This window comes from Artemia franciscana, chromosome 5, assembly GCF_032884065.1.
Source record: "Artemia franciscana chromosome 5, ASM3288406v1, whole genome shotgun sequence".
Lineage (NCBI taxonomy): Eukaryota > Metazoa > Arthropoda > Branchiopoda > Anostraca > Artemiidae > Artemia > Artemia franciscana.
In genome coordinates, this window is record NC_088867.1 from 41,225,332 (window position 1) to 41,369,510 (window position 144,179).

Here is a 144,179-nt window from a genome sequence, read left to right on the forward strand (position 1 = left end):
GAGCTAAAACTCTGTGTATATTAAAAGCCGTTTTATCTTACAAAGTGATATAACCTTTTTCCATTCATTGCAGAGGTGATTGATCAGCTGGATTAGCAGCTGATGTAAAAACGGGGGTAGATTCGACAGCAAGCGGACCTCTATATCAGATGTGCCCATACCAAGCTCCAGGTGCGATTTTAAGAGCCCAGGAAAATAAGAAAAGTAAAAAGTGATGTGGTATTTATGTTTAATGTTTTATTCCTTAAAAATAAAATATGAAAAAATCAGACGACTTTTAAAAATTTTGAGTTTTCGTCTCTTTCAAGGGTTGGAGCGATTTGTTCCCAGGTAGATACCCGAGTGGGGAAGGTTTCCCTCATTTGTTAGGATTTTACGATTCTCGCCTTAATATACCATATTTCTCAAGTAATTTGCTGGTTTTTGTTTTTGACATTAATATGATTGTTCGAAAAACATCAAAATTTAGGGTTTCGCAATCTCCCTGGTCTGTTTTTTTTTAGAAAATAGGAAGATTACTGATTAGCATAAAAATGTTTAGTTCTGGTTCCGTTTTTAAGTTAACAAAACATAAATGTGGCCATGACAGTCGCAATTTCTCATTTAATACTGTAAATCTACGCTTTTGGCCCAAATAGGGAAAAAATTGCCGACAACCAAAGACAATAGCATAAGCAACCGTTCAGAAAGCCAAAAAAATTCGACCTTAAACGTTACACTTTCCATCAACAAGCAACGATCGACCTAAGCTGAACTAAAATGGCAATCAATGTCTTCAAAAAACAAAAACTAATAATTAACAAAAAGTCTGCTGTTACAATACCCCAATTGAATTTAAAAAACATTGATTAAAATATGTAACGCTTTCAAGTTAGAGCTCTTTTGAAACTTTCGTTGCAATGGCGCGGGGATGGGCTCAACTACAAGAAAACTCATTTCTAGATCTGCTGAGTTATTAAACAACCATACAGAATGCATTTTATTTAATTATCATGCTTGGAAGGGAGACCTAAGCCTTTTCTGCAGTTTTCTAAGAGTTTCCTAGTGAATAAACGCCACAATTGAATGAGTTCCGAGGTCAGACTTGGGAAACCTGCCATCCTTCGGTGATCTTAATATAAACGAGCTCCAGGGGAGCACGAATATTCACTGACGTGTTTGTTATTAAAATCAAAGAGAATAGAAACTTATAAGAATAAAACTTGAAAAACTAATAAAGTTTTTTTTAATTCTTATCATAGTTGGATCTTTGGCTATTTAACGAGATATTAGATAGGGATTAAGAAGTATAGGAAAGAGAGGGATTAAGAATTACTGGCACCGCTTTCAGTTTAGCGCCTAACCACTTCATTAGAAACTAAAAATTGAATATTTGATATGACGAATGCACAATGTAGTACAATTAATACTAAAATTAAAGTAGGCCTGACTAGCTTGGATAAACTATTGGCAGGTTAAGTAGGCTAGTCGATTTTAAGCTGGTAGGACTACTGAGGACAGAATTATGCTTTCTATATCCTCTCCCGTATTTTGAAGTACCGATAAATACAAGTCAGCAGCAGTTGTCGGTCAAACAAAGTCGTCAAGCTTTAGATGGCGTTGATTTTTTTTATGCCGCGCTAGTGCCAGCTTCAACTCTTACAAGGTTCCCGACTAAGACCAAAATAAGGAATTGGTTTGAATAAGTCTTGGAATTTATTATTTCTTAGCAACAAAGCTGCAATTGCTATACCGGATGCAAGTATTCAGAGATCAACGAGACAACATTAGAATACAAAAACATTCATTATCCAAAAATTTTAAACAGCACTGGTTGAAACAAATAAAGGGTACAACCGTTGCTCCAATTTTAAATTAAACCGGCTCGTGTACCGGGGTCTCCGATGTAATATTTTACCTTGTTTTTCCGATATTATTTTTTCAGTTATATTAAATGATAACACTGGTAGAAAGTAGCATAAATCTACCGTCTGAATTTTTGGGATATGACGATTATGTTTTATATTTTTAGACAAACCTTAATGTACTTTAGCCTGTAAGTAAAAAATTTGAACCCCCCCCCCCCCCAAAAAAAAAAAGAATAGCAGCGACTGAAGACAAATTTGGTTGTCCTCTGGTCCTGGTCAAATCTATTTTGTCACTGCTAGCTAGAAATTAAGATGTTCCTATGTCAGTCTGGATTTTAAGAGATTAAGAAAGGGAAAATGACATCAATGATGCAAAGGCTAAAGAAAGCAAAGTTTATTTTTCAGATGAAGGACTGAAAACCCTTGGTTACAGGTTTTCGAATATTGGCGTGCAGTGGTATACTTGCTTATAGCTTAATGGTAACTATGCATTTCGGTCTACCCCCAAATTTCGAGGATTTTAAAGCTCTGACAAAATTGTGATAAACTCATTTTTATCTTTACTTTTAATTCTAAAACTGGATAAAAGTTATCATTCCTGAGTTAGTGTTTAATAGCAATTCTTTAAATTTGAAAATTTATCAAAAATATGCTTTTTATTTCAGTTATTGTGAGCTGAGGTTTATACTTTACTAGGCTGCTGCTATTGTATCCATGATTCAATTTTATATCCTTTATAATTTAGATACAGGTTTCTTGCAGAACTCATTAATCAATTGTAATTACTTCTAGCTGGTGGACACCGACAAATTTACCTCCTAAAACTCTCGTCAAACAGTTAGGGGATCCTAACCTTGAAGTGCATTGTGCACTTAATCATTTTCTTAAGTTTTGGTATTCAAATTCTTTTCTTTAACTAAGATCCGCACCAGACACTATTTTAAGGGTATAAAGAGGAATTAGGCAGGGCGGTGTTCTGTCACCTACGCTTTTCAAGATTTCTAGTGTGCTGGGTATTTCAGGTACATACCTTTCTGGTCTTGCGGAAGTTTGTTATCGTGCGTATGCTGATGACTTGCTTCTGATTAGCCTTTCCAAAAAGGGTCTTTCCCAAATGGTCTCTACAGTTTCTGATGCTTTTTCTGATATTGGACTTTCACTTAGTATAGATAAATGTTTCTTCCCTATAACTGTACTACTGCTACTTCCCTTCACTGTAACAACTTCACTATCCCTCTTGTTGATTGTATTCGTTGGCTTGGTATTTCTGTTACTAACAATTTTTCGAGCTTACGTCAGCGTTCTGTTTGTGATATAAGTAAAAAGATCCAGATTGGATATGCAAAGATTGTTGCAAACAGAGGAAAGTATAATAGACGTGCACTCGCCAAACTTTATTCTACTTTCTGTGATCATTCTGTCTCTTTTTCCCCTTCTTAAGAATGGTAATTTAAAAAGAATCCGGATAAACTATTTTAAATCTGCAAATTTCTTCTGTTTCTTCCACCTTTGACAAAAAAAAAATCAGATTCTTGTTAGCAAATTTTCAGTTCCTGATATAAATTTCAAGTTGGAGATTCTACACAGAAAACTCTCCAGTACAGTTTATGCGCGTCTATCCCCTCACAACTGTCTTATCCGTTTCTTTCGTTGATTTTCTATGTGGATTTGTTTTTCTCTTTGTTTTTTTTTTATTATTATTTATTCTTACTCCACCATATTTACTTTATGTGTCATGTGTGTGATAAATAAATAAATTAATTTTACCTGTGCTCTTGGTACAAAAAAAAACAACAACAAATAATTAATTATTGTTGATAATAATTAACCCTGAGAACACACTCGCATAGATTAAGAATGAAAGTTGGCTTAAGCTGATCATATCGTACCTGCTCCTGAAAGCAGCACAACCTAAAAATAAATCACATCAGGAACTCGAAAGTACTAAATTGGATACTGCAATCCATGTCATTGTTAATCACGTTTACTCAGCTTTCAAGATTTCTTTACTTTTATTTATAGTTTAAATTCGCTGCCTTTCTGTTGGGTGGTGTGTTTTCAAATATTCAATTAAAGAACAAGCCTCAGCATTTAAAAGTAAAAACTTAAAATGAATAGAACGTATCTTGGAGAGGAGGGAGGCTGATCCCCTTCTCAAGATCTCTCTATTAATTTCAAACTGCTACTTACTCTTTACTGAAGAACATATCCTCCATGTTTTACTGAAAACATGACAACGATGCGGAAACATGAAAACGGCGTCAATGTTTTGAAAATCCTCAAAAAGAAATATTTACAAAGCGACCTTATTTGTTTAATATCAAGAACTTTTATAGTATGTACGGAAAATAGAGCGGACATTTTCCAGCATAGTCTGGCGATGCTAAAATTGGATTTTTTTTTTTTTTAATATGAATTTTATCAACATATACCTACGCTAGTGAGACCTTTTGCCCTCATTAAAAAAATTTAACTGGGGGAAGGGGTGAAAACACGAACATTCACATTAAGTTTGGTAGGGATTTTTTTTCAGTTTTCTTAAGATACTACATTAAAGAGCATCCTGATAAATGAGCACTAATCAGTACGAAAATGTAATGTACCTGAGACTACCAATCAATCAAAAGCAAATGAAGGTTAGTTCTTAGCGGAACAAATCCTGGCCTAACATTCAATGAAAAAGCCAACAAGGCTATAAAAAAAGGGCAAGTAAGATGAAAGCACACTAAACTGAAGAGACAGGGCCTTATCTATATAGATTCCTATCCGTTTGGTCCATTTTGTGGTCCACATATATAAATATATAAAAAGAAAGAAACAGTTTATTTGACAAAGTTTAATTTTTTACTTTAATATAAAGGTAGTTTCACACCTTAGTATGTATCTTTTAGACTTTTCTGATTGCTATGTCAATAATTACAAACCCCTTGACACAAATTATAAGAATGTAACTTTCCCATTCCGAATTTCATTTTGATAGATCTACTTTTCTACATTGGAAGGTTCAGTGGCTTTGATAAAATCTTGAGCAGTTTTCAATGTCACACCTAAAAAAAAAAAAAGTAATAAAAAGAGAGAAACAGAAGAAAAGAATGGCAGACATACAAAACCTCGCATATGTTTGACTTTGGGCTAGCATAAAAAATAGCAAAGAGTTCGGTAATCTAAGCAAAGATTTTAATTGTATTCCATGGTAATATGCCAAATTGGCTTCGTGCGAAAAAATTTATCAACAGCTTATATTAAAAAAAAAACTTGGCCGCTACTGGGACTGCAGTATTTCAATGGGAGGTGAAAAGCTGTTTCTTGTAAAAATATGACTCATTGTCCATCGAAAACCGTTTGGATTTGCAATTTGGCGAATTATTTACAACGACATCTATTCAGAAAAAAAAAGTCCAAAAAGAAAACGAACGGATTAAAAAATATTTAGGCAAAAGATCAAATTACTTTATGAGGACTTTTTACCCTTACGGATATGAAGTGCTAGGTAGGGTATGGAAATTTAATTAGAAATACCTATACAGTAGAACTTCTATTATTTGGCTCTCACTTATACGGATTCGCGATTATCCGGACTACCATGCAAAGACATGTCCAGACTTATATTACTGGCCCGCGCAACAACAGTTTGTTACTGTATTAGTCAAGTTGCCAATCGTCTGTTTTGAACTATCACACGCAATTTCAACCCTTTAATTTTTGTTATTGTTTTAGAGTACAAAAGTAAATTCACTACGTCGTATCACATTTGTGCTCAGTAATATTGAAACGTAAGAAAAAGGTATTTGGCTTTAAAATAACTATTTATTGATTCATCAAAGAAAGGAGAAGCTTTTTGTAAGTTAGCAGATAAGTATTGTGTAGGTACATCTACATTAAGCGATAATAGGGAAAATGCCGATTCAATTATAGGTATATTCGTAATTTATATGATGAAGAAGGGAGTAAACATCGAAAAATGGTTAAAAACCAAAATCAATAGTTTTAAAAGGAGCTTTGTAGATTATCAAATGGCCTTACTATATATATATATATATATATATATATATATATATATATATATATATATATATATATATATATATATATATATATATATATATATATATACACAGCATGTTGGCTGCTATTTCCTTCTTCAGCCCGTATAGATGCGGTTTCCAAATGTTTTCCGTAAGAATTGACTACACATAAAAAATGTGCGAAATTTTTTTTTGATTTTTCATCTTTTCGTCCAATTACGGTGTCTTGTAATTAAAGTGCAATTCTAGAGTATATTCCTCTTGCTTATACTATGTCTGGCACTGGTTTTCGGTGGATTCAGTACACTTCACTTTACTACAGAATACTTGTTGACGCTTTCTTATTCCTCTATTCGCTCTATTCTTTTACCTTTTCTATTCTATTCTTTACCAGTTCGCTCTATTCTTTTAGTACAGTTACAATGCAATCAGTCCAATAGACCTTTTTCAGTAATGACGGATTAATTATGATGTTTTATACTGACGTATGGTGTACCTTACATCTACAGTAATCGATATTAAGATGAACGCCAATTCAATTTTAAAGTAATCTGCAGATGAGATGGTGAAGACGGGAGTAAACATCGAAAAAAGATAAAAAACAAAGTTTTAAAAGAAGCTTTACATTGTTGGTTTTACGATTATTCACATTTCCTGTTATCCGAATATATGACGAGGTCTCTACTGCACAATGGTTAAAAGTACCTCTTACAAGGTTACTAAAGCAATTGAAGTGTTACCAGAGTAAGATACCATATGAGCTAATTTATATAAATGTCTCTTAAACTTTCAGAAATATCAAAAGCTTTGAAGTAAAAATGCTCACTCCCTGTGCATCATCATTTCAAAAATAAACCAATTTCCTAATATAATAGGATTTATTAAAACAGCAAAAGCATGATTTTTTTTTAACATATACAGTCTCATATGTTTAAATAGATGAAAGAACCATTGGATCCAAGGTATTCCCAGGAAAAACTTTTATTGGATATTCTTTAGAAATCAGTGACAAAAAAGTAAACTACATGCTAGAAAAGAACCTTTAGTACTTAAATTTGCTTTAAATTCTCTGTTGAGAGAGAAAAGGGGGGAGGGGGATTTTCCCAATGATGTTTGCAAATGAGCATACGGTATATTATTTACCTTTTCCATGCCTGTCACCAAACAGGATTCACTACTATATATATATATATATATATATATCTATATATATATATATATATATATATATATATATATATATATATATATATATATATATATATATTATCAGGCCGTATCCATTTTCCTACCCATTTTTTACACCTTGCGTAAAAGAAAAAAAAACATCACCGATAGAACCCTCCAATGGACTACCGATAAATACAGATTGATCATCACCCAAAGAAACCGCCTGCTTTTGCATTTGACTTTCCAACCCCATTTTTACACCTTGGGTGAAATTAAAAAATTATCGATGGAAACCTCCAATGGACTTCCGATAGATATCAACAGATTATCAAAAACAACCTTCTACTTCTGCTGACAAAAAAAAATTACTGATAGAAAACTGATAGAGTACCAATAAATACCAATAGACTATTGAAAAAAGAGCCTCTAGTTTTTGCATTATAGGCTCTTACCCTGTTTTTCATGCTTTGAATAAAACAAAAATAAAATTACCAATAGACGCACAAAGTCCTTGTGGGGATTTCCCTGGTAGCTGACTTGAGAATGTAGGAACAGATTCTCCAATAAGTAATGTTACTTCAGAATTTTCAGACCCCATTGTTTCTTTTAAATAAAGACAGCATTCCAAAATTTGATAAAAACTCCTAAAGAAAAAAAAACAAAAAACAATAAGTAATGAAAAAACAAGAATGAAAAATTGTTCTAAACTTGATCAAAACTTCAAGGATAATAAAAAATATTTCTTCCAATTGAGACATCTAACAGAATGTCATTAATTGGATGATCAATCCTTTCTGAGCATACTCAGCCTTTCGCTGGTAAACGACTTTCATGACCTAAACAAAGATTTGAAAAAAAAAAGACGGGAACGATGTGTTTGTCTCTTTCAGATAGATGACGCAGATTTAGTTCAATTTAACCAGGAGCGGATCCAGGCAGAACAATTATTGTCCCACACAAAAGAGGGATCGAAATTCTAACCTAGGAATTATGTCTGGTAAAAAGGGGTAAAAATAAGGTATTTATAAATTTAGCGTCATCTACCAAGTCGTTCATTCTAACGTCACTCCTTAAATTCATAGTGATTTTCTAGATTTTATTAACTAGGAAATTTATTCAAGTTGGTCGAGAATTAATAAGGTCTTCTTAAATTGAATCAAAGGGACTTTCTATTAAGGTTTTAAGAAATAAAGAAACATACAATTATTTGCGTTTTGACATCTCCATTAAACAATGGCTAATTTAATAAAATCAGTACAACTTGCGTGACTGTAGTTTCTGTGACAGATTCCTGTTAGAGTAGGAGAGGTAGGGGTTGAACTGGACAAAATTCGCCGATCAAAAACATCTCGTTTGTTTATGAGTGAAAAACCCCGAAATTTGATGTTCTCTAGACACCTCTCAGAATAAGGAACACTTGAGATTTTTTTTCTTCCAGATTTTTTATTCTTCGAATTTCCTCGAAATCTAAATTTAATATTTTGGTCATAATATCCGAGCCAACCCCGCCTAGTGGGGTTCATTTGGACATGCTGGGGCTTGAACTGGTCAAGCTAAAAAAGCTTGAAAAAGGTTTTTTTTTCTTCTTTTTTTTTTTTACTTTGAATACAGTTGTTCAGAATAACAAAATTATTAGCTTGCTTGATTAAGAAATATTGTGTTGTGGAAAATCAAATTCCCAGCGAAGGCTCTGAGGCACTTTGCTGATTCGTCCACAAGAAAGAGGTTTGGGCCTACTTTGGAGAATATAAAAAACAATCCACACTTGCAACATCTCCTGCTTTGTAAAAGACAGACCTTTTAAATTTCTTACACATGAAACTAATCAAAGCTTCACCGTATACAATGTCCCGCACTAAGCCAACATAGCAGCGGGTTGACTTCTTAAGATGGAATTTGACAAGGACGTAATCTCCTACTGACAAGTAAGATGTACTGAACGGGTAGTTATCATTATTGTATTCTTTACCGATGTGTAATTATTCATTAGATCAGTGGTTCTCAACCGGGGTCCACATGAACCCTAGGGGTCCATGTAATATTTCCGGGGGTCCACAGGCAAAACACAGCAAATTGGGGGTTCACAATGATATTTTTGAGGTCCATGAAGAAAACCAACTCAGAACGCTCTTTATTTTTAAAAATAAAATTTCTACTGTAATTTACTGTTCACTTTATATTGTGTTCACTGTTTGATACACCCTCAACACTTAGTTGCAAAGAAAATGAGTGCATATCTGCATGATGCCCTTACTGTTGTAATAAAAGTAGTTAACCATATTAAATCAAATTCTCTCCAAGACCACCTTTTTCGTGAATTCTGTAAGCAAAATGGAGAAAAGTTTGGGCGGCTTGTATTACATACAGAGGTGAGATGGCTATCAAAGGGAATTGTCTTAGGCGTTTAATTGCACTTTGGGATTCTATTGTTTCCTTTCTTGCTGACACACAACTTGGAGCAAAACTGCTTGCAAATAAATGTGATGTGTTTTACTTATCAGAATATATTTGAAAAATTTAATTCACTTGATAAACAGCTCCAAGAAAACAATTCTGATCTCATATCTAGTAAAAGTGCTATTGCTGCTTTTCTAAGGAAACTACAGCTGTATAAGAATAATATCAGGCGTCGTGCATTTGAACAGTTTCCTTTTTTGGCCTGTGTTAACAGCGATTTGCAAGATGAAGATCTTGCATTATATGGTGAATATTTGGAAAATATACATGAAGATATGCAAACTCGGGTTGGCGACCTACTCGGGATGGATATGCTGATTTGGGTTTCAGTTCCTTTTGAAGTTGATGTTTCCGAAATAGACATATCTTTGCAAGAGCCCCTCAACAAAATACAAAGTGATGAAATAATGCATGCAAAATTCAAAGATGAAAAGTACAATATATGGAAAACAAATGATGTTGCTACAAAGTACCCTTTGCTCTGGGATAAAGCGCAGTTCTACGTTATTGCTTTTCCTACATCTTATTTTGTTGAAGCGGCATTTAGTCGTGTTTCTCAAATGTTATCAAAAGATTGCAATAGACTTGACATTATGAAAAGGGGGATCTTCGACTATCATTAACATCAATAGAACCAAATATAAATAAACTCGCCGAAAAGAATCAAGCACAGGGATCTCATTGAATAAACATGCCTTTTCCTTTTTTTTAATCACACACTTAATTTCAACTCCTTTTTTATCCAGTTTACATAATGTTGGGGTGAAACTGCCTGAGGAGCTCTATTCTCCATGAGCTTGTGTTGCTTGCCCATGGAAGAAACATTGTAATATTGTAGTTATTATCACAATAATAATAATTATTATTATTATTATAATTATAGTAGAATATTTTATTTATATTAAATTAGTTTTCATTTAAAAATAAAGCTTAATCGTATACTATTTCTTTTGATAATTAAAGCCTTAAAATTTATGTTAGTGAAGAATAGAAAATTGTTCTTATGTTCAATAGCTATGAAGGGGTTCACCAAGATAAAAAGAAGGGAAAAGGGGTCCATGGGTAAAAAAGGTTGAGAACCACTGCATTAGATGAACGGACGTCTCCTTTGGTTGTTTTATCTCTTCCTTTCCATTCTTTTTTGCCTCAATTTCTTCTTTATCTGGAGTGTCAGTGAGTATCCTGGTTCTGCCTATTTGTCAGCGCTTACGAGAGCTCATGTGAATACTTTCCAAAAGTGGAAAAGGTCTAATCTCATTCTGGGGTTATTCTTGCAAATTGACATTCCAGGTCGGTGATTGATGGCCTGGGAGCAGGACTGGGATCAGCTGGCCGTCCAAGAGCATAAACATCATTGTTGGCACGAGACTGGCAAATTTCGGCAAGTTCCAAGGCTGCTGCATATGCCTAATTCGAACTTAATTGATTTGAACAGATCTTGAATAAATCGGTATGTCATTTTGGACGGAAGCAAATCCACCACACTAAAAGTGGTTCAACTTTTATTTAAACCACATAACACAATTTAACTTTTGAAAGGATCAATCAACCAAATTAGAAATTCGTCCCTGAGACATGAAATTAAGATGGCACTCTTGCAAATTATTGTAGAATATTTCATCAAATGGTGTCTCAGTAATTGAGAATGTCCGGTTCAACACACGTCCAGTTCAACCCCCCCCCCCTATAGAAAATATGGCTATATGGATGTTATATGGTTGCTGTTGGGCTATAGGCAATAGGGATATATGGTTGCTGTTAGGGTATAGGCAATATGGTTATATGGTTGCTGCTAGGGTATAGGAAATATGGTTATACGGTTATTATGTGGCAGATGTTAGGGCATTGGCAAGAGCAAAAATATAACGAGAAATGTCTCAGCCATTGAAGAAGAATAAAATATTGTGAATACGCAATATGTGAGTTGGTAAATTTACTAGAAAAGCAAATAAACGGTAACTACTATAAATTAAAAGATGGTATTGGAAAATCATAAATGAACAGTCAACTTTTTATTATACCATTTATTCTACAATAAAAAAGAAGTTATAAAAACATAAAAATAAGTCTCAATTCGGAAATGAATTAGTAAAAAAAATTGCCCTAAGTCCAAAATGGGGTGAATCCCATCTTTCAGTGGTTCGAACTAACTTTCCTATAACAGTTATAAGAACCAGTTATACATTTGAATGTAGATAATAGTAATAGTAAGGCCTAAAATGCCTCATTGTTTCAGATTGACAACAACCACATATGAATTTAATTTTAGAGAGGGGTTGTGTTTATTTTGAAAGTGGGGGCTACACGTCAATCAAGTTATTTTAAACTAATTAACTTTCATTTCTGATGGAAATTATTATTTATTTTAGCCACACACGCTCCCTAAAGCTTAATGACTAACCATTTTTAAATAATTTTTTTCTTTGTTTTTGTCCTAATTAATTAGTTCTTATCCTAAAAAATTAACATGATCCCAAAGCAAGACTGAAACTGGAGAATGTACAAAGATACAAAAAGTTAATCCAACCCTCCAACAAGAAATCAGGAGAAGATTTCATTATCTAAATATGCTTGCTAAAAACAGGTTTCGTCTCACAAAGATTTATTTCAATTCATTTACAATGAACTCGATTATCCACGGACAAATTATCTATAGAATTTCAGGGAACCAAACCATTCCAAGAATAAAAATTAAACTCAATATCAATATAATGGCCCACTTAGGTTACAGTAACACAATTTATCGAGAAAAAATAAGAGAAGAAAGTGAGAATGGAAGTAATAACAGTGCAATTTACGTAAACAACACATATTAAAAATTTTGCATCTACCGTTGGTCTATTTTGTTTTATTTCGTATTATCCGTGGATTTGCTTATCCACGGTATCAATATCACCCGGTTCTACAGAAAATCGAGAGTTAGTACATTTGAAAAAGCAAAAAAAAAAAAAAACAACAAATAAATGAAAAATAAAGAGATCATGCAATACACAGCAGTCCAATAAGACTCGTCATGACAGCCAGCCACAAAGGCGTTCTGAGGCCTTCTTGATAGGAAGGGCGTTTAGTTTTAAGCCTTTTATCGAAATTCCCAAGATGATTATTCCCAGGATAATTTTATCCGTATGCTCTGGTAAATTTATATATATATATATATATCATGAAAAGAGAAATCACCAATGCAACAGCACAAACACATAAAAAAAAAAAATATATATATATTTTTTTTATAAAAAAAAATAAATATATATTTATATATATATAAATATATATATATATATATATATATATATATATATATATATATATATATATATATATATATATATATATATTTATATATATATAAATATATATGTATATATATATATATATATATATATATATATATATATATATATATATATATATATATATATATATATATATATATATATATAAATATATATATATATATATATATATATATATATATATATATATATATATATATATATATATATATATATATATATGTGTGTGTGTATGTGTTTTAACAATAAATCATCCTAAAATTCCTGTTTGTAACAAAAAATTAAAGATGATCTTCAAGAAGAAGCAGAAAGCGGGAAAATTATTTTAGATATAGACAAAAAACTGCTTCATGGACTCTTCTGATGGACGTTACTTGGCTAGGGTAAGATTTTTAAGCAGCTCGGCCAACACAAATGGCTCAAACCAACGTATGGCTCGCATGGCTCGGCCAACGCAATGGCTCAAATCGGGCTTTCAGTCCTCATCATGGTTCATATTATTTGTCGCAATTAAATAAAAAAAAAAACAAGTTTTTTTAACTGAAAGTAAGGAGCGACATTAAAACTTAAAACGAACAGAAATTACCCCGTATATGAAAGGGGCTGCTCCTTCTTCAACGCCTTGCTCTTTGCACTAAAGTTTGACTCTTTCTCTCAACTCTACTTTTTAAAACAGTAAAAACTTTAGCGTAAAGAACAGGGCGTTGATGAAGGAGCAGCCCCTTTCATATACGGGGTAATTTCTGTTCGTTTTAAGTTTTAATGTCGCTCCTTACTTTCAGTTAAAAAAAACTTGTTTTTTTATATAATTTCTGAATGTTTTTTAGTTAATCCATGTTTTGATTTTGGCTCTCCGCAGATGAATAATTAAAGCGAAATTTGCATATTTATTTATTTGGCTAAATGGCTTTCACATAGTTTTGATCGAATGATTTTGCGAAAAAAGGAGAGGAAGGAGGCCCAGTTGCCCTCCAACTTTTTGGGTACTTAAAAAGGCAACTAGAACTTTTAGTTTTTACGAACGTTTACATTAGTAAAAGATATACATAACTTACGAATTAGCTTACGTAACAAACTTCTATGTTCGTATGTTTTTATTACGTATATGAGAAGGTTCGCCCACTCGTCAATACCTCGTCAATAACTCTTTACATTAAAGCTTAAATTTTGTCCCCTGAATCACAAAGGCCGTAGAATAAATAGTTGAAATTACTAAAAATCCTTTAGCGTAAAGAGTGAGGTATTAGGAGGAGGTGAACCCCTTATATGCGTAATATTTTCTGTTCGTTTTAAGTTTTAAGGCTACTCCATACTTCCAGTTGAAAAAAAAAACTTTTTCATATTTATTTTCTCATTGTTATTTTAAATAATGCTAGAAAATGCTGCGCCCCCCTTATGGAAATCTTCTTCCCCCATGGAAAATTTCCCCCACATAGCCCCTCTTCTCAACCCCCCCCCCCTCCCAACCAAAAAATCCCCCTGAAAACGTCTCTACATTTCCCAATAACCATTAATATATGCAAACACTGGTCAAAATTTGTAACTTGCAGCCCCTCCCACGGGGACTCTGGGGGAGTAAGTCGTCCCCAAAGACATAGTTATAAGGTTTTTCGACTATGCTGAATAAAATGACTATCTCAGAATTTTGATCTGACTACTTTGGGAAAAAAATGAGCGTGGGAGGGGGCCTAGGTGCCCTCCAATTTTTTTGGTCACTTAAAAAGGGCACTAGAACTTTTCATTTCCTTTCGAATGAGCCCTCTCGCAAAGTTCTAGGACCACTGGGTCAATACGATCACCCCTGAAAAAAAAAAAAAAAAAAAAAAAAAAAAAAAAAAAAAAAAACACGCATCCGTGATTTGTCTTCTGGCAAAAAATACAAAATTCCACATTTTCGTAGATTGGATCTTGGAACTTGTACAATATGGTTCTCTAATACGCTGAATCTGATGGTGTGATTTTCATTAAGATTCTATGATTTCACCCTATTTTCTAAAATAGGGCAGAATTTCTCAGGCTTGTAACTTTTGATGGGTAAGACTAAACTTGATGAAACTTATATATTTAAAATCAGCATTAAAATGCGATTTTTTTTTATCTAACTATTGGTATCAAAATTCCGTTTTTTAGAGTTTTTGGTTACTATTGAGCCGGGTCGCTCCTTACTACAGTTCGTTACTACGAACTATTTGAATAGATTGCGACACTAAGATCAGGTCACAAAATGTAACTCCATAATGCATTTTTCTTTTATTATATATTATATAAAAAGATAGTTTATCAAATAATCATTATTTGTCTCATCAAGTAACATGTTAATACTTTAGATTTTTTTTTTTTAATCTTGAATGTAAATGGAAAGAACAAAAATTTTCTCATTAACGTTGCATCGGCATGCAATGTTCTGTTTACTGAATCTCCAAACTATAGTAAAAAGAAACATAATTGAGACAAAAAAAATACCAAGCCATTTTTTCTTTTCTTTTTGGGTATTTTACAGCTGGCAATGACTTCCTTGCTCCGTGTCGTTGAGGTCTTACGGATCGACTGCCACGCTGAAATTCCTGTTCTAACCATCGAATAGCTTCTCGTGCGTCCGGATTATGCTTCTTAGCTCGATCCAATTGACCGATCACTAAAACATGAATAGGGTATAAAACACTGTATATAAAAGGAATGTTGTATCTGTACATGAAAGAGAAAACGAGGAAGATAGAGAAAGGATGCTTCTAGAGGAGTTTCTGGAAAAGGAAAATAAAAATTATACTACAAGCTAGGGAAGCAAGATGGTTGAAAACAAATAGGAAATGGATAAATATAACCATCAAAACACAAAACTAGCAATAATTGAAACATTTTCGCTGCTACAATAAATCGCAAGGGACCTGAGGTGGAAGTGGGTTATTCTTGAATTTATTTTTGTTAATGTTTGCTAAACAGAAACGACTCCTCAAGTATTTCAGGTATTCTATCGAGTCACTGATTGTACTTCCTAAGATTATGATTATTTTGTATTAATTACTTATTTTTACTTATTTATTTCGAGTCACTGATTGTACTTCCTAAGATTATGATTATTTTGTATTAATTACTTATTTTTACTTACGGGTTGAACATATTGGGAGGGGGGAGGTTATTCAATATATTTGGTTTAAAATAATTACGAATAATCCCAAAGTAACAGCTACTATTTAATCTTACGATTTTGTTTATAGCATAAGGTTTCTAGATATCGGAGATTCACGGAAAAAAATTTATAAACCTTAAGAATCTTGCATCTACTTGTATATATTATGACATACTGTCTGTTAGTCCTGTGGTCTGCATTATAACACCAGAATATCACAAAATAGGATTGATCTGGGAGTAAAAAGTATGGCAGCTCACAGACAGGGGGTAGAGTAAAGGAGGCCTGAGACGACCGATCATTTAACCAAAAGCTCCCATCAATCGATTGATTCAAGCATGGTTGACCGTCTAGGAACGTTGAGTTGACCGTTTGATGCTTGAATGACGTTGACGGTGATTGATAGAAAGTTTGAATGACTCAAGCGGTTGACGAGGGGTGATTGACTGTCTAGGCTAGTTTTGTTGAAATATTGCGTCAGTTACGTGCCAACAACAATGAGAGACACATCGGAAGTAAACAAAAATGTGGAAAACGAGTTTATCGATTTATTAATAGAGTTATACCGGGATCACCCTGACTTAAGGAAAGTTAAAGGTAGAGCCTATTATAACTTAAATAAGAAAAGTACGTCATTTGACAGGATATTGCGAACGGTAAAGACATTGAAATCAGATTATGCAGTTTTCAAAGTAAAAAAGAAAATTAATTTTCTAAGAGCAAACTTCAGCCGTGAGTACAGGGCGATCGAACAAAAAAAGATGTTGTAAACCAACGAAGTTTTCTATTTTCTTTTTGTTTTCACTTGAGCGCAACCACAGTACATGCAAGAAAATCTAAGTCATTATTAGACTACATTTCACACACGGTAGACACTTCACTAACCGACCCTCGACTGAAACTAAAAATCTGGCCGTGAGTTAAAATTAAATTTGAAATCAGCTTTGGTCAAGATTGAAGGGTTGGTTGAAGCACCCGTCAAACGGTTGACGAAGCTTTTGATAATAAAGGATTGACCGTCTCGGGCCTCCTTAAAACCCTCCATGTTTGGCACACAGCCAAAAATAGACAGTTTGGACTTAAACATCAATATAAAATAATTTAACATAAAAACGAATTATCACATTAAAGTCTGTCTTATCTCTGAAACATGAAATTTCGCGACAAGCCTAACGTTGTAAAAAAAAAAAAAAAAAAAAAAAAAAAAAAAAAAAAAAAAAAAAAAAAAAAAAAAAAATTAACATGCTGACCAATGGTCTGCATTGCCGAGGTACCAATCTCCTGATTCAATGACTTCGGTCGGGAGTGCAATGCGTGGTTGGAAGCAAATTATCCGACGCTCCCTGTGTCTTTCCCCCGGATTTCTCCAGATACTCATTTAGAGCTGGATCGACTCTGGATCAGCTTACAGGGTCACACCATTGACCCCGTTCCAAACCAAATAACAAACGGCACCAGGACTCAATCCTCTGACCTTGGGATTCTAATTCCAGAGCACTAACCACTCGGCTAGGACGGTTCAAGACTAAGGCGCTGTAGCTTGTACACAAAAGACAAGATACTTGCATCACTGAACTTATTAGTTTTAGATCTATCTATTCACGGAACCAGAATTAACCATTATCTGTAAGTCCTGGGGTTACACTCGATTCATTTACCGGTACACTAGTACAGCACATTTTAAAGTCAATGTCAGAAACAGCAATTTTCAAAGGCTTGAGGTTTATTTCTAGGTATATCCAAAATCCAGTGTTTCTTTATATACGTCGTTGAGGAAAAGGATATTCGTTTTAGAGTGAATTAACCCATGTAAAGTTTCTCTCCAGTAAAAAGCCATACTTGCAAATTATCAAAAATTACAAGCAAACTAAGAAATATCCTGGTCCGCGAATTCAGCACCGAAATTAACATTCTTTGAGACTCCCCTTTCACTTTGAGAATTAAACAGTTAAGGTAATGCCACAAAAACGTAAATAACGTTTTTGAGTATTTGACGAACAGCTTCATTTTGCATTGCACTTTGACCTGGAATGATCTTCCTGGAGAAGTTATCCCTAAAACTTTTCTGTGTTTTTAAAAGAAAGTTCAACAGTCATCTTCAACCTCAATAAAAGACTATTGGCAAATCAGATATATAGTTATACCTGGCGTCGCAGATTTAGGAATATTTTATTTTTTAATTAGTGTTTAAGCTCAATTTGGTAATAGAAATTCAGGCGATAATTTCGATAGGACCTATGTTTTATTGTCAGGGCTGGCACAGGTCCCATCGATATTCTCGCATGTGATTCACATCATATAACCAGAATTTCTACAGCTAATGCTCCATTCACCATGAGAATTTACTATTATCGAAATTTAGCTAATTTAAACCAACCGGAGTTTTTCATAAAATTTTTCATCCAATAAAAAAATTTCATGAAAAATCTGATTGGTAAACATTAGCACAAATTAAACTTTGGCATTAGTGAATTTCCGTTGTGAATGGGCCTTAAGGTGAGCCTAAACGCCCTTTTATACTGTTGAAGAATCAGGTTAGCCTTCAGACAGTATTTCATTCTGTTGTCTATAGAGCACATTATGGAAAAGATGCTACCCAGAAATTGTGTTTTTCTTTCTTTAATAATTCTTGAAACGTAACCTTAAATATTAAGCTTGAGTTGAGTATTGATACCAATGTAAAATAGTTTCATTCCGTTTCGCATCGAATATCGATATCCGGTGATTTTGGTAAATTGCGATATCGCGCTATAGAAACGCAAGTTAAAGTGCAGAGAGGGCTGTGACGAATATTTACCTGCAGTTGGTACCACAATGATAAACCGCTTACTAAGCTTGATAATTATGCGCAGCTGTTTTAACATAACGCTCGTATCGACTACTAAACAGCTAGCAGATACTAATTGATTTTCCAGTGCAGATACCTCAGATTTAAGCCACATTGTTGCCATTGTACGAGCTTTATCTTCGTCTAGTTTCCTCTAAAAGAAAGAACAGTCTTAAAAAATCATGTCCGGGTCACATTTACAGGCATGGAATACGCTTTTGGACTTTATAATCCCTACCGGCGGTGCTGATCTCTGTTTCATGTCCTTCAGTCAGGAAGTACACTGGAGGAGGGGAGGTGAACGAGACTACGAGTGCGATACTTGAACTCGAGACCTCACGCTTCACAATATGCCATATGGCATGCTTTTTGTCGATAAATAAAAATTTCGCATGTCTATAGCAACAATTTGCAAAGGAACCTTTAACGATAACGTTACACCCAACGGCATTCTATAGTTCAGTACATAAAGTCAACAGAGCCATTAATTTAAGCTGCAAGGTAGACACTTCTTTAAGACACTGAAAAATGGAATTGTTCCAAACGGATCATGAGCACGCAGAATATTTAACTACCATCAATAGTATCTAGCCCGGGTGTGGGTTCACTTAAAAATGAACTTGACAACTTTGATGGATTTGATATGTTTTATAGTTTGCCATTTCGAAAGTAAATTTGGCGTAGGAAAAAGACAATATTAAACGGTAATTCACTGCTGCAATTTAGTAAGTATAACAATCTATTTATAACCAAAGGAGTATTTGGTCATGAAATTGCCCATGAGTTAAGATAGTATTCACACAATGGAAAGACGGCTAATCTTTTTGATTAGGTTATTGTAAACTAAAGACTGGCAGGATCGATACAAGATACTAGGGTATGTGGGAGTACTATTATTGATGTTAAAAGTAAAGACTACTATCTAGAAGTGTATTTGGTTAATCTAGAGTGGAAATTAAGCAAGGGTAACTACCACCCAAGAAGTTTTGACGCTGGTAGACTCCAGATTTAGAATCCGAGAGAAACTTTCAAGGATCAATTGGATACTAAATTGGAGAGGCTATAATTGACCAATGTAGAAGATTGATGGAATAATTTTAGGAAATTGGTTTGAGAGAAAATCGTGTCTTAAAAAGAGTAGCTAGAAAAACAACTTGGAATATTAGCGAAAAATTGTTAAGTGTAGTAGATAAAAGGAGAACACGGGATCAAATAGGGTAGTAAAATTCACCTAGACTCAGATTATGCTGATGATTTGAGCATCCTAGATTAAAATATTCATAAAATAAATGAATTTTCTGAAGTTTTGCGAGTTCAAGGTGAAAAAATAGGTTGGAAAATTAATGTTAAGAATACGAAGTCGCGAAGACTAAGCAATCTCCAGATGTTTTTGGGTACTTGTCTGACTGACGGTATTTCAAACAGTAATATGTACGGACAAGTGGTTCAATGTCATCTTCTCAGTGTCCACAGTATTGTAAATGACATTGTAAATTTGGATTCAGAAAATTTCTTTCAAAGAAGCCATTATACATAAACCAAGCAAAATGCATTGAAATTTTACCCCTTCCCCAACTTCAAAATCCAAAATAGGTGAGATGTCTTTTGTAAATACATCGATAATTTTGGAACTCATTACCTGATAGTTGTGTCACTGCTTGTACCGTTGCTAGTTTTAAGACTGAGTTAGTAAACGCCTCTTTTTACAATGATTTATATTGTCAACCATAAGTTTACCGTTGATTTTGTTAATTATTCCAGCAGTTGCCACATTCTATTTTCATTTTGTATGCTATGCTTACAAGATTTTAGTTTACAAGCTATTGGATTAATAAAATAAATAAAATGTGGTTCAATCCCGCTTTTTAGGGCTATAATGAGAGAAAGGTTAAATGGCTAGGATATGTTCTGCAGATGAAGGATGAGAGATTGCCAAATATCATCCTTGTCGGCGAACCATTTAGGGCAACGAAATACATTCCATCTCTGAATTGCGTGAGATGTTGTATGGAAAAATTTAAGGGAAATTGGAAGCTCTTGGGAGGGTGTACAGAGGGAGGCTTCGAATAGATTAGGATGGAACAAGAGCGTGCGTAGCTGTTTCAGCCTCAGGCGGCTTGTTGCTGCAGTGAGTTGTTAGTAGTAGTGGTAATTTTTTCGAAACTAGAAAAGGTGGAAAAGTTTGAAGTTCAGTTTATCTATTTGTAATGAGAACCAAAGAAAATTTAAAGAGAAATAGTATTAAGTAGAAATAATCGGTGACAAATTGATTTTGATACAAACTTTTCAAACCAATTACTTGTCATTTTAATGTCCCTGTTCTGACACACAAGCGTGAAGTTAAAATCAAGAAAAAATAGTCTTTTTATCGACAGATTTGACCATGGTATGACATGAATATTAGGTTTGCTTAACCCGATTTTTTTTTCCTAATAGACTCTTTGCAACACTTATAATAGTTATTTGCAAAGAACTCTCTTTGAAATAGTTCATGGAAATTAAGCCAAAAGCTTACTCCCTGTAAGATTTTTATAAAATCCAACGAAACAAGGCAAGGTCCAGAAAAACTGAATAATAAAAGAGAGGAATAATATCTCATAAAACAGGGAATAAGTCCATGAATTTAACTGTACATATTTTCATTATAAATGCTAGTATTGTCCATGAGCATTCACAATATTTTTCTTTAGGGGGGCAAGCCTGCTTAAATTTTTCGGGGACAGAGTGAAAAAAGGTTTTTTGGATATTTTGCACATTTTTTGGCAACCTTTATTTTCGTCTAAAATAAGCTAGAAAAAGGAACTAACGAGCATGGCCAATCAAACTTATTGTTAGTAAGTTTGATTATGGTAGCTTTATATATGGTGATGCTAGTCAGAAGAATCTAAAAAAGTTAGATACAGTGTTCCACAATGTACTTAGGCCATCCATTGGCTGCCTAAATAGTACTCCTATTCCAGCAACGAAGATTGAATTGGGGGTGAGCACGCTTAAGCTACAACGTGATAGGTTACTTGTGAAGTATTTCACTAAAAAAAGCTAGCTTAAATGAGGATATAATTAAGACGGAAATTATAAATAATTATAATAGTGATGTTAGATTTAAGGATAGGAATACTCCAGCTTTTTATACGTGTAATTATTTGCTTTCAAATGAGTGCTCAAATATTGTACCCATTAATGAGATAGTTTTTGAGGATAATATATTGAATAAGCTATATGTAATAAAGAATAATATGTATTTTCCTGTACCTGATCGTGGGGATAATATTAACTTGACTCTCAAACATGACTGGCTAAGACAAACTGACCACTTAAGAGACTATATACAAATTTTTACTGATGGCTCCAAGTTGGATAAGGGTGACGGCTGTGCAGTGGTGGTCCCCAGTATGTCAGTTTCATGTAGCTTTAAGTTACCAGGCAGTCGGTCGATTTTTTCAATTGAGATGATTGCTATATATATAAAATTAAGTTTTGGCTGAAAATACTGCAATGTCCCTCCTCAAGACTCATCAGAGCAGCGTATGATGAATTACTTACCGTGGGACAAAAATCGTCATGGCCCTTCCATGTCAAAAAACTACTGGACAGCACAGGTCTATCGCATGCATGGAATGGAGGAGATGGCCCAATCTCAGATCAAAAAGCCTTTCTGTCAGAGATCCAAACAAGGCTGGAAGACCAAGAAATTCAGAAATGGTGGAACGACCTTAGCCAGTCGGAAAGCTTAAGTTCTTACTATAAGGTGAAAGAAAATTATGGTGAAGAGTTATATTTTAAATAAGAGATTCCAAAAGAATCCCTGAGGTCTTGGATGCAGGTGCGAGCAAACTGTCTCCCTCTTTACAGTATTTGGAAAAATAGGTGTCACCCGGAGATGCGGTATACTTGCCCAATTTGCGGTGATCTTGATGGGCTAGACCATTTTCTTTTCAGGTGTCAGGGGCTAAATGAGCTAAGAGGGAGCTTTCTTGGGGTGGGTGGTCGTGAGCCCCTTCTTGGAACTTTGAAGTCGACGTCGAAAATAAATATAGTAGCAGTGACAAATTTTGTCCGGAAGGGTCTTGTTATTCGAAAGTCGATTGTTACATAATTTAGTTTGTTTGTTGTTATATAGGTATGTATACGGCCTGAAAAATGGCTTTAAATACAGTCATTCATTCATTCATATAAGGCATTGGACTTTACAAGTCATATGGGTATGCTCGGAGTTGGATGATATGCTCTGACTCAGCATCAGCCCTTAAGTACCAGATGAATGAGCATGAACCTAGTCGTGAATTAGTTTGTAATATCCACCAAATAGCTAGGTCATTAGAGCTAGTGGGAAATAATATACTTCTGGTCTGGGTCCCAGCACATGTGGGAATTTCTGGAAATAAATCTGCTGATATAATGGCAAAGTTGGGTATTCTAAATGGTCAGGGTATAAGTATAAAATCCACCCAAAATGAACATTTTGCATGTATTTATAAAGTGTTATGTGATAGAGAGACCAATAATTATATTACAAATGGCATAAACCCAATTTTAGAACTTTATGACTATAAGGTTCTAGAAGGTTTATGACTATATGACTATACACCACCTGATGGACTTTTACATGATATTAGATTAGTTTTACATAAATGGGGGACGAGTTGGCTCGCCCTTTTGTGATATTTGTAATGAGTATGATGATGTTAGGCATATTCTCATTAGAATATGTGCACAAAATATGAAGTACAAAGAAATGTGTTTAGAAACCAAATTATAAAGCATTTTGGTGCATTTACAATGAGAGCAATCCTAGGTCAGGCTAAGTTCCCTGAGTGGGTCCAATAGAAAGACTATGTTGTTGTTGACTAGGTATATAAAAAGCTGTAATCTGCATAATATTCTCTTATTTCTTTTAAGTTATAATGTATTGACTTTTATATTCATTGTATTGATCTTTTTATTTCGTCTTTATGTTCCCTTTTATAGATGTTTTAATTGTAGTAACTCTATTAACTTCTATTTTTTACTGTATCGACCTTTTTATTTATTTATTTTTTCTGGTATTTTAGCTTTATTTAAACTTCGAGTATGATTCTTTTCATACATATTTTAAGCAATAATAGCAGAATAGAGATGTGATATACATACTAGTGCCAGTGATTTAAGCAAGAACGCTCTGTACAACGTCCTAGTACTCTCCCAGGATATCTTAAGTGTTGACGTGGCCTATGCCAGAATTTTATTTGTGTGTTTTTCAAAGTGGCGTGGCTCCACTAAGCCCAAGTTTTAAAAGAGGATTGCACGTATATGAGCGGTTGATTCACTCAAACGTCAACTAAACAGCCACAACAAGAAGATCATGGCCAATTGATAACACAATTTAGTCCCTTAGATAAAACAACAAACAAGATATAGCAATACACAGCACAACAATACGGTTAATTATAAAAACTAAATAAAAATATTGTTTCTGATTATTTAATTATTATTTGTGCTTTACACTGGACTGAAGGCAATGTAGCCACTTTCGCCAAAAGGGCAAAATATGTAAATTTGCGTTGTTTTTTTTTTAGGGAAAAATATATATGTATTTTCAGAACATTTAACAACCTTTAAATGAACTTCGACCAAATTTTAACGACAAATAAACTTTGACTTTTAATTAAAATACAAAATATAAAAAACTTAAGTTAAACCAACTTCCATTTTTTTTTTTTAGTTTTCCTTTGACTTTTCTTCTAAATAATTTTTGCAGTATCAGAGGTTCGTTAAACTGTATAGTAAATATTTATGAGAGCCCATAACTGACATAGAGACAAGTTGAACACACCACCCGATTCCTTTTTTTTATTCTTTTTCCAAACATATTAGTAAACTCTTTGGCAAATGTATCCCCCTCTTGATGGTCCCTTATATAGCCCTAATAATGTGCTATCTACTACATCAATATAAAATACTAAAACTGTTATTAAACTTATACTAACATGGCTCCTATATTAAACTGGTCTTCTTCTCAGTCTTCAATTTATCTCAGTGTGTGACTGAGTGTATAATTTACAGACATTATTTGAAATAATTTTAAAACCAGTGGCGTAATTTCGTCAAAATCTGAGAGGGGAGGGGGGGGGCAAATTTGGAGCCAATTTTCACAAATCAAGTGAAAATGACAGTGAAAACTGAAAAATTAGCTTTATAGCACCAAAAAGGCAAACATATACTAAAGAAAACTGACTCGTTCCAGTGGAGGCTTGAATTATGCAGGCTTATCTTAGTACTGACAAGATTTTTGAAAAAAAAAGTTCAGCTGGGGGGGAAGGGCAAACTGAGGCGTGCCCCCCACTACATGATAGCTAATTACGCCCCTGTTTAAAAAATGCATAGTAATGGAAGGGAACATGAGAACATGAGAATCTGAGTAATAAAAACATCATTCATGTTATAAACTAAAAATTAATTGTTTTAGTGTTTCCTTTCATTTTTTATATATTCTTTGAATTATATATGGGACTGTCAAGAGGGGAGAGGCATTTGCAAATGAATTGGTTATAATATTTGGAAACAGCATAAAAAAGGAATCGAGTAGAGTGTTTACCATCGTCCTAATTGTTATAGGCAATATTTAAAAACGACGAAAAAAAAGCTGATTAAAAAAGTTATTAGCGACTGAGACATCCTAAGGCTGGCGAGCTAGACCTGAAATCCTGAGGACAGGGGTTCGAGTCCTAGTGTCACTGGTTATTTGGTTTGGAACAGAGGTCAGTGGTTTGACGTTATAAAGTTCAGCCAGAGTCGACCCAGTTCTAAACAGGTACCTGGAAAAATCTTGTGGGAAAGCACGCGAAACATCGGATGATTAGCCCTCAACCATGCACTGGACTCCTGGCCAAAGGCAGATAATCAGGAGATCGGTAACTGAGCTATGCAGACCATTGATCAGCATGTGAAAAAAATTAAGCACTAACGATTCGCAGAAACGAACATACATAGGTAGCAATTTCCTACTTACTTCTTCTGGTTTAATTTCGTCTGGTTTTTCCTTACTAAAAAAGTACCCCGAACCGACATCAAACGTGACCCCAGTGTCTGGCAAAACGGACAGTAGCTTCACAAAGCTTCTTATTCGATTTATTCGTAACTTAAAATCATCTGAAAAACAGGACGTCTGAATTTGACCCAACACTGGAGATAGGAACCAGTCTTCAGAAAGAGACTTGCCTGAAAAATATAAAACTTAAACTGTGATTATTCATACTTTGGATGAAAATATCAAAGCTTCGAAAGAGATTGAAGCTTGAACTTTCTTATTTTATACTTCAACTCTCTAATATTACTTACAACTAATATTACAACTTTCTAATTTATACTTCAACTTTCTAATATTATTGAACTTTCTTATCTTTCTTTCAACATTCTTATTTTACTGCTAACACATTAGTTGACTCTAATTTGTGTATTCACACTAAAACTATATAATTATAAGCATTAATTAGAATGGATTATGGATTAATTATAACCCAGAAATGTCAAAACAAATCAGTAAATTAAAAATACATACATGTTTTTTAAGCCAATTTACGTAGCTTAAGACAAGACTTCAAGCCTTCTTAATGTACACTTCAAAGGATGCATTCCAAGTTTAATAAAAAGTAGCTAAAAGTTACGAAAAAGTAACAAATGCACATAAAATTGTTCCTAAAAAATAAGTCATAAAATTTACCATTTTCAGGGGCTGTTGCCACTTCCTTCAAAGCATTGGCTAATTTAGTCAGACGAAACCATAAAGGCAAAGCACCAGGTCCAGTACCACTAACTGTTTGTTCCAACCGATGTAGAAAGAAACACATCAAAGATAATGGTGCTGCAAAACCTGGAATAATATGTGAGAACATTAACAACAGTCAGGTTCAGAATAGCCATAAAAGCAGTAAATTTGCCTGAATTAAGCAACCGCGAAAAGGTGTACGCACAGAGCAACCTTGGGGGGACTAAAGCCTCGCCCCCTCCAGAGCAGAAAAACATTAAAACAGGTTCAAAAACTACAGGAAAATTTACAAATTAGCTAATTTTAATTTGTAAGCTAATTTTGAACGAAGAAAACACTAGAAACTACGAAGCTCTTACATTAGTAAACCAGACTTTGCGGCACACCCATGTAATTACATTTACGAAAACTTGCAGTGTAGTACATGTCTACGTTCCATATAAATTTTTCTCTTTATTTGGATTATATTATGCGACATTCGGGAAATTCTGAAATATTTCTGAATTGACATTTGAGCTGATTCTAGAAAGTTTCGTTCACCTGGCCCTATAGCTTTCTTTAAAACATAGAAAAAAATGTGTCTAAAACTCGATTTTAAAAAAGGAACGGATGCATTCATGAGTCAGTCTTATTCGAGCTAGATTTGAAGATATATTCGGCAAAAACTGCAAAAAAAAATATTTTTGTCCGTTTAGACTTTCAACTTCAGTCTTTAATTCCATCAGAAAACTTCAGTGCTTTTCTTCTTTTTTTTATTGATTCAGTCGTAGCACTACCCAGGTGTTGGCCACACTATTTTTGCAAAATTTTAACTTAAAATAGAAGGAACTACTGCTTTTTTGGCAAAAATAATTTAGGCGTTCGGTATTTAGCGGTTTTGACAGAGGGCGTATTGAAATCCGAATAGCGTTTACTGTTAAGTATAAACACAATAGGTTTTTGAATTAGAGACCTACAGTAATGAAAAAGCGCAAACTCGACAATCGGTATCTTAGCTAATTCTCACCAGTAACTGTGAACAGCATCAGCTCCTGCAACCAGTATCTTCATTATCTCTCCACCCTGACTTATCGACAGGGTAGTAGCTTCTATAATTTTTTTTCATAAGGCTTAAAGTTTTTATTACTTTCTTGAAACACCAACAAACAAATATTGAAACTGTATCTATTGCAATAGCCTATCAGCCTGTAAGCAAATGAAGAGATGGCAATATCTAAATAGGCAAGAGATTTCTTATACAAACATTGGCACAACGTACAAACAATACTTTGTATAGTTGGTTGCTTTTTATTATCATGTTCCAATTCGTAACTTCGACCTCTTTGAAGGCCAAAATTCATTACACATACTGAGCAACAAGTAAATCATGTAAATGAAATTACCTAGGATTCATATAATCAAAATGGAATAGTTTCGAAAGACTTAATGGTTCTACAATTCACAAACCGATTATCATGGAAGTTGAAAATTAAACGTGCGTTAGAATATTGTAAATAAAGTACAATTTTAAGGAAATAAACTAAATTGGGAGGGGAAATTTGGGCTTTCAATTCGCATCAAATGACAAATGCTCAACCTTTGCGATCTACATGGCTTTTTAACGATTAATCAAAAAATTATTAGGAGCCGTCTTCAATAGATTCCCCTCTTTGATGGCAGCCGATCCGAGATCGTTTCGACGTGTCGACTATGTCATTTTTTTTTTTTTTTTTTACAAATACATGTATTACGCTCCTTTAGAGGAGTTATCCAATGTTGTTGCGGACAGAGCAAAGCTTTTGTAATCAAATGGTTAAAGCAGAGCTCGTTAGAATTACGTTATAGAGGATACACCCCCCAGGAATACTTGAAAACAAGTTTCACCCAACACTGTGTCGCCACGTCATTTTTTTTTTTTTTCGTCTATGTCATTTTTTTTTACAAATACATATATTACGCTCCTTTAGAGGAGTTATCAAATGTTGTTGCGGACAGAGCAAAGTTTTTGTAATCAAATGGTTAAAGTACAGCTCGTTAGAATTGCGTTATAGAGGGTACACCCCCCAGGTATACTTGAAAACAAGTTTCACCCAGCACTGTGTCGCCACGTAGAATTTCCTGCCAATAGAGACAACCCCACAAAATACTTCTCTTGAGGCACTCAAAAGACGTTGAATTACAGCTCTTGCCAGGACGGCATAGCAATCAATTAGACCAGGCGTCTCCAGGTTGACCTATGACTTGTCAGGCTCGCGGCTTCTTCCACTGGGATGTGGGCTTTGGAAAGGAGTTGGTTGACTTTGAATTTCCACTTAGTAAAAGGGGAGGCGTCTTCCAAGACGTTTCCATCCGTGCAGGGTGATATTGAAGTCAAACAAAACCCGTTTAGTGGCGTCATGTGACAGACAAAGGGGTGGGCGTACGAGCAAACAATACGCTGGGCAGTCCGCATCGAGAGAGAAGCGTGTGAAGTACGTGACAGGAGGGTCTGGTTGGTGACAAAGTCAGTCCAATGAAGACCCTCGATTCTTCGAAAATGTTGGGTCTGAGTAACATCGACAGTGCGAAACTGGCAACAGTAGTTAGTGATGGCAACAGTAGATAGTGACGTGAGGGGCTCGATTGTCATAAATTTCGTTCTCTGTCAGTTGATCAACTTCCAAGGCATCTTCTGAAAGCACTGGGAGTGCTTCGGTGAATTTTTTGACAGTGCCCACGAATAAGGCTATATCTTGATTGAAGTCAGCATCAGTAAACACCGGTCTCCAAAACTGAAGATCGAATCGTTGAGGATTTATCCTGCAAGTCATGATGTACTTAATCACACAGTTGAAGAGCTCGGGAGCAGCAGTGCAACCTTGCAAGGTGCTTGTCTTCACTGACAATGTGGGACTGCGTCTTCTATTGACTTGCACTTATATAGATTCCATCATATAGGTATTTGGAGTGTGCAATATTTTGGTAGAAATTAATCCTTATTTGTAAAAAAAAATAATTTTGAAGAATTTTATTTAGGACCAAAATGTTGCGGTCTAAAGGATTCTTTATGACTAAAATTTGGCAGTTAAGAACCATCCTGTCATACTTTCTGAATAGTTATGGCTCTTAAGAGGTGAAACATGTCTTAAGTTGCGAAGTTTATGCTAAAAAAGGGTACCATATGTGTAGAGAGAAAGAGGGTGTTTGAGGAGGGATGAGCCTAAGGGCTTAGGGCAACAAAATTATGCAGAATGAAAATATTTCCAAGACTCTATTTTAACGAGGTTATCAGTCTCAGACTTGAAGCCAACAAGCCCAGAAATCCTTAAATACAATTTTTAGCGAAAAGGTGGGGATTGGGGGGTTGGAGAAGCACGGGCACTAGAGTCTCACTTTACGAACAGACTGTAAATGTTTGTATGATTCTAACTTCAATTATAATAAGATGCCAATCGTTTTATGAAGCTTCTTTTTGGTGGGCTGGAGATGGGGGAGATATTTGGAAAGGGCTAGTGTCCGATAGCCAGTCTTAAGTAATCCTGATTGCTAGCGGGCTCAAAATCTTTATATTTATCTTTTTAATCATAAATATTGAAAAATTCACGAAAAGGATCCTGGACAAAAGGGGAGAAGGGACATCAAAGGGCTTCATGCTAGGCCGCTCGATCATACAGAATCCTTGCATGGATTTGATTCAAACAGGGTATGATATGTCTGCCTTTCTATCAAATGCATCCACAAAGCCTTTCCGTAGATAATATCTTTTTTGTGGTCTTACTAACTTTTAATTCTTATGTAATACTATATTTAGTTGGGGAGCGTGTTGGGTGGGTAAAAAAAATAGTAAGGTCTTACATTAAAAAAAGTAAGTGAACAGAAATTATTCCGTATATGAGGGGGCAGTCTTTTAAGATCATGGCTCCTATTATAGTTTTGATACACATTTCAACTCTCAGCAATTGAGCACAATTTTCACGTCGGTTTGGGAAAATTCAAAAATTCATCTTTTCAACCAAATTTCGAATAATTTTTTTCAATGAGAGTTAAAACTAAGCGATATCAGCAACGGTGCATGTATTTATGCTTATTATCACTCCCCAATAAAAGTTGCATGAAAGTACATGCGGAGGTTCTAATTCTTCATCCCCATGGGCATCCTGTCAAATCTTAAAAAAAGGCACGCTGAATCCATATTTATTGACCAAACTAGTGAAAAAGAAAGTTCTATTTCTCTACTTATTCTACTATCTAAAAGAATATTACTTATCTGATCAGTGCCAAAAATGAAGTAAAACAGAACTAAAGTAAAAAGAGTAACTTACTCGAGTTCTGAATTCTGGCTGCTAGTTGGCTTTTTTGGTACTCCTTCAAAATTATATTTTTTGACTCGGATTCAGAATCACTCTCTTCAAGCTCAAAGTCACTGCTCGAGTCAGATTCAGATGATTCAGATTCAAGCTCTGACTCGACTTCCGATCCAGATGACTCCTCTCTCTCTAGGCTTAGACGTCTTTGTCTTCTTCTGCGACTTTTTGTTTTTGCCGGGACAGGCTTGGGGATTTCAGTGGGAATTTCAGGCATTATATCAGAAATTTCGCGCAAGATGCCATCCAAGAGTTCCGACAGATATGCAAGACAAAAGGCCAAGGCTAACTGAGAATCTGTAAAAGACACTAAGTAAAAATGTTGATGACATCTTAACGTCTAAGTCAGGGATTTCTCTATTTTTTATAGATGGGCCAAGTTATGGAATTCGTTAGATGAAGATATTAGAAATATTTGGGACGTGAGTAGATTAAAAACGTTGTGACTGAAAGGTTTGTTTTCTAAACATGATTTTAATATTTAGATTGATAGAATATGTATTTGATAAAATAAAATGACACTAAATCTTGAATATTAGTATTAATATTCATTATTTTGTATTTTATTTTGATTAAAGCGTGTTAAGGAAGGAGTTGAGTGTTAAGTTAGTCATGATTGTGTCTCCCTCACGTTTCTGCGCATTCCGACCTCTATAGGAGAGCGGATCCCTAAATTCTTATCATCATAGCACCTAAAAGAGGGTTAATAGTTTTAACCAATCTTGAGGAAGATAAGAGAGTGTATCATGTTTGAATCTTTTGGGATTCAGGCCTATTCTAACCTCTGCAATGAATTTTTTCATCACGATATATACCAAAAAGGTCTACTAAAAAATAAACTTGGCAAGAAGTGGACGCTGTTTTTCATTTGTTGCTTTTTTCGGGTCCAGATCTGGTCTAACCTCTGTATGGGGATAGGAACACAGATATATTTTGTTCCAACACTTGAACGCCTTGCATCATCTCAACCAAAACTGGCGGGAGGTAAGAGTAAACATCTAATTGTTTTTTAAGAGATGTACCCGAGTTGACTTTAAAGAGGAGAGAACGGGATCCTGTATTTTTGTCTTCTGGATGTCTACAAGCAGGGGTTGTCAAATCTCTGCGAATCTTAATTAGAAGCAACAGATGATGCGCTAATTCTACATTCTGTTTTAACCTGTTAGGGGTAAGGTCTCTGCGCTTGAATAGACCTCTTGAAAAGGCTTATGTAAGATGAAGGATTCGAAAACACATAAGAACTGTGAAAAAAATAAGAAGTAATAGGGGCGATAGAGATGATATTGGGGAAATGGGGGATAAATATATCCCCCTTCCCCTGTGTACATAACTAAGCATAGTGGCATAAAAGCATAGACGACTTTGAGATTTTAAGTGTAGGGAGCAAATATTTTGTTGTTGTTGTTTTTTTTTTAAACTAATTGATTTGCCGCTTCTATTAATTTCCCAAAGTGTTTGGAATAATGACTAATTACTTAGTCAATAACAAAATGAAGATATACAAGCAAACCAAATGAAGAGAAAAAACACAGACAAGTAAAAACATTTTCTAACTATATTTTACCTTTTTACCGTTTCTTGGGTAATTGTCAATGAAATTATTTCATTATGAAGATATTTCTAGAAGAAACGTCGGCAAGATTCTAAGAAATATTTGAGGTCCACGTATATTCTTGAATCGCAACTTTACGAAATATGGAATAATTGTCAATGAAATTATTTCATTATGAAGATATTTCTAGAAGAAACGTCGGCAAGATTCTAAGAAATATTTGAGGTCCACGTATATTCTTGAATCGCAACTTTACGAAATATGGAATAATTGTCAATGAAATTATTTCATTATGAAGATATTTCTAGAAGAAACGTCGGCAAGATTCTAAGAAATATTTGAGGTCCACGTACATTCTTGAATCGCGACTTTACGAAATATGGAATAAAGCCAAATTATGGACATGAAGTGGCCTTGAGTTTAAAGAAGCTTGTTTATTGATACTGTTTCGTAAGGATCAAACAAAAAAGCAGCCGTACATGTAGACGTATCTATCGGATAGATATTATCTAAATTATACCTTCTAATAACATATTTTAAAAATAATTTCATTTCAGATATAACATATGAAAGGCTGGAAAAATACAGCCAGCCGTATTGATATCCCCACTATTCAGACCAAAAAAAAAATGCAGATATATACAGAGATAAAACAGGAAAGCAAGGAGACACTATAAATAGGCTTTTTATAGTTTTCAAGTTCCAATCTTCTTAACGATGGAAGTCCTGTAAAATGCAAGAATAAGCAGTTCTATAGGAACACCGCTTGAACTACTGCAGCTAAAAATCGCAGATGTGCAGTCAATATCACAGATCTTGGCTCATTTATCGTAGTTGAGAAAGTTCGTAGTTGACAAAGGGTAAACCTTCCAATTTTTTCAAGCAAATACATTTCTTGAGAAAAAGCTCTAGTTAGTAATATCGTATCATAATTAAAGTTATTTTTGTTGTATTAAAATTGAATCTCCTGCTAGATTAAAAGTAAGGGGATAAACCTGTTACTGGCGCGCCACCTTTTCACTAGTTCTATCTTATTGGCGTGCTATCTCCTAATCGAAACTTCCGTTTTCATTTGGAACTTCACGAACAAAGGGATAAAAAATTCAACCAATAAAAGCACAATAAAAATAGTTTTGATTAAAAAACAAAAAAACAATGCTTCGTTGCTTGATCTCTTTTCTGCTTTGTCCACAAAACACCATACAAAAATCAGTTTCTAATTTTTCCTAGCGTAACCAGAAGTACATTTGAACGCAAAAAAGAAACTATGAATTGGTTTCTGGAACACTATGACGTAACTATCTAAAACTCAACTACGAGACAACAAAGTGGTGTTGAACTTATCCTCTCGAATCATGCAGCAAAAGCTCTGAAGGATTGAGTTTCAATTCCACCTCGATTAATGTCGGCCAGATTTGTTTGACACCATGTCAAGATGTCTCTATTCATATGTTATGCACTGACAAACGATTCAACCAAGTCGTTAAAAGTTGACTTCTTACAAGCAGTAATTAATGATATCCCAAAAGATATCCAACAGACATGACCCTTAGAATTGGAGATTCTCAGAAATACAAAAGTTGGAAATGACGGATCGCATTGCCCTTAGGTTTTAGGAAGTCATGGCACTGGAGAACGAAATGAAAAAACTTGTCACTTTATCGATTTTGCCTTTACAAATGATTTCCTCATTGGTAGTAGCCTCTTCGCACACAAAAGTATCCACAAATGCTCCTTGACGTCACCAGATGCCACTACTTATAACCGAATCAACCATTGTCTCGTGAACCGCAGATGGAGATCTAGCCTAAAGATAACACAGCTTTCCGTGGCACAAAGTTCAACTCAGATTGCAATTATTGATAGCAACAATAAAGATCAGTGCCCCGAAGACCACCACTGATTCCTCAAAACTGAGTGATGAAATTACGAAGCTCAATTTTGCCAGGGCAATGGTTGATCGATTTGGAGCTCTTGGCTCCATGGAAGAAACCGATCAAGAACAGATCTGGCTAGCCATTAAACTAAACAACCACGAGGCACCACATTTAATGCTGGGATTTAAAAAAGTCCTGAGGATCGATGATGGTCCGACAGAACGTGAACACTGATCAACCAGCGAAAAGAATTTAAGAAGACCCTACTATTGCCCAACTCTACACCCTAAGCAGTCTACAGGTGTCAACAATACAAAATCATGGATAAGGAGGTGAAGAATAGCGCTAGACTCAATAAGCATCATCACATGGACCGGAAAGCGTCTGATCCAGAAAAAGCTGCATACAAGATATACATCATATCAAGCTGTCAAATTATACTTGGTAAGCAAATTGAAAATACTGGCCCATTGCAGAAAGAAATAGCCAAGCAAATGGAGCTTTCAACAGGATGAAGAGAATCTGTCGATAGAACTTCTTTTCACTTTGGATCCAATTTAGACTCTGGAATAGCGTCAATGTGCTGTCTGTTGATGTACGCAGTCAAATCATGGCAGACTAATGCCGAGCAAGAGCATCGGATTCTGGACTTTGAAAATGCATCCCTCCGAGGAATCCTAAATACACACTGAGCAGATTGATTCTCAACGTTGAGATCCAAAGGAATGACCAACCTGCCTCTTGTTACCAATATCATCCACAGGTGTCGATGGCAATATCCAGGCCATGTCTTGAGAATGGGGAGCATTAGAACTCCCAAGGCAACCTTCCAGTGGCCACCTGCGGGATCGAGAACGAGGTCATCCCAAGAGCACCCTATGCCGTACATACCAGTCAGATCTCCACTTACTTAACACGTTCCCACAGCCCGAGTGAAAAAATGTCCTGACTGTGGCAAAATATCACGGAGACTGCAGACTCCTTGTCGATGCCTTAGGCGACTCTGGAGTCACAGCAGGATCTAAGTTCTACAGTAAGATGTTACATTACCTTAGATGCTTTTTTCAAAAATCACACTACACTATGAAGTCTTGTTTTCTACAGATCAGACATCCGACTATGAACATATCGAAATTCCAACACTTATTTAGCACAACGTTACGTAAATCTTACCAAAATCTTTCTTTTTAGTTGAGTTCTTGTGTAAAACAAAACAGCACATTGCTGCCATCTGAATTAAAATTTCTGGGCTAAGATCAGTTCGTTCGTCTCTCTCTTGATCCATTTGCTTTGGAGCTTTCAGAATCTCATGCAAATCCTTAAGAGTAAATTGACAAAGCTGAAAAAAAAATGAATACTTCTTATGAAAAAAAACACATTAAAAACACACCAGAAAAAAAACCGAATTTTTTTTATGTTTATTATAAAGAAAACAAGCTCTATAATAGCAGTTTTCTCGAAAAGCTTTGTGCAGAGCAGTTTAAACATCAAAATAAGGAGAAAAGATGGTTATACTTTCATGTCAAAACTGGTCGACTGAAAAGCTTGATTTTATGTCTTTATGATTTTTAGTTCAAAAACTAATAGAATAAATAATAGAATAGAATAACTAATGAAATAAAATTAATTAAAAAAATAACAAAACTAAAAGGAAACTAAAACGTAAAAACTTATGTATCAGCACCAATTCTTGCTACATTTCTGTAAAACTTAGTATGTTAGACATCATCAATCTTGAATACCACTGCTTTTAATGTTGATTTTGGTGACAAAGTCAGGCCTAAATTGGAGCAAATTTGATCAAATATAAATCTAAAGTTATTTAGATTTTGGAGACTTAAGCTGAGTCAACAGTGAAGAACTTTTGTCGTAAATGATAATGTCAAAGCACAAGTGGCTTCTACAACAGTGACTTGATAGGGTTCCCATGGTACAAAGATGGCACCATTGACTCATTAGTATAGTTTTAATAGAAAAAAATTCCACCCAAGAACAGAAAGATACTACACCCAAGCTCAGGGATTAAAATACCAAAGATAAACCCTTCTTTAATTCTTTCAAGATAAGAGCTTCAAAGCAGAAATTTAAAACTAGGCAGGCTCATAAACACTCATCTTTTTTTCGATGAGGTGTGAAGACATTCTATTGACAATTAATAGACCATGAAAAAAATATTCTGAAGATTCATTATGAGACTTAAAAGATGATGAATTAGAAAAAAACGGTCTGTTTAATAAGTCGTCACTATGCACAAGAGGAAAGAAGGAAAAAACAGACGACAGAAAATATAAAAGGAGAGGAGACAACAGACTTAGTTGATAATTGATAATTAGTGATAACTGATAATTAGTTGATAATTGAAAAAATTACATCAACACTGGTAAAAGAGACTTCGGACAAATCCTGGAGAATTATCTGTCCTTGCGCAGATACAGACATAATAATCACTTGTCGAGGAATATCTCCTTCAATACTTGATCAGGCACAATTTCGGCGGCACAAAATCTTCTAATGGCAGAACTCTCACCTCTAAGACTTTTAACAAAACCAACTGCTATTTAGTTTGAAATAATTGAAAAGTAATTTAGTACCCACTTTACCCTAATATTATCTGAAACGCTGTTGCATTGCTTTTACAAACGTTGCCATAGAATGAATTTTGGCCGTAGTCTGGAGCGGTCACACTCCTCTCCAGAGCAGAAAGTCACCTTGTAAATCCTAATATTGTCTAAAAAACAATAATATTACCTTTACCAACGTTGCCATAAAACGAATTTTAGACGTAGGCTGAAACGGTCGCACTCCTGTCCGGAATACAAAATTGCCCAAATCCTAGCACTATCTAAGACGTGGTTGTATCACTTTTTATCAACGTTGCCATAAGACAAATTTTAGCAGTAGTCTTGAGGAGCCACACGCCTTCCCAGAATGAAAAGTGTCCAAAATCTTAACATTGTCTAAAGCGCCGTTGTATCAATTCTTATCAACGTTGTCATAAGAAAAATTTTAGCCGCACTCTGAAGCGACCATGTCCTTTTCCGGAATAAAAAGTTTCCAAAATCCTAATATAATCTAAAGCGCCGTTGTATGATTTTTTATTAACGTTGCCATATGACAAATTTTAGCCGTAGTCTGAAGAGGCCACACGCCTGTCCAGAATACAAAGTTGCCCACATCCTAACATTGTCTAAAGCGCCGTTGTCTAGCTTTTTACCAAAGTTGTCGTAAGAGAAATTTCAGCCAAAGTCTGAAGCAGTCACGTTCCTGTCCGGAACACAAAATGGCCTTGTTAAATCCTAACATTGTCTAAAAACGCCATTGTATCGCTTTTATCAACATTGCCATACGATAAATTTCAGCCGTTGTCTGAAGCGAACGCATTCCTGTCCGAAATAGAGTCTACTGCTTACTCTACAACATCATGAATTAGAAATATTAATACTAACCTGTGATATATCTTGATTGGTTTTGATTCCCATAAAAGTGGAAGAAACAAGGGAAAATCCTATTAATAGTCTCTCCAATTGTGAATCCTGAAGATTGGCCTGAAATTTGGTTGCTGCAACCTCTTCAGCTTTTGCAGCCAGGTTCTTTTCTCCCCCTTCAAATTTAGTTTTGCTTGACATGCTGGAAGTATATATTTATTTAAAAGATAGAAGCTGATAGAACTGATATTGCAAATAAAATTAAAACTTTTTTTATAATGACTTTCACTTCACCAGACTGGGCCACTGATACAGGATATATGCTAGCCCTAGCCAAAGTATCATTTTTTTTTTCAAGATTATAATGATTTGATTCAGTACCATCCTTCAGCAAAATAAATGTAATTTATGAAAAATAAATGAAATAAACTCAAAATAAATTGAGAATAAAGATAAAAAAAAAACAGACCAAACTTATTGAGCCGACAATCAAAATGTAGTTAAAAAACAAAATCATAAATCAATTTTAGCTTCTTTACCCCTATCTAATTTAACTCCAGAATACACTCTTTAGGGAGCTTTCAGCATTACTTCCATCTGCTAAACCAGTCATGAGTCTACACGCACGTATAAGCATTTCTTACATGCTAAAAGGACCAGTCAAGACAATATTACTCTGATTTTTTTTTATAACATGAATGTAAATATACAACTTAAAAAGCGAAAGATCATACCAAGCCATATAGTGGTAGATCGTTGTCAATCCATTGTTTTCTTCAGAAAAAAGAGCAGCCAGTTGATTATGTGGTAAGCCATTTTCAGGAATAGTTTCCAAGGCCTAAAAAAACAAGAATAATTCCATAGGAAAGATAGAGGCCATCCGAGGAGTTAATCATGGATGCTCACAGGACGAAGAAGAGCCGAACCAGGTATTAGCGCTACTTACCTCTATCTTATCATAAAGTGATTCTTGTTATGATAGTTTTTCAAACAGTTTATTAGTACCAAATGAAATCACTCATTAAAGAATTGGAAGAGGCAGATACACTACACCCCCCCCCCCCGTACAGAATAAATGGAAGATTAACGATTTAGACAAGGAAAACTGATGAAACTTGATAAAGATCCGATAATCAACACTATGGATATTTTCTGGAGCATCAAAACTACCACATCATGTATAAATATGTATATGAACAATAGCAATTCTAGTATCCTTGCGACAAACTTTCAAAAATGTTTTCCTTCCTTTTCCGTCACAATTCCTAGCAGAAAAAACTCTCAACGTCACAATCTCATCAAGTCTGAAGTATGTCCCATGTAGACAATATTACAAAATAGGCTCATAAATATATTCCCATGTGACAGCTGAATTTCAGCCGTCAGGTCATGGGCGCCTTTAAGGCGCCAATGACCTGGGCTGCTGTCCCCCTGCCCCCCCCCCTGGCTGAATTACGCTACCTTTTACTTTTCTATTTTTGTTTTGATATTTCTATTATACAGCATTAAAAGTGCCGATTAGACCAGGCAAGCCTTCCCGTAAAATTCAGCTTACGGGCACCCATGTGGCAGGTGGGGTAGGAAATGCCTGGTCCGCTGCAATTACAAATAGCGAAGTAATAGCCTCATAAACATGACGACATGAACATAAAATTGTTCACTGAGCATTTCACGAATACTGTCGACTGCGGTAACCAATTTTTGTTTGTTTGAACCTAAAGTAATAGGAATTTAAAACAAGACTGAAAAAATCGCCTCCTATCTCTACTCGAATTCATGTCCCAATATGATTTCTTATCCCCTCCCATTATTCACGAATACATTTCATTCAACCGGCTAGTTTTAGAATATTCCTGCCAGGTTTGTTGTTTCGGTCTTACTTTTAGTTCGCCCAGATTTTTTACTCGAGATTTGTTAACAGAATAGTTACTTGAGTAACTTTTATTGCTTTTTCAAGCAATAAATTGAGTTAAAAATTCCAGGTTCGATCGGACGACAACGCAATTCTTTCAGCACAATTGCTCTGAAACTTAGTTAACTGAAACTTATTATTAACTAATAATAGATTCGAGACTGTATATGTTTTTGTGAACTCCTTGCGCTTTTTTCTGTGCCGCAGCGAAGGTATCCTTTCCCGACAAACAATGTGTTTCAAGGTCTCCTTCTTGAAGCTTTTTTGTGGCAGTATTGTCACCATCCCTGTTAGATGTCTAGTAGTTGTGTACACGCTCATAAATTGTAAAACCTTTTCTTTATTATCTCATATATTATCAAGTAGTAAGTTTATTTAAGAGACATGTAAATTGTCGTTCAATTTTTTCTCAACATCAGCAACAACCACAAGAGCCAAATTTTTTGCAAACATAACGGCAAATACAACTTTCCCAGCAATTTTTGACGTGTGAACCTAGAGTTACTGAAAAACAGAGCAAAATGAATAAAAGTAATAAGCAAAACTGGTTTATATTTTTTTTCAATAAATGAAAATCTTCAAACCAACTCAAATTCTCATCTGCTCTCACTTCCGCCAAATGGTCAAGTCCTACCCTAGAATAGAGAACTTGTTCCCTTGCATCTGAAACCCTGTAAAATTCCCTTCTCATAGAAATAACCCACGAAAAGTCCAAAAACCATGTCCACTTTCTGTAAAAACAACAACGGCAATAAAGTTTATAAGGAGTTCCATGTAAGTGCATGCTTACTTCAAGATTGGTGTTCATTCAGAAAGTATCAAAATTTTAGTGACTTTACCGAAAAGTTTTGTAGCAAACTCGCAGATATTTCTTGTGCAACCTTTCTAGTACAAATGTAAATGATCCCGAAGTTTCTGACAGTTTTGCAGATATTAGATCTTAAAATACTTGTCAAGGCATTTTGTCTTTGACAACGTCTTTTAAGAAAATATATAGATTCAAAACGTATTTCATAAAAACTGGCCAAAATGCAACACTACGTCAGTGTAGGATAACACACTATTATGCTCAGGCCCTGTTCAGGGCAAATCTTCTATATACGTTTTAAACTGAATCTTTGATATTTTTTGTATGAACAGGTAAAAACATCTGATACTATTTCTCCTTTGATCTCCGTTGCGGATAGTTGCGTCAACCCTCTCATTATGCCCCGAAAAGTTTAGGGTGCAAAAAGGGGCCTACTACTCACAATTACAGTCATTTTAAAGCCATTGGCCGCCCTCTCTAGTGTCTGATGGGTAATTGTAAGCCAGTAATGGCTGCCAAAATAACTAGAGACAATAATTTCATCTGTTAAAAAAGAAAAATTCAGCTGCAACTGTTTAGCCTTCTTGACTTTGCTTAAAAACAAAACCAACCTCAGATTATTTTTTCAATAGCCTTAAAATGCTTTAAAGAGCCTTAAGCAACACGTTTGTATTGCCCTATAGGCTGTTTTGGAGGAGTTGGAAATCCTACCCTGGAGGACAGAACTTTGTCCATACAAGTGTGATATATGAAACCAGCTAATTAATCATTTCGCAATACGATTCATAATTGTAAAATAAATATCACAGAAATATTGTGTTTCCATGCCGAAGATTAGACAATCGTTGTTTTGAATCTACAAAAAAAAGAAAATCAAAGAAAATCATTCAACAATATTAGTAGTAAAGCTTAAATCCAAAAAAGAAAATACTAAGTCCATGATTGATACCGCAATAAAATATGGATTTGAATGAGGATATAACTTTAGATGATAACTGTATCAATATAGAAACGGCCAAAACCAAACATGGAGCTCCTAGATTAAACGAAGACATTTAAGGTTTTAAAAAGATTTTTTTTTTTTTGAAGAGAACCACTGAACACAATCATTTAATATCACAGGATATTATATAGAAGATTTTGATATTAATAGAATGATATTAATGATATTAACGGGGTATTAATAGAAGATTTTGAATATTCAAAACTAGTACATAGTTGATGGATTGTAGGGAATGGGATTAATGAGACTATGAATAGCGAGAATATTCGCTTTACTTAGGCCTTCAAAAAGTTGAAATAACAAATAACTTACTTCCAGGTAATGATCAATAGCCAAGGAATGGGCAGAAAGAACACCAAGTCCATAGAGGTATCTATAGATGTCTCCTAAGTACAAGTGTATTCTATGAATTGTGTCAGCATGAGAATCTTCAGAGTCTTCTGAAGGACCTTCTTTTCGACCTGAAAATGATCTGAATTCAAATGAAGGCAATAATTCAGAACGTATCTGTCTCTAACCGTACCCTAAAATCACTCTGAGCCTGTTTGAAATTATCTCACATTAAATGGGAATGACTTTTAATGACTAGATGACAAGCTTAGGGTATGGCATAGAGTAGGTTATGTATAGAGTATGGCATACAGTAGGTACGGGGTGGAGTATAGCATGGGGTAGGTTGAAATTATCTTGAATTGTGAATTGTTGAATTGATTACTGAATTGTGACGTCTTTTTATGGTATCTTTTAATGAAGGAGAAGATTGCATTCTTTATTATTATTTATTATTATTCAAAAAGAAAAGAAAACACATAACAATAATAATAATAAAGATCCTAGAAGCGAACTTGTTAAGGACCAAAACAACAAAAAATTGAAAATGAAGAAGAGAGAAAAAAAAGAGAAAACAAGGGTAATTAAAGAGAAAACAACTTCCTTTGGAATAGGCTTTTCCTTCCTTTAGAATGGTTATGATCAAACCGCTTATGCAGTTGCATATCGTTCTCAAAGAGCACAGAAAATGATAGTGCCGCTGAAACCTATTGTATGAGTCGTAACCGACAAAGACTAAGCATTTGCCATTTATTCCGATAAAAAGGTGCCAACAGTACATAAAGCCTATTACATTTTAGGTGCCAACAGTACAGGCCTAGAGTGTGCAAGTTACATGAGAAAACGAAATTCGAAAAGGAATTTGTATGTCTATTTACCAAATCCAAGCTAAACAAAACTTTTAAGAGTCATAAAAGCAGGTGAAACTTTCCATGATGACTCACTTCATGTATACAACCAAGCTTGGACTAAACAAACATTTTCAAGGACAAAGAAACCGTTATAATTCCATTGTAGTTCCAATCAGAAAACAAGGTTGACCTCCAGTTTTAATCAATTCCTCTAGGCCAATCTCACCACCACCAAAGCTTGGAAAACTTTTTGAAAAGATGCTGCATAGGATCTTAGAATAGTTTATGGAGATTAATAGAATTTTACCGAATTCCCAGGCTTGATTTTTCAAGGGGCGGAAAATTGAAAGATAAAATAATCCAGCTTGAATCAGCTGTATAAAACGCCATCAATAGCCGTGAGTTTGTGATAGCAGTAGTAGTTAACTTTGAATAAGCTTTTGACTATGTTTGTAAGAATCGCATTTGTTAAATTCTAAAACAGATAGATTTATCTGATGAAATCATTAAGTTTCTCTTCTATTATTTATCGGATAGAAGTTACAAAGTTGAGTTGTAATATGAGCTATCCAATATTTCAGAATCACATGTTGGGCTACCAGGGGGATTCATGCTTAGTCCCATTTTTTTCTTATTAGTTTTAAGCGAGCTTCAGTTTACCATTGATTTAATATCCAAGTTTCATCCTGGGTTACGACTGCAGACAAAATGTATGTGATACAGGTGTCCAACTGAGCAATAGCCTGGCAATCGTTAAAATTTGCTACTTTTACTAGTCTATCTTCATTTTCTGCCAAAAATTTTATCTTATAAACATCGCCTATTAAAGGCGAGCTTATTCACAACATTTACAAAATAAGTTCAAGAGAACTAATAATAACTTCTGAAAAAATCAAAAAATTCTTGTGATTACTTATCAGTTCTTATTTTACGAATGTACAATAAGTATTTTTTAATAAACATCAATTGATCATTTGAATAAATCGATCGTTTTATAGACACAGAAATACCGTCTTCTAACACACAGCATCGTAATAGCTAATAGCCTTAAAGCACGCTTAATAACCGATCCAGGGCCGGATAAAGAGCGATTGGTACGGTTGGGCCAAATCGGGCCCCGCGCTGCCATCAAAATGAACATTTTGTTTTAATTGTGAAATATTCTTAACAATTCCAGTAAGTGTTACTTCTGGAGAGAGTTAATTTTCAAGGCTGAAGCCAATAAAAGACTATCTGATATCAACAATGAATCAGGAAAGATAACATAATTTAGCAATTATGTCGATTGAAAGTGAAAATGGAAGGAAATTAGATTTTCAAATAGGTTTATAAAACTTTATAACACAAAACTTTGAAACATGTAAATTATTTTATTTATGTTTAGTGATTTAAATTTCAAAAGGCATTTTCAGCAGTTTCATATTATCTAAAGGACAAAAACATAAATTAACGTAAGCTCAAAATGAGGACAAAATAGGTCAAAAGAGGACCAAACGTGAGCTCAAAATGAACAAACCAGACCATCAAATGAGAGAAGATAAAGAAAACAACCTGAAAGATGTAAATGAACAGGTGAAAATGAACAACCTAGACCCTCAAAAGTGACAAGACTAATCTGAGCAGCTAAGGAAAGGGGCATTGAAAGTCTGAAGCAACGATGAACGAAAATGACGATTAAAGAAGCATGTAATCACAATACTTGAGAAAACAACAATTACAACGAGTCAACAACGAAATTGAAGAAAAAAGGAATATGCCATAAAAACACAAGTGGCAGCAAGAATTAAAGCGAATCAAGAATGAAAATGAAGAACAAAGAAATATGTTGTTAGAAGATATACGGCAGCAAAAAAAAGTATGCAGTTAGAAAATAAGAGGCAGAGAGAATTACAAACAGCAGCAAGAATCAGAACGTGTCAAAAATGAAAGTGAAGAAAAAATAACTGTGGGGTTAGCAGACACACAAAAGCGAGTATCAAAACGTACGAAAAATTAAAGAGAATTGTGCTGTTAGAAGACAAGCGACAGCGAGGATCAGAATAAATCAAAAATGGAATTGAAGAAGAAAGAAATATTACCTTAGACGAACAATGTCATCACAATGTCCGACACTAACAAAATGTGGCACAAAAACAAGTAAAACCCGATAAAGATACCATAAACTATGCAAGTATGAATTACAAATCACTGGGACCGTTCAACGCTGTATGTATTACCTGTGGAGTGCTCCATTTTTCCGCAGTAAAATTAGCCAACAAAGGTGGTTTATTTGAGGGTTGTTGCCTGCTTGATCGAATTGCAACTCTACCTCCATGAACTAAATGAATTAGTTTGGTCTGTTATAGGACATCACTTGGTCCCTAAGGAGCTGCATAAACAAACGCGAAACTTGAACTCATGTTCCCTTTAGCGTCATTCAAAGTAAGGGATGATTAAACAATCAATAGTCGTAATGTTTTCAGCTTCAACGTAGCTGGACAAATTTATCACAAAATCAGATTAGTGGGACATCCATCACAAACCCCTAAAGGTAGTTTCGAACCCCGTTCATAAAACCAACTGTACTTTATAAGCCCAAATAAAGCTGCTAAAGATCATCTTGCAAACCTTTTAGATCATGACATCTCTCGTAACTCAATGGATCTCATGGAAAAAATATTGCGAGACACAAACAACTATGCTAAAGGTTACATGAAAATGCGAGAAATGGAGGATGATTTAAACCAAACTGTTGTTTAACTGGGGAAACAGCCTCGGATAGAAGACAATGGACAATAAGAATCATTATTTAAAAGCCTGTCGCGTAGCTCTTCGTCTCCCACTGCTATATATATATATATATATATATATATATATATATATATATATATATATATATATATATATGATAAATTTGAATTTTACTTAAAATTTTAATATAAAGAGATAGCCCTGTAAAAAAAAACTTCCAAACGGGCCCCTACCTACTCGATTAAGGGCCCTGACCCAATCCCTTTTTTAATATTGCAGGATAGGCGAGTTGGAGACCTGTATTATATACTTTTTGTCTATGGTTACGGTGGACCTTCTAATAGCATGGCTGATAGCAACTGATCGGTAAATGACAAATTGTCACTTAAGCGTTTTATCTTTACAAGGCCATCCGAAAGAGTAAGTGAAATTGACACGAGTGGAAGCTCAAGATTGTCTCACAAAAAAAAAAAAGAAAAAAAAAGAACGATCAATACCTAAAGTTACGAAGGAAAAATTCGAAAGTTGTCTCTACTTTTAAATTTTACTGTGAGTAACAGTCTAGCCAAGTGAATGGAACCCTGGACTTGTAATTCTACATGGTTTGGAACGGGGGTTCAAGTTTTGGTGCAGGAAACCCTTCGTCTTAAGGTGGGGGGTCACTGCTGTTACTCTATAGGCTCAATCACTGTGACTCTGGGGAGCTTAAAGTTAAACAAATTTCCTAGTAACATATGAATTTTAAATTCCAAGGTAGAAGGGAAATGTCTGATCCAGCTCCAAGAAAAAGATAAGTATGAGTAGTAGCAATTACAGGTGGGACAATTTGATTTAGCTGGGTAATGGTATACTGTCTATGGTACTAGTAACTTTTATTCCTAAAGTACTAAAACTTTGTTTCTATTTAGCTTCCTTTTTCCTTAAGTGGTATTTGTTATTTGCAGATTTGTGGATAAGTAGAAAGGATACAAGGGTACCGCGAACTGTCCAGTAGGCTACAGTATATACGAATTCCAAAAAGAGAGAAAAAAGCAAACCAAGGAAAAAAAAATCTAAAAGAAATAACAGACCAACTCAAGTCTAGATATGAAAAGGTTCCATAAAACTATGCTTAAATAGATAAAATTTTACAGTAAATATTGCTGGGGGTCTCTGGAGGCAAAGGTTCCCAGAAAAATTATTAGCTCTCTTTCTCTTCCTGTCTCACAGAAAGACTGAAATAACATGTCTGACAATGAGTTTGAGGTCATAAACCATGCACAGATACAGAAGAATAGGAAGGCAGACCCCACACCTCCTAGAGTGAGACGAGTGGCCTATATCTGGATATACAACCAAGAGGTGCAAATTCCCCTCTCTCTCCCTCCCTCCCTCCCTTTATAAAACTCAGTTCAAATTGTGCTCATGAAATACCAGCTTTTTAGTTATTGGAGTTAATTAAAGTTAATTTATCATATAATAATATATTTAATCTAATATCTATATCTAATTCGATCCAATCTACTCCACGATTTGACGAATCTTCATGACAGCAAAGACCCTTGCGTCGCTCCCACCATAGCTTGGATCGAACCCCGGGTCCCGTATTGCATACCTACTGCAATTTGCATTCACCTCTTTGCCTTTAAAAAAGAGTTCATCATCAGGACCCAGAATACTCGCTTTTTTAGTTATATTTAATTAAACTTATGCAGCAAATGTAATTTTATATTGTTTATAGGCATATAATGTTATTACAAATACATAAGTAGCATTAAGATCAAAGAATATGGGTAACTTAAAAGTTACCCATAATTTTTAATGTAGATATTTATTATTTTGACTCTAGTGTCCAAAATGTAGACCTAAACACCATCTTTCTTAACATGTATTGCTTGTTTTCCCTCCAGGGTCAAAAATGGGGACCTAATATCGTCTTTCTTAATATTTATTGTTTTGTTTTGGCTCTAGGGTACAAGATGTTGACCTAAACACCATTTTTTTTAATATTTATTGTGTGTTTTGACTCTAGGGTCCAAAATATGGACCTAAGCACCATCTTTCTTAATATTTATTGTTTGTTTTGCCTCTAGGGTCTAAAATGCGGACGTTACACCATCTTTCTTAATTACACTTGTAATTTATATCTAATTTTTATCATTAAGATAATATGTTTCTCAAGATATTACAAAAACTATTTTCCACACAACTTAAGAGGTTTTAACAAATGTAAGGGGTTTTATAGACAAGAGATACTCACCTGTGTCTTTTAGCGATTTCAAATTCCCAGTTTGGTGATGACTTGATGCAATTACAAGTTCTAGTAGTTGACTGTAAAAAGCGACCCCTGAGTAGAGATGAGCTTTTAAGATTCCACTGTGAGTTTCAAGTTTTCCAGCTTTCTACAAAAAAAATAGAAACAATCATTACAAAATTAGATGTGTTCTGTTTTTTATTCTTGAAAAGAGAAGCATATAGTATTTGTTCCTTAGCATGAACGACGGATTTGTTTCTCAAATACAACTTTGTATTTGAATTAATTAGGAATGAAATTAGGGCTAGATTATATTAATAAAATACGAACAGGACACATGAACAAGAGGAGAAATACAAAAAGGTCCCAAAATCAAAGACATGACAGGAGACCTAAAAAACGGGTTCCAAAACCATACTAACTAGACGCAATAAAGAAAATGGAATACAGAATAAAAAGAGGAACATTTTTAGCCAGAAAAAAAATATCTTAAATGTAGAAGCTGGGGCAAAGATTTCTTCTAACCGGTCTTCAATAAAAGAGAGAAATAATAAGAAAAAACCAGAAAACAGAAAAGTAAAAACTGTCAAGAAAAATATAAACAGCAAAACTAAATATGAGCAAAAAAAACTTTCATACAAGTAAGTTTTTTTCTGTTCCTTGATATAGATTACGTATTATTATTTTATATTTCACTTTATTGTCAAAGTTAGGAAAAAACTCCCGAGTTGTTTCCATATATCTAAGATCTTTCACATAGATTTTGGGATTGATCCCTTACAAAACCAAGATAACACTGAAATATATTAATCCAAATTTAATAATAATAATATGCTGCAATTAAAAGGCTTTCGTCTCTAAAACATGTACATTCACTAAAAAGCTTGTCAATACTATTTTTGAAAGAATTGGTAGAGTCAGCCATAACCACTTCCTTGGGGAGGTTGTTCCATTCCTTGACTACTCGGTTTTAGAAGGACCACCTTTCAACTTCTTTATTGAAGGTGTTTTGTTTTAGCTTAAAGTTGTGTCCTCACAGATTGTTTGTGTTGAAGAAGAGTATTTCCTATGCTTCAACATAATTGTAGTATTAGCGACATAGCTTGAAAGTTTCAATAAGATCACCTCGGAGGAGTCTATAAGATATGGAAGGAAGTGACAGCTTTTCCAATCGTCCACAGTAGGAGAGGCTTCTTAGTTTTCGAATAGAATTGTGTTGCTCTTCGCTGAATCTTCTCAAATGCATCAATGTCTTTTTTGAAGGTGAGGTCTTATTGTTCTGTGACCATATTCACTGATAGGCTGAACAAGAGACTTGCATAGAGTTGAAAAAAGCTGAGGATTGCTTCGGGTGAAGTTTCTACGAATAACAGTAATGTAAACAAACTTAATTATTATAAAGCAGACTCTAAATCAATTGACTCACGAAATTAAAAAAGTTTGATTTGAGCCCCCTCTGGGCAAGTCGGATTACGGTACTATTACTGTTGAGCTGAAAGCTGAAACGAAACACAAATACGACAATGAAAATAAAGAGTTATTATAAAGCAGACTATAAATCAATTGAATCAAGAAATTAAAATAGTTAGAGTTGAGGTGTCTCAACTGCTATGTTTGTTTTCATTGCTGTATTAGTGCTTTGTTTCAGTTTTCAATTCTATAATAACAGTAGCAGGATCCGACTTGCAAAGAGGCACCTCAACTGTAACTATTTCAGTTTCTTGATTCAATTGATTTATAGTCTGTTTTATAATAATTAAGTTCATTTTCTATGTTGTATATGTGTTTTATTTCAGCTTTCAGTTCAAAGAGTAGTAGTAGCATGACCCGACTTGCCCAGAGATAGCTCAACTCTAACTATTTCAAATTCTTGATTCAATTGATTTATAGTCTACTTTTTAATAATTAAGTTTATTTTCATTGTTGTATTTGGGTTTTGTTTCAGGTTACAATTCAACAGTAATAGTAGCATAATCCGACTTGAATTGAATTGATATAAAGTCTGTTTTATAGAAATGAAGTTTATTTTCTATGTTGTATTTGTGTTTTATTTTAGCTTTCAATTCAACAGTAATAGTAGCATGATCCGACTTGCCAAGAGGCGCCTCAACTTTAACTATTTCTATTCCTTGATTCAATTGATTCATAGTCTGCTTTATAAAAATTAAGTTTATTTCCATTGTTGTATTTGTGTTTTGCTTCAGGTTTCAATTCAACAGTAATAGTAGCATGATCCGACTTGCTAAGAGGCACCTCAACTTTAACTATTTCAATTTCTTGATTCAATTGATTTATAGTCTGCTTTATAAAAATTAAGTTTGTTTTCATTGTTGTATTTGTGTTTTGTTTCAGGTTTCAATTCAACAGTAATAGTAGCATAATCCGACTTGCTCAGAGGTACCTCAACTCTGACTATTTCAATTTCTTGATTGAATTGATTTAAAGTCTGTTTTAAAGAAATTAAGTTAATTTTCATTGTTGTATTTGTGTTTTGTTTAGGTTTCAATTCAACAGTAATAGTAGCATGATCCGACTTGCCCAAAAATACCTTAACTCTAACTATTTCAATTTCTTGATTCAATTGATTTATAGTCTGCTTTATAATTATTAAGTTTATTTTCATAGTTGTATTTGTGTTTTGTTTCAGGTTTCATTTCAACAGTAATAGTAGCATGATTATAAAAATTAAGTTTATTTTCATTGTTGTATTTCTGTTTTGTTTCAGGTTTCAATTCAACAGTAATAGTAGCATGATCCGACTTGCCCAGAAATACCTCAACTCTAACTATTTCAATTTCTTGATTCAATTGATTTATAGTCTGCTTTATAATTATTAAGTTTATTTTCATAGTTGTATTTGTGTTTTGTTTCAGGTTTCAATTCAACAGTAATAGTAGCATGATCCGACTTGCCCAGAAATACTTCAACTCTAACTATTTCAATTTCTTGATTCAATTGATTTATAGTCTGCTTTATAATTATTAAGCTTATTTTCATAGTTGTATTTGTGTTTTGTTTCAGGTTTCAATTCAACAGTAATAGTAGCATGATCCGGCTTGCCAAGAGGCACCTAAACTTTAACTATTTCAATTTCTTGATTCAATTGATTTATAGTCTGCTTTATAAAAATTAAGTTTATTTCCATTGTTGTATTTGTGTTTTGCTTCAGGTTTCAATTCAACAGTAATAGTAGCATGATCCGACTTGCTAAGAGGCACCTCAACTTTAACTATTTGAATTTCTTGATTCAATTGATTTATAGTCTGCTTTATAAAAATTAAGTTTATTTCCATTGTTGTATTTGTGTTTTGTTTCAGGTGTCAATTCAACAGTAATAGTAGCATGATCCGGCTTGCCAAGAGGCACCTAAACTTTAACTATTTCAATTTCTTGATTCAATTGATTTATAGTCTGCTTTATAAAAATTAAGTTTATTTCCATTGTTGTATTTGTGTTTTGTTTCAGGTGTCAATTCAACAGTAATAGTAGCACGATCCGACTTGCCAAGAGGCACCTCAACTTTAACTATTTCAATTTCTTGATTCAATTGATTTATAGTCTCCTTTATAAAAATTAAGTTTATTTCCATTGTTGTATTTGTGTTTTGTTTCAGGTTTCAATTTAACAGTAATAGTAGCATGATCCGACTTGCCAAGAGGCACCTCAACTTTAACTATTTCAATTTCTTGATTCAATTGATTTATAGTCTGCTTTAGAAAAATTAAGTTTATTTCCATTGTTGTATTTGTGTTTTGTTTCGGGTTTCAATTCAACAGTAATAGTAGCATGATCCGACTTGCCAAGAGGCACCTCAACTTTAACTATTTCAATTTCTTGATTCAATTGATTTATAGTCTGCTTTACAATAATCAAGTTCATTTTCTATGTTGTATTTGCGTTTTATTTCAGCTTTCAATTCAACAGTAATAGTAGCATGATCTGACTTGTCAAGAGGCGCCTCAACTTTAAGTATTTCAATTTCTTGATTCAAATGATTTATAGTCTGCTTTATAATAATTAAGTTTATTTTCATTGGTGTATTTGTGTTTTGTTTCAGGTGTCAATTCAACAGTAATAGTAGCACGATCCGACTTGCCAAGAGGCACCTCAACTTTAACTATTTCAATTTCTTGATTCAATTGATTTATAGTCTCCTTTATAAAAATTAAGTTTATTTCCATTGTTGTATTTGTGTTTTGTTTCAGGTTTCAATTTAACAGTAATAGTAGCATGATCCGACTTGCCAAGAGGCACCTCAACTTTAACTATTTCAATTTCTTGATTCAATTGATTTATAGTCTGCTTTAGAAAAATTAAGTTTATTTCCATTGTTGTATTTGTGTTTTGTTTCGGGTTTCAATTCAACAGTAATAGTAGCATGATCCGACTTGCCAAGAGGCACCTCAACTTTAACTATTTCAATTTCTTGATTCAATTGATTTATAGTCTGCTTTACAATAATCAAGTTCATTTTCTATGTTGTATTTGCGTTTTATTTCAGCTTTCAATTCAACAGTAATAGTAGCATGATCTGACTTGTCAAGAGGCGCCTCAACTTTAAGTATTTCAATTTCTTGATTCAAATGATTTATAGTCTGCTTTATAATAATTAAGTTTATTTTCATTGGTGTATTTGTGTTTTGGTTCAGCTTTCAATTCAACAGTAATAGTAGCATAATCCGACTTGCCCAGAGGCGCCTCAACTCTAACTGTTTAAATTTCTGAGCCATTGCTGCACAGGACCAGATCAAGTGTTGTTGGTTTATCTTTTCTCTGTTGTCATTTATTGGCTTTGAGATTTTTTTTTTTATATGGTGACCCAAGTGAAAATTGTATATATTGTGCATCCCAATCAGTCAGTGGGTACTTGGAATCACCCAAAATGATGCTAGTAGTACGCTATTTGGTCTAAAATTCTCATAAATTTGTGAGAGAAGAAGGTTATCATTTTCAAGGGTGCTTGAAGGACTTCTGTACATAATTCCAATGTTTAGCATTTTTATATTTCTCTGGGTTAGCTGTAGCCATATACTACATAATCCATTTATTTTTACACTAGCATTAGCTATGTTGCATTTTTCATGAGTGTAGCATAATATCCCTCTGACATTCTTATCTTCAAGATCTATAGAATGATTAAATAAAAAAAAACAAGTTTTTTGAAATGAAAGTAAGGAGCGACATTAAAACTTAAAACGAACAGAAATTACTCCGTATATGAAAGGGGCTTTTCCTCCTCGACACCCCGCTCTTTACGCTAAAGTTTTTAATTATTTTAAAAAGTAGAGTTGCGAGAAAGAATCAAACTTTAGCGCAAGGAGCGGGGTGTCGAGGAGGAAAAGCCCCTTTCATATACGGAGTAATTTCTGTTCGTTTTAAGTTTTAATGTCGCTCCTTACTTTCATTTCAAAAAACTTTTTTTTTATTTAATTTCTGAAAGTTTTTGAATTAATGCATGTCTGATTTTGGCTCTCCGTACATAAATTATTAAAATGAAATTTGCATATTAATTCTTTTTTTGGCTAAATGGCTTTCTCTTAGTTTTGATCAGACGATTTTGAGAAATAACGGGTGGGGAAGGAGGCCTAGTTGCCCTTCAATTTTTCGGTTACTTAAAAAGGCAACTAGAACTTTTAATTTTTAACGAACATTTTTATTAGTAAAAATAAACGTAACTTAAGAATTAGCTTACGTAACAAACTTTTATATTCTTATATTTTTGATTATATATATGAGGGGGTTTGTCTCCTCGTTAATACCTCGCTCTTCACACTAAATCTTAAGTTTTGTCCCAATTCTTTAAGAATGACCCCTGAATCAGAAAAGCCGTAGAATAAATAGTTGAAATTACTAAAAATAATTTAGCATAAAGAGCGAAGTATTTATCTCCTCCTAAATACCTCGCTCTTTATGCTAAAGTATTTTTAGAATCCTTCATAAGCGTAATAATCTCTGTTCGTTTTAAGTTTTAATGCTTCTCCTTACTTTCAATTGAAAAAACTTTTTCATATTTATATTTTCATTGTTTTGTTTTTTTTTTAATAGTAATGCTAGAAAATCCTGCGCCCTGTTCATTGAATTTCTCTTCCCCCATGAAATATTCCTCCAAGGAAATATCCTCCCATATAGCCCCCTTCCCTGAACCCCACACCCAAACCAAAAAATCCCCCTGAAAACGTCGGTACACTTCCCAATAACCATTACTGTATGTAAACATTGGTCAAAGTTTGTAACTTGCAGCCCCTCCCCCAGGGACTGTGGGGGGGGGAGTCATCCTCAAAGACATAGTTATTATGGTTTTCGACTATGTGGAACAAAATGGCTATCTCAAAATTTTGATCCGTTGACTTCGGGAAAAAAATGAGCGTGGGAGGGGGCCTAGGTGCCCTCCAATTTTTTTGGTCACTTAAAAAGGGCACTAGAACTTTTCATTTCCTTAGAACGAGCCCTCTTGCAACACTCTAGGACCACTTGGTCAATACGATGACCCCAGGGAAAAAAAACAAACAAACAATTAAACACGCACCCATGATTTGTATTCTGCCAAAAAATACGAAATCCCACATTTTTGTAGATTGGACCTTGAAATTTTTACAATAGGGTTCTCTGATATGCTGAATGCGATGGTGTGATTTTCGTTAAGATCTTATGACTTTTGGGGGGTGTTCCCCCTATTTTCCAAAATAAGGCAAATTTTCTCAGGCTCGTAACTTTTGATGACAAAGACTAAATTTGATGAAACTTATATATTTAAAATCAGCATAAAAATCCAATTCTTTTGATATATCTTTTAGCATCGAAATTCCGTTTTTTAGAGTTTCGTTTACTATTGAGCCGGGTCACTCCTTACTACAGTTTGTTACCATGAACTGTTTGATTTGCATAGGCTGGAATTGAAAATTCGGGAGGTTTGGTTGGTTGACATGTATTTTTGGATTTAAATTCAACAATTCCAACAATATATGGGGTTTCAAGAGAAATTAGATGCTTCAATTCGTCAAGTTAAATTGGAAGGGAGTCTGCATTTAGCTAAAGTATTTTGAGGCCCTTTTTGTGTCTGGATTTTAGCTTTTTGGTCTCAAGCCAGTTAGTGCCTTGTAGAGCTCTAATTGTTGTTTCATAGTCCTTTTGTGTTTGGTTGATATGATAGTCCTTTAATAGTCCCTTGATAATGATAGTCCTTTTGTGTATGCTGGTTCTCACCATTTCTTTTTGACAGATGAATTTCTGCTAGGGCTCTTCTCTGCCTCAGAGTTGGGTCCAGATTTGAGTAAAAATTGGCTGGGTGTACTCATCACTAGATGCTCAGAGATGCAGAGTTGATTTAAGGCTCAGTTAATGCTTCCTTTCAGTCTACCAAGTCAGACGGCTTCAACAACATCATCGGTCGTTAGGATGGCTCCAAGGTTATTTTCTTCTGTTAGTTTGATTTCTTGTACAGATCTCGAAATTGTTCAGGACTCGTGGATATCAATGATCACGAAGTTCATTTTCTATTCCTCTCTTAATTTTTTTTCTGCACCAGCACAAATAATTGTATTTACAGCAGGATAACTCTGCAAGATTAAGCTGTTAGGGTGATAGAGTGCACTAAGTGCATTCTTGTCAAACATTGCTCAATAATACTGATCCAGAACTTGAGGTTTGATTTTGGTGGGGTAATGCAAGGGATCTAAATTTAGACAGGTGATGGAGTTGGTAGAAGGACCTAGCTCATTTTGCTTCCAGCAAGTGCATCATTTGGCTTAGCTTTACTATTTTGTCTGAAGTTTTTAGCTGATGTAGCCCTGCTCTTGTTATTTTAAATAGCTTCTTTGGCACGTGTTGGAGAGAGCTGTATGGGTATACTAACATTTATTATGGGACTTTGACTATTTGTTGTTCTTTTAAACCTGTTACACTTCCATTTTTCTCAAATTTTCTACGTGTTTAGTTTGCCCTGAATGGTGTTGCCACATGAAAAAATGATCCAAATCATGGCATCTGGATTACTGGACACCTCCTTATGAGCAAGTAATATTTTATTTGCCCTCTTGGCCAAAAGTCAGATACCATTTTTCTCAACCTTGTAAAGTTGAAGGCAAGCATGGGAGAAGTAAAGGAAGCATTGACAGCTTTCTACCATGTCCCTGCAATTTAAGGGAGAAGCCCAGCATATACAATTGCTCTTTCTAACAACTTCTTCACCCCTCTTCTATCTACTTTTCTCCTGCCACCTGTAGAGACTATATGTGGTCTGTTGCTGTTATCCAATTATAATATAATGTTATTATTCAATAATAATATAATCCGGTAATTCAAATTATATATGTATATAGGTTACTATTATAGGTCACTACAACCTAAATACAATTATTGCAAAATAATAGAAGGTCACTGAATTAATTATTAAATATATTCCATTTCTATGCTTCATTTTCACCTTTATCTTTTTATATTCTTCTATTGGGATTATTTCTAGTTTTGTTTCTATTTTTGAAATTAAAAACAACTTAGGAAATATCTAAATAGATTTTCACTATTATTTTGTTTCTTTTGTCCCTCCCCATTAGCTTTTCGTCTTATTTCTTTTTTAATAATAAATTGGTTAAACCATCCACAATAATAAGAGTAGAAATGATAACCAGTAGAAACTGCTTCCCAAGTGTGTATGGTTCATAAAATGCTTTACGCCAGACTGCTTCTTCTATTCTTCCAAGTCCATCCAATTCCTGGTTTTTGACAAGTCCTAAAAAGGTGTCAGTCAGTTGCCTTTTTCCATCCAGAAAACTGGGCAATAGTAAATCTTCAATATTTTTCAAATCTTTGTTTTTTGCATCAACTTTCTTGGCAATATCTAATGCATTTCTACAAAAATAAGGAGAGAATTTACAGAAAAAGAAAGATCAAGAGAGTCCAGTCAGCAATTGGTTCTACACTTTGGGACCAATTTAAATGCAATAGGTATAACCATAGGTAACAATAGGTATATGTATAACTGTAAAGTAAAGATTAACCAACAGCTACAGATAGTTAGCACAAAAAGGCTATTGATTGCACTAATAAAATAACTTCTATTTTACAACTGTGGTAGTGCATTGTGTTTGATATCAGCTTAGAAATACAGAAACTAGAGTTCAAATCCAGCTGAAACAACATACTGAAGGACACAAAAAGGGTGTGCAAAAGCAGAGGATAGCTGGTCCTCAGCCACCCACTGCACTTCCTTGCAAAAAGGACATGAAGCAGAGATGAGTAGTGCCAGTTTTGACTGTAGAGTCTAAGTACTGCATTTTACAGAATAAAATGTACTTGTAAAAACATTTATTTAGGTTGTGGCCTAAACATAGTAATTGACAGAATGTTTTATGAAAAAAAATGGGAGGAAGGCCAACACAAGAAAAAAGCTCACTTTTGTCCATTATTTTTTATTTTTCTAGAAAGGATGTCCTTCAGAACAATCCCATGGGGGAGGAAGAATACCTTCTCTTTCAGTGTTCATGTGAGGGGTGGGGGGATTCAGTTATTTCCAAGTATATGCAGGAAATACTATGTGTAATTGAGCCAAACTACACATTATTTTCATTCACTAGCAATTACCTACACTTTCAAAGGAAGAATATAGACATATGGTACTCATTGCATGAATTGTATTGTCAAGTATTATGCACTGTCAAAAGGGGCACCAAATGAAGGGGAGGGGTCAATTACCAATTAAGATTCATGATCCCTCCCCCTCCTATATTTTCAAAATACTTTTAGGCATTTTCACCAAAATAAACTGAAAACAACAAAATTGCCTACCTCCCCCCCCCTAGATTTTAAAAAAACTTTTTTTTCTCTTCATAAAGGTTCTTGCTCTCCTCCCTTCCAATTTTGTGAATTGGTGCTGATCATTGTCACTATGTTTGATTTTAAACTAAGTTTAGACAGGGTGAAAAGGAATACAAAAGACTCTGTTTATTTGGAAAACAGCCTTAGAAATCACTCTAGGACCACAAGATTTTACTTACCAAGACAATTAAACCAAAGATGGTGGTTTAACAGAGGCATCATAAATTCACAATAAAACTGTCTGATTGATTTCAATCTGAAATTCAGCATAACATTCTAAACTCAACTTCAAAGCCACTGACACTAACTATGACACTAAGAATTTTATAAAAAAAAATGTAAAGTGACCTTTTGATAGTTCATTAAACAAAGCTATTTTGGAAAGCAGTGCTACCCAGGTGCAGTAATAGTTACGAAAAACTATTGTTGTTGTGATGGTAGTTCACAGAAGTTGTCCCCACTTAATCAGTAAGACCAGGTGCTACTGTTGGGACAATAGATAATAAATTTTGGTCTTGTGAACTACAGGGTGACCCAAAAAGACACGTACCCAAGTTTTATTTGACAAAAAAAGTCAATTTTTTAATGAATATCTTTTCTGTTGCAGGACATGAAAGGTGAACCTATGGATGAGTGTTTGCAGCTATAATTGCCCAAAAAAAATCTTGGACAAATCAGAAGAAGATATTGTCCCAGGAGACCTATTTTGCAACAAAATCATACCAGAGTGCACAGATTCAGTTTCAAAAATGTTTCTATTGCCAGAACTTTCCACCAAAATCAGTGATCGTTAGTTTGGTTACAAAGTTTAGGGAGCATGGGACTGTAGTGGACTTATGTTCTAAAGCCACAGGAGGAACTTATTCAGGCAGGAAAAAGAGGAAAACATTGCTGCAGTGAGAAACTGGTGCTCAAATTCTAGTTTAAGAGCTATTTATTGTCTTGGATAGTTATTGAGCCAGGTGAATTCAAAACTATAAGGAATAGATTAATAGCCTAAACAAAGACTTCATGGAGAATGTGTTTTAAGTATCCATATCATATGTGATTGAATGTTTGCTTAAAATTGAGTTTTAGGTATTCCACAAATAGCTTTGATCCTTTATGAATTAAAAAAAAAACAATGATCAGCTACCAAGGCCATGTAATATCTTTCCAGGCTTGTTTATCAATGTTGTTTAGAAACAATTAAAGTTGTCTTCATTTCAATTTCATAAGAGGAGAAATTGACTTTACTAATATGTTCTCAATAATTAAAGGCATATTTAATGTAAATTCAAGCATGTTTTTCTTGTTTTGTTTTTAGTTTAGTCAACACTTTTCAGCCTGACAGTATCAATATGAAACTTATCCCAATGGGTAGAAAAAAATTGCCTACATTTTTTTGTTCATGAAGAGAAAAAAGAGTTGTCTTACTAATATTTACTGCATGTAGGCCATATTCTTTTGCAAGTAATTGGCTTACAACAGTTTTGACTTAATGCATGAAACAAAAAATGTCTGGGAGAACCAAGTACAAAAAAGAATGTAGCCCAATAAAATCAAGAAATTTAGTATTTACTCTAGAAAATGATCAAAGCATTAGGGAAGAGGATGTTATGCAATTCAGCTGAAATCAATAATGTAAACCAATTAGATTTTGACCCTGCTAAGAATAGAGTAAGAACTTTAGTAGTTTTTCTTCAAATCATGGATTAATTTTCAAACTGAGTTAAATGTAGGCCTAAATATAATTTTCTATTCAATTCTTGTTCTGGGTATAGGCTATTGGGCTAAACAATACTGCCTTAATTGTATCCCACCCCTCTCAGTATGCCTAGACATAGTTCTGGGCTTTATACAAAAATGTACACATTTTGCTATTTAAATTGACATTACAAACCAGCTGCTGATGAAAAACAAATACATAAATATTCCAAACCCACAAAATTAGGAAAGTTTTACATATATCCTGGGATTTCAAGTTGTTTCAGAACTTTATAGCCTAATGTTCCATTATGAGGAGAATTAACTATAAACTAGGACAAGTATTTTACTTCAATATCCAATACATATGGGAATGATGGTAAAATTATAGCAAACAGTATAACTGGCTTTTGTATAAAGTGAATATAATGCTCAATGCCTCTTTTATGCTCTTTACAATATGGATTTATAATGAAATGGTAAGTTTGAGTCCAATGTTTTAAAGTCTGAGTCCAATGTTTTAAAGTCTGAGACCAATGTTTTAAGCCTTTTCTATACCCCATATTTAGGTAATTTTTAAGAGGTTAAAAAGTGCTTAAATCTGAATTTCCAATAGAAGCAATTATTATATTTGTAAAGAGCATTAAAAAAGCATTGAGTGTTATATTCACTTTATACAAAAGCCATTTATACTGTTTTCTATAAATTTACCAGTATAATTAGTCACAACCACAAAAAAGAACATTTCAGGCAACAGTGGGGGTAAAATTCTAGTTAATTGACTTCTTGCCATCTCAGAAAGGGTTTAGCTACATCCTAAAGTGTGTCCTGGGAAGGTATTTTGAAGTACCTACCTCCACTCCTTCACCCTCTAGAAGGCCCTGACCTTTGGTGACCTTTAAAAATATGTACATTATAAAAGTGAAACGTTGCAAAATAGATCTTCTGCTTAATTGAAGTACAACAAAATTGTTTTCAGCTTCATAAATTTGCTCGATTCCATTTTATAAGGTTTTAAAGATATGCAAATACATTTCCTAAATTTTGAAAAAAAAACATTGATATGGCTCAAACTTCTACTCAAATAACAGGAATTGCATTTTTCAGAACTAAAGGCAGATAAAAAGCAACTAGTAACTGAAAATTAAGGTAAAATGTTGTTTTGTCAAAATTTCAATAGGTATAGACCTGTCATGTAGGCAAATTTCAGGGCCTTCTAGAGGGAGAAGTAGTGAAGGTAGTTGCTTGCAGAATACATTCCCGGAACATACTTTATTCTGTAGATTCATCCCTGAAAGTTTCATTTTCCTAACCTAAACCCTTTCTGAGATAGCAAGAAGTCAATTAACTAGAATTTTACCACAATGGGTTCAAAATAGTTCCTTTGGTCTAACCTTGGTGATAAGATGCCTTAGAAGACAATTAAAGAATAAAAATTACAATAAAAATACGAGTGATTAAAACATGATATTATCAGCTATAGCCTAGTTCTAGAAATGTCTGCTTGCAAGACAGAATTCTAGGCTACCATTCTTTTCTAGAGTTACAAAGTAATACTCTACTAACTTAGCTGTTTGAAATGGAAGCCCCAGCCTTGAATCATTTCTTAAGCTACTTGATGGCATTATCTCAAAGGCACTGGTGATTTGAACCTCTATCCAATCTCAATCTACTTGCAATAGCCCTAGTTCCAAAATCCAAATAGTAACGTGTTTGTAATTTAATTTTCTTGCCCAATTGCATCCACTATTCAGATTTTCATTCGGTCGTTTTATCTGCAAGATTAATAAAAAAAAAACTCCGGAAAAACATTTTTCAAAGAATAATAAATGCATTACCAAACTTAAGATAAGCAGGAAAAAAATCTGTGATGGCTTAACTTAAACTAAAAACAACTTAAATTAATTTTATAGACTGAGCAAAACCCAAAACGAACAGAAATTAAATAAACAGTCATAGCAAACAAACATACAACAGCTACCATGTAAATGAATGACGCGCCTTATATCAGTCCCATGATGGAATATAAATGGGAAAGTCACTGATAAATTTCTAATTTTGATCCAATTACTCAAAAAATATGATATGATATGTCTTCAAAAAAGTTTTCTTTCAACGGATAAAAAAGAGCTTGTAAAAATTTTGCCTAATTGCTTTGTATTTTTCTCCCATGTAATATTTACTCCAGCACGTGGATGCCCCCCACTCAGGTGGCTTTGCCATTCTAGCTACTTTAAAATGCAATCATATTAAATCTGGCGATTTTGTTCTTGCAGTATCATGCCTGGATATCTTGATAATAAACATTTACCTCCCGACGAATTAGCGCAATGAAAACTCTAATTCCATATATCTAAGTGCTTGCAAAAAAGTGTGCCGACTCATCAAGAAAGTGGAGAAGTCATCTGACTCACGCATTATAATCATTGGTAACTTCAATTGTGACTTTACGAACAAAAGCTTCCCAAGGAGTCAGTTGCTTTGGAGCTTCATTCCACCATTTTACTCTCTGACTGAAAAAGATGAAAATTTTACTTATATAGGTACTAGTTCCTCAATGTCGAACCTTGATCTTATTGTTTTTTCTTTTCCTTGAACCAAGCCACAGTCTTGCGTAAAGGCTTTTGCTATGATAACCTTCCAATATTTGCATATATTGAGTGCATCAATGCTACCAAAACTACTAACTTCAAAAAATAGTTCGAGATCCAAAATTGGAGCCACATTAATGGCCAGTTATTTAAGTTAGAATGTGACTGGCTTCTTAAAAAAATCGAGATTCCATTTTATCTCCTTAGCCCCGACTGTAGTTCTTATCTTAGCGAGCGTCAGTTCGAAATTCAGATTACAAGTTATCTTGTAGAAATGGATCACGCTTTTCGATGTATAAAACTTATTGCAGTTCCAACTAGATGTGTTCGCAAAAAAAAAGAGAAGTGGTTGATTGGTCAAAAAACTCAAATATTGTTTCAGCATATGAATCAGCTAAGCTATGGCTCCAAATTGAGAATGAATGTGATAGACCACGTTCTGGTATAGTAAACAATTTTCGTTTAAAACAAAAAAAAATGCAAGAGCTCTTAAGGACCACAAAACCATGCTGATACAAAAAATATAGACAATATAGGAATGATCCTTTTCTTTTGTGGAAAAGTTTTGAACGTTCCGAGCGGACCTCTACTCTTAACATTTCTAAAATTACGTGGATTGACTATTTTAAAACTGAATTTTCGTCACTTGATCCGTCAATTGGAAGTAAATTTGAAAAAGAGCTTGGGTAAGTTCCAGCGCTCTACCTTTTCAATTACTTTTTCTGTTGTAAAGTACGCTTTAAGAAAGATCAAGAAAAAAACATCCTTTAGTGTTGATCTGGTCTCTGCTAAACGTTTTGAAATTGCTATTGATTTGCGTGTGCAGCAATTCTCGCTGTTGTTTCAAATGTCAATTTATTCAGATTTGGCGCCACAACAATTTCGCATTTGACAAACCACTCCTATTCCCAAAAAGGAAAAAAGAGATCTTGAAGACTGTCAATCATACGGATTTGTTGTTTTCTGATCTTTGAACTATTTTAAAAGAAATGGGTATCGCAAAATTTTGATCGGATGCATTTTGGAAAAAGAAAGCTTAGGGACTATTTGCCCTCTGATCGCTTTTCACTCTTAAAAATGGCAACAGAACTTTCGATCTAGAGTCGAGTTAACTCCCCCTGGTTTTTATTAAGCCACCCTTTTCCTTTGAAGTGCCTCGGAGAAAACCATCAAAATAAAATATTGAAGCCTTATGGCTTTATCGTGAGCAACACTATAGCATCACCTTTAATTTTATCTGCGAAGTGTGTCATTTACTTTTGTCACCTACTCGTTGCCAAAAACAAAAACCGACGTGGTGTTGCGGTCTAACAGGATGGATACCGACATTTTAAGCGTGTTAAGTGGCGATGGCGAAAAAAAACAGTTTTTCGGCACTCATTTTTGTGCAATCGCTCTTACTTGTCCACCCTGGTGCTTTCTTAAAAAATTCAGGAAGAAATAAAAAAGGTTGCCTAGGTTACTCTTGAATCTTCTTTAAAGTAAATAGTTGTTTTAATAAATGGGAGAATTTGTTTTAACTGGGTCACAAAAATCGCTATTGTGGCTTTTGAAGAGAAAATGTCTTTGATTTTTATTCATAATTTTGATTTTAAATTTGGTTATTAGGCCTATGTGTCAGAAATCAGTCTAGAGGTAAAGCATGTTCCATTGAGAGAGGTCTTCCTCAAGGTGCAATATTGAGCCCTCTTCTATTCAACTTACATTTTTCTGAATTTCAAGTATCTCATGCATCATTTTGCCTCTATGTAGACGATTTGATTATTTGGAAGTTGGGAAGGGATATTTGCCTTCTTCAAAGTCTTATTCAACAGGATATAAGTTTAGTCCAGGACTTTCATTATGCATTTTTACAAAGCTAGGTATAAAACTCTTTGCTAACCACTGGTGGGCACAGCATTCCAGCTGAAGTTTGTCAACAGGCACTGCAACCCTGCACAGGAGTCGTTTTGCTGTGGATTGAGGGGGAAAAGAGTTTTGTGGATGGGGTGGATCAAAGATTTTCACCTGAAATCCATGCAGAGTTTTTCTCTTCTTTTTTCCAGGGTTTGTATTTTAAACTTTGTCAGCAGCTCTTCATACAACATTTCTGCCTGCTTTGAAACTATCATTAGAGCTCTTTTCTGAACTCTTTCAACCCTGGAGCTTTGCTCAGCCATCAGTCCAAAGTGCCATACAGGAACTGCATATTCCAGAATTGGGCAAATAAAAGATGCAAATATTCCAAGGAGGTGATCTAGAGGGGTGCTATGTTTTGACATAAGCTTGAGCATCTGCAACCCAGCATTACCCTTTTTACTAGACTAGTTGTGTTTGCTTCCTTTTTTAAATCACTGGTTATAATAACTCCCAAGAGTTTAATCTTACTGACTTTAAGAGAATCAGAGATAGTTGGTCAGAAATTAGGCTCAGAAGAATTTAAAAATCAAATAGTTAGAATAGAAGATTTACTGTCATATTTGAATTAGAAGCTTTAGTCTTCACATTGTCAATTAAAATTTGGGCTTTGCTGCATTCATTTGCTTCACAAATTTCTCCAAGGGTAAGGTCATCAACATATTTCCAATTGACTTCACAATCATTAGCAATATTATTAATCATAGCTAAAAACAGAATAGGACCCAAGATGGTACCTTGAGGTACACCACAAAAAACTGGCTCAGGTTCACAGAAAGACTTCTTATATCTAGCCTTTTCTGACCTGAGGGATAATGGTAAGCCATGTCTGGTGAAGTGTGCTTTCAGTTTTTAGATGGCCTTACTTATAGTCATGTCTTTCAGCTTGTCCACTTCAAAGAACTGTGGTAGTCAGCAAGGATCAGGTAGTTAGAACCTTTCTAGGTAAAACTGTCTGTAGCAACATGTGTCCAGGGTAGCAAGGGTATCTTTGTGGATATGAGGGGCTCCTTCTGGCTGCTGTTTCCAAATATCTGACATACAGAATATCTTTGGATCATCCTTTCAGTGTCTGCATTCAGGCCTGGCTAGTAGACGATCATTCTTGGTTGCTATTTTGTTTTTAAATGCCCAAGTGAGAAGTATGCAACTGGCTCAGAATTTCTGATCTCAGCTTTTAAGGCATAAGGATTCTTTCTCCCTTGAGGATGAGGCTGCAATGAACTGTCAGTTCATGTTGTATTGTCCAGTAGGGCAAGAGATCATTGCTGCAGAGCTTCTGGGTTTTTGGCCATCCAATCTTTATTGCATTTGTTAGTTGGCTGAGCTGGGGGTCTTTGCATGTTTCTTTGACAAATTCTGCTAGCTCTGCATCAATGACCAGAGGGAATCTAAAAGCTGATGAACATAGTTTTTGAGCTTTTGATGTAACCTCTCATCAGTGTCTGGCAAATGTAGCCTAGACAGTGTTGGCAACCGGAACATCATTGCCAGGTCAAAAAATGAGTGTCAGGTCATAAGGCTGGATCTGTAGCAGTATCTGTTGAATTCTTGTTGGTGCTTTTTTTAGAGGCTTGGAGACTATGTTGTCCAGGGGCTTGTGGTCAGCTTTGGCATTCACCTTTCTGCCATAGAGATAGTAGTAGAATTGCTTACACCAAAATACAATTGCATATAACTCCTTCTCTAGTTGAGCATACTTTGCCTCAGTCTTGTTCAGGGATCTAGAGATATAAGCAATGACATTACCATTAGATGACAGGTATGCTCCAAGGGTATGGGACAAGGCATCAACAGTGAGATCTGTGGACCTGCATGATGGGTCAAAGAAAGATAGATTTGACACTGTTGATTTTTACAATTCCCTCAGGGCTTCTTTTTGTTTTTCTCCCCAGATGAACTTCTTCTGTTTTTGCAGGCCACAAAGTTCCTTGTTCTTTGAGGAGAAATTTGCTATGTACTTGGGTAAAAAGTTTAGCATGCCAAGAAAAGTAGCTAGCTCCTTGTTGTTGGTTGAGCTGGGCATTTCATTGATGGCTCTCAACTCTTTGGGTCAGGTTTTAATCTGATAGTGCTGATGGTATGTCCAAAGTATGGTACACTAGAAACACCAAATTTACATTTTCACTTATTGAATCTGAAACCACAGTCTTGCTCTTTCTAGGATAGCAAGGAGGCACTTGTCATGCTCTTCAATTGTTGCTCTGTAGATCAATAGGTTATCAACAATCACCACAAAACCTTCAAGATCTTCAAATGTTTTTTTAATTTTCCTTTGGAATTCATCTTTGGCTGATATTATCCCAAATGGCATTCTTTTGAAGTGATATCTGTCATGCATAGTGTTGAAGCTTGTCATAAGGGAAGCTTCTGTGTCTAGAATGAGTGACCAATAGCCTGGTCTTGCATCCATCTTGCTAAAGTACTTGGCTCATGTAATCTTGTAGGCATGTCTTCCATTGTAGGTATGGGATAGAATGAATGCACGATTGCCTTGTTCAGTTCAATGGGGTCTATGTAGATTCTCAGACTACCATCTTTCTTTTCAACAGCTACCAATGAATTTACCCATTTTGTGGGTGTGGTAACCTGTTCAATGATGCCTTCTTGTTCCATTTAATTGAGCTCTTGTTTTAGTTTATCTCTAAGGAGATAAACTATTCAGTTATTTACCCTGATAAATGTGAATTCCTTCATTTTGGTCTTTTTCCTAACCAATCTTCTGGACTTAATTGTTCTGAATTTAGCATTCTGTGTGCGACTTCTTTAAGGGGGCTGGGCATTACCCTTACTAACAATTTAGTCTCTTTTTGTAATAAAATTGTTTCTGATGCTAAGGTTAAACTTCAAGCGGGTTATTCTAAAATTGTTGCAAACAGGGGGAAATACAACCACAAAGTCCTTTCACAAATTTATTCTTGCTTTTGGGATCACTCAGTTTTATATCTTTCTGGATTGTATCCTGTTTTAAAAAGAAAAGATTTAAAGGCTCTCAAGTCATCTTATTTTTGTTTCCTCTGATTTTTGTTGTATCTTCCTCCTGGCACAAGAACAGTGATATGGTAACAAATTTCAGGGCTCCAGATTTATTAAATAAACTTAAAGTGCTACACCAGAAACTGTCCGACTCAATACATTTTACTATTAACCCTTTTCATGGTCTTCTAAAATGTTTTCTACAGTAATTTAATGTGTTATCAGAAGTTTTTTTTTGTGTGTGTTTGTTTTCTACTCCTCTGTTTCAAGTGGATCACAAATAAATTATTATTATTATTATTGTTATTAAGGGAAGCTTGAACTGTTCTGGCTGGATGAACTTTTGGAATGACACCTTTTTTCACTTGGAAGTGGCATATACCCTCAAGTTTTCCTATGCCTTCAAATACATCTTTGAATTGTTCAATAGTGTTGTTGATATTTGTTTCTGTGGGTTTGTTCACATTCAGGACCAGTTTGACTAGATTCTGATCAATACTTGATCTGAACCCTTGGATAGGAACAGAATTTGTTTTGACTAGGTAGAACTGCAGCTTGGATGGTACTTGGGATTGGTAGCTGCCCATTACCTGACATGTTCCTCTGACTGGGATTCTTGATCCACAGTAGCTTGTTTGTTTTTGGGCAGTTGGTTTTATTTCTACTGGTGGCTTTATGGTGTCAAAGTACCTAGCAGTAAGTATATTTGCCTGAGCCCCAATGTCCAGTTTGAATTGAACTGGAATTTGATTGTTTAGGTTCAGTATGATAAATGCCTCATCTCTGCTGTCATACTGGTTCACTATATGTAAAAAACCTTATCCTCTTCTTCAGAATCAGCTTCACTGTTGGTAGCATCTGTCATAATGTTAATACCTTTTGTACTTTTGCACACTCAAGCAGTGTGGTTGAGTTTATTGCATTTGGTGCAAGTATTTCCCTTAGCTGGGCACGTGTGGGCTGGAGATTATGCTCCTCCACAGAAGTAACACTCCCTAGGTTGTCTTTCAGTTTTTTGTCTTTCATCTTGATTAGGTGCTTGGTAGTGTTTGGTTTTCTGGATAGCTTCGATTCCTTTTTTTACATGAAATTCCTTTCCTTCAAACGTTTGCAACTGTGGCTGGGTCATTTTTTAGAGATGGCACTTCTGCTTGGTAATTTGTAGAGTAAGAAAGTCTCCTTCCACAATTATATGCTCTCTGATTTGTGTGTCTCTGATGCCAATCACTGTAAAATCTCTCACCATTTCTTCAGGGTTGGTTATGTGCATGGTTTTACCAGTCTCTTCAGTTCTGTTATGAAGTTTTCCATACTCTCATTTTCCAACTGTTCTCTCTTGTAGAATACAAATTGAGCAAACAAGCTGTTTGCCTTTGGTGTAGTAATTCCTCTGAATTTTGTAAGGTATGGTTCAGTTTTGTTCTTGTCTTGATCGGTAAATGTGAATGGTTCAAAGGTTTCACGTCCCTTGTCACCGGTTCAGATTAGGAGGTATGTGCACATTGATTTTTCTGTCTTTCCTGAAAGTGGTCCACCAAAAATTAGATTTAAATGTTTCTCAGATCTCTTCCATTCATCTGCCAGGCATGGGGCATTCCAGTTGACGTTGACAAAAAATGTCTTTAAACTTACCAATAACAAATACTATGCATAGACTATGGGCAAGTTTTATGACTTACATACCTTTCCCCAGGTCCTGTGGGGGATCATATTATCTCCGAATGCTTAATTGATGGGTTTCTGTAACTTAAAAAGGGCACTAAAACTTTTAATTTCCACTTGAAAGAACTCTTTACCGATATTCTAGCAGTGTGGGTTGGTGCACTGGATTCAGGATCCTTTGTCTGAGAGGACACGGGTTCGAATCCCAGTGTACCCAATTCTTCGGTTTGGGATGGGGGTCAGTGGTGTGACCCTGTAAGCTTAGCCAGAGTCGACCCAGCTCTAAATGGGTACCTGGAGAAATCTGGGGAAGGTAAACAGGAAGGGTGTGCGAAAGCACAGGATGGCTGGCCCCCAACCCCCCATTGCACTTCCTGGCTGAAGGGCCAAGAAACGGAGATCAGCACCGCCAGGAGGACTGTAAAGTCTAATGCCGTATCCTTTACCTTTTTTTTTTACAGATTTGATGCCATAAATTGGGGGAGGGTGACCAAATAAATACACATCCATGATCTTTCTTCTGACAAAAAGTACAAAATTCTACATTTTTGTAGATGGGAGCTTGAAACTTCTTGAAAAGGGTTCTCTGATATGCTGAATCTGATGTTGTGATTTTCAATAAGGTATCTTGACTTTTAGGGTGTGGTTCCCCTATTTTTCAAAAATCAGGCATATTTTCTGAGGCTTGTAACTTTTTATGGGTAAAAGTAATCTTAATAAATCTTATATATTTGGAATCAGCATAATAAGCTAATTCTTCTTATATATTTATTGATATCAAAATTCCGTTTTTTTTGTCTCGGTTACTATTGAGCCTCGTCGCTCCTTGCTTGCAGCTCGTCACTTGGGACTGTGTGAAAAGAATCCCCGAGGATTCAACACATGTAGATGCAACATATTGGAGTTAATCTCAATGTGGATCCAAATTCAAAGGAAGACTGAGTTTGTTTTTATAGATACATTCTTCTGCATACATGTCTAAACATGTGATTTTTTTTTTTTTTTTTTTTTTTTTTTTTTTTTTTTTTTTTTTTTTTTTTTTTTTTTTTTTTTTTTTTTTTTTAGTCAGACAATGAAAATAATTAGCTTTTTATTCCACATATAAAATATTTTTTTAAATGCACTTACAATTTTGATTGTGTGTCAGTGTCTGAACACGCTAAGGGGTGAGTGGTAATCCCCAAAAATTTCCTGGAAAAATTTGAAAAACTGCTGCTTAAACTTTTTCTTTTTATGTTTTTAACCCTCTCCTGCAACAATTCTCTGATGTGACATAGTTTCCGTTTTAATTTCCCTTCTTTTTTTTATAAGTTTCAATTCTTTGACAAAACAATAAAGTGGATTTGGTATAAACAGCTTCAAGTGAGGAAATTTATTACCCCACTTCTTTAATTGCTTAGCTTTAGCCTACCCCCTCTCCCCAGATGATTGTTTTTACTTGTATGATTGTTGCTAGCATACGCTCTTTCAGTAAAGAAAAACACAATTTGGTTAGGATAGTAGATACAGATAGGCCTGATGCTTTGGGGATCTGGTAATGTGAAAGAAATGCATATATAGGCTAAATTTCTTTTATTCTTGCTTTAGTCTTACTTGGGGGGGGGGGTCCTAAAGAAGTTGGACTGATGTTCCCCCTCTTCCATGAAAACGTATGATTGCCATTATAAATAGGCTTGAAATCAATAGAATTGGGGAGGAGAGATTTCGTTGTAAGTTTTCGCATAAAACTTGAAAATGTCATACAAGCAGTGGTATTATAAGTGGACTCAGCCTTGATGCTTCGAAGGATTGAACTTGAATTGTCTGGATAAAAGACAATTTTTAATGTTTGTCTTACTGTAAATATCTCTGCAAACTTGACCTTCCCACTGAACATTTTGTTTGTGCCTTTGGAAATGGCAAGATATACTATCCATACCCTCTAAAATAGGGAGGAGATAGGGATAGTTGTATAAAAAATTGCCTAAAGCCACCCCCCCCCCCAAAAAAAAAAAAGAAGAAAAGTATAAATCTATAAAACAAAATCTATTTCTGCGTATCAATCTTGAAGGCTTTTGAGAACAAAAATAAGTATTTTTTATTTTATTTCTTTCAGGTTAGAGTCACCCAGCCATGATGGACCCAGAATCTTTCCTTGATGTAGCAAATCAAGTAACAAAGCTAAAGATGTGGCCTTATTTTGATATAGCTCACTGTGCTATGTGCTGCCTTGCAGTCAGAGAAGATTTGGGTTCAGGTAAAGTTAGTAGCTTCTTGTGAAACGAGTTGATGGAAAGAGACCATCAACAATTACTATTCATATCTACTATTTTCCCAGAAATTCTGATTCTTTGACAAAATTGAGTGTTTCAGGAATAAACACCACTCTGCTCTTTCATTGTAAAGAATTGTAATCTTGCAATGTCCACTAGCATTATTCTTGCTACTTTTATGCCCTACCTAGTGTTGTCGTTTTTCTTTTCTTTCAGCAGATTTGTGTCAATTTAAATATAAGCTTAACCCAGGTCAGGTGGGGGATGCCTCCTTCCCTGTACCTGCCAATACCCTTTCCTTATTTTAATGGAAAACAGTCTCTTTTTTTCTTTTTTTGGTTGTTGTAACTTGTAAAAAGTAAAGAGAGTATTTTCTTAATTGAAGCTAACAATGTATTCATATATTAATTTAAAAAGAAATTTCACAAAACAAGTTTTCGAAAGAAAAGTAAAGAGCTCCATTAAGCCAAGAATGAGCGGAAATAAAGTCAAACAATCTTTCAAGCGTAAAGCTACCACAAATCACTATCAATAAATAAATGAAGCTCAAAACAAACAGAAATTAAAATAGATAGCCAGGTCAAACTCACAACGGGCAAAAACTAACATGAGTAGGGCTGATAATCCCCATGCCTTCTCAAGGCCAGAACATAATTTGCGCTTTACTGAAAAAAAAAATAACAACAAACAAATGACCGTGGATTGTCAGTTTAATTGACATATGGTAATATATATTCCTTAAAGTTTTGATAGTTTTCATTTATGAAAGTAAGAGAAGTGAAAACATTTACAACGTATTTTGTTTTTCGTTTAATTGAAACTCCTAAACGTTCCCTATAAGTTTCATCTTAATATCCTTAGCGTCATTACTTACAGTAACTGTAGTGGTAGTATTGCAAGTGTAGTATAGTGGCTTCTGACTAGTTCAGGGTCCCCACAACTTACTCTTAAAGGTCTAAATGAATAAGTTGCTCTTCAAATATTGCTTTGCTACCTTTTTGATAGTCCACATGCTCATAGTTTGTTTTGATTTTGTTCAATTTCCTCCTAAATATTCCTTAAAAGTTTCACCTTAATACCCTTAGCTTGCGCAGCAGCAATAGTTGTTGCATTACGCGCATAGAACCTTTTGTTTCTTCAACATCGCCTTCAACACACGCTGAAAGTTTTGGTTTAATACATACCATCAACCATTCCTGAAACATTTCCGATGCGTCTACTTGACAACCAGTGTGGGCATACCGTGTTTCGAATTAGTTCCATATAGTTTCTATATATCCCAAATTTTCCACCTCGATATCTTTAGTTTTAATAGCAGCAGTAGTCATAGTAGCAGCAAAATTAATTGTAATCAAACAGTTTGTGGTAACAAACTGTAGTAAGGAGCGACCCGGCTCAGTAGTAACCGTTACTAAAAAAAAATGGAATTTTGATACCAATAGTTACATTAAAAAATCGTATTTTAATGCTGATTTTAAATATATAACTTTCATCAAGATTAGTATTACCTATCAGAAGTTACGAGCCTGAGAAAATTTGCCTCATTTTAGAAAATAGTAGAAAACACCCCCTAAAATGCATACAATCTTATCGAAAATCACACCATCGCATTCAGCGTATCAGAGAACCCTACAGCAAAATTTTCAAGCTCCTATCTACAAAAATGCGGAATTTCGCATTTTTTGCCAGAAGACAAATCACGGATGCGTGTTTATTTGTTTTTTTGTTGTTTTTTTTCCAGGGTTGATCGTATCGACCCAGTGGTCCTAGAATGTCGCGAGAGGGCTCATTCTAACGTAAATTAAAAGTTCTAGTGCCATTTTTAAGTGACCAAAAAATTGGAGGGACCTAGGCCCCCTCCCACGCTCATTTTTCCCAAAAGTCACCGGATCAAAATTCCGAGATAGCCATTTTATTCACCATAGTCGAAAAACCTAATAACTATGTCTTTGGGGACGACTTACTCCCCCGCAGTCCCCGTGGTAGGGGTTGCAAGTTACAAACTTTGACCTGTGTTAACATGTAGTAATGGTTACTGGGAAGTGTACGGACGTTTTCAGGGGGATTTTTTTGGTTTGGGAGGGAGAGTTGAGGTGGGGGGGGAGGTTACGTGGGAGGATCTTTCCATGGAAAAACTTCTCATGGGGGAAGAGACTTTCAATGAAGGGGGCGCAGGATTTTTTAGCACTGTTTAAAAAAAATGAAAAAATAAATATGAATAGTTTTTTTTCTACTAAAAGTGAGGAGCAGCATTAAAACTTAAAACGAGCAGAAGTTATTGCGCATATGAGGGGTTTACCTCCTCGTAATACCTCGCTCTTTACGCTAAAGTATTTTTTAGTAATTTCAACTACGGTATTTATACTACGGCCTTTGTGATTCAAGGGTCATTCTTGAGGAATTGGGACAGAATTTAAGCTTTAGTGTAAAGAGCGAGGTATCCACGAGGGGTGAACTCCCTCATATACGCAATAAAAACATACGAATATAGAAGTTCGTTACGTAAGTTAATTCGTAAATTACGTCTATTTTTTACTAATGAGAATGTTCGAAAAAAAATTAAAAGTTCTAGTTTCTTTTTTAAGTAATCAAAAAATTGGAGGGCAACTAGGCTTCCTCCCTCTCTTTTTTCTCAAAATCTTCCAATTAAAACTATGAGAAAGCCATTTAGCCAAAAAAAAAATTAATATGCAAATTTCGTTTTAATTATTTATGTGCGGAGAGCCAAGATCAAAACATAGATTAATTAAAAAACGTCCAGAAATTAAGTAAAAAAACAGGTTTTTTTAAAAATGAAAGTAAGGAGCGGCATTAAAACTTAAAACGAACAGAAATTACTCCGTATATGAAAGGGGCTGTTCCTCCTCAACGCCCCGCTCTTTACGCTAAAGTTTTTTACTGTTTTAAGAAGTGGAGTTAAGAGAAAGAGTCAAACTTACTTCGAAATTTGCATATTTTTTTAGTAACAAACTTACTTCGTATATGAAAGGGGCTGCTTCCTCATCAATGCCCCGCTCTTTACGCTAAAGTTTGACTTTTTCTCTTAACTCTATTTTTTAAAACAACAAAAAACTTTAGCGTAAAGAGCGGGGCGTTGAGGAGGAAAAGCCCCTTTCATATACGGAGTAAGTTTGTTACTAAAAAAATATACAAATTTCGAAGTAAGTTTGACTCTTTCTCTTAAATCTACTTCTTAAAACAGTAAAAAACTTTAGCGTAAAGAGCGGGGCGTTGAAGAGGAAAAGCCCCTTTCATATACGGAGTAATTTCTGTCGTTTTAAGTTTTAATGTTGTTCCTTACTTTCATTTAAAAAAAACTTATTTTTTTTATTTAATTTTATCCTAAGCTTTAGTGACAGCAGTATTAATTGAAGTAGTAACAATAGTACCAGTATACGAGTAGAAGCAGTAGCATTAGGATGCAAACATTTTCTTTTGGTTAGTTAAACATCCCTCACAACAAGCCATGTTAGTTTCAAATGTGTACCCCAGATTATTCCTAAGATATCGTTGTTACACCCTTTTGACAACCTGCATATAGAGGGTGTGTTCTGATTCGGTTCAGCTTCCTCCCTAAAAATTTTCTTGAAAATTTCACCTTCATATCCTTAGGCATAGTTGTAATAGTAGTCACTGCAGTAGCATTGATATCATTAGTAATAATATTGAACAGTGGTAGTACCACTAGCAGAAGTAGCATTAACCTATTGCCTTTTAGTCAGTTGAACATCCCTCTCATCAAGTCCTGGAAGTTCCAACTTAATACAATTAGCCATTGCTATGACATTGCTTATATGTCGTTTTGATAATCTGTATGTACGTATACTTCTTGAAATCTTCCATCTCAATGCTCTTAGCCCTACAAGTAGTTGCAATAGAAGTAGTAATAGTAAGTGTGGCAGTAGTAGTAGTGTGCACATATTGCCTTTTGTGAGATGATCTTCCCCTTTAAGTATTCTCTGAAAGTTCCAACTTAATACTCAAATCAATTCTTGAGACACGCTATTTTGACAATGTGTATGCACATAGAGTCTTTTCATTTATTTCAAATTTCCTATCAATACTGTACATGGAGTAGTGTGGTAGTAGTAGTTGTAGTAGTATTGGTAGAATCCAAATATTGCCTTTTTGATCATCTCCATTATAATGTCTTGAATTTTCCAAATTAGTATACTCAGTTATCCGTGTTGCACCCTTTTGACAATACATAACATGTTTTGATTTAGTTCAACACTATCCTCGACATTCTCTGAAAATTTTACCTGAAACTTTTTACTCTCCGTCTTCTTAGAAAATAAAGTTTAAACATGCGTACCTTTCTCAATAACTTATACTATATATAAACAATGAACGAATTGCCTAACTTACGGCCCTCGTCTTGAGGACTGTGGGGAGGTTGACATCCCCAAAGACATAATAACTAGACCTTTCAGAAAATTTCCAACTTCTAATCAAATGAGCTTCATCCCATTCCAAAGCTCATACGACTACCCGTTCCATAAAAACCTTTTATGCCCTGGGCATCACTTACAATCCTTGTCAGTGGGTTCTGGTGGATTGTGTCCACCTAAAGACATTGTTATATGATTTTTTGGACTATTGGTAACAAAATGGTTATCTCACAATTTCAATTGAATGCGTTTTTTGGGAAAAGAGGATATCAGGGAAGGGGACTGGTTGCTCTCCATCATGTTTGACTCTTAAAAAGGAACTGTTACTATACATTTCAAGTCAAATGACCCTCTTCTAAAGTTTACACGACCACCCCTTCCATAAAAACCTTATATGCCCCTGAGGCATAACTTACAACCCTTACCCTCAGATTCTGGGGGTTTCTGTCCACTTCAAAGGCCTTATTATATGATCTTGAGACTATTTTTAAATAAATGGCTATCTCAAAATTTTTATTGTATGCATTTGTGACTAATACAATGTAGGGACAGGGGAAGCAGGTGCCCCCAAGCACTTTGACCTTTAAAAGGGTAACTAGAACATCTAATTTCAATCCAATGAGACCCCTCCGGAGCTTATACGACCACCATTTCCATAAAAGCCTTATATACCCTTGAGGCATAACTTACAACCCTTGCACTGACGGTTGTATGGAACCATCCTCAAAGACATAGTGTCCAGACCTTACAACTACGCTGAACAAAAGGGCTACCTCAAAATTTTGATTATGTATGTTGTGGGAATTGATGGGGCAGGGGACTTGTATCCAATCGAATGAGCCTTTTTTGAAGTTTCTAATATAACAAATGGCATCTCAAAATTTCTATCAGAGGTATTCCAGGAAAATACGAGATGTGAGGGGGGGGTTATCTGCCCTCAGATCACTGTGAATCTTAAAAGGGGTACTAGATTTTCTGATTACCAACCCAATAAACCCCCTCCGAAGTTTATACGACCACCCTTTCTATAAAAACTATATGCCCCCAGGGCATAACTTACAACCCTTGCCCTGAGGGCTCTGAGGGGATGTGATCCCCAAAAGATATAATTTCTGAGACTTCTAACTACGCTGAACAAAATGGCTATTCAAAGTTTTGATTGGATGTGTTTAAGAAAATGGTGGGTGTGGTGGGGGGGTAGTTGCTCTCTAGTTACTTTCGACTATTAAAAGGGACAATAGCCCCTTAATTTCCAATAGAATGACCATTTTTAGAAGTTTCTGCGACAACAAATTGCTATCTCAAAATGTCTGTCAGATGCAGGACACTAGAACTCCTGATTACTAGTCCAATAGGCCCCCTCTGAAGTTTATACAATCACCCTTTCTATATAAATCTTAAATGCCCCCCAGGCCATAACTTACAATCCTTGCTCTGAGGGTTTTGGGGGGGGGGCTCATCCTCAAAGACATAATTTCTCCACTTCTTAACCTCGCTGGACTAAATGGCATCTCAAAATTTCTATCAGAGGTATTCCAGGAAAATACGAGGTTTGAGGGGGGGCTTATCTGCCCTCAGATCACTGTGAATCTTAAAAGGGGTCCTAGATTTTCTGATTACCAACCCAATAAATCCCCTCCGAAGTTTATACGACCACCCTTTCTATAAAAACTATATGCCCCCAGGGCATAACTTACAACCCTTGCCCTGAGGGCTCTGAGGGGATGTGATCCCCAAAAGATATAATTTCTGAGACTTCTAACTACGCTGAACAAAATGGCTCTCTCAAAGTTTTGATTGGATGTGTTTAAGAAAATGGTGGGCGTGGTGGGGGGGGGTAGTTGCTCTCTAGTTACTTTCGACTATTAAAAGGGGCAATTGCCCCTTAATTTCCAATATAATGACCATTTTTAGAAGTTTCTGCGACAACAAATTGCCATCTCAAAATGTCTGTCAGATGCAGGACACTAGAACTCCTGATTACTAGTCCAATAGGCCCCCTCTGAAGTTTATACAATCACCCTTTCTACATAAATCTTAAATGCCCCCCAGGCCATAACTTACAATCCTTGCTCTGAGGGTTTTGGGGGGGGGCTCATCCTCAAAGACATAATTTCTCTACTTCTTAACCTCGCTGGACTAAATGGCTATCTCAAAATTTTGATTGGATATATTTGGGGAAATGGTGGGTTTAGAAGGGGGTTAGTTGCCCTCTAATCACTTTCGACTATTAAAAGAGGTACTAGCCCATTCAATCTCCAGTCGGATGAGCCTTTTTATAAGTTTCTGTGACAACAAATGACCATCTTAAAATTCCTATCAAATGCATTTCAGAAAAATACCGAGTTCGGGGGAGGGGGGGGTATCCGCCCTCTGATCACTTTGAATTTCAAAAAGGATACCAGAACTTCTGATTACCAATCCAATGAGTCGCCTCTGAAGTTTATACGACCATCCTTTCTAGAAATACTTTATATGCCCCTAGGGCATAACTAACAACCCTTGCCCTGAGGGTTGTGGGGGGTTTTATCCTCAAAGACATAATTTCCGGGACTTTTAACTACGATGAACAAATAGCTATCTCAAAAATTTGATTGGATATGTTTGGGGAAATGCTGGGAGTGATGGGGGGGGGAGTAGTTGCCCTCTAGTCACTTTCAACTATTAAAAGGGGCACTAGCCCCTTAATTTCCAATCGAATGAGCCTTTTTAGAATTTTCTACGATAAAAACGCCCATCTCAAAATTTCTATCAGATGCATTTCGGGAGAATAAGAGGTGTAGGGGGGGTATTCACCCTGTGATCGCTCTGAATCTTAAAGAGGACACTCGAACATCTGATTACCAGTCCAATGAGCCCCCTCCGAAGTTTATATAATCACCCTTTCTATATAAACCCTAAATGCCTTTACAACTCTTAAATTAACTTAAAACCCTTGCCGTGAGGGCTTTGGGGGGGGGCTGTCATCCTCAAAGACAAAATTTCTGGACCTTTCAACTACGTTATACAAAATGGCTATCTCAAAATTTTGATTGAATGTGTTTGGGAAAATGGTGGGAGTGGGAGGGGGTTAGTTGCCCTCTAATCTCTTTCGACTATGAAAAAGGGCATTAGTCCTTTCAATTTCCAATCGAATGAGCCTTTTTTAAAGTTCCTACGGCAACTCCTTCGTTACGAAGCGCCCTGGTCTAAAACCAAAAAAAAAATACATTGTGTCCACATCACTTTTTATTTTTTTGCAGCGCTATTGCGCTGCGTATGATTTTGTTCTATCTGCTGAAATCTGTGCTTTCGTCCATAGACTTCTAAAGCGTATTCTTGCCAAGGCTGATTCACTTGAGTTATCCGTACATATATGTAGTGTTGACATTTCCGCTGCATTTGATTCAGTAATCCAGTCTGCTGTGTTCCGCACCTTGCTAGAGGCCGGTGTGAACGCATCTATAGTAGCTATGTTATCGTTTTGGTACTCTAGTAGCTATATAAGAGTGAAACTTGGGCTTGAAAAACCCAGCGAGCCAGTTAAACTAAAGAGAGGACGTCGATTTGATACTTAGAGATTATACTAAGAGATTTGATACTTGTGATTTGAGTTTAATAAGCTATGCTGATGATTTACTTATGTTGAGTTTCTCATTGAGTGTACTGCAGGATAATTTAGATGAGCTTGTATCTGGTTATAGCGCTATTGGTCTACAAGTTAATGGCCAGAAAACTGAATTTCTGGTTTTTAGCTCTTCAAAACAAGAGGCACCAGTACCAACTGTATCCGTAGATGGTGCTATTATTGCACCGTCTTCATCGCTCAAATATTTAGGTCTTCGGTACGGCCGAGATAAGAAAACTAAAAGAACTCTTTGCCTTGATACCCTTGTGTCTAACCTGCGAGTGAGCTATGCTAAACTAGCCCCGCTGAAGTATTCTTACAATCGGCAAATTTTGGCGAGGATGTACAGAGCAGTGGCATTACCACATGTCCTTTACCTTTCCCCCCTTTGGGAATGGTTCTCAGAAACAGAGAGACTAAAAGTTAGGTCCGCGTTTTGTAGATATTTGAAGTTTTTGATACGCATACCGCTATTCGAGAGAAACTCATTTCTTTTGAATAAGTATCAAATTCCAGATCCCCGTGAAGCTGTGGCAGAACAGGAAACTAATGCTAGAAAAGGTGCCCTTAAGCACCTATACGATTTCCTGCCGTTGCACGTCATAAATGAGCTATGAATGTATATAGTGAATGTAATCTAATCGTTTAGTCTTGAAGTATTGTTTTTCGCCTTTTTCTTTTTCCTTTTTATTTTTTTTCTTTATACTCCGCCATGTTGTTGTTCTGATGGTGGGCTAAAATAAACTATCTATCTATCTATTGTGCTGCAACTAATAATAAATAAATAAAGGGGACAAAAATAGAGAAGTAAAATTGTTGAATATTGGTTCTGCTATCTCCCTATGGCTTAAAAATTTGTGAAGTATAAGGTAAAACAAAACAAAAATCTCTTTACGGGGAAAAAGTTGTTTTTTTCTACAATCTTGTTCAAGAAAGAATTGAAGGAAAAATAACTAACAAAAAAAAATTCTAGCTTGTTCATCTTCAAGTCTAATTCTAATTGAGCAATTTGGAAAAACCTTTCCAAGTCTAGTCTTGTATTTGAAGGTATCTATATCCTTTAAGCAGGAATTGTGCAAATTTCTCATGTTTTGCAAGTGATGCTATAGATAAGATTTTATTGCAAAGTCCATGGGAAATAGCAAAATACGAAATACAACCACTAAAAAAGCCCGAAGGATATTTTTATCCGACAAACAACAACCCTAATAAAAGTCAACCCCCTAAAAACCTAGCAAACTATCCCCTCAAACGTGATACCTTGTCTTTAGCCCCTATACGAACAAACTTACATAACTGTTTTACAGCATACGCGTTCTTCTCAGACATCCGCTCAATTAATCATCACCGACACCTAGACACTTTTTCTTAACATTCATTGCAACTCAGTAACTCAGACAGCTCTTCACGCTCGGATACAAAATGAAAGAGGTTCTCTTTAACACTTTGGTGGACAGTAGAGACGGGCCGCCAAACTAACTTCCCCTAAGTTTCGTCCCCTAAATCCGAGCTATTCCCCCTCTACGATGAGAAATTCTTTAAATTCTCTTTATTTTACCCATTTTATTATTCCCATATTCACGGGGCCGCGTACTTGGGGTATCTGATATGGCGTTATTTCTTTACCTCGTTCCCGAACCTCGAGGTTTCAAACATCTGTTGAACCTTTGTTTGAAGGAGTCAACAGAGGGATTTGCAGGAATTATATCTCCAGAAAGATCGTTCCAGGTAGCAGTGCAACGCCGAATGAAGCTGTTCCTGAAGTACTTGGTTCTTGGCGAGTCTTCCTTTACATGATTGGACCGAGCTTTGTACCTTCGTGTATGCCTTGACTGCTGGACAAAGGCGGGCACAATGTGAGAGAACTCGTCCGAGGAGGTGAATTCATTTACTTGTAGAAAACAGCCATCGACGCTACATCAAACCTTTCATTTAGAGGCTGGAGTGAGTCATGTGGAGGCACAGCCCACCCTATTCGCCCTATTCTGGATCTTCTGGAGTGTTGCCGACAGCTTTTTCGGAGCACCAGCATATAGCAGGCATCCATATTCAGCTGTGGGTCTCATGCAGGACCTTTAGGGCGGGGTAATCGAGCTGGATGGAAGAAGGTTTTTGTAGCGAAGAGTAACTCCCACCTTTCTTGCACAGGAGGTCCTCACCTGATCAGGGTGGTTATTTCAAGAGAGATTGGCAGAAAAATGAATCCCCAGTGGACGAAACTCATCGTCTCTCTTTATGGTTTCGTTTTGAAAAAGAGGATGGGTTGTTCAAGTGGCACTTTTGATCAGGTAATAAGAAGCTCCTTTGTTTTCGTTGCATGGAACCTGATCATCCATGCTTCAGACCACTTTTTGATTTTAAAATAATCTTTCTGTAAGGAAATGGAGGCTTGTGTCGGGTATTCGTGTTCTGGGTGGCAGAGTGTGTCGTGGTATCCTCGGCAAAGTGATGCACAGGGCTTGCAAAGTCGTCTCCCATGTCGTTTATCTTAATGGGGAAAAGTGTAGATCCCTAGACACTGCCCTGGGGAGCCTCTGCTTTCACTGAAAATTCGTGGAGAATAAATCCGTCGAGGGCAACCCGCAGAGATTGATCAGAAAGAAAGCTCTCAATCATTTCTAACAGACATCCACGAACACCGTACGCATGGATCATTTTCCATGTTCAGTATTCAGTATGATTTAGACAGAGTATGGCACCAGGCCACGGTGCCATACTCTGTTGAAAACTTTAGCAATGTTGATTGACAATAGCCTAATGCCGCATCCCATTGCCAGAAGGTCGATCCACTCCTGATGCTGGGCTACTAGACAGTCTAATGTGGAGCGTTTCTGGCGGAATTCATATTGGTGATCGCCTAGAAGGTCGTTTGATTCCAGGAACTGTTGAAATGTTTTATTAAAGACGGTCTCATAGACTTTGCCAACGCAGGAAAGGAGACTAATAGGCCTATAGGAACTCACGCTTGTTGGATCGTCATCTGGCTTTAGGGTAGGTATAACCCTGGGTTCCCACTGATGCACAAAAACAGCCGTTTTTGCATGAACCAACAAATTTCATCCCCTTGTTGCTTCAAGTCTATGCGTCACAACGGTTTAACGGCTGCGTTGAAATATTTCTACTGAGCCGTTGAAAATCACATCCGTTATTCTGAATTGAAAGCTTTTTAGAATGATAAATTGCAAGTAACTGAGAAACTAATCATGTTTATCAAAAGCTTCCCTATATTTGACAAAAAAAAACATGAGGATCATATCCATTTAATCCGAGATTTTAATCCTTTGCGTCTAGCAGAATATTTCCAGGGAAATTAACCTACGAGATAAGAATTACATTTTTAATTAAGCATAGCTAGCCTAGACTTATACAGGTTAGCTTTTTGAATATTGTTCTTGGCTTCTAGAACTTGATTTAGCTTATTCCTGTGTATTTGCTGTTTAAATATCTCATAATATTTTTATATCTGGAGTGAAATCAAGTCCGGAAAGGCAATGACAAAGGCCCAGCTAGTTTGGCTGTGCAGAATTTGAGGACAATAGTTAGTATGTTGCGGTATATGTGGCTTTAGTCACATCAAGATGCTGCAAAATGCGAAGGATCGTAGGAACAAAAAAAAAAATCATACGATCCAGGATAGTATTGGTTCGTTCATATAAATTTGGCACTTCTCTGCCGTCTTCGTCCAGATTTGAGAATTGGGCAAAAGCTTTAGCAAGAGCTTCAGCCTTTGCCTGTGGATCACGTTCTATAGTCCCGTCAGTATGTAGAGTAAGAATTGAAGTCCCCTTGGACGACGGTAAAGCATCCTTGACAATTCTGCACCAACTCTTTGCCGAAACATGTTGAAGCTTGGTGGTGAATAGCTCCTTATGCTGAAACTGGAACTGCCAATTCGTATAAACTGCATCTTTGTGCGTGGGAAAAACTCAAAATAAACTTTCTATATTATTTTTCCAGATAGCGTGTTTAAAATGACATCGCTTCAGTTGATTCCAAACAAGTTGATCTTAGGAGCCCCCCTCTCCTCCTAGTTCACTATCTTAATATAAAATTGTCCTTTCTCTGGGAAATCAAACCCCCTGGCAGGCGTTGCAGAAATTCAAAAATAATTAGTGCTACAAAGACTTCTTGCTGATAATCTACTAACAAAACCTTAGGAAATGGGGAAAAGGTCAGGAGAGTAAGAAGTCAGGAAAAAGAAGTGAGCTAGAAAAAACGCTGACAAAATTGGAATTTAATGGAGTTGGAACTAATAAAAAATTCGTTTTAGTAACTAATTAATTTGTTCTTGTTAAGTCTTAAAATCTGAATTTGCATAAAAAGGTAAAATCAATGACCTAATTATTAAGTGACACACGGTTTTGGTCAGAAGCAAGGCCGTCCCGGGTGGGGCTTTCGGGTGCAACCCTTTCCTATAGTCTTGTCTTTGTATCCTAAAAACGTAACAAAAATCTATATAAACAAACTTTTGATGCGGTTTTTAATTTCTCGTTTGTAAACCCCCTCTTAAAAAAATCCTCCGAAATAAAATCCCGGATATGCCCTTAGTCAGAAGGGTCATTTGCCAAAAAATGTTTGGATTTAGGACTATAAACTTTGGAGCTATGAGTTTTAGTTTCTTCAGCTTCTTCCCTAGTCCCTCTTACGAGATTTTATTTTACAACCGCTGCCTTTAGGCTTTTTTCTGAACGTTAAGTTTCACTGAACTAATATGATGCTTATTTGTAACTTAACTTTACACGCGTAAGCTTTTTTTTTATTCCGTTGATGCAGAAAAGCTCACGGATAAAAATAGGAGTCTATTCAAGAAGCAATTAAATATGAAATAACTTAAATTTTGCAGTTGAGAAAAAAAAATCGTGATAACAAAACTAGATATTACTAATATCTTCCCCGGGTAGATAGATTCGAGAATAGTCTATAAAGAAATATAGGCTCTTTAACAGAATTAACATCTTGAAAGATCTGTATTTTGCACATTTGCTAATATTCATCTTTCTTTTAATGCATAGCTATAAAATTTTGCGATTCGAGGGTCACAGCCACCCTCAAAAATATCTTCACCCGGGGGGGGGACTGAGCCTCCACATAAAAAATTCAAAGTATTCAACATTGGCCATAAAGATTCGCTTTTACCTATCTAGGATCAGGTTGCACTCATGCTGTTTGGCTCCTGCCCCCTTCGAGTATTTCCTTTCTATTTGTATGCGTGTCAGTTGGTAATCTAACTGACTATCGTCAGTTAGGCTAATGAGAGGTTTTTTTAGCATTAAACAGCTTAGATGTGACATGAAATCCGACATGTCAGGTTTCATGTCAAATCTAAGCTATATAATGCTAAAAAAAATTCTGCAGAGAGATTGCACCCAAAGCGAAAGGTTTTATGCCTATATCTGATAATTACATTGATAGTTAGAACTATTTATTGTTCAAATGATAGTTGTTTCCCATGGAGTGAAAATGATTCAGACAATTTTGATAATTCTAAATTCTGCTTGAAGTATCGTTTTCAGTTCAATTTATATAAAAGGAAAGTGAGAAAGATTCTTTTGTTTTGACGGCATCAAAAAGAGGTCAAACTGAAATTCTTGCACTAGTTTAAGCAGACACAGTGTATGGAGCCAAACTACGAATTATAATGGACGCCATTCACATTCTTAAATTAAACCTTTCTGATAAGTCCCGTTTACCAACATTGCACAAATTAATTCGAGTGTTTCCCTTATAAATTTTACGTTATTTTGACCCACGAAAGCAGCTTGTAATTTTCCTCATTGCGTAATAGGCTAATTTGCTGAGATATTTTCCTCGTGTAGTGCACTGTCTCCAGTGGGTTTACTTTTAAATTAAGTCAAAAGAATTAGAACATTGGTGATTTACCGGTTTGATTTCAAGTTTCCAGTGACTTTCTTTGCGTCTCCGGTGATAGAAATCTATTTCTGATTCGCTTCGATGTGCCAGAAGTTTTCAAGAATTTGAGGCGAAACCGGTACCTTATCGATAGTATTGTTGTTTTTTTTCAAAATACTTTTTTCCTTGATACTGAGATAATTTATTCACAGCTAGAAAATTGTAACTTCAAGTTAGAAGTCCCGGTAGCACGGGCCGGTACTTTCCTCCAATACAAGTAGGTGAACAAGAATTGAGGGAGAGAGAAAGATATATATTAAAATAAAATACAACATCAGTATTAACTGCCACCCCGAGAAATAAAAAAAAACTTGTCCGAGGGGGATGGCAAAAATACACTAAAAATAATACAGAACTTAATAAATAATAAACCCTCAAGAGGTTATAATAAGTTATTATTTACCATCCCTACTCCCCCCTAAAAAAGATAAATACAATTCACACTCACTAAAAAGGATTTCATTAATTTATCTCTTAAACAAAGGAATATCACTGTTATTTGTAGAAAATATCGATCGGGTCGAAAAAATCAATGGAGTATATTAGTCTCTTCAGATTGTAATGTCTTGTTCTTTTACTGCGAAAAGTGAGGTATTGTAGGTGGGTTTAATTCTTTTTATGGCACTTGGTTTCTACCAAGTGACATACAGCGGTCGCAAATTCTGTCGGTCTGTCTGTCCCGGTTTTGCTACTTCAGGCACTTCCAGGTAAGCTAGGACGATGAAATTTGGCAGGCGTATCAGGAACCAGACCAGATTAAATTAGAAATTGTCGTTTCCCAGATTCGACCATCTGGAGGGGGTGGTTAAATCTGGGGGGATGTGGGATACGTGATTGACATAATCGGAAAGGATCCGCTCTCTTTGGGGGAGTTGGGGGGAGGGTTAATTCTGGAAAATTAGAAAAAATGAGGTATTTTCAACTTACGAAGGAGTGATTGGATCTTAATGAAATTTGATGTTTGGAAGGATATCGTGTCTCAGAGCTCTTGTTTTAAATCCCGATCGGATACAGTGACATTGGGCGGAGTTGGAGGAGGGGCCTAAAACTTTGGAAAACGCTTAGAGTGGAGGGACGGGATGAAGCTTGGTGGGAAAAATAAGCACAAGTTCTAGATACGTAATTGACATAACCTGAACGGATCCGCTCTATTTGTGGAAGTTGGTGGGGTGGGGTCAATTCTAAAAAAATAGAAAAAATGAGGTATTTTTAACATACGAAGGAGTGTTCGGATCTTAAGGAAATTTCGTATTTAGAAGGACCTCGTAACTCAGTTCTCTTATATAAATCCCGACCGGATCCAGTGTCTACGGGGGGGAGGAGGGAAATCTGGGAAAACGCTTAAAGCGCAGAGATCAGGGTGAAACTTGGTTGGAAGAATAATCACAAGTCCAAGATATGTGACGGAAATAACCGGACCGGATCTGCTATCTTTGGTGGAGTTGGGGGGGGGAGTAATTCGGAAAAATTAGAAAAAAATGAGCTATTTGCAACTTGCGAACGGGTGATCAGATCTTAATGAAATTTGATCTTTAGAAGGAACTTGTGCTTTAAAACTCTAATTTTAAATCCCGATCGGATCCGGTGACATTGGGGGGAGCTGGAAGGGGAAACCGGAAATCTTTGAAAACCCTTAGTGGAGAGATTGGGATGAAACTTGATGGGAAGAATAAGCACAAGTTATAGATACGTGACTGATATAATTGGAACGGATCCGTTCTCTTTAGGGGAGCTGGGGGTTATTAATTTGGAAAAATTAGAAAAATTGACGTATTTTAACTTAAGAACGGATGGCTGGATCTTAATGAAATTTGATATTTAGAAGGAACTCATGTCTCAGAGCTCTTATTTCAAATCCTGACCAGATCTGTTGACATTGGAGGAATTTGGAGGGGGATTCGGGAAATCTTGGAAAACGCTTATAAATGTCGTAGATACGTGATTGACGTAACCGGACTGGATCCGCTCTCTTTGGGGGAGTTCAGGGGTAGGGTTCAGTGCTTTGGCGAGTTTGGTGCTTCTGGACGTGCTAGGGCGATGAAAATTAGTAGGCGTGTCAGGGAGCTGCACAAATTGACTTGATAAAGTCGTTTTCCCTGATTCAACCATATAGGGGGCTGAAGGGAGAGGAAAAATTAGAAAAATTTGGGTATTTTTAACTTATGAGTGGGTGATCGGATCCTAATGAATTTTGATGTTTAGAAGGACCTCGTGACTCAGAGCTCTTATTTTAAATCCCAACCGGCATTAAGTCTCTGATTTTCCTTTTAAAGCAATCTATTGATTCTTAGAATTTTGCCAGAGCTCATATCATATGAGCTCTTGGCTCTTCCGATCTCGTCACAAGTGCCATGTGAGCTCTTAGTTCTTTTTTTTTCGCTTTTTTAGCGTTTTGGTTCCCCTTAACATTTCGATAGTCTTATATTTAAAAATAGTTTGAGTTTCAATTTTTATTAATGGAGACAAATTTTTTCATTCGTTATTATTTTATATATTATTTTATTTATTTTAAAGGTTTTAAAATACCCAAAAAATTGGGTTGAAATTGATGTTAGTGAATTAATAAAAGGTTCTTCTTACGTAAAAGTTCATCCCACGTTCAGTATAGCGTATTGTTATTAATTGCTATTACTTATTGAATAAACGCAATTACCGTACTGTGTTGAATGCCGTTTTGACAGCAATAAAAATTTTACAGTTTAAGTCTTGTTTTAAGGCTTAAATCTAGTGATCAAACTTCCTATTATGTTTAGTGGTCGTTTTTCCTTTTGTACCAAATAATACAGTTGAAATTGAAAAAAGACAGTAGGGTTAAAAATCTTGCTACTCCTTTAGCACCAAGAAAGATTCTAACGATGATAAATTCTAAATTGATCCTGATAGATAAATACATCAAGAATTTTCTATCTTAAAAAGGAGGAATTGTAGGCTATTGAGTTCTGAAGCACATAAAATAAAGATCTAATTTAATTGGTTTAATAAGCGCTTTTGAAAGTAACTCAATAATTACAATGAGCTTGCTGAATGTGAGGGTAGTTCTTTTCTGATCCATTGCATATTCTTGTCTAAATGGTCGCAAACCCAGCTTGAAAAACGGCGAATTAGTTAAGCCTATGTTTACAAAAAGAAATGCGTCCCAGGACTTTATGAGTAGTTCTTGGCTTTTTAACTCTTCGTAATATTCAAAGTAATTGCAAGTCTACAACATTCTCACCGCGCAATTTAGTGCTGCTGGTTCCTGTATCTGTCCCCGATCCAGAGTTCTTAATGACTGTTTTAGATTATAGTACTGCATGCTGTCTGTTAAGCTTAGTAGATACATATATACTATATATCTATTGTATTGATAAAGGCTCGGTGGATTCATGCGAGTTTTATTGCAGTCTTGTTTAACGATTTTGTCATTATTTCAACCAGAGATTTTTTCGAGATATCCTCTAAAGCTGTCAGAAAAATCTTAGGATTTCTTATAGCCTTTTACTCCGAAGAAAACCGATGTGAAAACATTCGTATGAAAATTTTCACATCGAACATAGCGCCCAAATCCTTGCATCTGAATGTGGTATCAGATCCATTTAGGAATACATCTCTTAAACTTTGGCTAATCGTAAATAACGAAGCCAAAAGAACGGCCAAATAATTTTTTTAGGCCATCTTCGTTCTGCAGGGTTGTCCTTGTACTAACCTCGGAGACACCCCTTCCCCTATTCAGATCGCGCATATTATACTATTATTAATTCTATTTTATTAGAGAATAAGGTGTAAACGTTTACTGATAGTCGCACAAAGCCTTATGAAATCACTTCAGAACTGTTTAACCATTGCAACTGTATTCTCCCTCCCCGAAAAGAAATAATCCCAACCAGATTTGAAGGTAGTGACCCCGTATCCTCCGCAATTGATTTACTTGTAAGTAGTCTTATGTGAAAAAATGCTTACGAAGAAACATCATCTAGTGACTAGTTACCATGTGGAATGAACTTCCCCCCAGCAGAAATCAAGCCCCAGGGGTTTTGACTGTGTTTATATAAAGAAGAATACTTGCCTAGACGATTGGCCAAAAAGGGCAATTTTCAGCAATCTGTCATCCTTCATCTGCAGAACGTGTCCTAGAACTTTTCTCTTATTATAGCCCTAGAAAGCGGGATTCAACCACACTTTTCGTACAGCCTACTGTTTGAAATACGATCAGTCAGCCGGGTACCCAGAACAATTCGTAGGCAATTTCTCTGGAAAACATCGAGCAAATCTGAACCCGCTTTTCGGAGCGCCCATGCTTCAAAGCCATGTTTGACCACCGTCATCACTGTAGCTTCCAATATTCTAATTTAGGTTTTCAGACTTATCTTCCTGTTCTTGAAGCTTTTTTTTTAACTGTGAACACCCTGAGCCTTGGCAATTCTACTTTTAATATCTTCCCTGGTCCCACCGTCTTTACTAACAATACTACCATGGTAATTGAAGCTGCCCATTTGATCAATCTCTTCGTTACTCAACGTCACCTTACCCAACGTCCTTGCCTTAGTGACTTAGTCAAAACCTCCAAAGTTCATTCATTTTGCTTACGTTTTCATCTAGAATGCTTAAACCAATAGCATAATCTAAGTCCAGGAGAGTCTCAAAGCCCCCCCCCCATTTGATTCTGTGGTCTCCCATTGCCTTTCCTGGGCTCCTTAAGACAAAGTCCATCAAAATTATCCATGTAAAGGGAGATGGAACACAACCCTGCTTAACTCCTGATTTAATACGAAACTAGCTGCTAACCTCATTTCCTACCTTAACTGCAGCAGTGTTATTCTTGTGCATAGTATACTTATATACATTGTATAAAACATGTATGCAATGTTCACATTGCATTAACGTATACATAAATGCATAATGGCGTTTTTAGTAAAAAGGAACCGCTACATGACAATGACTTTTTGTCGGCCTGAAATATTATTCTGCTGCATCAGTGGAACTAGTTATTACTTTCACTGTTCTTCTTCTCTAGAACAGTAACTTCTATTTCCCTCGAGAAATATTCAAGCTGCTTGAACAACTTTCAGTAATGAATCCACAGGACAAGCTAGAACATGGGAAGGTTTTCCCAAGTTCCCACCTCAATTTATCCCCCCCTTCCCCAATAAAAATGGTGACTTAGTTCAGGAACTGTCAGGCTCCGTAAAAAAAACAACTCGGGAATAGGTATTTACCGCACACTAAATGATGGGATGGTGGTCCCTAGTTCTTATATCTGCTTAGTTTCTTTGGGTTTTTTTTCCTGTGGATGTTTTTTCCGTTTATAGGACCGAACAATATGATATAATAGGACTTAATATAATTACAGAATAAAATCATAGCTAGCGTATATAACATGTAGATATTATTTTATTCCAATTCCCAAGACGGATATTATGCAGATATCCCCCCCTCCAAAAAAGAAATCAATGAATAAAAATTACCCGTTGGTAAAAATTGTGGTACCTCATACCGGCGTCGTGTTGGGCCTAATGACGCTGTTGAGTGGTGTCCATCCCGGTAATTATGGTCTAGTAGACGGTAGATTGTTGTATCGGCTTTGGACCATCAATACTCCGACAAAAGACTAACTGTTATGTTATTTAGAAACCAAGGTTTTTTTTCTTGTTGATACATTGATTGCTAATATTTATTAAATATGTATTTCTCTTTTCCCTTTGCCCGCTGCAAAAAGTGTCGGCCAATTTTTATTAAGTCGTCTGGACAATTTCTATAGCGGCATTGGTGACAACAGAATTTGGTGACAATACCATTGCTATTGTCGGCGTTCTTATCGCTAACATTGGTACCTATCCTACGTAAACATGCTGACCAGCAACGTCTTCGAATTTATTAGAGAATACAACATTAGAAATCCCAGTAAAACACGTGGTCCCCATTTTATCTGCCTTCAGGAAGGGAGCAGCTGTTTTTATATGTTCATGGTGTCTAATAATAATCTTCCGGGGAAGTCATTTCCTAGTGAGACAGCAATTGAGTTTTAAATTCTTTAGAAAGTCTGAGAAACATGTCTCTTTCATAACGTCTGGCTGAGAAAATACATGTAGAATGCCTCGATGTCAAGACATTTTCTGCAACTGTATAATGACAATAGGCGTACCCATGAGACATCTATATTTGGAAGTCAAAGGGAGTATGTAAGGAGCTCGGTCTTGTTAGGTAATTTTGTAGTCTGCATTTTTATGAAGGTTTTTTCGACGCAAAGCAATAACAGGTGTAGACATGAAATACAGAATAACTGTATACTAAACATCTACTTCTTTTTTTTCTTTTTTTTTAATTCAATACAAAATATATTTTTACTTAAATCTTCCGGATACTCCCCCTCTCTATTGTGTTTGCGTCCATGGAAAAACTGAAGTTAATTTGTGATAATGACTTTGTTTCTGAGCTATTTAAGATTTTATATAGTCTGAAACAAATAAATGAAGCTCGGCAAGCTTAATTTTGAATTTTTTATGCTGGAGTAAGTGAAATCTAACTCCTCAATTCTAAGGAGATCGTGTATCCTTAAAATTAATTTTCGTAAAAGTTATTTCTGCAACTGTCACTGAAAAGTATCAATCTGTTAAATAGTTTGACGATAAAATTTCGACTCAACCGTACTCCTAAGATCGATCCAGGACCTGGAATAGGATAAAGGTGAGGCTTTGTGAAGGTTTTTTGATCTCTGAGCTGAAACAATGACGGAGACTCCTCCATCCCACTCTGATTAAACAAGTGACTTGGCCCAGCCAGCCGCGTAAGCTAGTAAGGGACTTCTTCTTTTCTTAAAGTCTCAAGAGTTTTTTCTCTTTTTTTGTGAGATTTTACCGATAATTAACCATTAACCTTTACTCAAGGATCAACCCTTAGCTTTACCTTATTTACCGTATACTCAAGATGAGTTAAGACTACCGAATCCAAAACTCTGTCAAATTATTATTTTATTTTATTTTTTTGTAAAAAGTAATGTAATAGCCAAATGTGAAAAGCAAATGTTTAGCAAAAACGGCCTTAAAAAGAAGTTTGTTTATGGGCGTACATAGTTACGACAGAGTATTCATGCAAAAGACAATCATATTGCAATGTAACTAGGCCCCCTCCCCCTTTCAATTTTTATTTTCAAATATTCGGGATGGGACCATATGCGTGATGCAGTGTGAATTTTTTGACCGCTTTTAGTATTTTAATTATTCCTGCTATAAAAAATATATTTGGTATTCATCAATTTGTGTGACTTAAAATTAACACTCATCTTGCAGGATCTCATGGGTTTTCTAGGAAACACCCATTGGCTTGCTGGGTCTCTACTATGCTTGTCATCTATGCTGGAGGGTTTATTGCAGCTTTGTTGCTTGGCGAACCAATGCTTAGCCCCTTGAAAAATACTCAGAGCGTTCTTCTTGCTACAGCTGTGTGGTGCGTAAGCTTTACCACTTATCTAAAATTTCTTAGTAATTATACAGATTTCATTGACCCTTGAAGGGGGGAGGTTGCAATGCCTATCCCCCAGAAAACAAGAAACCACTAGAAAAATTTATAAAAATGGGGAAAATGAGGGATGTTCCTGTTGAAATTTTGGTAAAAACAAAGCTCCTGGTAGCACTCCCCCCCCCCCCTCCTTGGGAAATTTTCTTTCAGGGATCATGTACAGACCCAGTCCTGTTCTAAAAAAGGATAACAACAAAAATGAAATAACAACCAAATTATTGCCTTATAATATTAATGTAATCCTATTTAATATAGCCGTGAAAGCGCTTTGAAATGTGACTTTGTTTTGTTAGCTGAAAGTAGTTTAGAATTTTCTTTTTATTTCAGTCATCTTCTTGTGGAGGGAGGTATATGAAGAGGTCTTTTCATCTCCTTGGACTGGTCTGTAGAACTGCTATGGCGGTTGGTATGAACTATTAAAGATTTCGTAGGTCATTCTAATGATCAGATCTGCCATTTTCTGCATTTCTTACTTTTAAAAATTTTGTCCTGTCACTTTTTTTAACACTAGATCATTTGAGAACAGATACAGATCATTTTTGTCAGATACGGCTAACACGCAAGGGCTTTATTGAAAGCATTTTGTCAGATTACTTATATCTGAATAAAGTTTATAATCAGGGTAAGCTATGAAGTGGTGGGGGGGGGGGGGGGTGATAAAAATTCCACGCGTTACAGTTTGAGGTCCAGTATCAAATATACTTACCCATCTCCCCCCTACCCTCCGAGATCCAAAAGCGCTTTAAGTACCTAAAAAAAGACCTAAAAAAGTGTACTAAGTTGATTTTTTTTTCCGGTTTTATTCCCCTTCTAATGAAAAGTTTTTTTTCTTTGACTCCTTTTCTTCCTCTGGAAATAGCGTCAAATCTTCCTTGATTTTGCAATCGGGTATCAAAAACTGATTGCTAGAAAACAAATTTAGTTTCTAGTTACTCAAATTGGCCCCTAAAAGTAATTCGACGTAAAATGGCTAATATGCTCTGGCTTTTTGTGATATTGGTTTTTTGTGATATTAGGGTTTTCCATATGAGGCAGTAAAACTAATAGTGGAACGGGTGCGATTTGAACCTACGTTATGCTGATAGATAAGTCTCCTAATAAGGCAGTTTTAAAGCATGTCTTCTTATGGCGGACTGCAAATTAGCAATGCCTATCTGCACGTTCGATTTCAGTGGAGAATTGCTACCCAATTCCATATTGGCAGTTTGCAGACCGGGGACTACAGGATCTGCAGATCAGCATACTGTCAGTTTGGCAGAATCTGCCGAATGGAGATGCATTTTTACTCCAAGTTGACTATTTTGTTTTTGTTGATACCTCTTGTTAGGTTGTTCCATTGGTATTTCCGAAACTTTTCGTCTCGGAATTAATCAGTAGGATTTGAATACTTTCGCTGATTCAGCACTGATATTTTTGTTCAAAGACTGTACATTTCTAAACTGCAAATGTAGGTAACGAAAAACTTGTGATTATTCAGATTTCCTGTAAACAGGATGCACAGAGGTCTTTTCTACCTACGGGATCTATGGTAATTGTACCAGAAGTTGATTTGAACTGTATGATCATTAATGTGGGGGTGGGGGGGAGGACGCATCCAGGTCCCTCAAAATAGCGTTTCTTGTTGTCTTTGGTTTTGTCTGATAGATTTTTCCAGTTTTCTCTGCTCGGTAGGAGAAAAAGCTCTTTATGAAGCGTGTGTGACACTGTGACACGTGATCTTCTTAACAAAACGAGTATCTATTTTGTTTGAATGATGGAAATAAAACCCACGAATGGCATTTCTGCGGATCTTTTATTACCTGTCCGAACTAACAAAGATGAAAGCTTGTTTCACTGCTTTGTTATTTTACTTTTTCATGCTAGATATTTTTGTGAATTATGCAAATAAGAAGTGCGATTTTCCTTCTTCGACTTTTGTTTGTGGTGGTGCTATTAGACGGGCTATAGGGCAGGTTCATTCGACCCATCGTGATAGCCCTTGTCCTGTGGTGATACAGTGGGTTTCACCTTGGCTTAGTAATGCGGGACCCAGAGACCGAATCCAGCTTTAGCAACACACTACAGGGACCTTACTAGTCAAGAAGCGCCGTTAATCCGATTACTTTTTTACCAGGATAGGCTGTCACTTTTATAAATGTTATTGTTCAGTACTTTCTTTACTCTTTCATGTTTATGGTATTTTTACAAGTCTTTTGCTGCAGTTTTACTCTGATAACTGAATAAACCGTTTCTGTTTTTAGGTATGTTATTTTTTATTCACCGTTTGATATTGGATACAAATTTGCCAAGTTTTTACCTGTGAAAATCCTTATTGCTGCATTGAAAGAAGTTTATCGGTAAGATGTCTTTCTGCTAATGATTCAAGTTAACGATAATGATTAACGTATATATCAAAACATGGCGACTTCTGTATCCTCACTATAAAAGCTATTAATTTCAAGGCCAATTCCCATAGATATGTGAGATTTTCAAAACAGCAATAAAGTTGAAGTTATTAACCTTATTTTACCTTGGCATCTTTTTATTAACATAATTTTGCTGTAGAGAGGGTTGTAACATAAAGCCCTATTGAAACGTAGTAGTCGGTAAATATTTTCAAAGTAGCTGTAAAATTTCCAAGCAATTTGAATTGAAAGTTAAAAGGCGCTTAAAGTGAAGCAACACTTGCATATCCGAAAAGCGGATCTCTTTAAAAGTAAAAATGAAAGCATATGCGTAACCAAGAGTTGAAGCTCCCGTCCCTCCCCTAGAAATGTCTGACAAGTGTTTATTTAAATTAAACCGTCCGAAAAGGCGGTTAAAAGTCTGAGAAGCGGTTTTTGTTAAAGGTAAAAATCGAAGCATTGCATAACGTTACAAAATAAAGCAATGAGAATCCTTAAGATGTTATTTTATTCCCCAGTTTCTCTTCCTGGTAAATTTCCAGCTAAGAGTCTTTACAGTTATTTTAATATCATTCCGGTTAGACAAATTTTAGCTTTTCAATGTATACTTTTCTGTGTCCGTTTTCTAAAGGATTGGCTACCAGATTGCTTTAAATCATTTTTTCCAGGCCCTCCCTCAGTCCGACCATATAATACTCGTTGTCCTTTAAGTAAGCTTCCCGTGCCTTTCATTGTCTCCGAGCGCCTAAAAATATTATTACAAATTATTGGAACACATATGAATCTTTTTTTGATCCGTGGCTATCGCTATTAATATTAAAAACTAAAATCAAAATTTTTGAGTAGCTCCCGGCCGTTTAGCTATTGGATAAATAATGACAATAATTTCAATGAATGTTTTTGGCATTTATTTTTTGGTGTGGGATAGAGTGAGAAGTGTGATGACATATGTTTCTCCTGGGTTTGTTTGTTTATACCGTTTGTATTGTCGCCCGGCTTACGATCCAGTCTCCTTGCCGGGGATAATATATGAATAGTTTTAAATATGTATAGTCAAAGGATAAAAGAACTTGAACTTAACAGGAGTTGGATCTCCTGTCATTCCCTCAGAAATGCCAGAACGATCCGGAAAAGCCCATAAAGTGGAGCGGTACTTAAAGGCTTGAGAAGCGGTTGTCTTTAAAGGTAAAAATGAAAGTATTTGCATAACCTTTGTGTAACCAGGAGGTGAAGCGCACGTCTCTCCCCAAGAAATGTCTGGAAATTGCTTAAAGGTCTGAGAAGCGGTTGTCTTTAAAGGTAAATATGAAAGCATGTGTAAACAGAAATTGGGGCGTATGTACTTCCCGCAGAAATATATGAAATGGGCTTATTTAAAATGGTCCGACAAGTTGCTTAAAGTGAAGCAGCGCTTAAATAATTCAGAAAGCGGTTTTCTTTAAAGGTAAAAGTGAAAACATCTGTATAACCAGGAGTTGAAGCTCGTGTCTCTGAAGCTGCTGCCCAAACTCCATAACTAAGCCGACATTCATCTTAGGTGAAAAACTTTTTCACCTAAAAAATCCATCTTATGTGTAGTGGAAAAGTTTTGTGGGGGTGGGATACATTCCTTTAAAAAAAAGTGAAAATTTGATCGCTTCTGTGCAGGTTTCAATCATGGTTATGCCTAGAAATTCAGTTGGGAGGAGAGGAAGGGCTAAGATCCGAAATTTCGAGATTCACTTGTTCTTGTTCGATTGGCCAAATTTTCATTATTAATAAAATTATTTTCTATTTATTAAATAAATTATGCTTTATCTTTAAATTGATTGTTTAAATTATTTGACTATTTTAATAATTATTATTTATTTTTTGGTTTTGACCTGTTTCAATTTTATCAATTGATTAATTTCTTACTAATTACCTTCATTTATTAACAGTTCCTCTACTGTATTTTAATAAAAATAAAATATCAAATTACATTATAAACGTTAAATTATTTATTTGAAATTTTTTACCCCTAAAATCTCTGCGTCTTGGTCAAGCTCCTCCTCTGTCCCTCCCCTAAAACAGCATCTCGGGGGGGGGGGGGGTCATTCCGCTCGGTTTTCTCCCAAGCGAGTACGGCCTTGATAATAACATTCTTTCTTAATGTTTTTTTTGCTTTTTTTTAGCAGCGTTTCTCTTTTAGAACCAAGAAAGTATATGACGGCGTGTCTCATGCTGCCAAATTGTTCCCCAACTCCTGGTTGATAATGATAGTCATTGGAGTTGTCAAAGGAAACGGTGGTGGATTCATTAAAATTGCCGAGCGACTCATCAGAGGCGTGTGGACCCCCAATGCTATTGAATTGCTTCAACCCACATTGTAAGTATTCCAAAATAAGAAAATGTTTAAAAAAAATCCTTTTGTGGCATTTTCCAATGTCTTGTTTGTGGTTGCTTCGTCTTGGGTATTAAAAATGTTTGATTTGGCCCTTTTATATTCCCATATCTATGTGGATTTCCTCCCCGAAAATCAATTTGTGAGGAAGTGATAATTAATTGTATTCGTAAGGAGTATAATTTCTCCTGCTTATGAGGACTCTGAGGCGAAGAGACTCCTTAAAATTTGGCTTGGATTGAATTGTTTATTTTCTTTTGTTGCATCTTTAATTTTGTTCTTTGATTCATTAATAATATTATTTTTAGCTATTGATATTCACCATCTCAGCAGGGTGGAAATTTCAAAACTGGACATTCCTTTCGCTGTTGCTTCAGTTGATTGAGTGTAAATAATTATTGTTTTCATAATCTGGCTATTGAAAAACATGACATGGATTTTTTTTGCTAGTTCTTTTTTTTTCTCTGTTTTTTTGTTCAGTGTCTCTTTTTCGTCTCTGCCGTTTGTATTTTTGTATCTTCCTTTCGGTATAGATTAATTGATGATTTTCTAATTTTAGCCCAACGAAGGCTTGCATCGCTGCTGCTATTGTGTTTGTGATTGACAAGAAAACTGACTACATCAGTGCACCGCATGCCCTTGTCTACTTTGGAATTGTTCTTTTCTTCGTTTACTTCAAGGTGATCTTTTAATCTTTTTGTTACATTTTTACAGGATGTAGCTTAAGCATAGAACAGTCGCTCTGTAATATTCGAACCTTTTTCTTTGTTAAGAGGTAAGTGTTCTATTTAGAGAAGAATAGAGTAACTTTTTGTTTACAACAAGACATAAACTCTGTAAGGAAACGAAAACGCAAATTCCTTATGGTATACTTAAGCGCATTACCATATTTAAGTAGGCTACCATAGTGGGTATAATTTGTATTTATTACATTAAAAAAAAATCTTGACGCACTTGCAAGCCGTGTAGAAGCTGATCATGGCACCCACTGATGTCAACAACTCTTCCCGTGCTGTCAAGATCATGAGCAGGGCTCCAGTTGGATTTGACGGTGTTATGTCATATCGCCTTCTGTCTTTGGTTCCTCTTTTTCTGTGGTGCCGTCCTGGCTGAGTGGTTAGCGCGTCGGCGTGGGAATTCTGTGTCCAAGGGGCACGGTTTCAATCCCAGTTGTGACCAGTTATTTAGTTTGGGACGGGGGTCAGTGGCGTGACTCTGTAAGCTCAGCCAGAGTCGACCCGGCTCTAAATAGGTACCTGGAGAAATCTGGGGAAGGTAAGCAGGAAGGGTGTGCGAAAGCACAGGATGGTTGACCCCCAACTCCCCATTGCACTTCCTGGCTGAAGGGCCACAAAACGGAGATCAGCACTGCTGGTTTGGACCTTAAGGGTCTATTGCCGTCTTACCTACTTACTCTCTTTTTCTGTGGGGGCAAGGGGCAGGCAATACAGGCGTCTCTATGCATTGTCAGGTATGTTTGTAGCATGGCTTAACTCTCTTAAATGATTCTTTAATGAGTCTGGAGGGCAAAGGCGTTCCCTCGTCTTCTGCTAGTCAAACGTTCGTGGTAACAAACTGTAAGTAAGGAGCGACCAGGCTCAATAGCAACCCAAACTCTGAAAAACGTATTTTTACACCAGTTGATATACTAAAAGAATCGAATTTTTATGTTAATTTTAAATACTTAAGTTTCATTACGTTTAGTCTTACCCATCCATGGTTACAAGCCTGAGAAAATTTGCCTTATTTTCGAAAAAAGGGAGAAAATCCCTAAAAGTCATAGAATCTTAATGAAAACCACAACATCAGATTCAGCATATCAGAGAACCCTACTGTAGAGGTTTAAAGCTTCCATCTGAAAAGATGTAGAATTTTGTATTTTTTTCAGAAGAGAGATCACGGATTCGTGTTTTTTTTCCAGGGGTTATTGTATTGACCCGTTATTGTATTGACTCGTGGTCCTAGAATATCTAAAAGGGCTCATTCGAGTAGAAATTAAAGGTTTTAGTGTCCTTTTTAAGTGACAAAAAATGGGAGGGGAAGTAGGCCCCATCCCTCGGCCTTTTTTTCTTAAAGTGGTTCGATCAAAACTTTGAGAGCCATTTTGTTCAGCTCAGGTGAAAGTCTGAATAACTGTACCTTTGGAGATATTATGACCCCCCCCCCACAGCTTGTGGGATAAAGTATTTAAGTTACAAAATGTGCCCATTGTTCACAGATAGTATTTGTTATTGGGAAGTGTGCACACATTTTTCGGGAGAGGGGGGCGAATTTTCTGCTGGTGGAATTTTCCATGGGTAGGGAAGTTTTCAGGGTGTGAATTTTTCACGGGAAATTTTTGCACTAGGGGAATTGGCCAGCATTCCTATACGAAATTCTTCTTATGTCTTGCTTTCTCATTGCTGGCTCAATTTTATGTGTAGAGATGTTATGGGTAATTGTCTGGGGAAAATTTTCACAGTGGTTGGATTGTCTAGAGAATGAATTCGTGGGTAGGAGGGATTTATCCGTGGATATGTAGCCAGATTTCCTGGCATTACTTAAAAAACGATCAGAAATTAAATAAAAAAACAAACAAGTTTTTTTCAACTGAAAGTAAGGAGCAACATGAAAACTCAAAACGAACAAAAACTATTACGTATATGAGGGGGGCTGCTCCTCAACACCTCGTTCTTTACGCTAAAATTTGAATTCTGTCCCAATTCTTTAAGAACGACTCCCAAAACAGTGTTCGTTTAGTTAGAACTATATATTATAGAATACTATATATTATACTATATATTATAGAGCTAAATCTTTTTTTAAATGTACAGAAAACTTTAGCGTAAAGAGTGAGGTTTTGAGGAGGAGCAACCTCCCTCACATACGTAATAATTTCTGTTCGTTTTAAGTTTAAATGCTGCTCCTTACTTTCAATTGAAACAACTTGTTTTGTTTTTTTATTTAATAACTTCACTGGATTTTCTGATTAACTACGTCCTAATATATGGCCTATACACCTCTGCTGAAGAGTTTTAAGAGAATGTGCCTGACAAGCATCCATTACCCAGGTTTTGTAACCGTATGGAGATTCGATAGGTCTTCAACATCGTAAACGCAGAGCTTAGCCTGTAAAAGGATCCATATTTTGTCTGTAGAAACATTTTTAAATTTAAACATTAGAAAACATAACTTGGTCCCTTTAAGGGATAGTACATTGAGATCTTCAAGGACTTCCCGGTGAGCATTGATAATCGATCAGGTATTCTGTAAAATGTACTTCTTCTATATTATTCTTGTTATGTGAAACTACGGTATCGTCTATTCCAGGGATACTTTTCGATTTGGTCTTTGACAGTAGAATCAGTGACGATTTGGTCTTTGACACCTTAGCAACACTGACCATTCGTTGGGCTTCCTTGACAAATTCCACTTGGATGTCAACGCCATCGAAACAGTCAAGATATTTGAAGTTAAAAGGGGATTACCACCGCACATCTACTACCAAATGACCTTCAATATCCATTCAGTGATAAAATTGAAAAGGCTGGAAGACGAGATAAGTTTTGGTGCATTCTCTTAATCAATACTATTTTGAGACCTTCTTCATTGATGCTAACGCTGGTTTCTGCTGCAGAATAAGTGGACTTTAGTCGTCTGAACTTCGAAGAGGCTTCACTTCTCATAGCATCCTACACAGTGTATCCATGCACAGACCCGAAAGCTACTTTAAAATCGCTTGAATTTAAAGGGTCTCTTAATAATGACTGTCGGCTGGTATGTCATCATTGGGCTTTTAGGATTTTTTGGGGGATTCGGATTGATTGTAATGCTTCTTCTCAGCTTAGGGAATTGATGTTTCAACTTTCAAGCACTTAAGGATTAGTTGGATTATATGTTTTATTTTGTTTATTGCAGATTTCGAAGGAGCTGTTGGAAGTAGTTACATTAGCATTTTACAGAGGTCTCTTTTCTCGAAAAGAATTCTCACCATTACTGATGAAAGTAGGGCACTTGCTGTTTTTTTTCCAGTTATTCACTGGGGAGCTGGTAAAGCTTCCTGGTGTCATTATGTAAAATTGCCATTTACATAAATAGCTGCATTTGATTAGAATGTTTTTTTTTAGACGTGCCGTTTTATTCATTTAAACCATTTTGACTTTCAATTGGCTGGTCAGCTTCTTAATTTTTAGCTGACCTGTCAAAAGCCCTTGGGGCCTCTGGTGGTTGGCTATCCACCGGAGTTGGCTATTTATCACCGGTGACCCAATTCATCCATTATCTCTTCCTAATTACTTTCAGTTTTAGTCATAGAAGGAATATATTGGTGAATGAACTAAATTATTTTTTTTCTTTTTAATGAGTCCTCGGACAATAAAATAGAAAGCTGACTCGTGTCTCTAAGCTTCCGTAAAAAAAAAGGGAGACATGAAGAATTTCTGAGAAACAAGATCGATCCGATCGAGCTGGAATACTAACATTCCGGTCGAGGATCTGAGGTGGCTTAACCTTATCAGTGTTGTACCTGATCAGATAACGCACCTTGTGAGCAAAATGGTCTTACTAAAATAGCATTAGAGGAACATGAACTTTTTTAGGTCATTTTTACCAAAGTTCAGGGTTGACAATTCAGCAGGGCTTTGATCACTGAAGGTGGAAACCGCGAATATAGTGTCTGATGGCTTACAATACGGACATAAGGGCCTCCTTGATTTGTGTTTTCAAAAGAACTTGCTCTCTAAACATGTAGCGGGGGAGGACAGTTACATAAACTATTTGTTTCTAAGTAGCTCAAGAATGAAGTTTAAAAGGCTGGAAGGGGTGGGGATGTCTTCCTCTATTTATGATTGCTAGTTATAGGCAATCATGTACAGAACTTCTGATTTTTAGTTTATAGTGTACGTACATCCATTGAATTGTGATATTTGAATTAGTCAAATATTCGGAAAGAGGAGGAGAGGGGGCTCTTGACCCGTTCACTCGGGATCTCAATAGTTAAGCAGATTTCCATAAATATCTTATAATTTTTCAGTTTTTTTTTATCTGTTTAGACAACTCCCCCTTCCCCTATTGGAAAAAAGTATAGGTATATGCCTGATCCAACATACTTCCACTGCTGTCTCTTGCTACTATTTTTAATAGTGTAGTTGCACATTGGTTTTTGTGTAAAAATGTGATCATGGCTAATTTCCTTGAAAAGTCAATTTTTAGGGCTAAGACTCCCCTCTTACTTTTTTTTACTGTGCTCTTTGGGCCAATTGAGGCTCTATTATTTTTACTAAGTCATAAAAAGGCAAGAAGATGCTCTTACGAAACGTATTTAAGATATGTATATTTAATGAGGGCTTGTATCTTGGTTCTTCGCACTGCCAATATAATCATTGTAGAGCAAAGGAGAAGTAAAGTGGAGAAATCAAATTTCCTTAGTGCCGATAGTGCCCTCCATAACCCGGAACAATTCACTTTTCCCTTGTCATTTTCCCCCTATACTTCATCTCTGTCCTTCTGCTTCAACAAAATCCCCATAAAGAACTTCTTTTCTCTAAATAATCAATATGTTAAATAATTGAACCTCCTTCCCATTTTTCTTCCGCCTCTCCCTTTTTATCAGAAATTGCTATAATTTTCATTTTGCTAATTCGGGTTTTCTATGTCATGTGTATTATCTGTTTTTACTAATATTTTTTAAGTATTTTTACCATCTATCGAACAAGTGGAATGCGATCATTTTTACGCGGGAAGAGGTTTATGTCGGCTTTGCCTCTCACTAAAACTATCTGTCTTGGCTTTGTTTTTATTTTCAATTAGTCATGACTCTCAACTTTTTCATTAATCGGTTTATTTTAATCCATAAATTTTACTGGTTCTATTTGTTTTTGATATCCTGACTTTCTATGTATCTGATTTTTCTTCTTCTTCTTTCTTAACCAAATACGTCTTCTTTATTTACTTGTTTTTTTTTGTGTGTGTGTTTGACTTTCAGTTTAAACATCATATGAGAGATTATTTCATATCGTTCTTGTGATAGTCATTTTTTGGAAACAAATCCTATCTTACATGACAACCATATACTTCAAAAATATGAAGTCTCTTAAATTTGCAACTTTGGGTGAGCTAGTCTTTCGATTCCAATAGGTAAATTAATCAACCTTTTTTGTACAAATTTCAGCTATCATCTCTTCTTCTTGGAATCCATGACCCATTCTTGCCATTTGAAAACCTGTTCTGTGCCGTTTTTATGGGCGGTATTTTTGATGCTATGCAACGCGCCGTAAGTGGAAAAGTAGCTGCCACGGCTGACAAAAACGCTGCTGAAAAGAATGGAAAAGCCGAATTGTCAAAGAAAAATGAATGAAATGTGTCTTAGAGTATGAAAGTGCCATGAACCTTTTTATTGTTAATTCACTCAAAAGTTCTGTATTTTAGTTTGTTTGGGACTAGTTGGCATGTTTCATTTTTGTTGTTTGACCCTGTATATTTTCTTTACCACTTGTGTTACATGTGCAATAAGGGTGTGAATTGTGTTGTTTCATTGCCAATTTAATACGAATTTACTGAATTCGATTGTGACGCCATGAAATGCTATTCTTTTCTTCGTCTTGTTTTCATGTTTGCCGTTAATGCTGATGGCAATATCAACTGAGTTTTTGTCATTACAAATCAAGAAAGGTCGCAGAGAACGTCTTACATGAATATATATATATATATATATATATATATATATATATATATATATATATATATATATATATATATATATATATATATATGTATATGTATATATACAAGCATGTCTATATATGCTTCAGTTGTATTGAATGATATACAGCAGCGGCTCAATTATTCTTTAGAATTAATTTCTTTTGATTTTGGCTTTAGAAGGGAATTTAGATTTGAGTTTGAATGATCTCCTAAGGCTTTTATGTGAAGGATAGCTTGAAAGCCCTAACCTATGGACATAGCTATAAATTAATCTACTATTTCTTGAAAATGTTCATGGTTAAACTAGCATTTTTTTTCTTGGGGGGGGGGGTCTTTCTTTCAGTAGTTTACATAGTCAACTAGAATTATATTCATTTACTTGTCGTTGCAACTTACAAGTTTAATTAGCATTTTTTTTTCTTTGCCAAAAGTTATTCAGTTTAAAAAACTCCACACTTATCCGTTTGTTTGATAATTTTTCCTACATAGCATCAACAGTCATATCAAAGGACATCTTTTTTTTCTAAACAACAGCATCAGTCTAAGATAAAACAATCCCGTGTGAATATAACACCATCTAAAATTGCTCACGGATTTAATATACGAACATTGGCTATTGCATTCGTTTTTTTATTCTGCATGAGCCTGAAGCGAATTTGATTCATGAATATTGCCTATCGAATAATTTTTTTTTCTATGAGAACAGACGACTTCAAAAAGCGATTACAGCAATCATGTAATAATGCAACAGAGATATTTACTCATGTCTTGCCACTATTGATTTACTTTTAGAAGTCGCAGTACTAAAACTTTCGTTTCCTGCTCTACAAGTTTGCCCTAGTCGATAAATTTTCGTTTTCTTGATACTCAAGTTTTACCATAGAAGTAATTACGTATTTTCAAAACTAGTCATACACCGTCTATGTTGGTGCACCTAAAGATTTGAATAAAATGTTCAAACTTTCGTTTTCCTTTTTTCCTTTTCTTGGGATTTCTCCCCGCTAGTTTTTTGTGCTATTTCATTTTTTAGCCTTTTATGTTTTATACATAGAAGGATGCTGGCAGGATATTTTTCCGATCAGTTATTGTTGATTCTTGGCTTGAGGACTATATATACGCCATGGTATCCATCATTAAAAAGAAGTAAGCCAAAGAAATTTTGCCCAAAAATTACTACAAGATTCCAGATCCAAAACTAGGTACGCAACTAGAGGATGCAGCTTCTTTCAAATACTGTATTTTGGATTATAATATTGACGTAATTGGAAACTATCCTTGCCATGAATGAATATGCAGTTTAATTGATGATAAAAACTTGATATTTACTTTTTGGGGGTCAGAAGCGTTCACAGAGTTGTAGGAACTTGGAAATTTTACTATTTAAGTGTAATTTTTATAATTTTTTGTATACTTATCAATCGATATAGAATATAAAGAAAAAGAAAATGTTTGCTGACTTTTACGGCTGACATGTATCCAGAGTTATAACTCTTTGAAAGTTTCATAAAATTGCAATAACCCGTTTTGAATTAAATTTTTGTTCTAAAAACAACACACACGCCTAAACAACGTAGTAAATAATAGATTACTTCATAGAAATGCTGAAAAAATGATATTTTTTCAAATGACTGTAACTCTTGAAAGTTTAAGTGCCTTCACAGTTGCAAGTTTTGTTGTGCTATATTTATGCTCCCTCAAGGTTTTAATCAAACAATTTGTGGTAACGAAAAGGAGCGACCCAGTTCAATAGTCACTGAGATGCTAAGATGGAATTTTGACATCAATAGACATATCAGAAGAAACGGCTTATTATTCTGATTTCAAATATATAAGTTTCATTAAGTCTAGTCTTACCTATAAAAGGCTATGAGCCTGAGGGAAATTTGCCTGATTTTTTAAAAAAGGGGGAAATATCTCCTAAAAGTCAAAGAATTCTAATGAAAATCATACCGTCAGATTCAGCCTACCAGAGAACCCTACTGTGGAGGTTCTATGAGCAAAAATGTGGAAGTTTGTGTTTTTGCCAGAAGAAAGGTCACAGATGCGTGTATATTTGTTCGTTTTTTTTCCAGGGGTGATCGTATCGACACAGTGGTCCTAGAATGTTGGGAGAGCGATCATTCGAACAAAAATTAAATGTTCTAGTGTCCTTTTTAAGCGACCAAAAATATTGGAGGGCATCAAGTCCCCTCCCACGTCTTTTTCTCAAAATCAGCTAATCATTTTTTTTCTCAACTCGGCCGATCAAAATTTCGAGATAGCCACTTCGTTCGGCATAGTTTAAAGGCCGAATAACTATATCTTTGGATATATCATGTCCCCCCCCCCACAGCCCCTAGGAAATGGTCTTTAATTTACAAAATTTGCCCATTGTTTACGTATAGTATTTGTTATTGGGAAGTATGCATACATTTTTCGGGTGGTGGGGGGGTGAATTTTCTGCTGGTGGGATTATCCATGGGAATAATTTCCTATGAGGAGGGAAGTTTCCAGAGGGTAAATTTTTCAGGGGAAATTTTATGATAGGTGAGTTTGCCAGAATTCCTGTACAAAATTATTACTACATATTGCTTTCTCTTTGCCGACTCAATTTTACGCTTGGATATTTTAAGGGTACTTGTCCGGGGTAAATTTTCACCAGGATTGAATTGTCTAGAGCAGTGGTTCTCAAACTTATTTCGAAGTTTTACCCCTTTGTAACCCACAAAGCATTTTAGGTACCCCTTCTCAGTTACCGGTACTAAGTAAACTATTGCTAAAATATAAATAAAATTGCCAGTCCTAGAGTTAAAGGGTTGTTTTTTTTTTGTTGGCCGGCCACGTACCCTCTAAAACTTTTTGCGTACCCCTATGGGACACTCTTACCACAGTTTGAGAAACACTGGTCTAGAGAATAAATCCATAGGGAGGAGGGATTTTTTTGTGGAGGTATAGCCAGATTTTATGACATTATTTAAAAAACGATCAGAAATTAAATAAAAAAACAAGTTTTTCGCTGAAAGTAAGGAGCAACATTAAAATTTCAAACGACTAAAAATTGTTATGTATATGAGCGGGGTCGCTCCTCCTCAACACCATGCTCTTTATGTTAAAGTTTGAATTATGTTTCAATTCTTTAAGAACGAATCCTGGAACAGTGTTTGTTTAATTAGAACAATAAGAGGCATTTTTTAAGTACTAAAAAACTTTAGCGTAAAGAGTGAGGTGTTGAGGAGAAGCAACCCTCCTCATATGAATAATAATTTCTGTTCGTTTTAAGTTTTAACGATGCTCCTTACTTTTAGTTGAAAAATGTGTTTTAATTTAATATTTCAATCAAAGACAAAAATTTTGCCGTAGCTGAGATTCAGTTTTATCCATGTACAGACTTGAATTTTTAAATTTTGGTCAAAAACCGCTGAAAAAAGGATAAGTTTTACACTTCCTGGTAAGTTCAGATCCTTCCTCAAGAAAAAGTAAGTAATATCATAATTCTGGCTTTGTGAATGGATGTACCTGAGACTAATTAATCCACTCATGTAAGTGTCTTCCCCTCTCGGTATAAGTAACGGCTGCAGATTTATCGTAGAATTGCTTGTTTTGGAGGGAACGCATACCTTTAATACGTTCAAGCCCAAAAACTTTTGAGAGTATTTTCGTTTCAGTTTTTGACGATCAGTTGGTACAAAAATCATTTTCAGTCTAAATATTTGTCATTTTTTTTTTTTGTAATACTACTAACAAATTCTTCCTATACTGTCGTAGGAAGCACTAAACATTTACCTTGGGAAAGTTGAACTTTAAGTTACGACTATTTTAACGAAGCTATTCACATGATCTGTTTAAAGAGCCTCTTCTTTGCTTATAAAACAGTTTATTAAAGAAAGTTGTATGAGCGCTTTTACGGTCGCAAATGCAGATAATAGTGTCTTTCTTCGACGACATCGGAGCATGCAACTCTGGAGTGTAACTTTTTTTATATTATTTTAGAAGTTGGGCTTTCAAAGTATATAATAAAATGCGTTTTCACTTGCAAAACTGCCTTTACTTCCTTTCAGACAAGTACCGGTTGGATAGCTTTTGTACTTAAAGTAATCTGGATATAGATGAGCAGTCAAAGTTACTCTGCTTCTTCTGCTGAGATCTGGCCAAACATGGATTACTTATAAAAGCGTAATTCATATCAAATATGAAACCTGGTAAAATGCTGCGTCTGATTAAACAAATTTCTCTGAAAGCAGTTGTTCTATCAGTCACAGTGACTTGGAGCTGATGATGACCGTTTCAGAAATGTTTGAAATCTTGAAAAAATACAATCTGTAATCAACGAGGAAAAACAACTGCTCTTTCTACATTCTGTATACTGCATTCAAAAATAAGCTTAAAAGCCGTGTTTGGAAGCATTATTACTGTAAAGAACACCAGTGGTGCCAGTTCAAGATAAGAGAGGAAGGGAGCAAAATTTATTTGTCAAAATCTGAGGGGGGGGAGTAATTTTGTGGTTTTCTAACTTATTTACATCGACTTGCACTTTTTTTGCATAAATGTCTCAGCCTCTTTTCGACCTAAAAAAGTAAAAAAAAAACACATACTATTTTGCACGAATTGATAGCACAGCGGTAAGAAAACTTGCTTGTGGTAACTTGGGTTTGAATCTTTTGTAGAACAAATTTTTGTCTCAGAGAATACTAAAAACTTTTTAGTTTAAAAGAAGATTAAAAATTTAATTATAATTAGCCATTTCAAACACGTTTCCAAAAATGCACAAAAAAATAGAAAATAAGTTTGCTTCTCAACAGATGAAAGTCTGTTTCTCAAAAAATGAAACAATTCATCATGCATTATTTGTATGCCACGCTCTGAGTGAGGGCACTATTTCTCTGAAGTGTTTCTGCTCCTTCGATAATATTCCAAATACATATACAGCTATCCTGAATTCTAACCTGGGTTGGGATATTGATCATAAGATTTTTAAGACCTCTGTTGATATCTTAAAGAAGAGAAACATTTTTTAGTCATTATTAAAGAATGAAGAAGTCAATTTAAAAGGAAATGATTCACGTGTAGGCTTTAATTGTGCAGGAAAGAGCGGGAGTAACTAGGAAGAGCCGTATTGGTACAGGCCGGCTTAGTGGCCTTAAACTGATGGGGAAAGGTAGCTCAGGTACCTTTACAGTGTGTATTCATTATTTGCTGACTGGAGGAGAATAGTGCTTCCAGTGGTTAGTCTATCCGATGAAGGAGTCAAAGAGGTGAAGGTACTTGATGATAGTCCACATACCTCTCTATAATTTTTGGAACTGGAAATAATATTTATCTCTAGAATCTATGAATACAAATAAAAAAAGTATGAAAACGGAAATTTCGCATCGACCATGTTGATTTTAATTTTTGTTCAAACAATTTTGTCGATTTTAGTTCAAAGAATACTTGCATGATGCTGGCTCAAACAAGGTTCAAAAATTCTCTCTTTGTGCCACTTCAGTTCTCTAATCTAATCAGTTCTCTAGAATATTATTACATAATTCCAATTCAACTAAGAAACAAAAGATCTATCTGCTTAAATTTACTGAGGAAGATCAGAGAGGCATTGGAGAGGCCCTTGGCCAATTTTGTGCTTCCTACTGATCTTATTTAAAAATTATCGTATGATTTCAGTTTGAATAGCCTGAAGCATGCCTATTTTTTTTGCTAAATAACTGACACGAGGTTTTGGTTGATAGTAAAGAAACTTCAAACCAAATTTTGTCCTTTAGCCATAGAGATTGCAAATCCCTCAAAATGTCTTAAACTCCATCAATTGAAGGATTACATAGTTTTTCAAAGCTTTCTATTTCTAGAAAATGCTTTAATCCAGCATTATCTGAGTCATCAATTTGTAAATCGTAATATGATTATTGTACCTTAATGTGTCATTGTCCTTTTCTTGGTTTTATTAACAAATTTATTTTTTATATATTAGATAATTTGCTTCGTTAGTCGCATTAGAATTTATGTTTAATCTGAACAGATTTACATTAATTTTCTTTACATTTCTTGATTTTTCTGTAAAGTTGTAAATATATCTCTGACAATTAGAAGATTATACGTAACTACCTCTTATATTATACGTGACTACATCTTATACAATTGAAACGTGTCACGTAAAGCTATAAAAAGAACACACAGTGATAGTCTAATAGTTAGAACAATGCTTATTCCGTAGTGGTAGTACGGACGCTTCAAATTTGTGCATCACTAATTTTTCAAATATTAGGATCACGAGGTTTAATCGAACACTAAAATCAAGCTTCCTCCGAAATTTGGATTGCAAAAGTTTTATTTTTTTGCATAAAGCTGTATTAAAAAATGATATTGGAGAGCTGAAATACCATTTAAATAATGGTATAAACCCTAATGTAAGATGTTTAATTCTATTACACTCCTTTGCATTATGCTACCTGAATAAGTGAACCAGGTCCTTATTAGTTTTAAGTAGTTAGCATTATTAGCAAAAAAATGCTGGGATAGAACGCCTTTATACCATACTTCTGAGAATGGAAAGCTAGATATTTTTCACCTACTCATTTCAAATTATGCCAATATAGATGCGGAAAAATCGTCGCAGTAGAACGACTTTACACCATAAAGCCGAGAACGGAAAGCTAGATATTTTTCACCTACTCATTTCAGATTGTGCCTATATAGATGCAAAAGTTTAGAGAAAACGCCTTTACACCAATACTGCTGAAAAGGAAAGGCAAAAATCATAGCGATTTGTATGCTGATTTAATGTTTTTTTTTTCAATAACCTAGTGAATTTTATTTTCACCGGTTTTTTTTTAATTTTATTGGCAACGCTTATTACACTCAGGACACCCGGCAAATGGTAGAATGGATGGTTTTTGCTAGGATCTTGCATAAAAAATTAAAAAAGAGGAACGTTTTGATCTATTTACATATTTAAAGAGTTGTTCCTAATAATTCGCATAGGTGTACCTTGGCATATCCTACCAGGCTAACATGGTTACTGTTATAACAAGTTGTATTTTGAGTTGGCCTAACACTTTGCCCCTTATGCTTTTGGTTCTAGGCTAGTTTAAATGTTTTAATTTTTACATAGGCTGATCCAACTAGGATGAAGTGAATTTATCAATTGATGTTTGTAAAATTCTTGTTTAGCTACTTTTCAGTATCTAGGGAAGGGGTTAGGTTAAAACATGAAACTTCCACTAATGAACCTAGGGTCAAAACCATACACTAGGAAGGTACTGCCAAGTTTCCAAATTTTCTGGTACTGCTGAACTTCCTGTACTGTTGTGCTATCTCAAAATTAAATAATTGGTTGAGGGGGGAAGTTGTATTTTGAGCCCTTGAAGGGGCTCAAAACAGCCCAATGTAGCCAACAGTTTAAAATTTGGAAAAAGACCTCTTTGGGAAAGACCACTTTTCTTTGGCAATCTGGAAAAATAGAGATGTTTTTCAGATCACCCTATTTTATTACACAATGATGCAATGTGGGGTAGTAGCAAAACCCCTGCCTTTTATCTGCCTTCTTTGTGAAATTTTTATCTGCCTTCTTGGTGAAATTTGTCAGAGTAAATAATGATCTTTTCTTCACAAGCAATTGAAATGAAAAAATATATTTAATATTTGTGATTTAGCCTATAATAAACATCAAGCAATAAAAGTTATATTTTTAGAATTATAAGAAAATCAGCTTTTTGTTAATATGTGATTTAAAAAAGGCAAGAAATTTCTGTAAACAGTGGAAAAGTAATTAAAGCATTACAAGATATAATGAACATACCAAAAGCAAAACACAAGGATATGCACATGGAGCATTGGTCAAACTTTGACTCCAAGGGGAAAATAAGGCAAGAAATTTCTAAATACAGTGGAAAAGTAATTAGAATTCAAAGAGAAGGAGCCCCACAAGATCCTTTCAAAGCAAGTGTATACAGGGTAGTGAAAAAATATGGTTACAATACAAGGTTGAGGTGAATACAAAACTTGAGAAGGACCAGCAAGACTTGGCAGTGTGCCCAGAATTTCTTATGTAGGACAGGAGCAATTTTGGAAACAGTGGGATAGTTCATTCAAGTTGAGACATTTCAATCAGATTTATCAAGATTTGTCAATAACTTGGACAATCTTGTTTTGACAGCCAAGCTCAGAGTCAAGCTGAGATGTCAATTTATCACTTCTATAGACAACATTTTAGAATCCTGCTTGAAAGGTTGACTGCAATGATGTGAGATAATCTCAGAGTTTTCCTTATCAATTTTCAGCCATTTAGCTCCTTACATCAGCCTCCTTTAAAATTGGGTTTCAGTTGCAGAAGTTTTGTTTCAGTTTTAACATGGTGTTATTTGTTTCAGAAAAGTCTCACATGAAGAAAATTTCTGGCAACATAAGCTTAAGCAAGCTATTGCCTTTACAAATTGGCTGCAACAGCTATTGCAGTTGCTGGTGCCAAAAAAACATTTAAGAAGCTTAAGTTTGTTAAGAATTTGTTGAGAACTACTATGGTTGATTCTTAACTAGAGTTAAGCAAGATTGTCCAGTGGTGGTCCACTTTGAAGAACAGGCAAATACAAATATAGCTGTCCTTAGTTATGCATTTAAACATGATGTATTCTGTTTTAGCTTCTCGTTTGAGTCCAAAGATAAGTACAAATGATAATAGATTAATGTACTGTAAATTTTTGCAAGATGTATAATGTGATCTAGGAGTCATTAAGTACTCATTGTTTTTTACTTAAATATCAAGTAATAAGTACTTTGCAAATTCTTATTTAAGTATCAAATATCAAGTACTTGCCAAAATTGTACTTAAGTATTACTTCAAGTATATATTCTATATATATATATATATATATATATATATATATATATATATATATATATATATATATATATATATATATATATATATATATATATATATATATATATATGTATATATTTCTGATATCAAGCCCATGCTACCTTTTTTAAAAGCCATTCTGAAGGCTTCTTAGCCCCTTCCCTTGCCTATAGAATGTCCCCTGTCATTCCTCTCTTGGAAATCTTAATCAAAAACCAGAATTTCCGTTATATTGTTTTTAACCATTTCCCTTGTTTGGCTGGTACACACCCAATGAAGTCCAAGAAAAATCTTAACCAATTTTCAACACAATGGCTTGAAAGGAAAAGACTATCAAAACAATTAAGTGCAGTCACGAAACTCTTGATTGGATCAGACATATCACACAACAGGATTAACACAGTGCACATAGAGTTGAACTTCTGACAATTAGTGTTCAATCAAATCTGGCACGTTTGAAAAAATACTGGGTTATTCTGAAACATATGGGAATGATGGAAAAATTATTGAAAGTATTGTTTTCCATTGTTTGGCTGGTACAAACCCAACAAAGTCCAAAAAATAATCTGAACCAATTTTGAACACAATGACTTGAAAGTAAAAGACTTTCAAAACAATTAAGTGCAGTCAAAAAACTCCTGATTAGATCAGACAGAGCACATGACAGGATTAACACAGTGCACGTAGGGTTGAAGGTCTGGTGATTAGTGTTCAATCAAATCTGGCACACTTGAAAAAATACATGGTTATTCTGAAACATGTGGGAATGATAAAAAAAAAATATTGAAAATATTTTTTTTTCCTTGCTTGGCTGGTAGACACCCAACAAACTCCAAAAAATAATCTCAACCATTTTTCAACAGAATGGCTTGAAAGGAAAAGACCATCAAATCAATTAAGTGCAGTTGAAAAACTTCTGATTGGATCAGACAGATCACATGACAGGATTAATACAGTGCACATAGAGTTGAATTTCTGGCGATTAGTATTTAGTCAAATCTGGGACGTTTGAAAAAATACAGGGTTATTCTGAAACCTGTCGGAATGGTGGAAAAAATATTGAAAATAGAAAAAAAGCTCAAATTTAAAAGTAAGGAGCCAAGTGAGTCAGTTGCAGATTTTTTTAAAAAGAGAAATCAAAGCTCAACAAAAAGGAGCAGCAAAAATCTACACTGTTGGCAGCTAGCTGAAGGTTGCTGGCTCTCAGCGTGCTGAAAGAAAAGAAGAGTATGAAAATGAAGTCTTGATTCAAACTTTGATGACATGTCTTGCCCTCAGCACCTTTATAAAGAAACTGCCTCAAGTTTTAAAGTTAAATTTCAGACATGCTATGAAACTATATGACATCTATATCCTTTGGCTGGTTTTCACTCAAGCAAGCTGCATGTTGTGTAGTCAATTCAGATGGTCGGTAAAACTCCCTACTAACATATATTATAAAATCACGGGCCTGCAGCAAGCCCGCTGATTCAGACGCATTCCATACGGCTGGTCAAACTGCAGAATGAACTTTACCATCCGTAAAAGTATAAAAAAACACAAAGTAAGGAGTATTATAAATAAACAAAAACAATAAATATCAAGAAAAAATTCAAACTAACAAAAAACAACGTGGACTAACTAACCAGTATGAATATGGAAAAAAGGCTGCATAGGGTTGTAAACATGGATAAAGTAGATAGTTTTTTACATAAATCATCATTGGAAAACCAAATCCAAGAAGGCATATCTATTAAACCGAATCGAGCAATTATTTTTCTGTTTTGGTGCCATCTAGGAAGCCGGAGGAGGAATTTGTAATATCTGAAATAAGCCGCACGTAGAGTATGACGATTTTTCTTACGAAACAGATGAGCCATGCCTGATAAAAACAAAAGCACAGGGGCGCAATAAGCGTTATAAATCATGCACAAACCGTTGTGGTTGTAACGGCTTTTGTTTGGGGATATTTTTTCGTAAAGGACGTGTAGGTTTTTCACGGCTTGATTCACTAAAGATGAAAAGGTAGTGGAAAGTGTTGGACCAAAACACAGATCAAGCTAACTAACTAAAGAAGAACATGGCAGAATTACTGTCCCAGCAACAAATGGAGCGACCGCATAAGGGCTATTAAAACAAATAAACTTGCATTTAGACTCATTAACTGACAGTCCAATCTTAGATAGTTCATTGGTTAATATGGTAAAATTGGAAAGCAATCCACGGCGAGTCTGGGCAACAAGAAGAACGTCGTCTGCATATGCAAAAGAAGACACACCAATATTATAGTAAAAAACAGAACTTTTAAGAGGACGCAGGCACGACGCAAGCACACATTTAAATATACTAGAACACAAGATATACTAGCAGAAGTTGCAACCTATCGACTTTAATCAGTAGTTTTCACACCATGAAGTGGCAAAAACCATGAGATTAAGTCGAAAATCTTCTGACAAAAAAGGAATAAAACAAGAGCTAAGAGCTCATATGACACTTGTGAAGAGGTCAGAAGAGCCAAGAGCTTATATGGCATGAGCTCTAGCAAAATTATAAGAATCAATAGATTAATTTAAAAGAAAAATCAGAGGCTTAATGCCGGTCGGCATTTAAAATAAGAGCTCTGAGACAAAAGGCCCTTTTTAAATATCAAAATTCATTAAGATCCGATCACCCACTCGCAAATTGAAAGTACCTCGTTTTTCTAATTTTTCTTCTCCCTTCACCCTCCCCAGATTGTTGAATTGGTGAAATAAACTTTATCAAGTCAATTTGTGCAGGTCCCTGACACGCCTACAAATTTTCATTGTCTGAGCACGTCCAGAAGTACCAAACTCGCCAAAGAACTGGACCCCCCTGACTACCCCAAAGAGAGTGAATCCAGTCCGGTTTCGTCAATCACGTATATACGACATCTGCTTATTCTACCCACCAAGTTTCATCCCAATCTTTCCACTCTAATCGTTTTCCAAGATTTCCGATTTCCCCCTCCAACTCTCCCCCAATGTCACCAGAACTGGTCAGGGTTTAATATAAGAGATCTGAGACATGAGTTCCTTCTTAATATCAAATTTGAAAATACCTCACAAATGGTCACCCGCTCTTAAGTTAAAAATACCTCAATTTTTGTAATTTTTCCGAATTAACACCCCCTCCAACTCCCCCCAAGAGAGCGAATCCATTTCGGTTATGTCAATCGCGTATTTAGGACTTGTGCTTATTCTTCCCACCAAGTTTCATCCTGATCACTCCACTCTTGCGTTTTCCAAGATTTCAGGTCCACCCGCCCTAAATCCCCCCAATAAAACTGGATCCGGTCGGGATTTAAAAGATGAGATCTGAGTTACGAGGTCCTTCTAAATATGGAATTTCATCCAATGAAATTCAAGATCCAATCACTCCTTCGTAAGTTAAAAATACCTCATTTTTTCTAAAATTTTCAGAATTAACCCTCCCCCAACTCCCCAAAAGAGAGTGATTTCATTTTGTTTATGTCAATCTTGTATCTAGGACTTGTGCTTACTTTTCCCACTAAGTTTCATCCCGATCCCTCCATTCTAAGCATTTTCCAAGATTTTAGGTTTCCCCCTCTAATGTCAACTGATCCAGATGACCAAAGAAACGTACATTAAATCAAATTGCATTTTATTTTAATATTTTCTTTTGTTACTTAAAAAAGACAGTAGATTTATCAATGTTCTTTGTAATGAGCCCTGAATAATCTCTCCATGATGTTTTATGATCATTGCTACCCTTCTAAAATGGTGATTCACCTTGTTGTTTAAGATCAATATGAGTCAGGGGATGTATATATTCTCTATGATGTTTTTAGCTATGAAGATTCCAGTAGTATGGTTTTCATTTTGACCTGACACCATTTTTAAGGCTTGTTTTGAAAATTTCTATAAATTTGTTTTTGAAATACATTTTTACCATAAATAAAATTACCAAAACATAAATAAAAGTTAATGTTCCAGAATCAGCTTCAAACTCGGGATTTTTCCTAACTTGAAAGTTTTTTCAAATCGCGTTTAAAATTTTTGGTGACATCGGAGTGGGCTTTGTTCTTTATTAGGTTGCCATGCATTTGGCAAGCATGATAGTAGGAAAAGAAGTTATGGTCCCGGGGAAACTTCTATAAAGCAACCAATTTTCCCTAGTTGGTGTACTGCAATAAAGTATGGCCTTATTGGGTCATGGAATTGAATTATGGTTTTCCCTACTTTATTATATGGTTTACTTGTGGCGTGTGTTTTTGAAATTCTTGGATCTTCAGTCATGTTGTAAAATCTTTAAATATCCAGGTTTCAACTGCTTATAAAGCAGGTTTGTGTTTTTTTCAGCTACTTTTAAAATATGTCACTATTTCCAAGGTATTTTCCATAAGAGATATTTCCTCTATTTGTTGAATCATCTAGGGGGTTTATGGTGACTTTTACCCCCATGTCACAATTCTTGTACTTGAATTGAAAGATGTCACTGAATCAAACTAAATTTAAAATATGATAGAACATCACTATTATAGCAGTGATGAAGCTCTGTACACAACAAAGAAATTGGGAAGAAACGAGATGTTTACAATAAACCTAACAAGTCTATGAAAACAGTCTGGGCAAAGAGTCAGAAGCAATTCTTTGGAGCAAATGGGTGGGTATGTCTGACCCTCTTGAGCACTGTCCCCTTACTCCAACCTCCGATTATTCAGATTGGCATGCATAAACTTAATATTGCATTTCTTTGGGGGCCTTCTATATAAGACTGTTGTTTTGTGATGTTAGATTGTCCCTTTAACATATGATTTAAAGTTTTAGCTTTTTTAAAAAAGGTTTCGTTTTGCCATATAAACAGTCTGTGCGGAGGCCATGCCCTTTTAATCTACTTTATGTGTCAGCATGGAGTTTCACATTTCTTTTATCTTTATTTAGTTGTAATTAATGTTAGTGGGAGAGGGGTTTAGCAGGTAGTGTGTATGCAATCAGAAAATTTAGAGGTCCTAGAAGTGACAAGTTTTTTTTTAAGGAAAGGCTTTCGGGTCTGTTGGCTACCGCCTTAAATACTGAATTCAGGATTTTACGTGTTAGAATTCAAGAAGCCACAAAACTGAGTTCAGAGTATCTTGGACTAAATGAAATTGGAAGGGATAAATACTGTTGGAAGCCACTAAACTGAGCTAAAGGATCCAAACAAAGCTGGGACGGTAAAAAAAAAGGACTAGAAGAAGTCAAAGAGACTAAAGGGGAGGTCTATTAAATTTACCAGGGTCTAAACGAAGCTCAGAGCAACTAAAGGAACTTCAAAAGAAAAAAAAATCAGACATGTTTAAAGAAATACAGAAGAAACTAAATTAATTGGGTAAAAATTATAAAAATAGTTCTATATTCAAGGACAAAGACTTAACTCAGTTCAAAGGAACGATACAGAGTTGGGAGGGTCAAAACGAAGCAAAGAAATGCTTTTGAATAAACTTACTGATACTAAAAGAAGAGTAAAAAGTTTCAGAGAATTAAGAAATTTGGGAGAACTATGAAATTTGTCTGAGTCTAAAGGAAGCTAAGAGAAATTAAAAAAAAAAACTCGGAAGGGAAAATGAAAATCAGAAGGGGTTAAGGAAACTAAGAAGTAACTCAAACAAGTCGGTAAAAACTATGAATATTGAAAGGTTTTCCAGTAAGTCAACAAGACAAATAAAATTAGGAAGACAGGCCCCCTCCTCCACGCCGTTACATCTGGGTTCGAACTGTGGGTGCCTTACTAGCAAGCTGAGATTAAACCCACCGGGCGTTCGTACAGCTTTCTCTTTGAATTTCATTGTTAAAAACCTTTACCATGGTAAAAATTTCTAAATTTTCACTATTTCATTTTTGCAAGAAAAGACTTCGTTCTTTTTTTCAAATATTAGTGTTTTGCTCATCCTAACAAGAAAGGTAATACACCTAGAACAGACAATACAGGTTATAATTGCAGAATTTTGGAGTTCTAACTTTACAGCTTTTTTAATCATTTAGATGCAGGTTGACTGCAAGGTAATTTAGGTTGACTGCCTTGTTAATTTATTTGTTTGAATTTCAAATTTAAATAATTAAAATCTATGAACTTCCGCTTTTTAACTTTATTTCTAGAAAATAATGCCATTAGCCTTAATTCCTGCGCGGGTAAATACGTCCATCTAACCCTTACAATTTTAGCCAAAAACACTTATTTCCATTCTTTGTTTTATTTTTAAGGATTAAAGTTTTAGTTTTAAAATTGTAGTTTTTAGAAGTTAAGATTTATGTTGGGAAGTTTCAGTTTTAAAGTTTTAATTTTAAAATTCACTTTCAAATTTTTAGTTATTAATTTTAGTTTTAAAGATTAGTTTTAAAGTTATATTTCTAAAATTTAGATTTTAATATTTGGAAGTATTAGTTTCTAATACCAAAAAGTGAAAAATAGAAATATCTGAACTGTAACTATTCTTGTCTTAAGAATTGAGTGGAATAACTTATTCATCCTTTTTTTAAGATCAATCATGTCAGGAGTCATTATCGAATACAAAGGAGAGAGAAGATGTCTAGAACTGTCATCGGATGGTGCAAAATATTCTCGCAATTGTGCTCCTCGTCCCAATCTGTTTCAGTTTTTTGTTGATATTTTTTTGCCAGAAGGTTTTCCAGAATCAGTCAGTAAAGACTATGTGCAGTACCAAATATGGGATAGTTTTCAAGCTTTATTTAGCAGCTTAAATGGGGCGTTGGCAACAAAAGCTGTTTTAACTGGTGTTGGTGTTGGAAATGCAGAAGCTACAGTTCTTGGTGCCACCTTGACCTGGCTAATTAGAGATGGTGCATCAATGATTGGTCGCATATCTTTCTCTGCTTTGATTGGAAGTCAACTTGATGCAAATTGTAAGCAATGGCGTCTTTTTGCTGATATTCTGAATGACGTTGCTATGGGATTTGAAATTGTTTCACCCATGCTAATGCCAAATTACATGTTTTTAATATTCTGCATTGCTGGAATCTGTAAAGCTATCGTCGGTGTGGCTGGTGGGGCTACCCGGACTGCTCTCACTTATCATCAAGCACAGAAAGGGAATTTTGCAGACGTAGCTGCAAAAGATGGTAGCCAGGAGACACTTGTAAACCTATTTGCGTTAGTTGTAAACCTCCTCCTTCTTCCTATTATGGTTTCATCTACAACTATGACTCTCACTTTTTTTATTCTTCTTTCTGTTTTTCATGTGTATGCCAATTATAAAGCAGTATCCTCTTTGTGTATTCCTCGCCTGAATCGCCACAGGCTGAACTACATTATTGAACAGTTTTCTAGAAATGGACAAGTGCCTTGTGTTGACTTAGCAAACAGAAATGAGTTGTTGTTCAATTTGAGCTGTGGGAGAGAAAGACACATGTTTGGTAAAGATATAATTGTCGCTCCTTCAGTTAGCAAGTATGGATACTTAAAGGAGCTTGAAGGAATTCAGAGTGAACTATTTGCGCTTATTGAAAATAAAAATAAAAAGCAAACTGCTATTTTTTTAAGCAATAAAAGTAATGCAAAACATACCATTCAAGCTTATTATCTTGCTACAACGAAAAACATTGGTGTGCACCCTGAGGATTTCGTCTCTAAGCTGGAATCTGTGGGATGGGAAATTGATGACCAGCTGTTATTGGTTGGAGAGTATCGTTTGCAAGTGGACAAGATATCCTCGAGCTGAGATTTCGTGTTTATGGAATTTGCTTGAAATCAAATGTTAAGGAATATACAGTATTCCCAAATAATCTAATTTGACTGTACCATTGGGAGTATTTTGTGTTCATTTTTACCAACGCTTTTGTTATCTTATTTGAACATGTAAATAATATGTGTATCAACCAATCACTATTGATATGATGTAACTCTGCCTTTAATATTTGCAAATAGGATAAAGTTGTTATTTTCTTATTAGTGGACTTAGATGTTATTTTTTCGATTGGGTAAGAATTTATTAAGAAACAGAGTTAACATAGAAAGAACATTTTACTACCTCCTTGTAAAAGCATGGGGGAGGTAGAAAAAACAAATAGCTGAGAGAAAAGAGAACTTAGCCACCTACAATGCCAATATCACCACAATAAATAATTTGACACTATTGTATTCATATTGTCGGGATTTTGATACAAGAAAACTTCAGAACTTACTGTTTCACGAGACGGTTTAAATCCACCTCTGTGTTATTGAACCGGTCAAAGGTTTTTTACTGTCTTAAAAAGTAGAGCTGGGAGAAAGAGTCAAACCTTAGCGTAAAGAGTGGGGCGTTGAGGAGGTGACAGCCCCTTTCATATACAAAATAATTTCTGTTCGTTTTAAGTTTTAATGTCGCTCCTTACTTGCAGTTAAAAAAGCTTGTTTTTTATTTAATAAACATAAAGAACTACTTAAGAAAAAAAATACAATCCATAAACCTGCAAGCAATGGCGTCTTAACTGCTCACGGAAGCCAGGCCTTTTAACTAAATCCCTAATAGAAGATTGCGTCTGAGACCACAGCACCGGAGAAGTATGACGAGTAGAGAAAGCAGACTTCGTAAATACTCTAATCGGCCTTCTATACATATCAACCTGTCTCGTTAGATGCCCATAAACTTCAGCAGCTGTCTCAAACATAAGGCCAAGACACATTGCAGCAATATTATTAATAATAGCATACATTAGTTGAAGCTTGTAAAATACGCATAGCCCTAAAAACGGTAAAATATAGGTTCGTGGATAAATATTTCTAAATGAGGCCCGTCTAGCACGCACAGATGAATTTTGGAAAACACGCTAAGGTTTCAGGTGAACATAAAACGTTCCAGACCAAACAGAACGACATCATAGTAAATAAGGATGGACTAGTGAAAAATATAAAAGGCACGAAACTTTCTCTGGAAACTGATACTTTAGCTTCCTTATCATACCTGTATTCCTTGCTGCTTTCGACGATGTACACTGTACATGCTCTGAAAAACTTAATGCTTCAGCAATTATTACACCTAGGTATTTCACTGACTTCTTACTTCTTGTTGTCGAGTCTCCTACTGTAAGCTCTTGCAACCTGGGGTAATATGTAGGTTATCTGCGCCAGACAACGAAACCCGATGTGCTGTGATTTACATTCAGCTTATTTAGCCTTAACCTTTTCTCGTCTTTTCCATATCATTACTCAGTACCCTAAAAGCTGAGCTTTGAAATTGACAAGATTTTTTTTATCGAGAATGTGTGTTTAATCTTCATGAGGGGCAAATTGCATCGGGACGGGAATTTCAGTTTTGAACTAAAAGTTTAAGGTAATTTATGTTGAAAAAAAAACCACTGGTATTACTAGTCATTAAAGAAAAAATGGAAAATGAACTAAAGTAGATAGGAAAAAAATTCCATAGGTATGAAATTTTACGAAATGGAATGAAATCGGTATGTAAATAGAAATAGGTGATGCACAAATAGGGATTTGAAGTATAGATTGAATAAAAAAACAAGTTTTTTTAAATGAAAGTAAGGAGCGACATTAAAACTTAAAACGAACAGAAATTACTCCGTATATGAAAGGGGCTTTTCCTCTTCAACGCCTCGCTCTTTACGCTAAAGTATGACTCTTTCTCATGACTACTTCTTAAAACAGTAAAAAACTTTAGCGTAAAGAGCGGGGCGTTGAAGAGGAAAAGCCCCTTTCATATACGGAGTAATTTCAAGTTTTAATGTCGCTCCTTATTTTCATTTAAAAAAACTTGTTTTTTTTTATTTATTTTCTGGACGTTTTTTAATCAATGTATATTTTGATCTTGGCTCTCCGCACATAAATAATTAAAACGAAACCTGCAAATTAATTTTATTTTGGCTAAATGGCTTTCTCATAGTTTTCATCGGAAGATTTTGAGAAAAAAGGAGCGAGGGAGGAAGCCTAGTTGCCCTCCTATTTTTTGATTACTTAAAAAGGCAACTAAAACCTTTAATTTTTTACGAACATTTTCATTAGTAAAAAATATACGTAATTTACGAATTAGCTTACGTAACGAACTTCTATATTCGTATGTTCTTAGTTCACCCCTCGTCGATACATCGCTCTTTACACTAAAGCTTACATTCTGTCCCAATTCCTTAAGAATGACCCTTGAATCACAAAGGCCGTAGAATAAATAGTCGAAATTACTAAAAATACTTTTGCGTAAAGAGCAAGGTATTACGAGGAGGTAAACCCCTCATATGCGCAATAATTTCTGCTCGTTTTAAGTTTTAATGCTGCTCCTCGCTTTCAGTAAAAAAAAAACTTTTCGTATTTATTTTTTTCATTGTTTTTTTAAACAATGCTAGAAAATTCTGCACCCCCTTCATTGAAAGTCTCTTCCCCCATGAGAATTTTTTCCATGGAAAGATCCTCCCACGTAATCCCCCCCCTCTCAACTCTCCCTCCCGAACCGAAAAAATCCCCCTGAAAACGTCCATACACTTTCGAGTAACCATTACTATATGTAAACACAGGTCAAAGTTTGTAACTTGCAACCCCTCCCACGGGGACTGCGGGGGAGTAAGTCTTCCCCAAAGACATCGTTATTAGGTTTTTTGACTATGGTGAATAAAATGGATATCTCAGAATTTTGATCCGGTGACTTTGAGGGAAAATGAGAATGGGAGGGGGCCTAGATGCCTTCCAATTTCTTTGGTCAATTAAAAGGGTACTAGAACTTTTAATTTCCGTTAGAATTAGCCCTCTCGCGACATTATAGGACTACTGGGTCGATACGGTCACCCCTGGGGAAAAAAACAACAAAAAAACAAAAAAACACACATCCGTGATCTATATTCTGGCAAAAAATGCGAATTTCCACATTTTTGTAGATAGGTGCTTGAAGCTTCTACAATAAGGCTCTCTTATACGCTGAATCTGATGGTGTGATTTTCGTTAAGATTGTATGACTTTTAAGGGGTGTTTCCCTCTATTTTCGGAAAAGAGGCAAACTTTCTCAGGCTCGTAACTTTTGATGGGTAAAACTAATCTTGATGAAACTTATATATTTAAAATCAGCATTAAAATGCGATTCTTTTGATGTAACTATTGGTATCAAAATTCCATTTTTTAGAGTTTCGATTACTATTGAGCCGGGTCGCTCCTTACTACAGTTCGTTACTACGAACTGTTTGATCTAGTCTATTATTCACAGACCTTTCTATTGCATTTTGCAAGTGCTCAGATATTTTAGAATAAGTATGATATAACCAGGGGCGTAGCTCCAGCATTTTCGTTGGGGGGACAAGAGGGGTCCACACATCCAGAAAATCAAGGATTATGGGCTATTTAATATTTTTGCTCCTGTCCCCAAACGACGCCACTGGATATAACAACAGTGACAATGAAACTTGCAGAAAATCATGTCTTAGTAAAGCAAAGGTAGCTCTACTAACCTACTATACAAAAATTAAAATATAAATGTTTGAAGTAATCACAAAAATTAGGTTTGTAAGTACAATAGTACAAAAGTTTGTAAGTACATAACCTACAAAAGTAGAATTTAATTAACAAACAGGGCGATAAATGTCTGTTACTACTTGGGAAATATTTAAAATACCAAAATTAAATTCGAATATGTTTAAAAATAGAAAAAAACAGACACCCGAAAAACATGAAATAGAACACTATATAACAGAAGATGGCTTTACTAGATTACTGATAGAAGTTTAAACATAAAATAATAACAAAGATTAAACTAAAAAGATAGCAAACTATTTCAGAAAAAGCGAAAAAATAATTTAATTAACAATTAAGTGCAAACAGTCCTCAATCCGAGTCTGATTTTGATATACAAAAGCCTGCATAGGAATATCTTAATTCACACTCTAGTAGAAACCCACGAACACTTGGCAATTATCATCGAGACCTAGTAACTTGCAAGTGCACTTACACGTAATTTTTACTTACAGTAATGCACAGACAATGCATGATCCTTGTATTTTAATGCTGGTATAATAATACGGGGAGACTTTACCGATTTAGATCACAGATGGCTAAGCCCTTCTTTGTCCCTTAAGCAAGTTGTCAATGTGCCAAAAAAGGTAATCTTATATTGAATCTCATATTTAGCTCCTGCCCCAAATATTACAATACCCCATTTACAATCTCGAATTCACTTCCCAGAGCATGGAATCAGTTCCAAGTTGGAAAATTTGGAAAATAGGGTCTGAAAGGTGATCAAATCTGTCAGTGCTTCAAGTGCATGCTTCAGTGTTTAGATGAGATGGATTGTGGAAATGCTGGCTAATGGAGCAGACATAAAACAGTTGAAAAGAACTGGACTATAATAGAAGGATGCAAAAAGAAAGAAAAGGGAATTAGGTGAAACTGAAGGAGAGCAGGGATTCGAACGGAGAGGAAAACGAAACAGCATTCGCACGGGATTGTGATTAATGGATAATTCTTCTGGGCTGGGTCTGTTTAGATAGGCATTTTCAGGCTGAAAATCCTCTTCCTAGCTAATTTTTCTTTTATGGACTGCCTCCCCGTAGTAGCATAATATTTGTAGGGATGAAAAAATAATGAGTCAGAGGTAATAGGCTTGAGACTGTCTGTGCAAGATTTCAACTCTTGTTGATAGAAGAGTATTGCCAAGTGCTGAAAACAATGTTGTGACCGAAGGGGGCCTAGGTTCGTACAAGGTCCCATGGACTTCTTGCTATCTAGTTTTTAAGCAGGCTTAAGTGCTTCGACGTAGATATAAGAAGATATGTGATGCCCATCCTGCACTGGTATACCAGATCCTTGCTTTTGTCGAGGTCAAAATAGTTTAAATGTTTTAAAGAACATGAAAATTGGAACTTGGAATGTTACCACGTTAAAAGAAAAATCTACCGTATCGACATTTTGAGTGACGAATTCAGACGATTCGAACGGGACTTATTAGGAGTTTCAAAGACTCATATCCAATGGGTACTGTGTTGGCCTCGGGTGGCTTTGTACTGCGGTGAGTTTTTAGTAGTCGTAGCAGTAATAGAAGGAGAGAGGAGGAGGCTGAGAATGTCAGAAAAGGACTCTGAAAGGCAGAATAGCCCCATCAAAATTGGAAAGAAATAAAAAAGGTTGGAACGGATTAAAGGAACTTGGAAGCCAGAAAAGAAAGTAGAAGAGGACTAAAGGCAGCGGGAGAACGTCAAAAAAAGATTATGAGCCTTAGATTAGTCTATGGGAGGAAGGAAAGAAATAAAACAGTCTGTAAAGATGAGAGAAAGCTGAAGGCAAGCGAAGGATATTGATGGAACCAAAGGAGGCTCAGAGGGACAATTAAAAAAAGGACTATGAAGGCTAGAACAGTCTAAGGGAATTTTTAATCCCCTGCAACAGCCAGAAAGGAATAAATAAATTTTGAAAACAGTGTACAAATTCGGAAGACAAGAAAAGAAGTTGGAAGAGACTAAATGAGACCGGAGGAGACTAAAAACGCCAGGAGAAGGACTATCAAAGTCAGAATTGACAAAGGGGGAGTCAGAGCAATCCAATAAAGGTTGAAAGGACTAGGTCAATTCGGCAGACAATAAAGAATGTTAGAAGGTAGAAAGGAAGTTGTAAAGGACTTAGGAAGACAAAGTACCTTACAAAAAGATTAAGAAACTTAGAAGGTGCTAAAAACATTCATGAACAAGAGCTCATATGGTACTTCTGATGAGGTCGGAAGAGCCAACAGCTCAGATGGTATGAGCTCTAGCAAAATTCTAAGAATCAATAGATTGCTTTAAAAGGCAAATCAGAGGCTTAATGCCGGTCGGGTTTTAAAATAAGAACTCTGAGTCACGAGGTCCTTCTAAATATCAAAATTCATTTACATCCAATCACCCACTTGTAAATTAAAAATAACTCAATTTTTCAAATTTTTCCTCTCCTTTCAGCCCCCCAGATGGTCGAATCGGGGAAAACGACTTTATCAAGTCAATTTGTATAGCTCCCTGACGCGCCTACCAATTTTCATCGTCCTAGCACGTCCAGAAGCACCAAACTCGCCAAAGCACTGAACCCCACCATCCAACTCCCCAAAAGATAGCGGATCCAGTCCGGTTACGACAATCGCATATCTACGACATTTCTTGATTGCGGTGGTTTATTTTCATCTTCCGAGGAATTCGATGTTGACGGGCGTGGGGTCCATGTTTCTGTGAATTTTGCCCTTTTTTACGACTAATATGAGTCTTATAGGTTTTTCCAGATTTAGGTTTTAAGAGTTTAAATGCAACATTGTTGTCATACTTCTTTATTATTCTATTTGGTCCTGAATATCGATCACAGAGGTTTTTGCCGTCGATCGGCAAAACCTCTTCATTTTTTAATGAAGAGGTTTGTTTCATTTTTTAAGTACACGCAATCTCCTATTTGAAAATTAAGTTCTCCTTTAATATTTTGAATATTTTTCGCTTCTTGTTTTATTTTTGATTTTTCGATTTCTTGTTTTACAAGTTTATAAGTTTTTCTCATTCTATTGATAAATTCTTGTTTATAATCTACGAAATCATTATAGTATTGTCTTGACTTCATAATTTATCATACGGGATTCGAAAATCTTTTCCGAATAATATATAAAATGGGTTATCACGTATAACTGGGGAGAAAGCTGTATTAATTACATTTGTTAAATATGGTAAAGTTTATTGCCAATCTCTTCTATTATCTTTTGTGTAAATACCTAAAATATTAGAAAATAGCTTATGCCTGTTTTCAATTTTGCCATTGACTTGGGGATGGTATGGGGTTGTTGCCAATTTATGTATTTGAAGGAATGACTTTAAATCCTTGGTTACTTTTGATACGAAATTAGCACCATTGTCACTTAACACAGTATTAGGGATTCGAAAATTAAGAAATATTTTAGCGAGTGCTTTGCTTGAGCTATAGGCACTTCTTAACGGTTTAGCAAACGTGAAACCAGAAGAATGATCTATTGCTGAAAGTACGCAAGTATGTCCTTTGTTGGATGTGGTTAATCCACCACTAGTACCATATAAATCAAAAGAAACTATATCGAATGGAAACCTGGCTGTAGGCGTTCTCCCTATTGCCGGATTAGGGTAGATTTGAGGTTTTTTCTTAAGTTACATGTTTCACAACTATTAACATAATGCTTCAACTTTGTTAAGGCTGAAGTAATAAAAAAGTATTGCTTTAGTCTGGTTTTATTTATTCCTACGTGTCCACCCGTTTAGGAATGGAAAAATCAAATGCGATATTTTTTAGACCTTGGGGTAAAACTGGTATTATGGAAGTTTGGTTTCTATTACTATCATCAGTCACTATTCTAAACAATATTTTTTCATCTAAATCATAATAAAAATTGTCAATGTCTTTTTTGAAAGATTTCATAGTATCAGGTAATTCCTTATCGTATAAGAAATAATCTTTCAGGGCAGCACAGATGTTGTCTTTCTTTTGACAAACTTTGCATTATTCAATGAAATTGGACTGTATTTGTTTTCTTCCTTGTCAGGATTATCGGTTTTTATTTATAATTTTCTCTTTTTGGGGGCATATTTTGTCTTTATTGAGTTAAATTTTTCGGTTTCATTTTCCTAAGGGGTATCATCTGGAAATCTACCTAGATAGTCACATTGGGCATTTTGTTTATCCTTAAGATATTCAAATTCGTAATCTAAATCTTGAATTTTTAGGATCCATCTTGCTAATATACCCCTCGGCTTTTTGAAAGACTGTAAATATTGCAGGCTTTTATGGTCAGAACGTAGTTTAAACTTCCTTCCCACTACATAGTGTCGAAAGTGGTCTAGCTTGTATGGGTGGTGTATAATTGACAATAATTTAAGCTGGGTAGCCGAGTAATTACTTTCTCCAGGAGTTAGTGTACGACAAGCGTATTCTATAACTTTTTCCTCTCCGCTTATTATTTGAGGGAGAATAGCCCTAATTCCCTTGGTTAAGGTATCCGCTGTAACCACGAATTGTCCTGTTTGGAAGTCTGGAAATGATAAGATGGGTTCTGAAATAAGTGCCTTTTCTATGTAATCTAAGGAATTTTGGGCTGTTTTTGACCAAGTAATTTTGTGTGGATTTCTTCTGGTAAGGTCTGTTAGTGGTTTCTCTGCCTGTGCATAATTCCTTATGAATTTTCTAAAATAACTCATTAATCCTAGGATTCTTCTTAATTGTTTGATAGTTTGGGGGGTTTTAGATTTTTAACCGACTTTATTTTTTCGGGATCTGGGGAAATTTGTCCTTGTGTCAGAACTACTCCTAAAAATTATTATATTTGTTGGCACAACAGGTGCATTCTTAGCCATGGCAAATATTCAGGAGGACATCCACATCCTTGCAAGAGACCGCTCTAAATGAAGGCACCGTGTAGCATCACTCTCGACGCCGAAAGCATTTTGGCAGGAGAATTAAGTCAAGTAAGTGAAGTTTATGCCTATATGGGATACGGTAGGGCTGTTTTGCCACTGGTAGTCCCGTAGTTTGGATTGCATGTTCATAAAATGGAATAAGTCCTATGTCGTCTTCAGATGTCGAAAAAACATCTTTGTATTCCCACAGTAGGTCGCATAATTTTTTTTCAATGGAATGCCAGTTATTTAGTTCGAACTTTTCAAGTAACTGACTTCTTGACAGGGGATATTCCTTGTCAAATTGAGTATTTATATTATTTACTAAGTTTTTTTAGATTTTTCCAATTATTAATATCCGTTTCCGATACTACGCGTAATTCCACTAAACATGTTCCTTTGTTTAGGGTAATCAGGTTAGTTGCGTGAGTGTTTGTTACCCAAATGTAACCTTCACCTTTTTTGTAATTTATAAATTATAAATATTTTGTAATTGTAATTTTTGCAAATTATAAATTTAGTAGGAAAGTTTCTGTTATCCTTGCGTATGGTTAAATAATTTGTTCTTCGCACGTTAGATTTTTTGGAACATCTTCCAATGGTGAGGCTACCCAGATTTAGTTTTTATCATTAGTGGGTTTTAGCTTTTGCGATATTTGAACTTTCTGCATTGATTTTGGTAAAATTTTAGTCTTTCGTACTAAAAATCCATAATATTTTTCATTATGACTTTCATTTATTAAATTCAGCTTATTATCTTTTTTTGTTTTTTTCTGGCAGGCTCTGCACTTGCAAGTTTTTTCCACAAATAGGAAACTTATTGAATTTGTTTCTCCCTATACTCTTTCATATTGCCTATGTTCTCCTTTACCTGACTCACTTGTATGTTATTTATTATTGTCTTGGTATCCGTCGGGTAGACGAATCTTGAGCTTGCTACGTCTAATAATATTTTATTGGCTTTTAAAAAATTAGCGCCTATTATGGCTTCATATGAGAAGTTTTTGCAAATTATAAATTTAGTAGGAAAGTTTTTGTTATCCTTGCGTATGGTTAAATACACAGATCCTTTCACGTCCAGATTATGTCCGGTTACATTCGACAAGTTGGGGCATATAGTACTCATACCCCGTTTGATATAATTAGGCAATTTGTTAAATACGGATGTATTTATAACATTTACTATTGCCCCTGAATCTATAAGGGCTGAGAAATAGTTATTAGCTACATTAAAATCACTAAATATAAGTAACATTTTATTATTGGTTGCACTTAAAAATGGTATAACCACTGGTGGGGACCTATAAAAATATCTGCCTCCAAATTGTAGTCCTACGAATTTTGGAGGCTTGGGTCGTTTCCCTGGGGTTCCTAGATGTCAGGTTGTAGAACTTTCATTTGTTCTACTTTGGTTTTCTTGATTATTGCTTAAAGAAGAGCCGTTATAGTGTTGCCGTCGGCTGATATAACTACTTCTTGTATTCCTATTCCAATCGTTATTACGTTTGTTTGTTCTCCCGCGATACTGATACGTAATAAGTTAGAAATTTTGATTTGGACTTTGGTAATTACCATTTGTCAAAAAGGTGTTCCCTCTACTGCCTCTTGTGGCGTACTCACCATAGTTTCTTCCTCTGGACAAACAGATGCTCGTTCCCCTAAAATTGGGGCGGTAATTGTTGTTTGTAAAGCAATTCCTGGCTATATGGCCTAATCGGTTTCAGGTGTAACATTTGATTGGTTGTTTATCGGTTTGTGGTTGCAATTGATTACTGGGGGCAAAGAGCACATGTCTTTTAGATATCTGGGTTCGATTGTGATTTCGAATGGGTTTTGGCGATGATTCTCTTGAGAAAAATCGCGGGGAAGAGTCCCTTGATCTTATGGGGGTTTTATTTTTTACGGCATTTATTGATAATTTTTGATACTACAATACAATTTAGTCAATTTCGCAGGCTCTCTCCACCTCCTGAACTGCCAGCTCTAAGTTTTCTATATTTTTGGCAATTAATAGGCGATAGAATTTTGGGTTGAGTCCCTGTTTAAATGCATTGAGTATTATTTTCTCATATAATTCCCCTTCACCCGGACCGTGTCACGCTTCTGTTGTGATTCTAATTTTGTGTAAATTTTCCCTTACATTTGGAGTCTGTTTGAATGTCACTTCCGTGTTTTAGTTTATTCAATGAACTAGTGTCAATGAATCTTTTTTGAAAGGCCTGTTGTAATAATTCTATTGGTTTAATTGTTGAGGTGGATTCTATGCCCATTGTATATTTTCAATTTGTTTTAAAAATGTTAATGTCTGTTCTTTCAGTCTTAAGAGTAGCATGTTTTTTAAAACTTTTAAGTCAATTTTTGTCATTTCGACGAATTACCCTAAATGGATGTTGAATTGATCAACATCCGTATCCAATTCATATTCTGGTAATGATTTTGCTATTTCTACCAGAGTTGCAATTATTTGTTGCGCTTTTAGTAATTCACCTTGTTCTTGGACCATTTTTATTATTTTATTTCGGTTTTTTTTTAAATATTATTGAAGGTATGCGTTATATTACAGTTTTTAATTTTGATTTGTTTTGTAAGTTTTACTGATATCTCATGTCAATTATTAAAGATTTGTATTCTTTGGGGATAGGGTATACGTATATAAAAGTACATAATAAAAATTACACTGCACTAAAAACAAAAAAATCATTTGTAAATAATCATAATTGTCTGTGTTAATAGGCAGTTGTACTGTCAGGTACCTACGGTTCCTTTTATTGTCTTTCTGTTGAGGGCCGCACCAACTGTTACAGGGGGTTTTCGATTTTAGTGTGTTACGGGGGAATTGTTTAATTAGTGACGACACAGGGGGGGGGGGCATTTAATTATGAGTCTTGGTAGCTTACTATCGATATGAGATACGGGATAATCAAATCTAGACATGGGAGCTAAGTAGCTAAGAGACATAGAATAAGAGGGCTCTGTAAATAATCCCCTATGACATTGGAGACAGAATCATGCCTGTGATGTTTGGGCCTCCTGAGTCGTATAGATTCTCTTGGGGACGTACCAAAAGACTACAGGAACTGTACCTGATGCCTAGGTTCATAGACAAAAACGATTAATAAACAATAATTTATTCAAGTACTCACATACAGCTTTAAATAAGACAATTTCAATAATCGCTAGCATTAGTGGCATACAACGACGCCAGAACAGAACTGCCCTGCTCGGGCTGCCAGAGTGGCTTTAAATTCAGACTAAAACCGGATTCCTAAATCAAGAACTGGGCAGGTGATCTCAACTCAAAATTTCGTAATACCAATGGTATTTCCTAATCATGATATATGGTCTAGCCTCCACTCAAAAGAGTTATATTCATAACAAGGATTTTCCCTTTTGGTTTGTTGATTCAAATAAACCAGTTAGTAGAGATTTGGTTTTTTATTGGCTAATTCAAAAAGTAACATTTCTGCTTGCAGTATCATTTTTACTTACTGTAACAACAAATAATTCGACTCGTGTCAAAAAGCACGTATCTTACCGAGTATTGAATTTAACTCTAAAACCTTCAGATGCTTGAAAGATTCTTATTTTGAAATTTTCTAAAGGGGTATGAATGAGAGATTTGGTCCTGAATTTTACAGGGGGGGGGGATTGTTGGCCTGTATGTCACAATACCCGTCTTAAAATTAATTTGTCTAAATAAAATGCATATTGTTTATGAGACAGTAGTGAAAATAGCAGCAACTGTAAATTGATTTGTTTTTTTCAATATTTTCTTTTTTAAATAATTGTTGTCCTCTGGTCACATTTGTGTTTCTTCCTAAGTGGCTTGCGCTCTAGATTGAGAATTTTTTGTCCAAAGGGCAAAAGTTTAATTCCTGGCATTACCAGTTTATTTAGTTTTGGACCGGGGTCAGTGATGCAAATCTGTAAAGTCTGCCAGAATTGGCCCAACTTTAAAAGGTTACCTAGAGAAATTTGAGGACAGTAAGCAGGAAGCGCACGCAAAAGCATAGGATGGCTGGCCCTTAGTTTCCTATTGCAGTTCCTGGCTAAAGGACCACCTGGTCCTTTACTGGCCTACTGACTTAGCGATAGAGGCTTTCTTTTCAACCCATTAAATATAAGTACAAAGGAAGAAATGCCAGTAAGATGGTCCTTCCTTTTCAATGAATTGTTGATGTATAGACAAGAGTGTGGGTCATGAGAGATGGCTGGTGAATGTAGTGGGGTTGAATGTTTTGCAAATGAACAAAGCTTCAATTGTGAATCTGTTTTCTACAACAGACTGAAAGGGCAAACCTCCAAGCTTTGACAAATTCAATCTCATTTTTGGGCTTTCTTTGAATTTTTTCAAACCAAGTAAAAACAGTAGGGACAGCATCAGGTATAAGTGACCTTCCGCTTAGCCTACATACCCAGGGGAAAATCATGCAGCTCTGTACTAATAATTGGTAATTTTTCGTTGATTATATTTTTGACTTACAAATAAAGTGAACATACCACTTTATGCCTTTTCTATGTTCTTTACAAATATAATAATTATTTCAATTGCAAGTTCAAATTTTAGTATTTTTTGAGCTCTTGAAAATAACTAAAATATTTCTAGTTTTCGGGTATAAAAAAGGCTTAAAACATAAGTCTCAAACTTGCTGTTTCATTATTAATCCATTTTCTAACTGCTATATAATCCACAAGCACTGATTTTCCACAATTAAGCTGGATTAATAAATTTTACAATATTATGCTGTTTTCTTCTTCCTTGACACCAAATTTGCAATTAAGGTAGCCTATATTTTTCTGGTCATTTTTGTACAAAATAATGTACCATGTTTTTTGGGGTCCAAAATTTGCTAGATTAGGTCAAAAAGTGCTTAAAATTGAATTTGCAATTATTATATTTGTATAGAACATGCAAATAGGCATCAAGTTGTATATTCACTTTATTTGTAAGTCAAAATATGAACAACAAAAAATTTACCTCCAACCTGCCTAATGTGCAAATATATAGCCCAAATTGTATATTTTCTATGTATTCTGCCACCTGTTACTTGTTTTTCCAGTTCTTGTTTTGCTGCAGTTGCTTCAGTTAACAGGTACTAGGGTTGAGGGATAGATTGGCAGAATCGATGGGAAACATCTAATTTCACCTATAGATTTCCATATTAGGAGTGTTGGGGCTAAAGTAGAGCAAGACAGCATGTAGAATGTGTTAGCTATAATTATTATGTAAATTATAAAGGATCACCTTTTTTAAGAGGTTTTTTCTATAGGCCTACGGGTCCTTCTCTTGGCTTATACCATATTGACCAGAAACCTGGCTAGTTTAGGACTTGCAATTGATGAGCCTACTGAAATTTGCCTATCTTATACAATTGAAATGTTTTTGCTTTTTCAGCAGAGCATTAAGACAATCCATCACAATGAAAAATATCCAGAGCATCTTGAATGGAATGACTCAAAAGAAACAAATGAAAACCATAATGTGCAAACTTACAATTAAACTTCTGGCCACACAAATTGTGTTAGGCTACCTAGCTCTGAAATAATTGTTGAAGGTGTATTTGCCTGTACAATTGTCCCAGCCTGTTCCTTGTCAGAACTTCACAATTTCAAACAATACAAAATATTTACATGAGACAAATGTTGGGCCCGTTCCAGGTTTGACAAAAAGTAACTAAAAGTTACGGAAAAGTTACTAAAAGTAACTTTCCGTTCCAGCTGACGCTATTTAGTAGCTGGAACGATAGAAAAGTTACTTCAAAGTAACTTTTTCAGTAACTTTTACTAAAGATAGGTAACGAGCATCTTTAGTGAAGTAACTTAACATCATTATCATCACTACAATAAAAACTTTTATGATGAGAACAAATTGAAACATGGTCAAACGAGCACGAACTTTTATTGCAAGAACCCGTCAGAAAATATTTGCAAATATGGAGCCGATTACATCTTTTTCCGTGGTTACATTTTGCACGTAAAAAATCCTTGCAAACTGATTTCGTTTTTTCTTTATTTTCAATTACACGCTGATCACCATTTTTTTTTCCAGCTAATTCTTCCGTTTCCATCACTTTCATATTCCACAAGTTTCTCATAAATGCTTTCAATATCTGCATCGGATTTCGTAGTAACCTTATTAGTCTTTAAAACGAAGGTGTCATTATCCTCTTTCAAATTCAGCATACAACCGGAAGCCGTTAAGTTATTCCTGTATTCGGGCACCATACTAATAGAAGATTTGTCAGTAGGATTACGTTCATGAATAATTGATTTCATTTCAACATTATTAACTTGACCGTTCCGGTCAGTGTCATTGCTAATCACTGGTTCAAACACCCTTGGCTAATTCTAATTCCGTTTGTCACTTATTCAAACGCCCCTGACCTCTCAAATGAATTTACGAGGGGAAATATAGCATTTTCTGAAATTTTTAATTTCACTTGATTGACTTCATTATTCTTTGTTATATCACTGTTTTGAGCTACAGATAGGGGTTCAGAAATTACGGTCGAAATGTAGCTTAATAACTCTTCTAGTCTGTCTTTTAATGGTTTAAGAATATCAAGATTTGTCTGGCAAGCAAAATATTTAACACAGGGATTTGGAAATTTTCTCTGGTAACATATGAGTAAGGTTTGGTCTGAACTGATACCTCACGTGAGCAGGTGCGTAATTTTCCAATGGTGGTGTTCAGAGTATAGGATGGGTCGACGGAAGAAAAGGTCTGACACTCAGTCTGACAAGAAACTTCAAGAGGGGGGACGTCACTTCATGTTGTAAATAGGGAGAGGCTAGAGTCGACTTCTGCGAAGGGGGGAGCACCGGCGATTTCAGCTCTTTTAACGTATTAAGCATCTTAGCTCTTGAATTTGGAGAACGAGGGGTGCGTGGTGAAGGTAAAACAGGTGAATTTAAAGAATTCACCTTATTGATTGACATTTTCTTAGAGGAGCAGTCAGGACAACACCAGCTCTCACTCCAATTAGCTGTATCAATTCTGGCACATTTTTCCGCTCCTGCGTGATGCACCCTCCACACTTCACAGAGTTTGAAAAGACTCTAAGCCTACATTTGGGACAAACTAGTCTTTGTATGAGCATTGTTTTTAAGAGGTTAATGGTCCGGCTGAAAAAACTTGGCTCAACAGTTAACAACACTAGATCCTCACACGTTGGATGCTAGATGAAGACGTCATCGCGATGGACAAAGATTCTAAAGACCATTTAGTAACCTTAGCTAAAGTATTTGAAAAGCTTAGAGAAGGTAATTTAAAATGTAGACCAGAAAAAGTAAATCTTTTTCAAACAAAACTAAAATTTTTAGGAGTAGTTTTAACGCAAGGACAAATTTCCCCAGACCCTGAAAAGATAAAATCTGTTAAAAATATACCCCCCCCCCCAAACTATTAAACAATTACGAGGAATCTTAGGTTCTATGAGTTATTTTCGAAAATTTGTAAGAAATTACGCACAAGTAGCGAAACCTCTAACGAACCTCACTAGAGGGAACCCACAAAAAATCATAAAATGGGATAAGTCCTATGTCGTCTTCAGATGTCGAAAAAACTTCTTTTTATTCCCATAATAAGTCGCATAATTTTTGTTTTAATTAAATGTCGGTTATGTGACTTAGTTCGAATTTTTCAAGAAATTGAGGTCTTGTCAGGGGGTATTCCTTGTCAACTTGAATATTGATATTATTCACTAAGTTTTTTTCCGAATTTTTCCAATTATTAATATCGGTTTCCGATACTACTTGTATCTCTACTAAGCATGTTCCTTTGCTTAGGGTAATCAGGTCATTTGCGTGATTGTTCGTTACCCAAATGTAACCTTCACCCTTTTCGCAATTTATAATTTGTTCTTCACAGATTACATTTTTCGGGAGATCTTCCAATGGTGAGGCTATCCAAATTTCATTTTTATCATTAATGGGTTCTAACATTTGGGATATTTGCACTCTCTGCATTGATGTTGGGGGAATTTTAGTTTTTCGCACTACAAATCCAAAATATTTTTCGTTATGATTTTCTTTTATTGAATTTAGAATATTATCTGCTGGTTTTTTCCTGGGAGTTTCTATATTTGCTAGTTTTTTCCATAAATAGGAAATTTCTTGAATTTGTTTCTTCCTATACTCTTTCATGTTACCTATGTTCTCCTTTACCTTGTTTACTTGTATGTTATTTATTATTGATTTGGTTCCCGTTGGATAGATAAACTTTGAATTTGCTACATGTAATAATATTTTATTGGCTTTTAAAAAATTAGCGCCTATAATGGCTTCGTAGGGAAAATTCTTACAAATTATAAGTCGAGTATAGAAATTTCTGTTATCTTTGCGCAAGGCTAGGTACACAGTACCCTTTACGTTCAGATCGTGTCCGGTTACGCTTGATAAATTGGGACAGATATTACTCATTCGTCGTTTAATATAATTGGGTAATTTGTTAAATACGGATGTATTTATCACATTTACTGTTGCCCCTGAATCTATAAGGGCTGAGAAATAAATATTTCCTGCATTAAAATTTTCAATTACTGGTAACATATTATTATTATTTGCACTAAAAAATGGTATAATCACTGGTGGGGACCTATAAATTATTTTGCCACCAAATTTTGGTCCTATGAATCTTGGAGGCTTGTGTCGTTTCCCTGGGGTGCCCAGATCTCAGGTGTAGAGTTTTCATTTGTTCTACTTTGGTTTTCTTGATTATTAATTGAAATCGAGTTGTTATATTGGTTCCGTCGGCTGATATAACTATCTCTTGTGTTTCTATTCCAACCATTGTTAGGTTGGTTTGTCCTTCCGCGATACTGATTCGTACCGCGTTGGAAATTTTGACTTGTAATTTGGGAATTACCTCTTGGTAAATAGGTGTTTCCCAGGTTACTTCTGGTGGCGTACCCACTATAATTTGTCCCCCTGGACAAACGGGTACTCGCCCCTCTGAAATTAGGGTGAAATTTTTTGTTTACGAAACAGTTTCTGGCTATATGGCCTAATCGGTTGCAAGTGTAACACCTGATTGGTTGGTTATTGGTTTGTGATTGCATTTGATTATTGGGGGAGAAGCGTACTTGTTTTGGAGGTGTCGTGGTTCGAATTTGACTTCGAAGTGGTTTTGGCGACGATTCTCTGGAGAAAAATCGCGGAGAGGGACATCTTGATTTTATAGCTGTTTTGCTTTCTGCTGCATTTATTGACAATTTTTGATGCTGCAGGACTATTGAATCATCGTGTTTCAGAGCTGTTATTTGAAATCCCGACTGGATCTGTTGACATTGGGGGAGTTTGGAGGGGGGAAGCCTAAAATCTTGGAAAACATTTAGAGTGGAGGGATTGGGCTGAAACTTTGTGGGAAAAATAAGCACAAGTCCTAGATACATGATTGACATAACCAGAACGGATCCGCTTTCTTTGGGGTAGTTGGGAGGGGGGTTGATTCTGAAAAATTAGAAAAAATGAGGTATTTTTAACTTACGAACGGGTGATCGGATCTCAATGAAATTTGATATTTAGAAGGATATCGTGTCTCAAAGCTCTTATTTTAAATCCCCACCGGATCTGGTGACATTGGGGGGAGTTTGGGGTGACCTAAAATCATGGAAAACGCTTAGATTGGATTGATTGGGCTGAAACTTGGTGGGAAAAATAACCGCAAGTCCTAGATACATGATTGACATAACCATAACGGATCCGCTCTCTTTGGGGTAGTTTGGGGGGTGATTCTGAAAAATTAGAAAAAATGAGATATTTTTAACTTACGAACGGGTGATCGGATCTCAATGATATTTGATATTTAGAAGGATATCGGGTCTCAAAGCTCTTATTCTAAATCCTTACCGGATCTGGTGACATTGTGGGGAATTTGGGGGGACCTAAAATCATGGAAAACGCTTAGATTGGAGGAATCGGGACGAAACTTGATAATTTATGTGACCAGGCATCCCACACCATCTACCACAAATCTGATCCCGAGGACTTCCGAATCCTATATTTGGCCTAGGCCCGGGAAATCCTATAAAAATAGGACAGAGCCTATAATTTGAAACGAACCGACCTGTCCGAACCCTGTTTATTGGGCTTTGAATAAATCATTTTTATCTTGGACTGTGATCTCAAAGAAAGCCTAGATTTAATTAGAAGCAAATACTGTAAACTGAAAACTGCGTTGTGACTACTCTGCTTTATGAAGGTTAAACTTGGTGAACTAAATATTTCAAAAATATGTCATCCAATTTACTCTAAATTAAATCCTACCTGCAAGTTTCTGTTTATTTCTCTTGTTAAGTTTAGGTCTTGGGCCTAAGTATGAGCCTGATTCGGTTATTAAACAAGTTTCTGAAAATCATATTCCCCTAACAACAAAATGTTCCAAGTTCCCAAATTGATGCCAAAGGAAACATTTTTAATTTTCATGAAAAATTGGCATTTTTTATATAGCTTACACCTTTGATTGGATACAAGTTAAATCTATTCATAAGCAAATACTATAAAATTCTGCAGACAAATAAAAAACACGAATTCCATAAAAATGAAGACACAAAACCCTTTGTGTCTTCCATCAAGGGGGTTCCTTGATGGATATACCAAAATATATATATTTCAATGAAAATTCCCAAAATATTTTGCCAAATCTAGGGGAATTCCCTCTCATTTGATGCAGATTCATTACTAAAAATCATTTAGTAAGCTCAATTACTTTTCAAGATAGCCCAGAGAAAAGGCCATCATTTGGAAATTTTAACTAGGCTAGCCTAGTCTAAAATTCTAACCTTAATAGTTCAACTGAATGTCAGAAAGTGATAGGCCTACTCCAAAGAGTTTCAATAATCAACTCTACTGTATGCTATCTCAGACACAAATGCACTGAAATTAATATAGAAACAGGATACTTAAACCAAATCTAGGTTAATGCCCACAGATTTATTGCAAAATTAATACCTTTCCATAATGAATTCGGCATTAAGTTGTTTATGCAACATTCTATTTTTCTTTTTGTGAACAATGTAGGTCAATTTTATACAAGTTTAAACATGCAACTAGAATATCCTATTCATACACCCCTAGAGTGTATCTAAATTTTTTGATTTCAACATCAGTTCCAAAATATTCTAAGAGTTTCCTCTACTGGTTAGTGGCTTTAGCTAAAATATTTACAAGGACTTATGTACAGGAAATTATTCTACATTCAGACTAAATGAGTCTAAAGCAAATGTTATCGAGCGTGTCCAAAATCTCAAGTATGCAGAATTAATTTCGCATCTGTCTGGAATTCTTCGAAGAATTCTCAGTCCGGACTAGAATTTCATCTGTAATTATCGCAGGGTTATGACGTCAAAAACCCCACGAAAATTCTACGAAATTGTAGCATTTATCTGAGGTTTTTCAGAAGAAAGTAAAGAAAGATTATGGCGATCCATATCCAAAGCATAAGGAAGATCAGAGCATAAGGAAGAAAGATCTGTTTACAGCGAGATTTCAAATTCCAAAAATGTGTGACAAAAAAACTTCCAGTGTAAGTGGCTAAGAATATCTCAGTTTAAAAAAAAAATTATTTGTGATCAGCAGCTTTTAGATGATTATTATGAAGGATGTAGATCTTCACCTTGCTCAGTGATCATAGAGCTTTAATTGTATGATAACTGCTAAATACAATGATCATTGACTTCTTGTTCTGTTATTCTTGAAGCAAAAAAATTAAGCTGTTTTAAACAAAGAGAAAACATAAAATTTTTCATGCCCTGCTAAAGGATTATCTCTAAGCAGAGGAATAGCTGATCAGCAGTTTTTTGATAGTTGTTTAATAAAGTGATTGTTAGTATTCTAGTTGAGTGACTTGTTATCTCAGAAAGGGGTAAGGTTAGGAAAATGAAACTTTCAGGGGTGGGTCTACAGGCTAAAGTATATCCTGGGAAGGAATTCTAGAGTACCCACCTCCACTCCTTCTCCCTCTAGAGAGCCCTGAAATTCGCCTTCTGACACGTTTGACAAGTTTAACAGGTTTGTCAAAATTGAAATTTTGACAAAACAACATTTTATCTTAAGTTTTAGTTACCAGTTGCTTTTTCTCTGCCTTTAGTTCTGAAAATGCAATTCCTGTTATGAGTAGAATTCTGAGCCATATCATATTGGCATATCTTTGAAACCTTATAAATTTGGATTGAGCAAAGTTGTGAAGCTGAAAACAATTTTGTTGTACTTCATTCAACAGAAGATCTATTTTGCAAGATTTCACTTTTATAACACATATTTTGAAGGTCGGGGCCCTCTAGAGGGAGAAGGAGTAGAGGTAGGTACTTCAATGTACCTTCCAAGGACATACTTTAGCCTGTAGATGCATCCCTGAAAGTTTCATTTTCCTAAGATAACCCCTTTCTGAGATAGCAAGAAGTCAATTAACTAGAATTTTACCAAATGATTTTCTTTCAAATAAAATTGATCTACCCTAAATAGGGTGATAATCCTGTCTTCAAGCAATCATCACATTAAAGCTGCAAACCCATTGTTAACATCAGAATGCAAATAAGCTGAAATAGCAGTATAATTGACTAAGTATCAGTGCAGTATTAGCATTTTAACCATGGTCTAGCTCCTTTAGAATTATGTTTGAGTAACCTGATGTGAGCTACCTCTTCTAATCAGGACAGGGCTTTAAACTAATTTCCCAGGGATGAAAAATATGGTAGCTTTTCCTTTAACTACATATATTTAACTATATTGTGTATCAGACACAATTTAATTTTTAAGCTTTTTGATCTAAAGGATTTTTTTTTAAACTTGGTCAACTATCAGAGACAGCACCTTACCCATTCTTGAAATTATACTAAACAAATCTGATAAATTCTAGTAGGATCCAATTTGGTGATATTTTGCTATGTACATTTATTCCATCTTTCATTTAAATTTGATACTCCTTTCACTAACTTCAGCAATTCAACAAAAAATTCTACTTTTTGTGTATAGAACCCCCTCCTCTTTCCCTATTTGACCTAAGGTCAATGAAAAAAACTTTAAAAGCCTTAGCCTTTTTGACCTAGGGTCATAGTCTCAGAATCTCAATCAAACAGATGGGTGGACAAATAGATATTGCAATGTCTGTGTTATCTATAGTTAACACATTTGATCCCAGAAAAGATTTAACAAATTTTATCATTGTCACATCAAATTTAGCATGCTGATGAACCTAATATTTGCCTTGTAGTGTCCTTTTTCAAATAATATTTATCAAAAATAAAAAAAGTCTTTTATTTTTGCTGTTTAAGATGTTTATGATTTTACAGAATGTTATATTTGAGTGTGGGTGTGTGCTAGGATTAACAATGCTTATGACAGCAAAGGTCCTTCCATTTGTGGCACCACAGAGTATTGAATCCCTGACCCTAAACTCCTGATATTTGACATATGTGATTTGACATATGTGACATACTCCTGATTTGACATATGTGAAAAAATGTATTTAATTTTTTTGGCTCCTAAAGGTGTAGTTGAAAATAGTCAGAGCTTTGGGGTGTGAATCCCCTTATTTGTCCTGTTGGAAGGAGGCTAGTACTGTACTTGCAATTTTCATAGTTTCTTGTTAATCTTATAATCTCGATTTTTGCAATTTTCTTGTTTCTTTGCCACTTCAATGGTATTCTATGAACCTGTTCTTGTTCTTTGTAATATGCCTTTACTGTATTTGGGATATATTTGTAGGCTTCTCTTTGATACTCTACAATAGCATCCTTATTTAGATCAGGTTGCATGTAGCTTTTTCTGAATGTTGTCAAGTCTCTTAAGTCAATTATATTTGATGCTTTCCCTACTGTTTTTAGTTGATAAAAAAAAATCCAAAGAAAGTTCCCGTTGAAAAGAGCCCAAAAGTGAGATTGAATTTATCAAAGCTTGGAGGTTTGCCCCTTCAGTCTGTTGAAAGAAAACAGATTCATAATTGAAGCTTTGTTCAATTCAATCTTAAGAGTGACCTACATTTGTGACAATTCATTAAATGATTGTAAAGGGATACTTTTATTTATTTATTTGTCTTGTTTGAATTCTAAATGAGTTTTCTTAATTCTTTAAATTGATATACATTCCTTACAAATTAATTAGTTGCACCACAGTTCCATTTGCAAGTTTTCACCTACTTTGTAACCCTTGGTCTCAAAATTGCATAAAAATTTATTGAAGCTAGGGAACATAGAACTCCTGTCTGTTTGAAGAAAATGGATGGATGTAAGTTGGTTTAATTACACTAAAGTCCTAGGGCCATTGCAATTAAAACAAAACAATAAAGATTAACTATAAAATACTTGACATTACATAAGTATAACAGTCACAAAGAAAAACCATTCACAAAATTTTACTTTTGTGCTCAGTTGCCAACCTGAGCAATTGCCTAAATTTTTAAACCTTACAAAATATTTACCAGCCATCTCTCATGACTCACACTCTTGTCTATACATCAACAATACATTGAAAAGGAACAACTACCCTACTGACAATTCTTCATTTGACCATATGTTTAATAAGTTTAAAAGAAAGGCTAAGTCAGAAGCCCAGTAAAGGACCAGGTGGTCCTTTAGCCAGGAAGTGCAATAGGAAGCTAGGGGCCAGTCATCCTGTGCTTTTGCATGCCCTTCCTGCTTACTGTCCCCACATTTCTTTAGGTAGCCTTTTAAAGTTGGGCCAATTCTAGCTGAGCTAACAGTCACATCACTGATCCCTGTCCCAAACCAAATAAACTTGTAATGCCAGAAATTAAGCCTGTGCCCTTTGGACAAAGGATTCTCAAGCTAGAGAGCCAGCCACTTAGGAAGGAACACAAATGTGACCACAGAACAACAATTGTTTGAAAAAAGAAAATATTTAAAAATAAACTCAAGTCATAGTTGCTGCCCATAAACAATATGCATTTTATTTAGACAAATTAAATTTAAGACAGGTATCAACAAAACTCCATCAGAAATTGTATTTACTTAAGATACAATAAGCAATATGAAAGCTTAGTTTTGTGATATTCTAGTCTTGAAATAATACAAAATAAGAAAAATCGTATGTTCTATTTGTTTTCCACAAGCTCATTTGAGACTGCAATATGCCCATGGTGCACTTATAATCTCTCTAAATGCTTTAAACAGAAGGAATTGTAAAGACAATTGTTCTGATCAGAAAGAAAAATATTAACATAATTCTCTAAACTTGGAACTTTTTAAGACAACTTTTTAGCAAAGCAAATGCAAAACAAAAGAATTCAGCTAAAAGGTGGTAAAATATAGGACAAATCTAATTGGTCTAAATAATCAAGGCCTATAAACACAACTGCCTTCTAATCTCAATTCTTTGTGTTTCTGATTCTTAGCAGCAGCTTTGTAATGGAAAATCTCAGTTCTATTAGCCTACTAGATATGGTCTAGATGGTCCTGGAGACATTTACATTTTATTTTCTCTAGAGATAAATTTAGTGCATAAGTGGATATGCACTATGTTACAAATCTAATGATCACCAAATTTGCATGACCACTAGATTTCAAAGGCCAGAGAAAATTCGATCCTTGAATCTAGTGATGACCTTTGATCTTGATTGCCATCATAAAAAAGTCATGTGCCTTACTTATTGTTAGGCATAGGCCCACCAAAGACTATAGTAAATACTAGATATACCCAGTGTCTGACCTAAGCTATCCAAAATCAAAGTCTTGACAATTGTGCATGCATTATCTGTAAGAGAAAAAATTGCTCCTCCATCAGACAGAGCAAAAGAATGTCCAGTACTTTAATTTGCAGTAGTAGCAAAGTGATTAGGAGCTACATGGAAGCTGTTTCAATCTGATGGTTGATTTC

At 35.3% G+C, this 144,179-nt stretch overlaps 3 protein-coding genes across 9 annotated transcripts; 2 read left to right on the forward strand and 1 right to left on the reverse strand.

Annotated features, from left to right (window-relative positions):
* Window positions 1-4,649: 4,649 nt before the first annotated feature.
* LOC136027417 (nonsense-mediated mRNA decay factor SMG5-like) lies at window positions 4,650-60,769 on the reverse strand. Of its 2 annotated transcripts, none has more exons than XM_065704664.1 (14): window positions 60,599-60,769; window positions 56,158-56,380; window positions 47,540-47,681; window positions 41,702-41,850; window positions 38,401-38,504; window positions 37,688-37,868; window positions 35,415-35,580; window positions 30,771-31,109; window positions 26,446-26,595; window positions 25,735-25,943; window positions 18,717-18,900; window positions 15,256-15,427; window positions 7,535-7,686; window positions 4,650-4,894 (listed from the first exon to the last, which is right to left on the reverse strand). In XM_065704664.1, exons 1-14 carry the CDS (start codon window positions 60,655-60,657, stop codon window positions 4,830-4,832), a joined length of 2,295 nt encoding a protein of 764 aa, XP_065560736.1. In that variant the 5' UTR covers window positions 60,658-60,769; the 3' UTR covers window positions 4,650-4,829. The 2 variants fall into 2 exon arrangements, with proteins under 2 accessions (XP_065560736.1, XP_065560737.1); XM_065704665.1 differs by having other exon boundaries at window positions 56,158-56,261; window positions 60,599-60,762.
* A 2,210-nt stretch (window positions 60,770-62,979) lies between these two features.
* LOC136027426 (trimeric intracellular cation channel type 1B.1-like) lies at window positions 62,980-104,202 on the forward strand. 2 transcript variants are annotated; one of them, XM_065704686.1, is made up of 7 exons: window positions 62,980-63,072; window positions 70,253-70,393; window positions 91,583-91,739; window positions 94,052-94,147; window positions 96,366-96,542; window positions 97,117-97,237; window positions 102,706-104,202. In XM_065704686.1, exons 2-7 carry the CDS (start codon window positions 70,270-70,272, stop codon window positions 102,889-102,891), a joined length of 861 nt encoding a protein of 286 aa, XP_065560758.1. In that variant the 5' UTR covers window positions 62,980-63,072; window positions 70,253-70,269; the 3' UTR covers window positions 102,892-104,202. The 2 variants fall into 2 exon arrangements, with proteins under 2 accessions (XP_065560758.1, XP_065560759.1); XM_065704687.1 differs by lacking the exon at window positions 62,980-63,072 and adding an exon at window positions 63,081-63,104.
* Window positions 104,203-110,031: 5,829 nt separating this feature from the next.
* Window positions 110,032-119,901, forward strand: LOC136027420 (RUS family member 1-like). Of its 5 annotated transcripts, none has more exons than XM_065704669.1 (2): window positions 110,032-110,085; window positions 118,543-119,901. In XM_065704669.1, the coding sequence occupies exon 2, from the start codon at window positions 118,550-118,552 to the stop codon at window positions 119,738-119,740; it is 1,191 nt and encodes a 396-aa protein (XP_065560741.1). In that variant the 5' UTR covers window positions 110,032-110,085; window positions 118,543-118,549; the 3' UTR covers window positions 119,741-119,901. The 5 variants fall into 5 exon arrangements, with proteins under 5 accessions (XP_065560741.1, XP_065560740.1, XP_065560743.1 ...); XM_065704668.1 differs by lacking the exon at window positions 110,032-110,085 and adding an exon at window positions 110,095-110,222; XM_065704671.1 differs by lacking the exon at window positions 110,032-110,085 and adding an exon at window positions 110,216-110,238.
* Window positions 119,902-144,179: the final 24,278 nt, after the last annotated feature.

What these genes read in the sequence shown, in the direction of transcription:
- LOC136027417 (XM_065704664.1), bottom strand. Translation starts at nt 60,657, where the DNA reads ATGCCATCAAGTAGCTTAAGAAATGATTCAAGGCTGGGGCTTCCATTT. An exon ending in TTGGGAAGCAGTTTCTACTG is followed by an intron (nt 47,682 to 56,157) that starts GTTATCATTTCT and finishes TTTTTTTTGTAG; the next exon opens with AAAGCTGGAAAACTTGAAAC. An exon ending in CTATTGATCATTACCTGGAA is followed by an intron (nt 38,505 to 41,701) that starts GTAAGTTATTTG and finishes TTGTTTTTTTAG; the next exon opens with GCCTTGGAAACTATTCCTGA.
- LOC136027420 (XM_065704666.1), top strand. Translation starts at nt 116,639, where the DNA reads ATGAAAACAGTCTGGGCAAAGAGTCAGAAGCAATTCTTTGGAGCAAAT. An exon ending in CAATTCTTTGGAGCAAATGG is followed by an intron (nt 116,689 to 118,542) that starts GTGGGTATGTCT and finishes CCTTTTTTTAAG; the next exon opens with ATCAATCATGTCAGGAGTCA.
- LOC136027426 (XM_065704686.1), top strand. Translation starts at nt 70,270, where the DNA reads ATGATGGACCCAGAATCTTTCCTTGATGTAGCAAATCAAGTAACAAAG. An exon ending in CTTCTTGCTACAGCTGTGTG is followed by an intron (nt 91,740 to 94,051) that starts GTGCGTAAGCTT and finishes TTCTGTTTTTAG; the next exon opens with GTATGTTATTTTTTATTCAC. An exon ending in GCATTGAAAGAAGTTTATCG is followed by an intron (nt 94,148 to 96,365) that starts GTAAGATGTCTT and finishes TTTCTCTTTTAG; the next exon opens with AACCAAGAAAGTATATGACG.